This window comes from Bos indicus x Bos taurus, chromosome 8 (genome assembly GCF_003369695.1).
Source record: "Bos indicus x Bos taurus breed Angus x Brahman F1 hybrid chromosome 8, Bos_hybrid_MaternalHap_v2.0, whole genome shotgun sequence".
NCBI lineage: Eukaryota > Metazoa > Chordata > Mammalia > Artiodactyla > Bovidae > Bos > Bos indicus x Bos taurus.
Window position 1 is genome coordinate 110,543,227 of NC_040083.1, and position 144,179 is coordinate 110,687,405.

The window sequence follows — 144,179 nt, forward strand, 5'->3', positions numbered from 1 at the left end:
AGAAGAAACAAAGACAGTGACACAGACATGGAGCCAAAAGAGCTTCTGATCAAATTTCATACCGTTTTCAGTTCTATTTACACAGTACTGAAATAGGCCACAAACATGTGTCATTCCCTAATACTGAGGAGGGAGATTCCCCTCCTCCCCACTTGTGACAAATAAACAAAACTATGATAATAACGATGAACAAAAAAATGATAACAACTGAGGTTATCTCAAACTTCCTCAATCACAGCACTACTGACATCTGAGGCTGAATTACGTATTGTAGTGGTTGCCCTGTGCATTGCAGGCTATTTAGCAGCATGCCTGATACCATTAGGTGTCAGTAGAACCTTCCCAGTCATGAAACAAAATGTCCCAGACATTACCAATGTCCCGTGGGCAAAATAACCCTTGGTTGAGAATCAGTGGGTTGCTGCTGTATGGTTTAGCATTTAAAGGGAGAATGAGGAAAATACTTACTTAGGCTCCTATCAAAGATATAGACTTTAGCAGGCTCTTCCTTGAGCTATTTGACTATTTTAAGTTAACATTGCAAACTGTAATTCCCTCGACTTCCCTCATAAAGCTATTACCTCAAATACCATCTCTCTAATGATGACTTCGGAGAAGGCAATGGCATCCCACTCCAGTACTCTTGCCTGGAAAATCCCATGGACAGAGGAGCCTGATAGGCTGCGGTACATGGGGTCACTAGAAGTCGGACACGACTGAGCGACTTCACTTTCACTTTTCACTTTCATGCATTGGAGAAGGAAATGGCAACCCATTCCAGTGTTCTTGCCTGGAGAATACCAGGGATGGGGGAGCCTGGTGGGCTGCCGTCTCTGAGATCGCACACAGTTGGATATGACTGAAGTGACTTAGCAGCAGCAGCAGCAGCAGCAATGATGACTTCCAAATTGATATCTCCAGTGAGAAACTCTCCTTCTAAATGTTGGTTTGCTCCAGGGTTCTGGTCTTTTTAAAAATCTTTTTTCTACATACATTTACTGGCAGGCAATCTCATTTAATGGCATGGATTTCAATACCATCTCTGTATACCAATACATCTAAATTTCACTCCCTGGAGCTCTCTTCTACCTGTCTTACTCAAAACCTCCACTTGAATATCTACTGCCTCACTTAAAATCTCTACTTGGCAATCTAATTAGCATCTTAAATTTAATACATCCCAACTCCGACTCAATGGACATGCGTTTGAGTGAACTACGGGAGTTGGTGATGGACAGGGAGGCCTGGCGTGCTGTGATTCATGGGGTCGCAAAGAATCGGACACGACTGAGCGACTGAACTGAACTGAACTGAACTTCTAAAGATCTCCTCCACCACAACAGAGCAAACAATGAAAAGTTGTCAGATGTCTGAAAAAAGCCTCTAACGTAAATTTGTTAACATAAACTTTCCCCCTAAAATTAAGGAGGGGAAAATCTTGGAGGACATATAGCTTATACAAAGTGAAGAAGACTATTACCCTTTCCACAAAACAAACAAACAAGACGCAGCATTCTTGTAAAGATATATTACATCCATGCAGCAAGAATAGGATACTATTAACAGGAACATTCAGAAACAAAATGAGCTCTCGGATATGAAAAACATGACAGCATAAGCAGAAAACTTTGGAAGATAAAGTAGAGTAAATCTTCAAAGAAAAAATTAAAGCAAAAAGACAAAGGGATGGAGGATAAGATGATTAGAGGACCAGCATGAATAATGGGAGCTCCAGAAAGAGGGGACAGAAAAGAATGGAGGGAACTTTCATCAATGAAATAATAAGAAAAAAATTTAACAACAGAAGGACATAGTTATTAGATTAGAAAAACCTTCCAAGTGCCAAGCAAAAAGATGAATATATATTGATACCAAAGCATGTCATTTGAAACTTTTGAGACACTAAGAACAGAAAAATAGATCCTACTAGTTTCCAGAGAGAGAAGGAAAGAGGTGACATATAAAGAAGTAGGAGTCGAAAGGATTAGGAGTTAGAATGGAGAAAGATTTGGGCTTTTCAGCATGGGAAGAAGACGATGAAGAAGTAATATCTTCAAAGTTCTAAAGGAAAATTATTTCTAATGTAGAACTCTATATACAACCAAATTACCCATCAACTGTAACAACAAAGACATTTTTTTAAATGCAAGATTTAGAAAAAGTTTTTTCCTTCTGTAACCCTATGCAAATGTGTCACTACCAAAGAGTGGTAGAGAAAAAAACCAACAGAATAGAGATACGGGATACATGTAATAGAAGATCCAATGCAAGAGGGAGGCAAAAGGATTTCTCAATAGGATAATGAAGGGAAAATCCTTGATGACAGCAGTACGCAAGATTTACAGGAAAACCCAAACACTTGGAGCAGCTGGGACTCAAAGGACCTAGATTTATGTTGCTCTTCTATCATTTTTCTAACTTGAGGTAAGAATGCCCACGTGAGTCTGATCTAGGTTCCTATTTGTATTGGCTGGTTGTAATCACATTCTCTGGAGAAGGGCATGGCAACCCACTCCAGTATTCTTGCCTGGAAAATCCCATGGACAGAGGAGCCTGGTGGGCTACAGTCCATAGGGGTCAAAAGAGTTGGACATGACTCAGCAACTACACCACCACCACCACCACCAATCACATTCTGTTGAAATTCCTGCTTTTTGCTCCTGACCCACACTACTTCCTATCAGAAGCCTAGTTGCCATGATTTCTGTTCTTACTCACTATGTGACCATGTACACTGACATCCTAAGAAGCAGTTCCTGTATACTCTCAAGAGATAAAACAAGGTTGTGATCCAGAAAATAATCACCTATCTACTTTAGGGATCCTAATAATGGCAATCTTGACCTTTCCTTAAGTAGACTTTCTACTTTTGGCTTTCTACTTAGTTATTCAAAGCTAAATATTATATTTGTTGTTGTTGTTAAGTCAGTATGTCATGTCTGACTCTTTTGCGACCCCATGGACTGTAGCTTGCCAGCCAGGCTCTTCTGTCCATGGGATTTCCCAGGCAAGAATACTGGAGTGGATTGCCATTTCCTTCTACAGGGGATCTTCTTGACCCAAGGACTGAACACACATCTCCTGCATTGGCAGGCAGATTCTTTACCATTCAACTGCCAGGGAAGTCCAAACATTATATTAATTAAGGACAAATATATACTTGAAAAAACTATAGAGAAAAGCAAGAAGATTATTAAAATAAAATTCAGAATTTTTAATATAAGAGTCATTTTCCTTTGGGAAAAAGGGTGGGAAATGATACAGGGGATGGGTACATTAGGGTTACAAAGAGAGCATTTGTTTCTTAATGTGGGTGGTAGATATGCAAGTATTCATTATGTTATTATTCTTTAAGCTGTATTTAAATTTTTATAACCTCTTCTATATATGTGATAAATAATAAATGCCATGTAAAAGATTAAATAACACATTTTAAGAGTGATGAGTACTTTTTACAAAAAAATCAAACCTAAGTGGAAGGTAAACACAATATATTCTACAAATATTTATGTGCTCTCCTTTCTTTTGTCAGCTTCTTTAATAAAGTTAAATTATATAAGGTAATAATAACAAATTACTGGGTGTGTTAGTAACATATATGCAGGTTGTAAGTACTATAATAATAGCACAAAAATGGGGAAAGAGGAAATAAAGCTATTTCTGTGGAGTAGCATTTTTATGTTTAACTGGCATTAGATTAGTACAAATATGAAGGAGACTTGTATAAGTTAAGGTATATATGGTAAGCCATAGAGTAATCATTAAAAAAAGTTTTTTTTAAGTTAATTAAAATACTAAAACTAGAAAATTCTTAGTCAAAATATTTATTTAAAGTAAAAGAAAGCTGAAGGAGGAATAAAGAAAAAAAGAAATGAAACATAAAAAAAAATAAAATGGCAGCTATAAATCAAGGTATATAAATTATAACAATAAAAGAATAAATTAAATTGTACAATTAAAAGCTAGAAACTTTCAGGCAAATAAAAAATAAGATTCAACTACATGCTATCTACAGAATATACAGTTTTGGTTCAAAGATAAAAATAGGTTGAAAGTAAAAGGACAGGAAAAGATATATCATGCAAACAGCAACTATTAATATAAGAAAACAGGAGTGGCTATACTATGTTAGACAAAACAGACTTTGAAATTTTAAAAATTGCTAGAGATAAAGAGGGATTTTTATAAGAACAGAAGAGTCAACCCATCAGGAGGATATAACAATTATAAACATATATACTTGCCACCAGAGCTCCAAAATATGTGAAGCAAAAATGGACAGTTGAAGGGAGAAACAGAAAATTTCAACAATAATCGTTTCAGTTATGGATAGAACAGATATGTAAAAGATCAACAAGGAAAAAGACTAGAACAACACCACAAATCAACTAGACCTGGTAGACAAACGTTTTATTCTGAAAGAACAGAATATACATTTTTCTCAAGTGCACGTGAAGCATTATCCAGGACAGATCATATGCTAGGCTATAAAACAAGCCTCAATTAGTATAAAAGGACTGAAAAAACATATTTTTCTGATCACAATTGAGCAAAATTAAATATTAATGACAAAATAAATTTGAGGAACTTCCAAATCTGTGAAAATTAAACAAAGCATTCATTAAAAACAAAAAAACAATGAGTCTAAGAAGAAATTACAAGGGAAATTAGAAAACAGTTTTAGAAGAATGACAATGAAACATACAACACACCAAAACAAAAGGGATACAGCTAAAGCAGCACTTAGCAGAAAATCTTTTGCTATAAATGCCTACATTATAAAGGAAAAAAGATCTCAAATCAAAAACCTAATCTCCACTTTAAGACAGTGAAAAGAGTAAACCAATACAAAGCAAGCAGAAGGAAATAAATGATAAGGATTAGCGTGGAAATTAATGAAATAAAGAGTAGAGCAACTCCCTTGGAGTCAGTGGTTAATACTCCATGCTTCCACTGCAGGGGGTGTGGATTGGATCCCTGGTCGGGGAACTAAGATCCTGCGTGCCAATTGGCAAAAAAAAAAAAAAAAAAGAAGAAGAAGAAGAAGAAGAAAGAAAAGAAAATTTATTGAACTGAATAAAAATGAACATGCAGCATATCAACTTGAATTATAACAAAAGAGTAGAAAAACAATAGAGAAAATCAACCTAACCAAAGCTGGTTCTTTGAAAAGAGCAACAAAATTAACAAAGTTTTAGTTAAGCTCTTTCCAAAAAAGAGAAGTCTCAAATTGCTAAAATCACAAATGAAACAGGAGACATTACTTCCAACATTCAATAAGTGGACGGGAATACTAAGGGATCATCTCCTAAGATTCAGTTTGGTCTCTCACTTTATCCTTAAACCTACCAGCCAGAACCTAAGTGTCACTCTAAGTGAAGGCCATCAAAGGCCTAATTACTAAGGAGGTCTTCAGAAATCATTATGAGAGAGAATTAGGAATTCAAGCTCCTGCATTGAGTTACAGAGTCGCTCAGTCATGTCTGACTCTTTGTGACCCATGGACTGCAGCACACCAGGCTTCCCTGTCTGTCACAAACTCCCAGAGCTTGCTCAAACTCATGTCCATTGAGTCAGTGATGCTATCCAACCATCTCATCCTCTGTCGTCCCCTTCTCCTCCTGCCTTCAACTTTTCCCAACATCAGGGTCTTTTCCAATGAGTCAGTTCTTCGAATCAGGTGGCCAAAGTATTGCAGGTTCAGCTTCAGCCTCAGTCCTTCCAGTGAATATTCAGGACTGATTTCCTTTAGGATTGACTGGTTTGATCTCCTTGCAGTCCAAGGGACTTTTAAGAGTCTTCTCCAACACCACAGTTCAAAAGCATCAATTCTTCAGCACTCAGTTTTCTTTATGGTCCAACTCTCACATCCATACATGAATACTAGAAAAACTATAGCTTTGACTAGACAGACCTTTGTCAGCAAAGTAATGTCTCTGCTTTTTAATATACTGTCTAGGTTGGTCATAGCTTTTCTTCCAAGGAGCAAGTGTTTTTTAATTTCATGATTGCAGTCACCACCTGCAGTGATTTTGGAGCCCAAGAAAATAAAGTCTCTCACTGTTTCTATTGTTTCTCCATATATTTGCCACGATGGGACCAGAAGCCACGATCTTAGTTGTTTGTTTGTTAAGTTTTAAGCCAGCTTGTTCACTCTCCTCTTTCACTTTCATCAAGAGGCTCTTTAGTTCTTCTTTACTTTCTGCCATAAGGGTGGTGTCATCTGCATATCTGAGGTTATTGTTATTTCTCCTGGCAATCTTGATTCCAGTTTGTGCTTCATCCAGCCCGGCATTTTGCATGATGCACTCTGCATATAAGTTAAACAAGCAGGGTGACAATATAAAGCCTTGATGTACTCCTTTCCCAATTTGGAACCAGTCCATGTCTGGTTCTAACTGTTGCTTCTTGACCTGCATACAGATTTCTCAGGAGGCAGGAAAGATGGTCTGGTATTCCCGTCTCTTGAAGAATTTCCCACAGTTTGTAATGATCCACACAGTCAAGGGCTTTAGCATAGCCAATGAAGCAGATGTTTTTCTGGAACTCTCTTGCTTTTTCCATGATCCAGTGGATGTTGGCAATTTGTTCTCTGGTTCCTCTGACTTTATAAATCCAGCTTGAACATCTAGAAGTTCTCAGTTCACATACTGTTGAAGCCTGGCTTGGAGAATTTTGAGCATTACTTTGCCAGCATGTGAGATGAGTGCAATTGTGTGATAGTTTGAACTTTCTTTGGGATTGGAATGAAAACTGACCTTTTCCAGACCTGTGGCCACTGCTGAGTTTTCCAAATTTGCTGGCATATTGAGTGCAACACTTTCACAGCATCATCTTTTAGGATTTGAAATAGTTCAACTGGAATTCTATCACCTCCACTAGCTTTGTTTGTAGTGATGCTTCCTAAGGCCCACTTGACTTCATATTCCAGGATGTCTGGCTCTAGGTGAGTGATCATACCACTATGGTTATCTGGGTCATGAAGATCTTTTTTGTATAGTTCTTCTGTGTATTCTTGCTACCTCTTGTTAATATCTTCTGCTTCTGTTAGGTCCATACCATTTCTGTCCTTCATTGTGTCCATCTTTGCACAAAATGTTCCCTTGGTATCTCTAATTTTCTTGAAGAGATTTTTAGTCTTTCCCATTTTATTGTTTTCCTTTATTTCTTTGCACTGATCACTGAGGAAGGCTTTCTTATCTCTCCTTGTGATTCTTTGGAACTATGCATTCAGATGGGTATATCTTTCTTTTTCTCCTTTGCCTTTTGTTTCTCTTCTTTTTTCATCTATTTGTAAGGCCTCCTCAGACAACCATTTTGCCTTTCTGCATTTCTTTTTGGGGGGGATGGTCTTGATTACCGCCTCCTGTACAACGTCATGAACCTCCACCCATAGTTCTTTAGGCACTCTGTTTATCAGATCTAATCCCTTGAATCTATTTGTCACTCTGGGATTTGATTTAGGTCATACTTGAATGATCTAGTGATGGTGATTGCAGCCATGAAATTAAAAGACGCTTGCTCCTTGGAAGGAAAGATGATAACCAACCTAGACAGCATATTAAAAAGCAGAGATATTACTTTGCCAGCAAAGGTCCGTCTAGTCAAGGCTATGGTTTTTCCAGTAGTCATGTACGAATGTGAGAGTTGGACTATAAAGAAAGCTGAGTGCTGAAGAATTGACAGTTTTGAACTGTGGTGTTGGAGAAGACTCTTGACAGTCCCTTGGACTGCAAGGAGATCCAACCAGTCCATCCTAAAGGAGATCAGTCCTGGGTGTTCATTGGAAGGACTGATGTTGAAGCTGAAACTCCAATATTTTGGCCACCTGATGCAAAGAACTGACTCATTTGAAAAGACCCTGATGCTGGGAAAGACTGAAGGCAGGAGGAGAAGGGGACAACAGAGAATGAGATGGTTGGATGGCATCACTGACTCAATGGACATGAGTTTGAGTAAACTCTGGGAGTTGGTGATGGACAGGGAGGCATGGTGTGCTACAGTCCAAGGGGTCACAAAGAGTCAGACATGACTGAGCAACTGAATTGACTGAGTGACCAGTCTAAGGATTTTGTGTATATTTTCGACAGCTACTTATTAGATTGATAATGAACTATACCAGCATACCATGTTTTGATAATGGATCCTACCTGAATATCATTACAGACTTTAAGGGGTATAGTAGTGAGGTGACACAATAAATCTAATTCTCTGTGGGAAAAGAGAAGAAAAAAAAACAACCACCAAGTGTCAGAACAAAACAACAAAAAATAATAGAACTGAAAGTCAGCAATGTACACATTCCAAACTAATAAATATCATCTGAGCTTAGAATTTTAAGAAAGGATAGATCGTCCTTTCAATTTAAAATGTGGGGCTTTTCATGAATTTTGACTTTTCTAGAGCTCAAAGGGTCTCGTGCTGCTGCTAAGTCGCTTCAGTCGTGTCCAACTCTGTGCAACCCTATAGACTGCAGCCCACTAGGCTCCCCCGGCCCTTGGATTCTCCAGGCAAGAACACTGGAGTGGGTTGCCATTTCCTTCTCCAATGCATTAAAGTGCAAAGTGAAAGAGAAGTCGCTCAGTCGTGTCCGACTCTTAGCGACCCCATGGACTGCAGCCCACCAGGCTCCTCCGTCCATGGGATTTTCCAGGCTACAGTACTGGAGTGGGGTGACATTGCCTTCGCCGCAAAGGGTCTCCTGTGTTGCTTAAATACTAGTTGGGGAGAGAGAAGCATTCACTTAAATGTGAACGTGAAAGGCGCCCCCTGTTGAAAACTACCTGAACTTCTGATTCCTGAATCCATCTCTGCCTCTGAGAAAAATTACAAGTGCTTAAGATGGTTCAAGGGCAACCCACTCCAGTACTCTTGCTTTGAAAATCCCATGGGCGGAGGAGCCTGGTAGGCTGCAGTACAGGGGGTTGCGAAGAGTCGGACACGGCTGAGCGACTTCACTTTCACACTTCAGTTTCATGCATTGGAGAAGGAAATGGCAACCCACTCCAGTATTCTTGCCTGGAGAATCCCAGGGACTGGGGAGCCTAGTGGGAAGCCATCTTGGGGTCGCACAGAGTCAGACACGACTGAAGTGACTTAGCAGCAGAGCAGCAGCAAGATGGTTCATAATAAGGCCTCTCTTCTTGCTTTAGCTTCTGCACTCCAGATTTTTGGCTGCCATCCTGATTTATTTAACATCAGCTCATTGTCAAGCTCCTTCTCCCCATTCCTCCTGGGGTTTGCACAAGTTGCTCCCTTTGCCAAGCAGATTTTTCCCCACTCCCATACTCCCTTGACTAAGTTCTTTGGTTCTTATAAGACTTAAGGAAGGATGAGGCGTCATTAGGCAAAAGTCATTTGCCTAATGACCTTTGCCTAATACTGTCCAGGGTACCAGCTGGAAAATGGGAAGCTGGAATGGAGGACCGGTGTCCTTAGAGACCACGTTTTTAAAAAGAATTCACCGTATTTCCCTAGTATTCAGCACAGTAAGTGCTAAATTCTCTTAAACTATGTGTTAAAAATATGTGGTGAAATGCAGCCCTTTCAGGCAGGCCACAGCCGAAGTTTCTTCAGCTGCTTTGGCTTTCCTGTCACAACCTGAGGACTATTCTCAGCCAGGACTCCCAGGCTGCTCTCATTCCCGTAACCTCGGGTGCATGTGAAGCCTAAACTGCGTTCCCTCAGAGGTTCATCTACGTCTGACCTGTCTGGCCCCTGAAGAAGAGAATTCGCCTCAGAAACGGGCCGTGCGAAGGAGGAGCGTGCGAGGCACACTAGTTCAAAGCCAGACGGCCAGCAATGGAAATGCGGGGGCTTGGTGACAGCTACATGGGTCTCTCAGGTCGTCCTCAGGCCCAGCCCCCGCGGAGTGTGTCAAGGCCTGAGCATGAGGAGTCGGCCGCTTCGCCTCAGAGAAAAGAGCAGGGCCTCTCGCCGCCGGCAGCGGGAAATCTCGCCTCGCGCGGGCTCCCGCGGGCTCCCACGCGCCTTTGCGCGCCCGCGGCCCTGGCCGACTAAGAGGCGGGAAGCCTGGTTCCGCCCCCAAGCTCCGGGGAGGGGCGTGACCGCTGCAGGCTCCGCCCACGCGGCGCGCACGGCCCCACGGCAACCGGCACAACACAACAAAATGGCTGCTGCGCCGCTGGGCGCCTGAGGGGAACTGCCGGCACCTCTCCGCCCGGCCTCGTCCGGCGGGCTTGCTCGGCCTCGCTCTTTCGTGGTGAGTGCCAGGCCTGGTCTAGGCCGTTCTCCGGCCTCCAGGCGGAGCGGGTGGGGACCAGCGGCGAAGGCGGGAAGGCCTGGACCCAGCGAGGGATGGATTCGGGGCGGGGGCGTGTGCCTGGGAGTTGGGATTGGATGGGAAGGAGGGAGGGCCCGGAACCGGCGTGGGGCGGGGGAGGAGGATGGAGGGAGGTTTGGATTAGAAGTGAGGAGGTCACGGGGTGGGGGCTTTGGGATGAAGGGCCGGAGTGTGGGGAGGTGTGGACGCGGGGGTTCGGCGAGTGAAAGGTAGGGTCCCGCTGCCGAGCGGAGCGGGGTGGAGGTGTGCCAGGTGTCTGCGGGGAATGGCTGGGATACAGGATGGTGTGGGTACCCTGACGGGCGTCCTGAAATCGACCGGAACACAGTACATGGAGAAAAAAGAGAGTTGGGATATGGGGAAGAAAAAGAAGGGGAAGAGCAAATACTTTGTCGTATAACGGTTAAGGGACAGGTGCATTTTCAAGTCAAAGCTTGGCTTCACGTCTTGATTCTGCTACTGTGCTACTGACCGTCTGTGAGATTTGGGCTTGCTAATGTTTTCTCGTTTGTGAAAATGCTCGCTGACTGCTTTTGAGTGTACCTTGTGTGCCAGATTCGGTTCTACATCCTTTAGTCCTCCCCATTAACTGATTTAGAATTTAAAATAACTTGAACGAGGTCACCATTCCCATCTTAAAAGTGATGAAACTGGATCAGAGAAGTTAAATAATTTGTCTATGTCACACAGAAAGTGGAAAATTAACCTTTGAACTCAGACTTAATTGTAGAACCCAAGCTCTTAGTTCTTAAGGATACATTGTCACTTATAAATGAGGTTAATAATTATCATAATATACATTATCTGCAAGAATTTGTTTGGTAATGTCTTTAGAGTGCTTAGCACAGGCCTTTCTTCACTCATTCAACAAATATTTATTGTGCACCAAATCATACAGCCTCTACTGTATTGTAGCCTAAACTCTAGAAGGAGAAACAAGCAATAATCAAGTTGTTTCACAAATAATCATTTAATTCTACTTGTAAGGTGTTGGGAAGGATGCTATTTGGGGCAGAGACCTGATCCTCTTGTGGGTTTTGAGTGTGGAAGTCCTGCCTTCCCAGCCCTGTATTCTTAGAGCCTCACAGTTCTTGGTGCCTTAAAGTTGTGGAATAGAATTGAATGACTGAAAAAAAATAAACTAATGAAAAGGTTTGGGAAGCTTTTTTTCTCCCATACTTGAGTAGCATGGAGAGAGATGTGAGAGGAGAGCTCCGGATGTTAATAGGATACGGAGGGACACAGATGTCAGGGTGTTAGAAGAGAGAGGCACGTAGATAGCCAGTTGGGTTGAGATGAAGTGGAATGGATGGAGACTGGAGTGTTTTGTTTGAAGAGGGGATAATTAGAAGCCAGAGTATTTGAATGAATTAGGATGTCAGAATATTTGCTGTGATGAGCAGTTTGGGAAATCAGGATGAATACAGAAATGTGGAGGCAGGGCACTGGAGAGAATTGTAGAGAAATGGAGAAGACTAGTACAGTGTTAGGGAAGAGACTTTGTGGGAGAACTTGGCAGTCAGAATGGGATGAAGGGTGGGAGGCAAAGGTTGACGAGCACAGGATGGGAGAATTGCCCTTGGTGAGAAATAGGAGTCAGGGTATTTGAAAGGACTAGTTGGAGAAAAAGAGTGTTTAAATGTGTCAGAGGGTATGGGATGAAGTCGAATTATAGGGAAAGTACTGAGATGTGATTAAAGGGCTAAGGGGTGCCATGGAGAGGGATATGGAGGTCAAGAAATGGGGATGGATATTTGCTTATTGGAGTAGCTGGGAAGAGAGATGGAAGGTTTGGGAATTATAGAGATCTGCTTCATTTGGATGGAGAAGGCAATGGTATGCCGCTCCAGTACTCTTGCCTGGAAAATCCCATGGATGGAGGAGCCTGGTAGGCTGCAGTCCATGGGGTTGCAGAGTTGGACATGACTGAGCAACTTCACTTTCACTTTTCACTCTCATGCATTGGAGAAGGAAATGGCAACCCACTCCAGTGTTCTTGCCTGGAGAATCCCAGGGACGGGGGAGCCTGGCAGGCTGCTGTCTTTGGGGTCGCACAGAGTCAGACACCACTGAAGTGACTTAGCAGCAGCAGCAGCCTAATTTGGAAAAGATAAGAGATGATGGAATCTTAGAAAGGCTGGATAGAGGTGAAGGTGTAGACTCTACTAAGCTGTGGTGGAGGGGATTGTTAGATCAAGGCCAGTTTCTGAATCTGAGGACAGGATGCTCAATCATATGACTTTGATTATCACATCATTCCAGTGGCTTTCTTTTATTCTGCAGACTTACCTTCTGGGTTTTCAAAATGTATCTCCAGCTCTGGACTTGTTTTGATTTCAGTTTATCCTGCCCCTTCACACACACCAGCCCTGCCTCTCGTCTCTGTCTTCTCTTTTCTATTGCTCGGCCTTTCTGTTGTTTATGTAATTGCAGACCGCAGCCTTGGTCAAGCAGCATCGCTCGCTCTCTCTTAAACTCGTGGTTCAAGGTTTTACTGCTGCCAGGTGTCCTTCCTCAAGTACAGTAAATCCTTAAGCCCATATTACTGAGTTAGCTCTTCTGTGAGATCGTATGTCCAGGCTTTACAGGGGCTATGGCGACCCAGGGAGGAGGTCTGGGAATGCACTGTGACTTCAAAGCCATCATTTAATCTTTCAGGTTACAATTCATTAAAGGAAGGAGTTGATTTTGATTTCTGGAATCCATTCTAATATATTTATTTAACTCTATTATTGAGTAGGGCAGAGTTTTTCTAATCAAGAGAGATCTCATGATATTCTAGTGAGGCCCAAAGAGTCTTGGTCATTAGGATGTTGTGAGAGGAATTTGGGATGGTTCAATATTTTAAGAAGTTAGAGATAAGACTAAAGTGCAGGGTATAAAATAATTGTGTTGCATAAAAATGTAGGATGTACATGCATTTTTAAACCAAGAAGCTAAAAATGTGTATAAAGCATATCTCTGGAGCATGTAGCATGCTGTCATTCTAATCTTATCATTTTCTGTCATGCTATGAGATAGAGAAGGACATACAGAAGTGGGAACTGGGCGCTGTACCACTCCTCTTTTATTTTTTAAGTCCTTTGCCCTTATGAAAATTGTATTTAACTCAGGAATGAATAAAATTGTGTTATTAAAGCACATGCCTCTTAGCTCTTTCAAGCTTGAGTATATCATTATTTAGAAAGAGAGCACCAGTACAATCTAACACAGAATGAGGCGTATTACAAAGAGACTTTTTGCCTTGGCAGAATGTTAAGATAGAAATTGTTTGCCACAATTGTGAAATTAGGTCCTAAAGCTTTGTGGTTAAGACATCAATAGCAGTTGTGTGAATTGAGGGAAGCTTTTCTGACCTTTGTGGATGATTTGACATGAAAAAAACTAAAGAGAAAGTAAAGACATAGATTTGCAGTTTAAAGTGATCTAGATTGTAGAACAAGGCAGTTGTCCTTGTTGTACTATATACCTGTGAAACAATAATCACTTTTTAAAAAAATTTAGCAGGTTTTTGCTACCTTCAAACTAGTCTCCAAGACGCTAGATCATGAGTTCAGTGGTGCTTTCGTTGTATTAAATTTTCTGTTTTTCCTTCAAAAAAATTAAAATGTTTTAAAAAGCTACCATTTATTTTTATTTATTTTCCTTCCTTCCTGTTTTTATTTTATTATTTCTTTTGGCCATGCCTCACACAGCCTGTGGGGCTTAGTTCCCTGACCAGGGATCGAACCCACAGCCCCTGAATTGGAAGCATGGAAACTTAACCACTGGACAGCTGGGAAAGTCCCTGGCATTAGGATTTGAGCTATCCAAAAACTTTGGGTTGCAGATTACTTTTCTAAAAATAGTTTGTGTTTTGTCTCCACACTTTAGGGCTTCCCTGGTGGCTCGGTAGAGAGTCTGCCTGCAGTGCAGGAGACCCAGGTTCAACCCCTGAGTCGGGAAGACCCTCTGGACGAGGGAATGGCTACCCACTCCGGTATTCTTGCCTGGAGAATCCCATGGACAGAGGAGGCTGGTGGGCTGCAGTCCATGGGATTGCAAAGAGTTGGACCCAACTGGGTGACTAACATCTACACATACACACACTGCATTTTCAGTAGTGAGGGTATGGGAGATTATGGATACTGAGCAAAGTAGAAGCATTGTTAATGCAGCTTGTTCAAGACCTATACATCTTATAACATTTTTTGGTCTAAAAGTTTGGCAGATTTATAATTTTTGCAGTGTGCTTATAAGAGCAGTTGTATATCATGAAAATCTTTTTTGCATAAACCTGACTTGTAAGTTAGGACTCTTGGTATTGAGGACTGATACTGCTCATGAAGATAGCCTTTTGTTGAAGTATTGAATAGCATTTTATTGTTTCTAGGTTCTTTATGAATAATGCATTCTATAAATAGTAATTATCTGCCATCTTCTAAGCTCTGTTCTTGGCCTGGAATACATCAGTGAATAATATCGCTACTTTCATGGAACTTAAATTCTACTAGATTAATTGTGTGATTTGACTTACAAGTTAATTTGAGAGAAGAACTGATTCTCATCATTACTCCAGCTAGCGTTCTATCTGAGTTTGGACTTTTACCTAATACCACTGGATTTGGCAGTGATTTCTTGGATATGAAATCAAAGGCACAGGCGGCAAAAGGAAAAATAGACCAGTTGGATTTCTTTAAAAATTTTAAATGAGTATCAAATGACAATATCTCAGGGACCTCCCTGGTGGCTCAGAGGTAAAGAATCGCCTGCCAGTACAGGAGACACGGGTCTGATCCCTAGGCCAGGAAGATCCCACATGCCACAGAGCAGCTAAGCCCGTGTGCCACAACTACTGAGCCTGTGCTCTAGAGCAGAGGAGCCCCAGTGAGTGAAGCCGGCGCACCCTAGAGCCCATGCTTCGCAACAAGAGAAGCCGCCACAAGAAGAAGCCCCCGCACTGCAGCTAGAGAAAAGCCCAGGCAGCAGCGGAAGACCCAGCACACTAAAATAAACAGTTTTATTTTTTAAGACAGTATCAATTAGTAGAAAGGAAACCACAGGGTGGGAGAAAACTTTTACAAATGATTTATTTGACTAAAGTTAATATGCAGACTATATAGTGAGAACTCCTGAAAAGGTTAAAAAAAAAGAAAGACCAAAGGCAAGCATTTGCACCAGAAATTAGATATAGAGGGCGGTGCGGCTCCAGCCCACAGAGTCTGGGAAAGTAGTGACAGATGTGAGGCTAGAGAGACAGGGCCACATCCCGTGGGCTCTCATAGATCATGATAAATATTTCATTTATTACAGACCCATAGATTAACCTTTTAAATAGATCACTCTGGCCGCAATGTAGTGATGGAAGAGGAAGGGAAGAGAGCTTATAGACAAATCAGCTAGAAGCTGTTATAGTAGTCTGATGAGTGTGTGAATTAGAGTAGACGAGAGGGGAGATGGAAAGAAGGGGACTAATTTGAGGGATACTTAGGAAGTAGAATTGACAAAACTTGGTGACTGATTGGTTTTGGGAAGAAGGAAGTGACTCCCAGTTTCTGGCTTATTCCCAAGAGCACTGTCCACTCGTAAGGGAACGCTGGGGGAGGAACAGGATGGGAAGAAAATGAGGGCGGGATGAGGGAAATGATACGTTCAGTCTGGACATGTTGATTCAGGATGCCAATGAGATGTCAGGTAGACAGTTGAGAATAGGTGTCTGGACTCAGAAGAGTTGGATTGAAAATATAAACATCAGTAAAAAGGTGGCATTGGGAATCATGGGTGTACATTAGGTTGTCTCAATTAAGTTTAGAGAGAGATCAGAGGAGACCTGAGGAGCTCTGACATTTAAAGAGTGAATGGACGCGCCTTGGCCAGGAAAGGAGGCTGAGGAGTGGCCAGGGAGACGGGAGGAGAGTGTGGTGTCCCAGAAGCCAGAGGAAGAAACTGTTGCAGGAACGAGAGAGCACTGATCAGCGTGAAATGCTGCTGGTTGTCAAGTATTTCCAGCTTTATGCACTCTAGAACTCTTTGTAAGTAGAAGAGGCACTGTGACTAGTTTGGTCCCATAAACTGAGAACGAAAGTGACAGATGAGGCTTCTGGCTGGAGTACATGTCAGTACAAGACCTTCTGGAGGTCTCTCTTCCCTCTGGTAAGGTAATCAGCAGTGTCTGAAATGATGTCTGCTTCCATCAGCTTGGAGTAGTGTGGGTTCTAGCATCTATAACTTCTGAATTTAAAATTTTGTAGGCTTGAAAATTTTAGAAATAGACTAATAGTTTTGATAGCTCTAAAAATTAACATTGTTAAATATACTGGAAACTCTTACAGGTTTTGATGGATACCTGGCTTTATTCTTGCAATGAAGAAAGGTGCTCAGCAAAAAATTTCCAAAACAAAGATGCCATCATCATCTCACTCTCCTAGTCCATCATCTCTTACGTCCAATATGAGATCTAGGTCACTTTCACCTTTAAACGGATCTGAGACTCTGCCTTTTCATTCTGGAAGACAGTGGTATGAGCAAGTCGAGATTATAGGTGAAAACACTATGCTTTTGGACCACCATGACCAGAAAGGTAATGCTTTTTAATCTACAAATTTCACCAAATACTCTTCTAAGTACAGATGGAAAATATTGAACTTACATTTTTGGTCCAACTATAACATGTATCCATCCTACTAGTAACTTGACCCATTGTTTTTGACAGAAATTGTCTAAGGACAGTGGAGGATGGAGGCTTCCGGTTGAGGGCGAAGGGTTAGAAGAAGGGTTTCCGGAAAGAGGAAGCTTTATCTCCTGTGGCAGGAGAGTACTTTAAAGTTCATGTGCCAGTTTACCATCGTCCTTGGTTGAGGGGAAGGCATATCTGCTCACTTCAGAATGGAGTGCCTTAATTCAGTATAAACATGTTGTCCACCCCTGGGCTGTTCCAGGCTGCTTATCGGCAAGCTACCAATCTGTGAATGGACTGATTCTCACATCAGGGACACATATGAATGTTCACCAAGGTTTTTATGTTTTTCTTAAAAGCATTCTGTCAGTCTAGGAATCTGTTTTCAAAAATGGGTTCTTTTCTTAAGAAATTTACTTACTGTGATTAAATACAAAGAAAACTTTTTTGTGATTTCTTTGCTATGTCATGAAATCATGGTCATCAAATTCTATTGATGAATACTGCTGCTGCTGCTGCTAAGTTGTTAGTTTAAAAAACTAACATTAAAATACTGCTAAAAACCTCAGTGCTGCCCATACTTAAAAGTATAAATTTTAGATTCATCTGCTAGGTTCAAGTCCTAGATTTGCACATTTTTAGCTATAAGAGTTGAACAAATTGTTTTTCTAATTTTTTTTATAAAGGAGAATAGTAATTTCTATCCCAAAGGTTTGTTGTACAAATTGCATTTTTTAATGTAAAGCATTTAATACAAAGCTTACACACAGTTAATATTTATGAAGTATAACTTATTGTCATCATTATGAAATGCTACATAAAGTAAAATATTAGTTAAATATTCCAATTAGAACTAGCCAGCTGTTTTTACAATTGCGTGGTCTAAATTTTTGTTGTTGTTGTTTAACATTAAGACAGTTTGTTTCTCAAAGTATTCATGTCTTCCTCTTTTGATAATGATCTGTTTGCATAACTTCAGAAGCTGATTCACATGCAGGAGTTCGATATATTACAGAAGCCCTTGTTAAAAAACTTACTAAACAGGAAAATTTGGCCTTGGTAAAATCTCTGAACCTTTCACTTTCCAAAGATGGTGGCAAGAAATTTAAGGTAGGTTACCAACATTTCTGAATACAGACATTATTTTAATTTTTGTGCTTTAAAATGAAAAAATAAATATATATGGGATTTACAGTACTATTTCATCCTAATGTCGCTGGATTTGTTGCAGATCTTTTACTGTTTCTAGTGACAGTTCTCCATCAGAAGTGTGAAGTGTGACTTCTTCAAATTCATAACCTCCTGTTATTCTACATGTTAGTGATTCTCTCTAGAAAGCGTCAGCAAACTACAGTCTAAATGCCAGGTTAGGCCTACTGCTTGTTTTTGTTAATAAAGCTTTATTGGAGCACAGCTACACTCATTTATTTCCATATTGCCTGTGGCTGTTTTTGTGTTACAATATCAGAAGTAAGTGATTGTCAAAGAAACTATATATGCCTCACAAAGCCAAAAAATATTTACTACCTGGCCTTTTGCAGAACAAGATTACTGATCCCTGCTCCAAACTGTTTACTACTTTATTCTATTCATAAACTATACACCATGAGTACACTGGAATTTAATTTTTATTTTTTTAATAAAAATAATTTCTTATTTATTTTATTATTATTTTATTATTTTGTTTATTATTTTTTTTATTATTTGTAACTTAATATTTTTGGTTGGAAAAATATGAACTTAGATGCCTCCAGTCACAAAAATTAATTCCAGGAGATTGACAATCTTAATGAAAACAAAACAAAAATCAACCAACAAAAGCGCTATCAAAGTATTAGGAAAGAGTGTGTTTTTAATCTTAGAGTTGGGAAGGCCCTCTAATCGAACACTAACCCTAGTACCACAAAGAAAAATACTGACAGATTTAGCTTACATAAAGATTAAAAAGTGGTGTTTAACGAATTATTATCTTTTAAAAAGTTAAAGAAAAACAACAAGCTGGCAGGTAGTGTCTTCAGCATGTGTAACAGTATCCGCATAATATAAAGAGCACCTGTGATTCAATAGAAAGAGACACCAAATGGTAAATGTGCAGAGGATAAGTCTGTTCACAAAAGTATTATAAATGGCTGTTAACATGAAAGTATATTCAGTTTCATTACTGTCAAAGAGATGAGAAATAGAACAGTGGTTTGATGCCATTTCTCATCTTGTATGTCTAATAGATAAGAATTAAAAAGATTATTTCAGCATTCAGAAAGATGTGAGAAATGGATCTTCTCATTTGGTCTTAGTGGATGTATAGATGGGTACAGCATTTTAGGAAAACAGTTTGATAGTATTTATCAAAATTTCAAATGTACTTATTTGATCCAGCAATTAAGTTTATACTTACTGAGTTTATACTCACCAACATAGCAGTTCTATTTCTTGATGTCTGTTAATATTTACACATGTATCCAAAAGTATCTGAAAAGCAATGTTTATTAGGCATTATTTAAAATAGAAAAATTAGAAATAACCAGTTGTCTGTCAGTAGGGAATTGCTTAAAAATTATAGTGCAGTATACCATGAAATGGGCTTCTCTGGTGGCTCAGTGGTTAAGAATCCATCTGCAGTGCAGGAGTTGCAGGAGACATAGGTTTAATCCCTGGTCAGGAAGATCCCCTGAAGGAGGGCATGGCAGCCCACTCTAGTATTCTTGCCTGGAGAATCCCATGGACAGAGGAGCCTGGTGGGCTATAGTCCATAGGGTCACAAAGAGTTGGATACAACTGAAGTGACTTAGCATGCACGCACACCATGAAAAACTTTTCAAGTGTCTTGGAAAACAAGAACAGAAACAAACTCCCAGAACTCTTACGTATTAATGTGGGGAATGGTCCAGTATATTTAATGGAAAAAACAAATTCTGAAGTATTTTTAGTAAGGTCTCAAAATACTTTTTTAATTCATTAAAAATACTTTTTTAATATATTAAAAATGCTTTTTTAATGAATAGAAAGGTCTGTGTGTATATACGTTGGTCTTTTAACAAGGGTTACCTTTGAGCAGTGAGATTTTTTGGTGGGGAAGCTGAACTGGAGACCTGATGAAGAGAGCTTTTTATGTTTTGTTTTAAATTTTAATTAGAATATATTTATGTTTTATGTAATTAAATAGGAAAAAAGGAGACATCCTGGAGTTTAAAGATTGTAAAAATAAAATATCAAGTTAGTAAATCCTTACTGTGTGGTTTCTATATACGCCAGGTATTACATTAGGCTGTAGGAATAAATATAGAAGTGAATAAGCTTAGTTTCTGATTTTGGGAACTTAGTGTGAAAAATGCCTATTCTGATTTTGGGAACTTAGTGTGGAAAATGCCTAGAATTAAGAGGAGAAATATTGAGGAGGAGTCAAAGGAAGTGAGTGGGTCTGGGAGAGACAGACCCAGTGAAAAAGTCTGAAGGCGCTGTTGGAATAGAAGATCCAAGAGTCTGATGGATGGAGACCAGAGGAGGAAGAACTTAGGAGAAACATATGTGCTGTAAAATGTCAGAGCAACATCTAACAGCATGAAAACTGGGAAAAAGTTGTTTGATTTGGCAGTGTAAAAAGCCTTCTCCATTCTTGAAGCCCACCAGCTTCATTCTTTTAGGGTCTTTGCTGTTTGTTTTTTTTTTCTGCCTGGTATTCTCTGTCTCAAGAGAAGACTCTACACATGGACATCACCAGATGGTCAACACAGAAATCAGATTGATTATATTCTTTGCAGCCAAAGACGGAGGAGCTCTATACAGTCAACAAAAATAAGACCAGGAGCTGACTGTGGCTCAGATCATGAACTCCTTATTGCCAAATTCAGACTGAAATTGAAGAAAGTAGGGAAAACCACTAGACCATTCAGGTATGACCTAAATCAAATTCCTTATTATACAGTGGAAGTGAGAAATAGATTTAAGGGACTAGATCTGATAGAGTGCCTGATGAACTATGGACGGAGGTTCGTGATATTGTACAGGAGACAGGAATCAAGACCATCCCCATGGAAAAGAAATGCAAAAAAGCAAAATGGCTCTCTGGGAAGGCCTTACAAATAGCTGTGAAAGAAGACAAGCGAAAAGCAAAGGAGAAAAGGAAAGATATAAGCATCTGAATATAGAATTCCAAAGAATGGCAAGGAGAGATAAGAAAGCCTTCCTCAGCGATCAATGCAAAGAAATAAGAGGAAAACAACGGAAGGGGAAAGGCTAGAGATCTCTTCAAGAAAATTAGAGATACCAAGGGAACTTTTCATGCAAAGATGGGCTCAATAAAGGACAGAAATGGTATGGACCTAACAGAAGCAGAAGATATTAAGAAGAGGTGGCAAGAATGCACAGAAGAACTGTACAAAAAAGATCTTCACGACCAAGATAATCATGATGGTGTGATCACTCACCTAGAGCCAGACATCCTGGAATGTGAAGTCAAGTGGGCCTTAGAAAGCATCACTATGAACAAAGCTAGTGGAGGTGATGGAATTCCAGTTGAGCTATTTCAAATCCTGAAAGATGATGCTGTGAAAGTGCTTCACTCAATATGCCAGCAAATTTGGAAAACTCAGCAGTGGCCACAGGACTGCAAAAGGTCAGTTTTCATTCCAATTCCAAAGAAAGGCAATGCCAAAGAATGCTCAAACTACCGCACAATTGCACTCATCTCACACACTAGTAAAGTAATGCTCAAAATTCTCCAAGCCAGGCTTCAGCAATACGTGAACCGTGAACTTCCAGTTGTTCAAGCTGGTTTTAGAAAAGGCAGAGGAACCAGAGACCAAATTGCCAACATCCACTGGATCATGGAAAAAGCAAGAGAGTTCCAGAAAAACATCTATTTCTGCTTTATTGACTATGCCAAAGCCTTTGACTCTGTGGATCACAATAAACTGTGGAAAATTCTGAAAGAGATGGGGATACCAGACCACCTGACCTGCCTCTTGAGAAATTTGTATGCAGGTCAGGAAGCAACAGTTAGAACTGGACTTGGAACAACAGACTGGTTCCAAATAGGAAAAGGAGTACGTCAAGGCTGTGTATTGTCACCCTGTTTATTTAACTTATATGCAGAGTGCATTATGAGAAATGCTGGGCTGGAAGAAGCACAAGCTGGAATCAAGATTGCCAGGAGAAATATCAATAACCTCAGATATGCAGATGACACCACCCTATGGCAGAAAGTGAAGAGGAACTAAAAAGCCTCTTGATGAAGGTGAAAGAGGAGAGTGAAAAAGTTGGCTTAAAGCTCAACATTCAGAAATCGAAGATCATGGCATCCGGTCCCATCACTTCATGGGAAATAGATGGGGAAACAGTGGAAACAGTGTCAGACTTTATTTTTTGGGGCTCCAAAATCACTGCAGATGGTGACTGCAGCCATGAAATTACAAGATGCTTACTCCTTGGAAGAAAAGTTATGACCAACCTAGATAGCATATTGAAAAGCAGAGACATTACTTTGCCAACAAAGGTCCGTGTAGCCAAGGCTATGGTTTTTCCAGTGGTCATGTATGGATGTGAGAGTCGGACTATGAAGAAAGCTGAACTCCGAAGAATTGATGCTTTTGAAGTGTGGTGTTGGAGAAGATTCTTGAGAGTCCCTTGGACTGCAGGGAGATCCAACCAGTCCATTCTGAAGGAGATCAGCCCTGGGATTTCTTTGGAAGGACTGATGCTAAAGCTGAAACTCCAGTATTTTGGCCACCTCATGCAAAGAGTTGGCTGACTGGAAAATACTCTGATGCTGGGAGGGATTGGGGGCAGGAGGAGAAGGGGACGACAGAGGATGAGATGGCTGGATGGCATCACGGACTCGATGGACGTGAGTTTGGGTGAACTCTGGGAGTTGGTGATGGACAGGGTGGCCTGGCGTGCTGCGATTCATGGGGTTACAAAGAGTTGGACACAACTGAGCGACTGAACTGAACTGAGTGGCAAATAAGGGTGGTAACGTGAAAGCTGAGTAGGAAACAGGTGTTGTGTGAGGTGATTTGTATCATATAAAGGAGACTGAGCTTGTTTCCAATGGAAACAATGAAAACAGTGACAGACTTTAATTTCCTGGGCTCCAGAATCACTGCAGATGGTGACTGGAGTCATGAAATTAAAAGACGCTTGCTCCTTGGAAGAAAAGCTATGACCAACCTAGACAGCATATTAAAAAGCAGAGATATCACCTTGCCAACAAAGCCCCGTCTAGTTAAGGCTATGGTTTTTCCAGTAGTCATGTATGGATGTGAGAGTTGGACTGTAAAAAAGCTGAGCGCTGAAGAATTGATGCTTTTGAACTGTGGTGTTGGAGAAGACTCTTGAGAGTTCCTTGGACTGCAAGGAAATCCAGCCAGTCCATTCTAAAGAGATCAACACTGAATATTCATTGGAAGGACTGATGCTAAAGCTGAAACTCCAATACTTTGGCCACCTGATGTGAAGAACTGATTCATCTGAAAAGACCGTGATTCTGAGAAAGATTGAGGGCAGGAGGAGAAGGGGACAACAGAGGATGAGGTGGTTGGATGGCATCACCAACTTGATGGACATGAGTTTGAGCAAGCTCCGGGAGTTGGTGATGGACAGGGAAGCCTGGCGTGCTGTGGTCCATGGGGTTGCGAAGAGTTGGACACACTGAGCGACTGAACTGAACTGAGTGTGTTGAACGTAGATTCCAGTGGCAGGGAAACTGGTGCACTGGTATGTTGCCATTGCCTGGTGCCACATCTGGCATGTAGCAAGTGTGTAGTGAATATCTGTTGAATCGTGACTGTTTTTATTCTTTTTTTTTTTTATCTTTTGGCCATACCACACGTGGCATGTGGGATCTTAGTTCCCCAACCAGGGATCAAACCCATGCCCATTGCATTGGCAGCTCGGAGTCCTAACTGCTGGACCATCAGGGAAGTTCCAAATAGTGACTGTTTCTAAACTTGAGGGAAGACCCAGGAGAGAGAAAGGTTGAGGATCCAAGAACACAAGGAGAGGAGATGGGGAACATTATGGCAGAGCATGAGTACCTTAGCTGAACTTTGAAGAAAGGAAGGGAGAGAGGGAGAGGCATAGAAAAGTGGAGAAGGAGGAAAGGACTGATGGAGAAATTTCTCGCTGAACAGTCTTCAGTTTCTTAGTATGGAGGAAGTGGCATCTCCTGTAGGGCAAGAAAAGTTTGGCAGGTTGGGGAGAGTGGCCCCTCCTGACCAAAGAGAGCCACACCAGGGTACTGTCCAGGGGAGCAGTAATGGCTTAATCTCCGGTGACTGATCAGAACAGCCCCTGATGCATATGCTTATATGTCGAGCTTATGTCAAGGCATCTGTTGTATAAAGCATTTATTCATTTGTTTCCAATTAGTATATCGAAAATTTGGAAAAATGTACTAAGCTTGAAATACTGAATCTCAGCCATAATCTAATAGGGAAGATTGAGAAGGTGGACAAGCTGTTAAAGTTACGTGAACTCAACCTATCATATAACAAAATCTGGTGAGTAAAGCCTCCTCCGGGTGGCACTGCACGGTCTTTGTCTTTGGTAATGAGGTGGGTCCACACTGCCCGTGTTACTGCAAGAAGCCTTTGGAAGAGCCAGCACTTTGGTTACTCACTTGTAGTCTAGCCCTTCACGTAGGATAATTGTCATGTTTTGGCATTTCTAAAGTACAGAATAATACCTAGTATTACCAAAGAAGGAGCTACACTTTTTGATTACCAAATTTTATCTTTGTTCCATTTTTGACAGGAAGTTTTCCCAGCTGCAGTCTGTGATGAACTGCCTTATTCATTAAGAAAGTTGGCATGAAGCAGAGTGTTTTAACCCTGTCATTTTGATCCTAAAGATATTTTGACCTGTTTTGAGCCTATGCATTTTATCCTGATGTTCTTTGCTCATTTCTGTAGTAAATATGCCTTCAGTCTTGTTTCTACTTCATAATATATATTACTCTGAGAAATAAACATAATAAAACTGACAGAGGCTAAAAGTACACATAGAAAACTCGTTTTAGGCAAAATGATACAATTATCAAGTGTTGAAAATCTTTACATCTGTATATTTTCCCTCCACGTAAGACTTGGTATATATAATGGCCAAAGAACAAAACAGCCTAACTGTAGCAGAAGCTCTAATATGGAAAAAATGAAATGGTGGGAAAATATGATTAATGGATTAAATCCTTAATGTAAAGTTTGTATAAAAAAAAATTGATCCTGATGAAAATATTTTCAACAAAACAAAACTGTAAGTAAGTTTGCCCAGTATAGAGAATTGACAAACGAATTAAATTGCAATCAACTCAGGAAAATATTTCATCAATGAAAATTCACCAATGCAGGTGATAAATGTTTTCTTAAATATTGACTAAAACATCTTTATTCATAAATACAGTACATTCTGGGGTTCCACCCGCTCACAATGGCAGCCGTATCTCATGGCTGGCATAGCTGATCTTTGGTGGTGACTTAAGGTCGTAGTTGAGGACCTCTTCTCGAGTGCAGGGCTGTGGAAGCCTGTAGAAGGCTGCATAGCAGGGTGTGCTGCTGAGCTTCCTGGCTCTCGCCTTGCTGTCCACTGGCAGTCTTCACAGTGTTTGGGGAGACTTTCCCAGGCGGCCTCTTCTTTTCTGTGTTGTGGGACACTAAAGTCCAATAGGTAAGATAGTTGGGATTCCTGGGCAGGAAAGTAATGAAGAGTTTACTGGAGCTGTTCTGCTAAATTTGTTTTTAGCCAGTATTTTAAAATTCTCATTTGTAAATTATAGTTATGAAAAGCAACTCCACATAAAACCAAGCCTGTTTATTTTTAAAATACAATGAAGGGACACTATCATTGTACTTACTAAGTTTGATTTTACCCTTTGGTTTCTAGCAAAATTGAAGGCATAGAAAATCTGCACAATCTACAAAAGCTGAACCTTGCAGGAAATGAAATTGAGCATATTCCAGCGTGGTTAGGGAAGAAGTTAAAATGTTTGCGAGTCCTCAATCTGAAAGCCAACAAGATATCATCAGTAAGTTGTTCAAAGTAGCAAGAATATTTACATTTTTTGGACTTGTTGAGGTAAAAAGATTAAAATCTAAGTGTTTTTTTTTTTTAATGGGACTTCTTCTGATGTCCTTGACCAAACATCAAATATAACTTAGTATTCTCTATGGTAATTAAATATACACAGACCTGGTTTTGCATGATTACATGGTAACTGGGAGTTGATCCCATAGCATTTTCCCATCTTTCATTTCACTTGAGCCTCTGAGTACTTTTCTTACAGAGACAGTGCAAGGGTTATTTTTATAATTCTGTGAATTAGGCACCATTTTTTTATTCCCATTTTTAAGTAAAGTCTTGGAGAGGTTAACTCTCAAGTTAACCCAAAGTCTTTCAGCTTGTGCCGGAATCCATGTCACTGAATGCCTGGAGCAGAGTTCTTTTTTTTTTTTAATTTATGAGTTAATCTGAATTAACCTTGATTATAGTATTAAGTGTTACAGGAATTGTTAATCACTAGCTTTTTGTAGTAAAGCAACTTTATCACGGTTCATATAAGCTGATGGTGACATGTATTTTTCTCTGTCATAAAATATATGAGTATATTTTATAATTTTCTTGTAACATTTATACAGTTAGATATTCAATAAACATTGCAAAGTGAAAGCATTAATTTATTTAAATCTGTATTAAAATGGAAACAATCCTCCTGTAATTTAAAGAACTTAAGCCTTAGAATAGAAAATAAAAGAGGTGACTTCTAGTATGGGTCTAGATTTGCCTTCTGTGATCTTTGGATAAATTTTCATCTGTCTAAAACTCACTGTTTAAATTGGAAAAAAATAGTTTCTCCCCTGCCTTCTTTATGGAAGTGGTATAGGGCTCAGATGGAATGATAAAATGTGAAAATAAAAACTTTAAGGAATATAGCCTTAGAGTTATTTAGTATTTTACACTTTTACCGGCATAAGGTAGTAATAATAAGTAACTTTTGTTTAAGGCTGTGCAGTGTCTCTGCTTTCCTGTTTCATCTTTATGAAGGTCTGATAAGGTGACTCTGCCATTTCACTGTGGCAGCCCAAAAGACTCAGACCTGAGCTCCATGCCACGTTACACGGCGTCACCGTGGAGATCTCGCAGTTTAGCGGGTGATGGGAGGAGGTAGCCAGGAATTCATCTAACATGGCCACACACGTTCCTAAAGTAGTTGATCCCTAGATAGTACTGTTAACTATCAGGAAGCTCATTCAGTAAATGCTTATCTATTATTATGTCTAGTTTTGTCCACTCTCTCGTCTGTTCGTGTTTGAATTGGCTTCAACGAGAGCCTCCGTTCAGGGAGATTTGTCTGCACGGGCTATTAGTAGTAGTATTCTCAACCTTTTAAAATCCCTCTCTGGATAAATGTAAAACCTCACTTCAGAACTGTGAATGTTTCTATGTATCCTTATTTCTTTTAAATCAACTATAACAGTTATCTGAAGATTTACAAAACTTCTTTTTTATAGCCATTTATGTTTTTGATTTGTTCATTCAGTGTAATGAAAAGATAATAGGATTAGAGTTACCCAGTCTTGAATTCAAATCCTATTTCATTCACATATACTCTTTGAGCTTTGAGCAAGTCACCTAAACTCTTTGAACCTCAGTTTCATGATCTATAAAATTCAGATGCTATGTCATAGGTTTCTGTGAGGAGTCACAGATGACATGGCATGTGGAAAATGCCAAATATTGCTCTTGATACATTCTAGATCCTCACATATTCCTTTCTGTTCTCCCTTCAAACTACCATTGGATAATGGGTGTTATGAATAGGTTCCTTGTCATGATAATAGCAATTTCCTTGACTTATTACTTTCCTTATGTATGTTTATGATGTTTAAATTCAATTATGCCAATAATATTATTAATATCATTTTAGCTCCAAGATGTAAGCAAGTTGAAACCACTTCAAGATTTGACTTCTCTGATCCTAGCTGAAAATCCAGTTGTGACGCTTCCCCATTACCTTCAGTTCACCATTTTTCACCTCCGATCACTGGAAAGTTTGGAAGGTCGGCCAGTAACCACTCAGGACAGGCAAGAAGCTTTTGAGAGATTCAGTTTAGGTAAAGTGACATATTTTTTAAAAAACTAAATTCGGATGGGAGAGGAATTTATTTTCAGAAATGATCCAGAAAAGATATATTTGTTATTAACTTTATAATGCTATTAAAATTTGCATAGAAAATGGCACCACAGATCAGTGAACTCAGCGAATACTCATCAGGCGTGTGCTGTGAGCCAGGCTCTGTATGTGGCACTAAAGATAGGGCTAGCAAGATGTAAGGCACTGGCCTTCAGGCAGCTTCTGTTTCAGTGGAGAAGACAGACAAAAGACAACTAAACCCAGATAAAGTAACAGAGCTGAACCCCTTTTATGGAAAGTGGTGTAAAGGAATGGCTGTCTGAGGAAATGACATATAAGCTGAAGGCAAAGGCGGGAGAGGATGAGGGAGAGGGAAAAGCTTGTACTTTGCCATTGGGAAGATGCTGGTGAGTTAAGAGACAGAAAGAAGATCAGTCTGACAGGAGGATAGCGCAAGTTGATGGAGAGATGGGGGCGAGATGACACGGGGCCTGGGCTTTGGGTGTGTTCCAGGCGCTGCAGAAAGTACTGACAGCATTTAAGCAGGTGTTATATGTTAAGATTATTTCTGATGCAGGATGGAGAATGACTTAAAGCAGGGCAAAATGGTGATAAAGGGGCATGTTGGAAGGCTATTGGCTTAGGAATGTTGGTGGCCTGTATTTAGATGATAGATGTGGAACAGACAGATCCACTTTGGAAGTGGAGTCAGCAACACTTTCTAATGGATTAGATAATCCTCAGGCTTCTGGCTTAAGTAAGTAGTTTGCTGGTAATATTGTTTTGAAAAATGGGAGAACTTAGAACTCTGAGTTTGAATGTCTGTGAGGCAGTCAAGAAGAGAATCAGAAATGTGTGTCTGGGGTTCAAAGAGATCTGTCCTAGAGATGTAAATTTGGGAGTCGTCAGCATAAAAATGATACTTAATTCCATCTGAATCAACTAGCTCTCTCGGGCAGGGCAGCCGTTGGGGAGAGCAAAAAGGGGAGCCAGCTTAGAAAACAGAAAGAGAGGCCATCAAGGGAGGACAAAACCAGGAAGTAGTGGGTTGCAAAAGTCTGAAGTTTTCAGAAGAGGAAGTGGTCAACTATGTTGAATGTCACTGAGACGAGAAGAAGAAAGATGAGCGCAGAGAAGGGCTTTAGACTGGCAACATAATGATGAGCTCAACAAAAGCAGTTAAGTAGTGGTTGGAACAAATGCTAGATTATAGATTGAAGAATGAATTGGGAGGAAGACATTTAGATAAAGATTTGAAATTTCCTCCCACAGTTTCTCTCCCCTAGTACCTAATAAATGAGTTTTAAAAAGTTTAAAAAATTTTCGCCAATCACTTCCACACCAGGAAATTGTCAGAAGCATCAGAGCTGGTAATCAAAGACACAGAACATTCGAAAGCGAAGTGGAGAGAGAGATCGTGGCTTAGTTTCTTTGGTCCTTGGGAGGCCAAGGAGATGAGACCAGAGGAGAAGCATAAAGACTGTCTCTTGATAAGTGCAGTGGGACACTTTCTCCATCAGAAGGAAGAGAAGATGTGTGTAGGTGTTAGTTTTGTTGCTTTGGTGGTAAGAAAATGAGGAGTTTCTTCTGGTGGGGTCTGTCTAAAGTATGAGATCATCAACTGAAAAAAGAAAATAGAAGTATGGGAGTTTAGAAGGGAAGAGGAGGTATGAAATAGCCTAACACAATAGTTATGTAATAGTTACAGGCTATGAACCTATATGTTCAACCACTTGAAACTGACATTAGTCCTTGTTTATTGATAAAAACAGCAGTTTCATGTGGTTTGATCCAACACTTGAGAAATGTGGTAAACTTTGATTAGTTTGGGATCCCCCTAACTCAACATTTGTTTCCCAGAAGGTGATGTTTTGGAATCATTAAAAAACATAAATGATGCAAAGGGAAGTCATGTTGGGGGAAGTGTTTAAAGTACTTATGATTCATTCTCAACTCTGAATGTTAATTAGGAGCTTTTAGTGATGCTGAGCTCTTGGGATCCAGTGGTAACACAGACAGATGCAGTTTCTGCTTTCATAAAACTATAGTGGGCAAGGCAGACACCAACTCCCCCTGTGACGAGGGCCACGGCAGAGGTGCAGGGTGGCATCATAGCATTCCTGAGAAGCATCTTATCTGGGGAGGGTAGAGTCGGGGCTGGGTTCTCATAGTGTTTTATTTTAAAAAACCAAACCTAGAAGATGCAAAAGAGGCCAGTAGGAGATGGAGGAAGACAGTTCCAGGCAGAAGGTGTAGATGAGAACAGGCATCAGAAAACTGAAGAAGTGGAATCATTTCAGAAATGTGTGCTTGAAAACAGGACTGGAGAGGGGATTTGGGACCAAATCATGAAAAGCCTTGTCAGTTCTTGATGTAAACCTTTTGGATCCTATCCCAAGCATCATAGGAAGCCTTAGAAGGATTCTTAAGATGTCTTCCCTGGTAGCTCAGCTGGTAAAGAATCCACCTGTCATGAAGGATAACATGGTATTTTATTTTGTAAGCATGCTTGCAGCATCCTTTAAAGTGTAATCACTAATATCAAATAAAATTTTGCATGTTTTTTTCTAAGAGACTTGAAAAAAGCCGCCTCATTTATCAACACTAGTTAAATGCTAGGAATTAAAATGTTATCTTTTAAAATCGTTATCCAGATGATTACGCCTTCCTTCCTCTTAGTATAAACCACTTTCTAGCTCAAAATAGTCTTTTTTTTCCTAAACCATAGTGAATAATTTAAAAAGTAGAATTGTATTTTTACTGTTCTAAGACTTCTTTTGCTGTTATTTAAGAAATAGTCCTGCCTTTCTTCAAGTAGAAAATATAATGATTCATAAACTATTCAATTTGTACTGGTAGAAGAGGTAGAAAGACTGGAAAGAGACCTGGAGAAGAAGATGATGGAAACTGAAGAGCTTAAAAGCAAACAAGCACAGTTCCTTGAAGAAATTAAAAATCAAGATAAATTGAACAGATCATTAAAAGAGGAGGCTATGCTACAAAAGCAGAGCTGTGAGGAGCTCGAGAGTAACCTTACCACGAAAAATGAACTGGTACGTCCGTGTTTTACATTGCTGTGACTGTATTCTCTTGAAATAGAAAATTCTCTGTTCTTAGGGCTGAAAACACAACTTCCTGGCCGTAGAATGGGGAGGATGTGGTTTAACGGAAACAGCGTGCTGCAGTCCTGACGCGTCGCAGTTGGCTGCGCGCTGCGTGGTACGGCTGCCCAGAAGACGCGTGCTGTCTGCGACTGTGCCCGGAGCCTGGTAGTCAAAGGGCTGTTTCATGGAAGAGGGGCTGGAGTTACTGATGAAGCTCCCACGAGATAAAATTAAATGGCAAATAGTATTATAGGGAAGCAGGTTTTCATTTGGTAACGAAGAGGAAATCTAATAGCTGTCTTGAGATAAAATGTGATGACTCTGGATTGTGTTCCTCTCATTGAAACAGACATGTACTCAGGGTTTAGGAAAAAGATTAAAAAAAAAGTTAGGGAGATGACTAAAATCACCTTACAAGACTTTTTCAACCTAGAGAATCTGATCCTGTAAAATTATTAGGCTACTTTCCTTGAAGGAAAAAATAGCTGATGGTACTCTTTTTTCTTTTTTTTTCATTTGACAGTTCTTTCTCTGATCTAAGCATAACTTTAGAGAACTATATTTCTCATATAATTAATAGAATCCTTTATACAGTTAATTTTTTTTTTTTTTTGGCATCCCTCTTTCAAAATTAGCATTCTGGCTTAATTACTTGGTTTGTTGACAAGAATTCTGCCTAAACACTTGTATTTTTAAACAAGGGGGCGGAAAAAGCATTCCCTTCTCTGTGTGGAGAGAGAAACTGTTGCTTGAAGTCTACACACCTCTTTCTTGAGCGCTTCTTTATCAGTGGGGACATGGTAAAAATCAGGACAGCTTCCCCAGCTCTGTTAGCCAAACATTCATAACGTTTGTGGCTTTCTTCACATGCCTTTTATTCGAAGGTAGTTTCAGGTATGCCTACCGTATTCTGAAGGCACATTATATATGATGTTAATAATTCAGTGATTGTCAATGGTCTTATACATACATCTGTTGCACTCCTTTCCAGAATAGAATGGATTGATAATTAAGTCGTTGAAGACGTATTACAGTCAGTTTTATTTTAGCAGTGAACTCTTTGTGCCGTCACTTAATGTTTGTATTTAAAATACAAAAAACAGTACTTACTGTGGTAAGGTTTTGATATCACATTACATTGGTGAACATTTAATGAATTTTCCTGAGTTACTGATCTTTTTTGGTAATATAAAATTCACTTTTATTACTAAGATAAAGGAAGATTTTAATTTCCATATGCTGAGATTTTCCATGCATGTTAGTCAACCTGTTGGAAACCTTGGCAAAGTATTGTATGTATTTATTTATTTGTTTTTAATTGAAGGATAATTGCTTTCCATGCTGTGTTGGTCTCTGCCAAGCATCAACATGAGCCAGCCACGGGTCTACCCATGTCCCTCCCGTTTGTGCTCTGTATCTGTGTGCTATCCCAAATTATGAGTTCTTGCACTTACCTAGTTTTCTCTTTTGTTTGTTTATAATGTTGCTATGTTTGTGCTGTAAATAAATGTTTTGTAAGTCATCAACAGTTTTTGCTGTTTCTTTTCTGTAACTGTTTTTGGTTAGAAGGCAGACTGTGCTGTTCTTTAAGTCTTTATGTTATTTTTATCATTAACTATTTAAAATACATTATACACAAAGTTAATATGTTTATTATAACAAATTCAGACAACACAAATGTATACAGTGGAAAATGAAGATTTCATTCTTTCCTATCCCATTCTTTGGAGGTGAATATATATCCATTTTGTTTTCTATGCTTATGCAATATATATTAATTATACATGTAATTGAATATATATACACATATATATATATATACCTTTGATGTTTTCTGATTTAAAAAGGATCTTACTGTATATTTTTTAAAATTCTGCCTCTTATTTTTTATAAAAATAAGAGTATATCATTGGACAGCTCTCCCAAACTACATGCACATGTACTTGTGTGCACACATACACGCACACACGGCAGTTCTCTTTCTGTTCAGTCTGTATTGTGTTCCGTTATGTGGATTTTGCGTAATTTATTCAGTCTACTGAATATTTAGGTTGCTGCCACTTTTTTGTTATTAGGAACAGAACTGTAGATAAAATCTTATTTAAAAAAAAATCTTTATGCCTTATACATTCATACTAGTAATTCCTTAGCATAATCTCTGTAAGTTTAAAATTTTTTAATTTTGATAAATATTAATGTACCCCTCAAAAAGCTTATAATTGCTTCACACTTCTATAGGAATGGGTAAAGGAACCCAATCAGTTGATATTATTCAGTTGATATTATTTTGAACTTGTAAATAGGGTAGAAAAAAAAATAGAATCTCACTGCTTTAATTTCACAATGTTTTTAGTTATTGAAGTACTGCATATATGTTTATTAGCTATTTTATATTTCTTCTTTAAATTCATCTTGTTTTACTTGTTATTTTATGATTCCAAAGAACTGTTCTATGTTTTAAAAAAAGAATTCTGTGTCTTATTTTAAGAACCTACATTTGAAAAACAGTTTCCATTATCTTATGCAGAATGTCTGGTGGTAATATCATCTATAGTTGTAAAATATTCTAGTTTCATAAAGTAATTCCTCATGTAGTATGCGGATTAACTTCTAAGTGAAACATCATAGCGTTGAAGGAAAACTTGGTGGTCATTTAACCTGTAATGGTCCTTCTCTCCTGCCACCAACAAATAATTAACTTTAATATTAATATTTCTCATTGTCTTTTTCAAGTTATTTAAGTTATTTAACTCTTGTTGTTTCCTCAGTTTTAAAATGAGGACTATTTACCTGCCCTATGACTAAGTGAGGTTATGAGTCTGAAAATGATTTAAAAGGAACTAAATTAAGTAATATGGTAGTAAATTTGAAACTCATAGGTAGGATAATGATAAAATGCGTCCATATAAAAATAATGCAGGTGTTAGTAAACATATCTTCCTAAGGTAAGCTGTCAGTAAAGAGCAACTTACGTTGTCACAGCCTCATTCTCGAGAATTCTCCAGGTGACGCTGTCTGTCTGCTTCTTCCTCCTTTTAGCCCTTGTCTCGGTTTCTTGCAGACCCTTGTCTGCCGATTCTTTATTCTTCCTTAAAGGTAGTTTGTTCAGGGCTGAATTGTACACTGTTTTTCATGGTTTGCATGATAACTTGTGTTAATATACTTACGTCCATTTTAAGTTTTGAAACTGGCTTGCCTTTTGAGAAATGTGCTTGTGTGTGTACATATTTTTTTTTAATGAATGTATACATAGGAGAGTGAGTATGAATGTGGGGGAAAGAATTTGTATTATTTTTCCTACTGGTAAATACGTTAACTTCAGTCAACTCTTGATTATCCACAACTGATACTGTGACTAGCCTACTTTCCAGGGCCTTAGACTCCCAGCTGTTCTCATTTATGCATTTCTTCAATGGACATTTACTGAGTGCTTACTCTATGCTAAGCCTACTGCTGTAAAAGACACAGAGCACAGAGTATTTACTGGTAAAGTTGGCCCTCGAACAACATGGGGGCTAACCCACGTATAACTTTTAGTTGACCCTCAGTATCCTTAGTTTCTTGGTATCCGCGGATTCAGCCAACCACTAACTGTCTAGTCCTACAGTAAATACTATTGGAAAATACGTGTAAGTGGACCTGCTCAGTCAAACCCACATTGTTCAAAGGTCAGACTGTATTTGCCTGCAGAGGCCAATTCATGTATCCTCCATGGTTCAGTCACATTTGTTTTTCCCCACTGCCACCAAAGAAGGCAATGGCAACCCACTGCAGTATTCTTGCCTGGAAAATCCCATGAACAGAGGAGCCTAGCAGGCTACAGTTTATGGGGTCGCAGAATCGGACACAACTGGGCAACTCAGCACACTGCCGCTGATCTTTGAGGAGAAGAGCCCAAGAGTCGTTGACACTGTGGGTTGTGAGTTGCTTTCTTGAGACTAGGGACTCGTGAGCACTGGTGAAAGCATCTGTGTGGGTGATGTGCTTGGCACCCACAGCAGGACATGGAAGGCAGTGTAGTATAACAGAGTTAGATTTGAAATCAGGAGACTTGGAATTGAGCTCTGCCTCTTCCGCTACCAGCCGGGCAACTTATTTAACCTCTCTGTGCACCTCCGTCATCTCATAGGGTGGTGGTGAAGATTTAGTGAGATAGCACATGCCAGATGCTTAGCGCAGAGTCTCGCATACCGTGAGTTCTCAGTCAGGATGGCCTGTTATCCACGGTAGCCTTTCTTCCCCTCAGGTGGATAGTCAGGAGATGACTGAAAGCTAAATCATGCACGACTTTGATTTCGTGGGCCTTATAAAATGTTTTGTTTATGTTTTACTCTCTTCAGCTTGCGTTTTTGTATGAAAGAAATTTTTCTGCATGCATATTTTTTGTCTAGTGTCTACTATTGGATGCTGGGGGCAATGAAAAAGCAGAAATCACTTAGTGGACCTTTGAAATAAATCAAGAATTGGTTTAATAGAAAGGGAGCTGGTACTGGTAGTTAATAAAATATTTAATTTCTACCACTATTTAATGTCTGACAAGTCAGTTAACCAATCTGGGATTCAGTTTCTTTTTTAAATTTATTTATTTTAAATGAAACAAAGATGAGTGTTTTTAATGATAAAAGGTACAATTCACAAAGAAGATATCATAAACCACTGGACACCTTAACAGCAAAGAAACAAAGATATATAAAGCAAAAGTCAGAAGAAATATAAGGGAAAAGAAAAAATACATAATCATATTGATACATTTCTCTGAGAATATTTTATCAAGTGCAGAAAAAATAAGAATAGGAGCATCTTAAGTGATGTCATTAATAATTTAAATATAGTAGATTTATATTTAACTACTCTATATTAATCATATCCTACACAAATATATTTAAAATTTTTTATCTCATGCATTGTTATTAGATGTCCATAGGACATGTAGAAAAACTAGCAAAAAGATAAGCATTACTAAATTTCAAAAAGTAGAATTCTTCTTTTGTGTGTGTGATTCAGTTATATATATATGTGTGTGTGATTTTGTAACACACATATATATGTGTTATTTTAAAATTTATTTTCCATATTAGGTCATTACACGGTATTTACTGTAGTTCCCTGTGCTGTATAGTAAACCTTTGTCGCTTGTTGCATATTGTTTTAAATTAGAAATATAGCATTCTATTCATACTGTCAAACGTGGAATCAAAATGTCATAAATTTTTTAGTTAGGCAAGAATTCATAAGTTTTCTAAAATATATATATTATTCATATATTTATATATATGTATGTACAAAAGCTTTTCTATTATGCTTGATAAAGTCTGCTACTGCTAAGTCACTTCAGTCGTGTCCGACTCTGTGTGACCCCATAGACGGCAGCCCACCAGGCTCCCCCGTCCCTGGGATTCTCCAGGCAAGAACACTGGAGTGGGTTGCCACTTCCTTCTCCAATGCAGGAAAGTGAAAAGTGAAAGTGAAGTCGCTCAGTCGTGTCCGACTCCTAGCGACCCCATGGACTGCAGCCCACTAGGCTCCTCCGTCCGTGGGATTTGCCAGGCAAGAGTACTGGAGTGGGGTGCCATTGCCTTCTCCCTTGATAAAGTCTTGAGAACATCAAAAAAAAAAAAAGATGGAGAAATTGAAAAACATAAACTAAATGAAATGGGAACACTGAATATGAAATAGAAAGAGTGAAACAAACTAGATAAAAGTAAAAGATCCTCATATAGTCCAGTTGTTTTTAAACATGGCTGGCATTAGAAACAAATCTGGAGCTCTGGCAAAAAAAAAAAAAAAAAGGCAATACTTGGGCATTTGTAGTTTATTTATAAATTCAGAAGATTAGATGATTTGTTTTCTTTTAGCTCCTAAAATTTCCAAGAATAACTAAAAAGTTGTAGTAGAGTAGGATTACTTTATTAAAAATTTAATAATATCACATATTTGGATCTGATTGAGCTTATTTATATCCCTTATCCTCTATTACAAAAATAATGTTCTGAACACTTAAAACCAAGATGTTGTTAGCCAAAATATGACAGCAAGAGCAGCACAACAGTTAAAACCAATTTCCTATTTTCATCCTTCTCACTCCTTCTAATTTCTTTTTAATTAATGTCTAATATCACGCCTATCCATGAGGCTATCATAAATAAATTAAGTGAATTAGTACCAATTATTGGAAAAATCAGGAAGCAGATCCTTGGTAGACTAGTTACTTAAAAATAATTGATAAGAATTATTTTCACATTTGGATTAAACAAATTTAAATGATTTTTTAAAAAACTTTTCATTGTATCCTAAAATAACATAATGAACTTCAAAGGTCTCTTATGTGATCTCTTATGAAATGATAGTTTTGTATTTCATTTTTTATAATACTTTAGAATTAAGATAAAATGCTCTTAGTGTTCTGTGTGCTGTGGGATTTTTTGAAATCAAATAATCAGTTATGATCAGAACTTGCCACACCAGTCTACCTTTATACTAACTTATTGAATCTGTGTGTTGTTTCTTATCAAATTGGGCCAACAGCTAAGACAGAAGACCATGGAACTAACGCGAGCGTGTCAAAAACAGTATGAACTGGAACAGGAGTTGGCTTTTTATAAAATCGATGCTAAATTTGAGCCACTGAATTATTATCCCTCAGAGGTGAGTTATTTTAATTTTGTAGTAATCCAAATTAAAGTCAGGATAGAAGGGGGCAGGGGAGGGCAGGGTAGTGGTGATGTTTAAAAAAATTTATTGTTAATCACATTCTTGTTATGAGGATATCAGCAGAGTAAATGTATTTTGGTTCAATCTGTGAATGATCTAGCTCAGTGAGATAGAGCAGTGTCCATAAGAGTTTAAAAGCCCCAAAAGGATATTTGCCCACATCCATATTTGTAACCTGGAGCAACCTTCTAATCCTCAGTTACCTCACTCAAAAGTGTAGTTTGATCCGCTTCCTTAAATCCAAACTTCCAGGAAAACTGCACTGCCTGCTTCGGTGTCCATGGCACAGTCATCTCCCTGTACTGTTTGTTCAGGAGTCACTGGGTTCACTATTCATTGGTCATTATTTATACAAATATCGTGAATGTCACTGCAATCGACAGCCATTTAACTTCCAAGATCCAGTGATTCCAATCAATATCATGTATCATTTAGTAAAAGTTCAGTAATTAAAATTTATTAGACTGAGATTTTACTTATATGCCAGCCAAGAAACCAAAATACAACACCTAGACTTCTGATTTGAGAGATTCAGCAGTACTTTAAAAAAGCACATATCTGTAGGTACTTCCATAATCAATCAATCCAGCTCACTCTTCAGGGATAGGAAGAGGAATCTTTTTGAGACCATTTTTTTTGTTCTAGTTCCTTTTTAGTATTAAGAATACGATACAAGAATTTTATATATAATTATATGTATTTTTTTAACTTCTGTATATGCAAGATTAGTATTTAAACAATCCTGGGCTGTATTCTTCACTAATAACACGAAAAATGTCACTTGACTGCATAGCGGTTACTTACTAAAGCATAAGCTCTGTTCATCTTGTTTTTAGTATGTTGACGTTGATAAAGCCCCAGATGAAAGCCCTTACATTGGCAAGTCCAGATACAAGAGAAATATGTTCGCCACAGAGAGTTACATTGTGGATAATGCCCAGCCAGTTGAGATCAAGAGGATGGAGCCAGAGGAAGGGGAGCAACTTAGAAACGAGCGTGTGAGCTTGAAAGCCCATATGCCACTGGACACGGAGCTGGAAGACAAAGAGAGCAAAATAAGTGCAGGTGAAGATGAGTCACTCTGAATACTTTAGATATGTAAAAAGACTGAATATATGTGCTGGTTGTTTAAACTCTTCTAGTTAAACATGATGAAGATATTTATTATGATGGCGTTTACACGAGAAGTTTAAAACAAAAGTAGTGATTCATTGAGCAGGTTATTTTTTAATCATTCCTGTTACAAGGGAGAATTATAATCTGACTGTAATTTGGCAACATGTCCAGGGGCTCCAAGAATGCTTAAATCTGGTTGTCGTGACAACAGATTCTTCTTACCATTGGACCTGCACATTCAAAGGCACGTTTAGTAATGACTGAAGCAAGTACGGTTATTGATTCCTATACATGTTGCTAAAACCTGAAGCAGTGCTTTGGGTAAGCCAGATTAGTGTACTCTTCCTAGGCTTGGGTCTAAGGCTGACTTCTGACTCTTCCTGACCTGTCCCACACTCCACCTCCTCAGTTGCCTCCCAAATCATGTTATTCAAGGAATCTTAGCACTTCCTGGCAAGTCATAAAGAGAAGGAAATCAACCCAAGGGGACACTTAGAGACCTTCCAAATGGCAGACTTTGAATGCACTTACCCACTTAGCTGTATGCATATGAAGGAATTAGAAAGCAGTCTTGAGTTCATGCATCTATCTCACTGGTAATCATGGCCCATTGTGAGATTAGTGGTCCATCTTCTCTTGGTTGGCAGCTAAATGGAAAAACTCAGAAGGCCTATAGAAGTTGACCTGGAGACAGGAAAAAAGGGCTGGCTGTCCATGTCTGCATATACTATATTCAAGGCTCTGGAAGGGAAAAGCAAAACTAAATCAGATATATGTACTGACTAGCTTCAAGGGGCTCATAGTTTTACAGGAGATGGGGAAGGAGGAAGGGAGAGATAAATTAGAAATATGAGGTAGAAAATCATTGATTTGTAAGTGCATACTTTCAAGTAAAATCCTTAGTCTCTCAAAAGTTCCTTAATTTTGGGACTATCAAGTAATGCCCCTTTTATGTTAATAATTTTACAGGTAAATGGATCAGTTATAGCTCTATGTCATATTATCAAACTATTCTATAGATTAATAGAGAGGAAAACCATCATAAGCAATTACTTTTTTATTCATGTGATGTATAATTACAGAATTGGGGTAGGGGAAGTTATTGCTAAGAAAAAGGTAGAAATTTGAGAATTAAATATTTTTCTTGTGTGTGTCTGTGTGCGTGGTTTTTAAATTTGTAGCACAAGCTCGACTATCAGAACTGCATGATGAAATAGAAAAGGCAGAACAACAAATTTTAAGAGCCACTGAAGAATTTAAGCAACTGGAAGAAGCTGTACAACTTAAAAAGGTAGGGAAAAGTAAAGCTGCATTGCTAAGAGGAAAGGCCAAGAATGGAATGTGCCTCCCTCGTCATAAATGTGTGAAGACTGTCTTCAAACAGTCCTGAAATCAGTGCTGCCTACTTAATTGTGGAATAACAAATTTCGAGTCAGACATGGTTCTAGCATTTTCCAGTTTCATTTCCTACCATTCAGGATGACATCCTATTAGCATTTTATAGAGTGTACAGGTATACATTACTTTTACATGAAAAAGATACATTCCATTTACTCTATTATGAAAGTGTCTAATTTATTAAGGGAAGCTGCTTCCTAATATCTTTCTTAATTTAATTAAACAGTCCCCACCATTAAGATCCTGGGACCTAGATTAAGAGCCAGAAGACATCTCTGTAATAACATTATTAAACACAGGTGGCAAAAATATAAGTGATATAAAATGCAGTATATAAAAAGATGTTGTTTATAAAGAAGTAAACAGCTCAAAACCTGTGACGTAGTTGAATAGGAAGAAAGTTCAAAAAAGGAAGTATTCTGACATTTTAGTTTTTAAGTATGTAAAAGGTTTTAATTATTTGCAACTTCTAAAAATCAGTATTTCAAAATTATGTTGGTAACTGTATTCACACCATAGTAAGTAGAAAAGAACATGAAGTCCAAGTTATATATTCTTTTAAAAAGATGCCCTGTGTTGCTACTTCCAGACTGTTGAGTAACCAGAAACTGAGTCGGGTTTGTGTGGCAGTTGCTGACTGGCTGCGCCCTGAGTAATGAACAGCTGTGTTCCCCCCACAGGGACAGGAAGTAGGCAACAGATAGTAAAAATGAGTTTAGAAGACATGTGTAGATAAACAGCACAGGTTGTAGGGAGGGAAAAACGAAAATTAGGAGAAACGATAAAAAGTTTGTAGAGTGTGGCAGCCCACAGAGGCCTCACTGAGGGGGCGACACTTAGGCTGAGAAAGGATGACAGGTAGCCAGTGAGGCCTTCCAGGCAGAGGTGACAGAGTGTGCAAAAGGCTTCAGACTGAAGAGTCCTCTGCAGAGTGAGGGAGAGTGCAGTGGCAGATGAGGTTAAAGCTCATGCCAGGCATCATAGACCACTTTAAGGGGTACAAGTTTTATCCTGAATGGAATAGGAAACCTGTGAGGGACTTTAGGTGGTAGAGTGGCTGATCTTATTTGTATTTTTATAAGGTCACTCTCCTACTTGATGAGAGTGAAGCGGGCTGAGAGAGGTGGGAAGAATGGAGGTGTGTACATTGGTTTGGAGGCTGTTGTCTAGTACAGGCAAGATACGATAACGGCTTGGACTACAAAGGTGATGGTAGTCATGGAGAGAAAGGAGATTAGGTGAAAATCTGGCAGGAGAAATGATGGGATGAGGCGGACAGAGCTGTCAAGAATAGTTTATAAGAATTTACAATTTATAAGAATAATTAAATAAGAATGTTTTAAAACAGCACTGGCCAAAGCTTTATATAGATAAATTGATAGAAGTAAAAAATGTACAAAATACTTAATAGATCCTTATAAAATGTACTTAGGGAAAAAAATAGCTATTTTGTGAGTTATTTAAATATTTTAAAAATATTTATATTTTTAAATATAATAAAGCCTTATAATAAAGGCTTTTCATTACACTGTCAGTTAGTTTTATATTCTAATACAAGGGTAAGTGTTGTATAAAGTCAACTACCATTAAGGCTATGGTTATTATTATTAATAATTTATGTTATTTGTACTAGAATGAAAAATTTCATTACTACCTGCATTTATTTTTTCATATGCTCTTATAAAATGCTCTTATAAAATAAACATTTTTACATGTAATAAAGATAAAAGTATACGATATCGTGGATTGCCTAGATAACTCTTACATTTTACTTTTACTAAAAAAATCTGGCAGAGCATACGATTATACTTTTTAAAATTGTACTAGTTGTTTTCTGTAAATTTGAAAATCAGCGTTTCTGTCCTTTGCTAATTGTGTATTGGGGTGTGGGGGGAACTAGATTTCAGAAGCAGAGAAAGACTTTCTTCTCAAGCAGCTGAGTGGCAGGATACAGCTTCTAAATAAATTACGCCAGGAAGCTCTTGATCTAGAAGTGCAGATGGAAAAGCAAAGAGGAGAAATTGCTGAAAAGCAGGAGGAGATCAAGGACCTCCAAAGAGTTATTGGTAGTCTGGATTCCAAAGACCCAAAACATGTAAGTAAATGAAGAGAGCTCTGGCTTGTTCTGTGGGAGTGAGAATATCATTTTTCTGTTAATAGATATTATGTCTCATCATTTTTGGCCTCAGAGTCCTTTCTGAAGACCTCTTGCTTTGGTGCACAAATGTGAGCGACGTGTTTATGTGTGTGTGTATATAACGTGTGTATATACATATTGTTTGTTGTTTGTATTTAGTCACTAAGTCATATCCGACTGCTGCGCGACCCAGCTGTAACCTGCCAGGCTCCTCTGGGATTTCCCAGGCAAGAATACTGGAATGGGTTGCCATTTTCTTCTCCGGGGAATCTTCCCAATGCAGAGATCGAACCTGATCTCCTGCACTGCAAACGGATATTTTACCACTGAGACACTGGGAAGCCCACATGATAAATTAGAGACTTTAAATAATATATAATATGGCCTATAATATCTTCCCTTATCACATTTATTTGCTCAAAAGTCGACCACCCCATGTAAGGCCCCTGAGGACAGGAACTGTATCCCCGGGGCCAATCCTATGTTTAGAATGATTGCATTAAGGAAAATAGCCTTGAACAGGCGTATAGGTACTACCCAAAGCTCCTTTTCTCCCTGTTTGACTTCTGTGACCTATGAGTATAATTAGACCCTGCTGCTGCTAAGTCACTTCAGTCGTGTCCGACACTGTGCGACCCCATAGACGGCAGCCCACCAGGCTCCCCCGTCTCTGGGATTCTCCAGGCAAGAGCACTGGAGTGGGGTGCCATCACCTTCTCCGAATTAGACCCTAGATTGTCTATTGCTTTCAACAGACACCTGAGATGGTCTTGGCATACAGGGAGTCTAATACACACTGGATGTCTGTAAAGCATTACATATAGAAAGAGGTTAAATGACAAGTAGGAAAGGCATGCAAGTTTGGAAGGTAGTCAAGATCAATGTGTTAGTGGAGATGAAGCCTGCAGGCCGGATTTTAAGACTCCTGAAGTTTAGTTCTAGGGTTGTAGCTTTAGTCTGAGTACCAGAGGATGTCTCTTTTTAATTCATCTATCCAGAAGGAGCATCTTTTTTCTAGTTTGCACAAAGTTACCTTATTGGCTAGTGTCTGGCACCCCATTTTATTGCTGCAGAATGTGAACATTTTAGCAAGAGGGAAAGAATCAAGCATGGTATTGTGCATATTTTTCTGCAGATATAGACTAACTTTTATTATCTAATCAGATGAAGTATTTTTCTGAATTGCAAATAGAATTTAAAAGTAAAAGCTTGAGACATCAGAAAGCAGTAAGTGAGATATGATGAGAAACATGTATTAAGTGACAATGATGTGTCTTGCATTGGACTTGGGTTTAGGCATACACTGTGAGGAACTTTATTTTATTACAGCATCCAAATGAGATTGGTGACTTTTTAACTTGCATAAGATTAAAAAAAGGCGGGGGGGGGGGGGGGGACTTCCCTAGCTGCTCAGTGAATAAAAAAAAATCTGCCTGCTAATGCAGGCAATGTGGGTTCCATGCCTGGGTCAGGAAGATCCCCTAGAGAAGGAAATGGCAACCCACTCCAGTATTCTTGCCTGGAAAATTCCACGGACAGAGGAGTCTGGCAGGCTACATACAGTCCATGGGGTCACAAAAGAATCAGACTCAACTTAGTGACTGAATAACAACAAATAAGATAAAAATATGATTTAGAAAGATTAAATGATTTCCCAAGTCTCCCTTTTAGGAAGAGGCAGAGCCCATGCTTATGCTGTTAGATGACTTTCTGCTCACAAAGGAGTTACAAATCTAAAGAGATTAATTACTTTTAAAATTAGCTCAGTGCCAAGCCTAATCAAGTTTTCAACAAACGTAAGCATTTAACTAGTTTTCAGAAACAAAAGATACTATGTGAAAATCAAATCCCCTTTTAGTTAGAGAAAACGCTTCACAGCTAGCTAGAAGCTGAAGTATCAGAGGAACAAGGGACAAACGGAATGAGGGGAGATTTGTATCCCTGTTCACTATCTAGCTATGCCCTGTGGAAGCAAAAGGTACCGGTACCCCTAGAGGGAATCCGCCTGTAGTAATCTGTTGCAGAGGTTTTCGTGATTGGCCTGGGGCAGCTTCCTGTGTTGTGATTTAAAGTGTGGAGGGTGGGGCCTGCTTGCAGAGGCTGCTTGCGATTGGACGGGCTGGGTTGCCGCTCAGTCTCCGCCAGGAATGTGGTTTGAAGTGCTGGGAGGTTAGAGGCTCGGAGGCGCTTACAAAAATGTGGCTGTCAGAGAGGGAAGTGCACATGAGTTTCAAGGCAACATTAGAAAGCGTTCCGCTCACAGCTTCTCTGTTCTCAACGGCTCAGTTTTAACAGGACACATTCTAAGTTAAGGTATGATCATTTTCTCTCTCTCTGTACAAAGGACTTAGGAGGAGGAGTCAGAGATGTAAGTTCCTGTTTTTACAATACCTCTATTGTGAGCTCCACCATAGTGAAAATCGCTGAATATACTTTTGCTCCCAGGTGTTTAATGCAGATCATTGACGTATTGAACTAATTTTTTGTCCTGCATGTAGAGATTTCAGTAGAAGTTTTAATGGTGAATTTTTAAGATTTGTTGATACAGATATGAGGGCAGAAGATTTTAAAAATTCACTCTGAGCCACAAAAATCCTAAATTTACTTAGAATTTAAGCTTTTATCTTTAGTTACCTTTTGAGAAAGATTTCAGGGAGAGTAGGAGGAGTTTTGAAAATCCCACTGAGTCAAGCTGGCTCTCATCTGTGCTTCAGAAATGAGGGGAGTTTCTTGTCTTTGGAGGCAACAGCGTGTAAAATTGGGGACTGTTGTTTTGTAGTCAGATTACAGTCTTAGACTTGAGAAGAATGGAGTTTGTTACTCAGATGGACATAGTTCTTTCTCCTGATAACTTTCTCTTGAGTTATTTTTGTTCTGTTCCTCTGGTCCTGTGGGGGCAAGCTAGAGCTGTGCGGGTGTGAGTGGGAGGACACAGGTTCTCTGGGGAATTGTTTTGTCTCCACATGAACAGTTGCCTGAGGAGACCTGGGCGAGTCATGTGGTGGACCTGAGACTCAGTTCTCATGCGTGAAAGAGAGTTAGACTAGATCATTGGTTCTCAGTTTTTTATCCCAGCACACCTGAGAAATACAATCCAATCCTTTCAGTTAACAGTAGCTCCCTAAAGCAATGACTGTCAAGGTACATGTGGGTGTGTGAAAGCTCTTTTTGTACCAGGAATATATGTAGTGGATGGAGGAGAAGGGAGTGCCTCCATAGGGCCCTCCATCTTGAGGATCACTGGCCTAAATGGTCTTTGAGGCCTCTCTCAACTCCCAATTTATAGAACTTAAAAGCAAAATGTTTCTTTGTATAAAGAATTGAAAATAAAATTGAATTCTAAGGAAGTATTTATTCCATGTCTCTATCTCCCCCAAAATATTATAAAAACATTACTTTGCCGACAAAGATCCATCTGGTCAAAGCTATGGTTTTTCCTGTAGTCATGTATGGATGTGAGAGTTGGACCATAAAGAACACTGAGTGCCAAAGAATTGATGCTTTTGAACTATGGAGTTGGAGAAGACTCTTGAGAGTCCCTTCAACTTCAAGGAGATCAAACCAGTCAATCCTAAAGGAAATCAGTCCTGAATATTCATTGGAAGAACTGATGCTGAAGCTGAAGCTCCAGTACTTTGGCCACCTGATGCAAAGAGCTGATTCGTTGGAAAAGACCTTTATGCTGGGAAAGGTTAAAGACAGGAGGAGAAGGGACGACAGAGAACAAGATGGTTGGCATCACTGACTCAATGGACATGAGTCTGAGCAAGCTCCAGGGGTTGGTGATGGACAGGGAGGCCTGGCGTGCTGCAGTCCACGGGGTCGCAAAGAAAACTGCTCATGTGGAAACAACACAGTGTCTGACACAAAACAGATGCAAATTGTTACATTTTCTTTGCCATTCTTCCTTAGAAATGTTATTAAGGATTATTATCTTTATAAACATTAAAAGAATTTTGATTTTTTTTTTTTCAATTTAGTGCCATATGAAGGCTCAGAAAAGGGGTAAAGAACAACAATTTGACATTATGAACAAGCAGTACAAACAGCTTGAGAGCCGTTTGGACGAGATACTTTCTAGAATTGCTAAAGAAACTGAAGAGATTAAGGACCTTGAACAACAGCTTACTGAAGGTGAGAATTCTAAGCATGATTTGAGGTGTACCGGTTTCAGTGTTAGTAAAAGACAAATGACAGGCGTTAATCCACATATTAGCTGAATATGCTTCAGCTGTTAGTGCTAGTATTTAATAGGGAAATACTTACAGAGTTCTCAAAAATGTTTAATAAAGGTAAACATTTTTATTTTGGTTTTCTTGGGTTGATGTCCTGCTGAGTCAGGTCACTATGGCAGGAAGTCCGTACGTGATCATGATAAACACTGGCACGTGATTGTCTTCTTCTAAGGCATAAAATCCTTGTCACTTATCCCTGCTATCAAGCACTCAGTGTCTGGTTATAAGGAGAGTGCAGAAAGAATTTTTGAATCTATTTTTGCAATGCAAATTTAAATTGTGACATTGCCAAAATAGAGGAAGAGGAAGATACTAGACCGTAATGATAAGAACCTTGGCTTGGTGTAAAAAGATCCCAGTCCTTGTTTTGCCGTTATCAGCTGTGTGACCTGGGACAAGTTATTTTTGTCATGATCATTAGTTTTGGAGAGGATTATATGAGAAAGTGTTCATAAAGTGCCTGGACATAGTAGGTACCCAGTATGTGACTGGTGGTTGTTTTCTGAAGTCTTCAGGTTATAGGTTAATGTTGCTCATCTTGGATTTGACTTGGTTTTGTTTCATGTGTCCAGTAGTAAGATCTCAGTTTTGTTGCACATTCTTCATTATTGTATTTGGAAATTACTACTTTAAACTTTTTACAGCATGCATTAAGCATTTCATAAGCAATGCCAATGACTACACTATTTTTATTGTATACATGCTTGATGGTCCTGTTCCATGGGTAATGGGGGGAAGCTGTTACTGTATCTTAAATAGAAAACTAAGATAGTAGGCAATAATTGGAAGCTTAGAATTTCATTCTTAGCTAGTAACAAATAGCTAAGGAGTCTAAATGCAGTAATAATATATCCTGAAAGCATTTTCTTGTGTACATCATCACCTTCCCTTTCTCTATCTTGCTTAGGCCAGATAGCAGCAAATGAAGCCCTGAAGAAGGACTTAGAAGGCGTCATCAGTGGGCTGCAGGAATACCTGGGGACTGTGAAGGGCCAGGCCGCGCAGGCCCAGAACGAGTGCAGAAGGCTGCAGGATGAGAAAGAAGCGCTGCTGCAGAGCTTGGCCCAGGTCCAGCAGGAAAGGGACCAGCTGGAAATAGTCGCCTTAGATGCAGAAAATATGAGGAAGGTGTGCTTCGTTTCTTCTTGTCTGTTCTTAGCCTCAGAAGTAGGCGGTGTCCAGATGAGGCTAGTTAAGGGCGTTAGCGACGCTGCAGTTGTGAGTGACAGAGGTGGCAGTGGCTGTGCAGGGCTTTGGGCTTTTCCCCTTGTGATATGCTTGGAGTCATTTTTTTTTTTACTTTACTAAGAAAAGGAAGATTATTTTAGCAGAATTTCTATCCCTGCAAAGTACTGTGTTCAAATAACTTGAAAGGATAAGAAAGTGTAGCTTTTATAATTACTATATTAGATGTTCATATTTTATTATTTGTGCAGCAAAATTAAGTACAACGTAATTTTTCTTATCCTTGTTGTTATTGCTTCGTAATGTTAGTGTTGTTTTACAGATAACGAGGTGGGCACAGCGTTGTAAATTAAACCCCTCCACGCTTGGTTTGCTGACATTCATCCAGAGATTTCGTTTGCTTTGTCTTAGTTGCTTGGCAGACTTCATACTGCAAGAGAAGCCAGGTTCCCAGACCTCACCCCAGTAGGGATGTCTTTGGAAATTTGAATTAATGTGTTTTAATGTTATGAAATTTATCAGGCATATAAGAATATCAAAAATATTTAGCACCATGTACCAACAACTCAGCTTAAAAAATAAAACATACAGACATCCTTGAAGCCCTCTGTGTACTGCCTCCTAGAAGTAGCGAAACCCTGAGTATGGTTATTATTTCCCTCTATATCTCTTCTTTTATTTTATGTGTGGCCATCTATAAAAATATGTAGTATTGTTTTGCATAGTTTTAGGATTTATATAAAAAGCACATCGTGTATTCTTTGGCCACTTCCTTTCTTCCTTCATGTTTATGTTTTTGAGAATTGTGCACATTGATGCATTTAGAGCTCTACTTTATTTTTTTTGATATATGTAACATCCCATTGTCTGTGCATACCGCAGAATTTATTGCTTATTCATCCTCTTCTTGGGGGATATTGAGATGGTTTCTAGTCTTTCGCTATTATGATACTGAGAGTGACATTCTTACATATATCCGGAGCATGGGGACTGTGCTCACAGGGGGCTGTGGGTCAAAGTGTGTGTGCCTCCCCCAGTTCACTAGACATTATCATGTTACTGTCTGCAGTCATTCTGTGAACTTCTGTTCCCACCAGCAGTGTGAAGGCTACCATTACACCACATCCTTGCCATGACCTTACAGTTATCTAACTTTTATTTTGTAAGCCTTAATTTTGAAATAATTTCAAGCATACAGGAGAGTTGCAAGAATCACTCAGTGTAATTTCCATTCAGAGTCACCGATTAATACTTTACCACATTTGCTTTATCTCATATTTAATTTTACATGATTTTATGTACATTTTTATATTAATTTTTTTCCTAATCATGTTAGAATTAGTTGTAGGCAATCATGGTCTTTAGCTTTGAAATACTTCAGGATGTCTTTCCTAAGAACAAGGACATTTTCTAACGTAAGCACAGAATAAGGATCAAATTCAGGAAATATAATATTTTGCCAGACTTAGTGTTTGCCAATCTGCTAGGTTTGAAATGATCTTTGTGTTTTTTTACATTTACAGGACAGTTGAAAGAAGAGTTCATTGAGCTTCTGTGTGTTTTCCTAAATTAAACAAATAGTTTACCATATATATATATATATATATTTTGCTGGGTCATTTGAAAGTTGCAGGTGTTAAGACATCATCCCTTTAGTCCACATCTCTTTAAAACGAGGCTATTTTCTTCCATCACTATGATACCATTATTACACCTAGAAAATCAGCAGCAGTTCCTTAATACTGTTTAATATCTGAGCCATTTTTTCTGTTGTTTATAGCTTGTGTGTGTGTGTGTAGAATCCAGCTAGTGGTTCTGAATGGCACCCCAGCGTCTAGATTCGTCTGATTGTTTCCTCACGCGTGGTTCAGCTTGTTCCTCTATGTTCTGTGCAAAATACTGTCTTGTTTTAACTACACTTCCCCCGAATTACTGCAGAAGTTAAGTACTTTTCATCTGTTTATTTGCCATTCAGTTTTTGTCTTCAGTGAATTCCCTCTTCGTATTCCTTGCCCATTTTTTTCTGTTGGATTGTCTGTCTTTTTCTTAATGATTTGTAGAAACTCTTTATATATTCTGGATATGAATTCTCTGTTGGTTGTGTGTAGCGTCTGCATCCCAGACAAGTGACCCCGGTGATTCAGATGCAGGGTGGTCTTTTATCACCCGCTGAGAAACTCTTCTAAGAAGTTCTCATCACAGGGTTCTCCTTTGTAATCCAGAGTAGTTTGGTCTAATTCTTCAAGATCCCAAATAAATAGATGAAAATTATAATGTTTAATCATAAAAAAATGGCCTAAAGTGGTCAGAACTGTGGCGTGCTAATCAGTGTGTACTACACGTGTTGACATGGGTTTACATTTCTCCTTCATCCTTAATATTAGAGCGTGCTCGTCCCATTTCACTCTCTGGTCAGTGAACATACTATGGTTTAATAGAAAGTCTGGGCTTTGGAGTCAGAAATCCCAGTGCATATTCTGACTCATCGTTTTTTTAGCTGCACAGCCCGGTGCTGTTTACCTCGATGTTCATTCTGCACTTCCTCATCTGTGAATCGGGGATAATACCTTGCCTTACATAGTTACTCTGAGGGTATAGTGAAATAACGAATGTGAAAATGTTTATTCCTGTGTCTGAAGGAAAATAGGCCTTAAATTTTATCCTCTTTTCTTTTTCTTCTTATGAATACATAAGACTCGTTTAAAGGATCACACATCTGGTTACTCTGAAAAACACGTTGTAGCTTGCTGATTTTTCTGATGACAGTCAGAGTTTTGTTTTCCAACCTGGATTCACACAGCCTGCGGCCTCCTCATATGGCTGGTGAATGCTCTCTGCGCCTGGGCAGCAGTGGCTGGCCAGCATTTGGTTTAAGTGCTCGGGTTACTTATAACGACTTGCAGATGCTTCAGCAGCACAATGAGGGTTCTGTACTTAAACATACACTGAATCTTTGCAGGAGCTTGCAGAGCTAGAAAGCGCCCTTGCAGAGCAGCATGAGGTGAACGCGTCCCTGCAGCAGACCCACGGAGACCTCAGTGCCTACGAGGCTGAGTTAGAGGCGCAGCTGAGGATGAAGGATGCTGAAGCCAGCCAGCTCAAAAAAGAGCTGGGAGAACTAGCAAGGCTCAGCCAGGTGAGTAAGAGCAGAAGCCATGTAGAAACCAAGTAGCCTGGGCCTTAACATAACAGCTTTCCTTTCATTTACTCTAATATTAAACACTTTTTAAGCCCATGTGGACTGATGGGCTTCCCCAGTGGCTCAGTGGTAAAGTATCCACCCACAGTGCAGGAGATGCAGGTTTGATCAAGCCCTGGGTTGAGAAGATCCCCTGGAGATGGAAGTGGCAACCCACTCCAGTATTCTTGCCTGAGAAATCCTATAGACAGAGGACCCTGGCAGGCTACAGTCCATGGGGTCGCAGAAGAGTCAAACACAACTTAGCAACTGAACAACAATGTGAAGTGATGAGAAGAGCACATGTTTGGAGTCAGACGGTCTGAGCCTAAGTATGACCTCTTTGAACATGGGCAAGTCACTTCATGGCTCTGCGCTTCTGACAGATACTGACCTCTTCTGTCATGTGGGTTATGGTGAGGATAAGTGAGACAATGGACAGGAAGCACTGACAGTTGGTGATCAGTAAATTCTAGTTTTTCTTTCTCAAACCAGCTCCAAGAGACCTCTTTTAAGTTGATATTACATTTTACTGTGCTGCTTTCTGTTTTGTTTGGGTGAAACATCCTCTACTTTAAATTATACCTTGAAAATTAGATAAATATTTATTCATCCAATAAACACTTATTGATTGGCCATTAAAGACCAGATGCCCTGGTTGCTGCAGAGAGCAGCACAGCCGTGGTTACACTGTCCTTGTGAAGCTGACAGTCCGGTAGGTGAAACAGGTGTTAGAGGGAGAAAGGGTTAGGGCCCTGTGCTAGGGGAGCGGTGGTCAGGGAAAACTGCCCGTGGTAATGACGTTTCAGCCGAGACTTGGAAGGTGACTGGGTTTGGCCGTGCAGAGAGTGCAGGGGTGAGATGAGCAGAGGTTAGGGATGTGCTCTCGGCAGAGAGGCGAGGAGAGAGCGCATAGTGCGTTTGAAATGCTGAAAGTGTGCCTCCAGTATGCCAGGGATGAGGAGACGAGTAGGGAGTGAGAGTGAGAAATCAGGGCAGAGAGGCAGACGGTGACCAGTTATAGTATATTCTTGATCGCATTAAAATACAGTTTTGTTTAGCTTTTAGACAAATGGGTTGCATTTTCCACCAGGAGGCCCACTCAGACCTTCCACTGTATCTGCTGAAAATCTGGGTTCAGGACTCTGATTTTCCTTTACCTTGTGCTCAAAGCATTTTATCCTGCGTGTGAAAGCATCTGTTTAGACCGTCCGTCTCTCCTGCTAGACTCAGCACAGTGAATGCCCAGACTGTAGGTGCCTGTCCAGCACCCGCACCCAAGCAGGCTGATAGCTTCTCACTGGGTGAGAGTTAGGGAAGATAGTTGGAAACGGGCACAGGAAGAGATGCTCAACACTGCTAATTATTAGAGAAATATGAATCAAAACTACAGTGAGGTACCACGTCACACTAGTCAGAATGCCCATCATCTACAAACAGTAAATGCTGGTGAGGGTGTGGAGAAAAGGGAGCCCTCCTACACTGCTGTGGGGAGTGTACGTTGGTGCAGCCACTGTGGAGAACAGTATGGAGGTTTCTTAAAAACCTGAAAACAGTTACTATATGATCCAGCAGTCCCACTCCTGGATCTATATCTGGGAAAGAGGAAAACTATTTGAAAAGATACATGCGTGCCAATGTTCACAGCAGCACTGTTTATTGGTACAGTAACCAAGACTTGGGAGCAACTTAAATGTCTATAAATAGATGAATGGATAAAGAAGATGCAGTGTGTGTGTGTAATATTAGTTAGCCATAAAAGGGAATGAAATACCATTTGCAGTCAAGTGGAGAGGCCGAGAGATGATCATACTAAGTGAAGTAAATCAGAGAAAAGCAATTAGCATATATCACTTACATGAAGAATCTAAAAAAAATGATAGAAATGAACTTATTTACAAAACAGAAATAGACTCATAGACATAGAAGACAAATTTATGTTTACCAAAGGGGAAAGGGAAGAGGAGAGCTAAATTGGGAATTAGGTATTAATATGTACATGCTACTGCATTTAAAATAGGCAAGCAAGGGCCCACCCTGTAGCACAGGGAACTGTGTGCAGTGTCTTACAATAACCTGTAATGGAGAAGAATCTGAAAAGAACAGGTGTACGCTGAAACATAAATCAGTTATATGTCAGTTAAAAATAAGGTAGTTAGTTAAAAAATGAAGTAGTTTGAATCCCAGGAATTCATGTAAAATTGCTTTCATATGATTAGAAAAGGAAATAAAAATAGGTTGGCTTATTATAGTAATTGTGTTACTTTCCATTCGTTTACTTATTAAATACTAAATGACCATTTACTGGTTGACAGCATTATATTTCTTAAGAGTACCAAGTTTTATAAAACTGTAGTTGACCTGATCAGAGTGTGGAAAAGAGGAGATTGGGAAGAAAAACAATTAAAATAGCAGTAAATATTAATATATTTTGTAACTAATAGTAAATACAATTTCTAGATGGTATCTCCTTTGAAATAAAATTTAAATGTTTAAGCCAGCCCTTACTAACTTAAAAATCTTTTGTACTTCCCTTGTCCTTGTTTAATTTTTCTTATAAGTCTTGACAAAAATAGGCCTTTTCACAAATTCATGTGGCATTTAAAAGGGCATTCCCTTCCTTGGCATCAAGACTACCAGCACTGGTCTTCCAGCCGTACACTGAGAGCACGGGCGTGCCAGACCTTCTCACTCGGCTTTACAGGTCTCTGATTGGCACCTTTTAGTTATTGAAGTCACTTGTTAAATGCAGGTTCCTGGGCCTCGTCCTAGAGACTCTGGCCCATCAAGTCTGAGATGGAGACCAGGCCTCTGCGTGTTTAACAAGCGTGCCCAGTGATTCTGATGCAGGTGGTTGAGGACCACGGTGTAAGAAATGTTGGTCTAAGGGAAGGGAGAGTGGTAATTGTTGACTCCCTCACAGAGCTCCCTCCTGTATCTGGTATCTGGGCTCCCTCCTGGAGATTCTGATGCTTACCCTTCCTTATGTATTAATAGTTGAAGGAGGCCTGTGGAAAACCTACCTTGGGCCTTTTAATTTGGAGGTACAAACATAAAACTGAATTATAAAACCAAAGCTCCCAAGGGATTGTATGTGTATGTGAGTTTATGCATGCGTGCTAAGTCCCTTCAGTTTATTTATGCCTTATTAGATCATAAATCATTGCTATTTTACTTTTTTGTATCATTGCTTCCTATGGCAATAGCTAGAACAATCAACTCTACAAACAGAACTTGAGAAAGAAAAACAAGCCCTCAAGAACGCCCTGGGAAAAGCCCAGCTCTCGGAAGAAAAAGAACAAGAAAACAGTGAGCTCCGCACCCAGCTTAAACAGCTGCAGGTAGGGACTTGCTGGCTCCAGATACATTCTGACTTGGGACGCCCACAGATGTTGCCATCCATTAGTCAGACACCCTACAACCTGCTCTTACATGCAGTAAGTTATTTGGAAAAAGGAATTTGAACTAGGATAGCGCCGTAGCTTCTGTTGCTTGTGACCCAGCGTTCTGAGATGACTGCTGTGCACGTCCTTTGTGTTGTTACGATGGTGCTAAGTGGAGAAGGCAATGGCACCCCACTCCAGCACTCTCGCCTGGAAAATTCCACGGACGGGGAGCCTGGTGGGCTGCAGGCCATGGGGTCGCTAAGCGTCAGACACGACTGAGCGACTTCACTTTCACTTTTCACTTTCATGCATTGGAGAAGGAAATGGCAGCCCACTCCAGTGTCCTTGCCTGGAGAATCCCAGGGACGGGGGAGCCTGGTGGGCTGCCGTCTATGGGGTCGCACAGAGTCGGACACGACTGAAGCGACTTAGCAGCAGCAGATGGTGCTAAGAGATGGAGGCTGTGTTGATCATAAACGGAGAATACTGTAAACTGATGGATCACAGCAATACCCTGCATTTCCCCTAATAATACCATTATTACCGGACTGGGCTAAAGTAAGCAGTTGGATGCATTCTTCCTCCACTGAAATATTTTTGTAATTATCCAGGAATATAACTAGAATGGGTTGCAGTAGAACTTCTTAATTGTAAAGGTTTCACAGTCCCTTTCTCAGAAGTGACGTCATTAAAAATGCAGTCATTTTACATTTATGGGAGTTTTCTTGGGCAAATTAATTTTACAGCTATTTTCACAATAACCTGCCCCATAAACTGCAGGAGAAGCAGGTGGACAGGATTTTCCAGGTAATGAAACATTCTCAAAGAGGACAGATGTCTGAAAAAATGAGTACCTGGACCAACACACAGGTTTCCAGGTCTGTGAGGTCGGGGGCCTCACAGCTGAGGCGCCAGCTGTTCCACGTCACCAGAAACCAAGGGGCAGAGTTGTGTTTATTTGTGAGGAGGGCTCCAAAAATTCATGTAGGGGGTTTGTGACAAGTAAGACTATATAAGCTCACCTGAATTCTCTCTCTTTTCTCCCAGTGCATAGAATATTTTTTTCTCGAAGTTTAAGGAAATCTAGTTACGTAGAATCTCGTTTTTACTGCTATCATTTCAGCTTCTGAAGTGAATATCATAAAAGATATACATGCTTTCTATTCTTGTGTGAGTTCTGTTTGTTAGGTATTCATTGTATTATTTTTTATTTTTACTATGGAAATTTGCAAATCATTACAAAATCAGAGAAAAAATAGCCTCATGCCCTTTTGTTTACTCAGCTCAAACAGTCTTCAGCATTCTGCCATTCTTGTTTCAGTTAGTCCACTTTTTTTTTTTTTATTGCTGGGATACTTTAAAGAAAATATCATACCTCTTTATTTCAACCCTAAGTACTTCAGTATATATCTCTTAAAGAAAAGGACTTCAGGAGCCTTCTCTGCAAAGGAGAAACTGAGAGCAGCTTTCCAGAATGCTGGTCCATGCTATGAGATTCTCTTAGTTAGAACTGGGTCGTTTGGTTGCTTGGCCTTCTAAACTCCTGATACGGAGTTCAAGTTAAACTCATTGCATTTATCTTTGTCAGAAATGGTTTCGCTGCTGTGAGCCAAAACCTCCTAGTGCTGGCTCGAGGAAGGAGACAGGCAGCTCACCGGTGACCAGGGCTGCGCTGCCAACTCCCGTCCAGGTGGCTCTCGCTTCTCCCGCTCTGTCTCCCTGGACCCAGCATCGACTCCAGCCCTGCGCCAGTGTGGCTTTACAGGACTAGCTCTCCTGCAGACTTGCTGGACTGGATTTTGGTTCTAATGCTGGAGGGAGTGAGAACTCGTCTTCTGTCTAGTCAGTGGGTTGGCTTTCCCTGGGTCAGGTCACCTGTGACCAGGATTAGATAGTAGTGCAAATATGGGTGCCTCGGGGCAAAGGGCAGGGACGGTTAACAGATAAGAGAGTCCAGGTGGACAGACCTGTTCATTGTAATGCTGAATTCACCATTTGAGTTAACAGTGTTGAAACAAAAAACCCAGTATTACACCAGGTTTGAAGAAGATTAATCACTGAAATAGCATGTAGGTATTCGGGGGAGCTTAGGAGGTAGAACTGTTTTTCTGTCTAATTTAGGGAAATTTTATCAGTTTTTTTTTTCACTTGAAAGAGACTTTATGTGGATTTAATTCTGGGGTCTAGATATGTTCACTAGTTTGTTCGTGAAAGTATGCTCGCAGATAACGAATACTCCCACAGAGCATTGTAAGCTGCTAGAGAAGCTTCGGTGTTACGCGGAGCTGGTTCTGTTTCTGTTTTTTCTAACTCTGAATTGTGTGCGTTCTCCAATGTATACCAAAGTAGAGTACCAAAGTGAGCCCGAATGCATATATCACTCATCTTCAACAGTTGCCACACGTGGCCTATCTTACTTCATCTGTAACACACATCCAGTCTTATTTAATCTGTAACGTCCTCCACCTTGAGAGCTTGTTTGGAGGTTCTAGAATGATGCTGTGAAAGTGCTGCACTCAATATGCCAGCAAATTTGGAAAACTCAGCAGTGGCCACAGGACTGGAAAAGGTCGGTTTTCATTCCAATCCCAAAGAAAGGCAATGCCAAAGAATGCTGAAACTACCGCACAATTGCACTCATCTCACACGCTAGTAAAGTAATGCTCAAAATTTTCCAAGCCAGGCTTTAGCAATACATAAACTGTGAACTTCCAGTTGCTCAAGCTGGTTTTAGAAAAGGCAGAGGAACCAGAGACCAAATTGCCAACATCGGCTGGATCATGGAAAAAGCAAGAGAGTTCCAGAAAAACATCTATTTCTGCTTTATTGACTATGCCAAAGCCTTTGACTGTGTGGATCACAATAAACTGTGGAAAATTCTGAAAGAGATGGGAAAACCAGACCACCTGACCTGCCTCTTGAAAAACCTATATGCAGGTCAGGAAGCAACAGTTAGAACTGGACAGGGAACAACAGACTGGTTCCAAATAGGAAAAGGAGTACATCAAGGCTGTATATTGTCACCCTACTTATTTAACTTCTATGCAGAGTACATCATGAGAAACGCTGGGCTGGAGGAAGCACAAGCTGGAATCAAGATTGCCGGGAGAAATATCAATAACCTCAGATATGCAGATGACACCACCCTTATGGCAGAAAGTGAAGAAGAACTAAAGAGCCTCTTGATGAAAGTGAAAGAGGAGAGTGAAAAAGTTGGCTTAAAGCTCAACATTCAGAAATCGAAGATCATGGCATCTGGTCCCATCACTCCATGGGAAATAGATGGGGAAACAGTGTCAGACTTTATTTTTGGGGACTCCAAAATCACTGCAGATGGTGACTGCAGCCATGAAATTACAAGATGCTTACTCCTTGGAGGGAAAGTTATGACCAACCTAGATAGCATATTGAAAAGCAGAGACATTACTTTGCCAGCAAAGGTCTGTCTAGTCAAGGCTATGGTTTTTCCAGTGGTCATGTATGGATGTGAGAGTTGGACTGTGAAGAAAGCTGAGCGCCGAAGAACTGATGTTTTTGAACTATGGTGTTGGAGAAAACTGTTGTGAGTCCCTTGGACTGCAGGGAGATCCAACCAGTCCTAAAGGAGACCAGTCCTGGGTGTTCATTGGAAGGACTGATGCTGAAGCTGAAACTCCAGTACTTTGGCCACCTCATATGAAGAGTTGACTCATTGGAAAAGACTCTGATGCTGGGAGGGACTGAGGGCAGGAGGAGAAGGGGATGACAGAGGACGAGATGGCTGGATGGCATCACCAACTCGATGGACATGAGTTTGAGTGAACTCCGGGAGTTGGTGATGGACAGGGAGGCCTGGCGTGCTGTGATTCATGGGGTCACAAAGAATCGGACACGACTGAGCGACTGAACTGAACATCCTCCACACCCCGCCCCCACATGTGTTCACACTGAATTATTTTGAAGTAAATCCAAAACATCTGATTTTATCTGTAAATAACATACTACTGTATGTGCCTCTGAAAATAAGGGCTTTAGCAAGAAGCGTAAAGGAGTTCCCTGAAGGCCTTGTGGTTAGGCTTCTGGGCTTTCACTGCCGTGGTCAGGGTTTAGTTCCTGGTTGGGGAGCTGAGATGCCACAAGCTGCGTGGCATGGACAGGAAAAAAAAAAAAAAGCGTAAACATGGATGCCATTGTGATACCTTAAAATTATAGTCACCCCCTAATATCGCCAAATACCTTAAGAATATTCAAATTGTCTCATAAGTTTTTAGAAGTGCTTTTTGGAATCCAAACGATGTGTACACAGTGCATTTAGTTGACTTGAGTCTTAAGCCTCTTGTAATCGATGGCTTTGCTCTTCTTTGACCTTTGTTCCATACTGAAGAAAACCAGGTCTTTGTCTTGTAGAGTTTCCCGTGGTCTAGATTTTGCTGGCTGCATCCCCGCGGGGTTGATTGACATGTTCTTAGTCTAGATTTTGCTGGCTGCATCCCCGTGGCGTTGATTGACGTGTTCTTATACAGAGGTTCATTTAGATTCACAGTATTTAGTTTTTGGCAAGAAGAAGGTAGTGTCCATAGGCACTTCCTTTTGCGTCACCAAGACACACATCATCATGCCTGTTTGTGTCTTTTGTGACTTTGGGTTAATCAGTAGATTCAGATATTGTCAGCCATAGTGGAAAAGGTTTTTAAAAAATTGGTAAAAGAAGTTGACGAGAACTATTATATGGTAAATAATATAGGCTGTGTGTGTGTGTGTGACTGTATTTTTTAATTTTGTTTTGGTAACTTTTACCCCTCTTCATTTTGCCTCCTTCCATAGGATGACAATAACCTGTTAAAACAGCAACTTAAAGATTTCCAGAATCACCTTAATCATGTAGCTGATGGTCTGATTCGTCCAGAAGAAGTGGCAGCTCGTGTAGATGAAGTAAGGAGAAAATTGAAATCAGGAGCTGGAGAGATGAGGTAATGGAAGGTCAGGACCACCAGGTGTAGAGTGGGCTGAGTTGTGAATGTGGGCTTCAGTGACAAAATCCCCTTTCTGCAACTGTGCATGGCTGATTTCTTTTGTAAGGTTTTCTCCTTATCGTATGACCATGATTGAGACACAGATTACTTAATTCAAGTTGTCCATCACTGATTTTTTTAATCTTTTATATGTTTTGTTATTTAATTTAAAAAACATAAAGGTTTTATGAGTAATGCATTCTTGCAAGCTTACTGCAGATGGTCAGGAAGTAGAGTTACATTATACACTTTAAGTAGAAAACAAATAGCTAAAGAAAAACAGGCTAATTTGAAAATGTGAAATGGGCGTTTATTCTTTGAACATACATTGTTAGCCTGAAGGTAGCCTGTGCTCTCAGAGTGGCAGCAGTCAGTTGATAAAACAAAGCTTTGCACTCCAGAGGTGCACAGTGATTTGCCGTGGATTGACAACAGCTGCCGTCCCACACAGCCCTTCTTACTCGTGTACTAATGTCACTGGCATGCCTGCGTCCAGCGTCAAAAATAAAATGTCACATTTATAACATCTTTCCTCTCCCCCCTTAGCAGAATCCACAGTCCTTCAGATGTCTTAGGGAAAAGTCTTGCTGACTTGCAGATACAATTCAGTGAAATGCTGACACGTTCTCAGTGGGAGAAAGAGGAAGCCCAAGGGAGGGAAAGAAAACTCCAAGAAGAAATGGCTCTGCATCAGGAGAAGCTGGCGGACGGACAGGAAGCATTCAGGCAGGCCTGTGAGAGAGCACTAGAAGCTAGGGTAAGAGGTGGGCAGGAGGCAGCCGGAGGGGAGCGTTTAGGAAACATGCGCGCTTTTCAGCAAGTCACAGTGCTTCCCTTTCGTGTAAATACAGAGTCAGGCGTTCCCTGGTGGCCCAGGGTTAAGACTCCTCACTTTCGTGGCCCAGAAAGTGGGGTTGGGTCCCTGGGCGGGAAACTGATTCCACAAGCAGCACAGCATGGCCACACACACACAGTGTTTGCTCTATTCATTATACCTTAATAAGGGGGTTATACCTTTACGGTGTAATTCATAAAGCTGTAATTTTTAAAAAATACAGTAATTGCTGTTAAGTTTCACTTCTAGTAAGTCAGACTGCGTGTGACTGAAACGTAGCCCTGAGTGTGGTGACCGATGTCAAAGTCAGGCTTTGGCATGACACTGTGTTTTCCTTATTTTGGAAGCAAGTGAGCTGTTTCTTAATGTGCAGGTCAGTAACACCACATTGCTAGAGCATAGTATAGTGCAGGAATCTGAGTTCTTGATGTAACTATTCTAAGGATGAGGCACATGTTAAAGTGGATCCTAGAGAACAGTTGTGACTAACCCATCCCCAGTAAGCCATTAATACTCTTTAGTAAAATGAAATACAATTCTCCAGAAGGTGTTTATTTTGCTCAAAAAATATTTTGCTTAAAAATCATTTTTGAAACTTGATTTCCTCACAGATTAATTTTGACAAGAGGCAACATGAAGCAAGAATTCAGCAGTTAGAGAATGAGATTCACTATTTACAAGAAAATCTGAAAAGTATGGAGGAAATCCAAGGGCTTACAGATCTGCAACTGCAGGAAGCTGATGAAGAGAAGGAGAGAATTCTAGCCCAACTCCAGGAGTTAGAGAAGAAGGTGGGCAAGACCAGGAAAAAGACACACGAGTCCCTGCTGCCAGGGTCCTGCTCTCAACGAGGGGGCAGCTGAGAGGGCTGTGGTCCACGGTCACCTCTGGCTGCACTGGTGGCTCAGAGGGGGCCTGCCCTAGAAAGAGTTGGATGCAGATCACTGGATCTGGAGCCTGAGATGAGGGAGCGTGGTAGATGGAAACAAGGGAATTGGGATGTAAGGAGCGAGTGAAGAGTCTGCTGGGTGGTACTTAAATGCTTTTGGGATAATTTGCCTCCTTCTACACCCCTTTCCAAACTGGACATGTCTGTGGAACATTACTTTCCAACTCCTCACTTTTCCTTCTGATTCCCTGCTCTCTCTTTAAGCTTCTCTTTTCTTTCTGATTCCCTGCTCTCTCTTTAAGCTTCTCTTTTCCTTCTGATTCCCTGCTCTCTTTTTAAGCTTCTCTTTTCTTTCTGATTCCCTGCTCTCTCTTTAAGCTTCTCTTTTCTTTCTGATTCCCTGCTCTCTCTTTAAGCTTCTCTTTTCCTTCTGATTCCCTGCTCTCTCTTTAAGCTTCTCTTTTCCTTCTGATTCCCTGTCCTCTTTTTAAGCTTCTCCAAAGCTACCCCAGCCACTACTCCCCTTGTCACACAGTGTCCGATCCAGAAGCTGCAGCCAGCGTCTCTGAGGTCATGAGCTGGAGCACCCTGCTCTGACCACAGCCTCCTCTCCTGTCAGCACCCTCGCGCTGGACGATCCCAGTGCCTGAGCCCCGGCTTTCCTGGTGTACGGCCTTCCTGTCTTTACTTTCTTCCTCGTCCAACTTAAGTTCCACGGCCTCCCACTATCACCATTGTTTGCAAATATCCTCAAATTCCTAGCTCCTTTCTCCTATCTTCTGTGACAAAACAGCAGCTGTCTGCTTTCTTTAGCCCTACACTCGTGGCTGACTATTCCTGAATTAAAAACCACCCATCCGGGCATAGTGGTGGCACTGAGTGTCTGCAGCCTCGGTTGGCAGCCGCTTCACTGCTCTCTGGAAGCGTGCTCTCAGGCTGCACTGTTCTGTACCTTCTCCCAGCCCCAGCGAGTGGCCTGCTTCATGCTTCAGTGAGAACACACCAGTTCCCTAGTCTTACGAGTCTGCCTCCAAAATCTCTCTGGAATATCTGCACGGTGTCCTTCTCCAGGGCCGCCACCCTCATCCATCCTGACGTGTCGTCTCTTCTGGACAACAGCTGCGGCCACGGGACAGCCCCCATTTCCACTTACACCGGCTCCTCGGAGCAGCCAGCACAAAACACAAATAGACCCCTGTCAGTCCCTGCCATCTTCCCTTCTCTCCAGCAGCCTCTGTTGTTTCTAGGATAAAGACAAAAGCGCTTTCGCCTCTGAGGCGCTGTGCGGTTGGCCTCCGTTAGCGCTCTCCTCTTCTCACTGTGCTGCTGCTTGCAGTTCCCCAGACCCCGAGTTCTGGCTTGCCCCCTGCACCGTGTCTCCCCCTCTCTTCTCCCTGTTCTGGCTTCCCCTGCACCGTGTCCCCCCCTCTCTCCTCCCTGTTCTGGCTTGCCCCCTGCACCGTGTCTCCCCTCTCTCCTCCCTGACTCCCTCTCCCACCAGTCTAGGTCTCTCCTGCCAGCCTCTCACAGAGGTGGGTGCCTTGTTCTCTCCCTTGAGAGCAGCAGTCACAGTTTCAGTTACACGTTTGCTCAGCATTTGTTTAATATGTGCGTCTCGTAAGCCCCTCGAGGGCAGCAGGCAAGTCTGTTTGGTTTACCACCACATGCCCCAGTGATCACAGGGGCTGGTCCATCGCTTGGCAGTGGTGCCAAGAAATGTTTTTCCAACAGATGAATGGGTTTAGGAGCACAAAGCCTCCAGACTAAGTGTACTGATTTCATTCTTAGTTACTGTACAGTGTGGAGGCGTTTTTATTTTTCACTCGGAGCCCCTGCTGTGTACCTGGCATTGTTCTAGGCTTGGGGCTTGTGAACAGAGTCCCTGCTCGCGTGGGGCTTGTGAACAGAGTCCCTGCTCGCGTGGGGCTTGCATCTTAGTTCATTGCTACCAAATGAGTCATCTCTCTGTCTTTTTTTTTTTATCTCAGAAGAAACTTGAAGATGCTAAATCTCAGGCGCAGGTTCTGGGTTTAGATAAAGAATTGAAGAAACTAAAGAAGGCTGTGGCCGCCTCTGATAAGATAGCCACGGCTGAGCTCACCATCGCCAAAGACCAGCTCAAGTCCCTTCATGGAACTGTTATGAAAATTAACCAGGAGCGTGCAGAGGTGAGTCCCATGCACAGAGCAAGTGCCCACCAAGGCTGCCCTGCCGAGATACCTAGCCACTTGTGTTTTTGAGCTCTCATTAGAGACTCTGGCTCTTGCATAAAGTTGTCTGCTTCTCTTCAGACCTGATGGGTGCAGTTCCCCATCACAGCCCTGCCATGGGTGTGGTGCTCTAGGGAGTCCCCAAAGAACCATAAATGAAGCGTACCGTCTTCACCTCAGAGTGCAGGGGTCCGCTGAGGGAGGCAGCTGTCAACGCACAGCTAAGCAGAAGTCTTCAGGCCTGCGGTGTCATCCTTCTGAACCTCAGCCCTTTCATCATGTATAGAGGATCGTATATCTCTTCACAGTGTTATTATGAGTCCTGCCCGAGATAAGTCTGTCACAGCCTGTATAGGATGAAAATGCTGATGCGATTAAGACCACAGGTCGAAGGAGGGAGAAGCCTCACCAAGGGAGCCCAGAGTCCCCCCCCAGTCATGGGAGACTGTGGGACAGGGGAGGAAAAGCTGGTCTGTGCTTTTCTGATGTAGCACCCTGCCTACTTGGACCCCACAGAGGGGTTGTGGGGGCTGCCAAGTGATGGGTAGGCGAGGTGGGGCCGGGCGCCTCCTGTGCAGGGGGTAGCCAGGCGTGCGAGCTGATGAGAGCAGAGACTGAGTCTGGGAGGGAGAGAGAAGAAGAGCACAGCCCACAGTGCCGTGCTGCCTTCCCCGCGCCTCCGTCCCAGCAGGACCTGCAGGAAGCAGAGCGGTTCAGCAGAAAGGCAGCACAGGCCGCAAGGGATCTGACCCGAGCGGAAGCGGAGATCGAACTCCTGCAGAACCTCCTCAGGGAGAGAGAGGAGCAGGTCAGTGCCGGCTCCCCATGAGACCACCTCCTTCTTGGGTCCATCTCAGTTCCTAAGCAACTGAATTGCGGTAGGGGCCCTCTCCAAGGGTTCTGAGGTCCCGTCGGCAGTCAGTACTCGATCCTCTGCTGGGTGCCAGGCATTGCAGGGTTTAAATGTCTGGAGTAATGGGGTTCCTCATTAGTAAAGTAGAAGTAAAAAATCAGGGGATTATAAATCATACTGCAAGGAGAAATGCATCTGGAAAAGAACATTCACTGGCAACTTCTCATATGTGATTTTTTTAATATCTTCGAATTGAGATGGAGAAAGTAGAGGCAGGCACCCAAGGAGCAAGCTCACAGGCGCTGGAAATCGAGAGGTGGAATGAGACCATGGAGAGACAGAGGAGAGAGATCGCAAGGCTGCGGGACTCACTAGACCGCACCGGGGCGGGTAAAGTACTGGGCTTTGGTTTTAAAATCAGATCATTCTGTTGGTTTTTTCCCTTTAGCAGATTTATTTGTTACCAGTCAAGCCCATGCTTGATTTATAGAGCTGTGATAATTAGCTTAATAAATAAAGAACTTTTTCCAATGTATGTAAGTGCAATATCCAGGGACTTGATTACAGAGGAGAAGAGATTCATTTTTGTATTTTCAAAAAAAGGAATGTTTACAAATCTGTTTCTTTCTCTGGCTCGCTTTCTAAGTGAATAGCAGCAGGATATGTCTGTCCTCTTTAAGTGTCAGCAAACACTTATTACCAAAGGACAGCTGTGAGGAACTAAGAATCATTGGCTCTCATGGAATCACATTTGAGAGCGAAAGGAAGTAGATGATTTCATGCCCAACTCATGGAATAACTTTCCTTTACAGATAACAGAGGAGGCATTGAAAATATTTTGGAAGAAATTGCTGAACTCCGATGTGAAGTTTCTTACCAGAATGATTACATCAGCAGCATGGCAGATCCTTTCAAAAGACGAGGCTATTGGTACTTTATGCCACCACCATCATCATCAAAAGTAGGAAGTCTGTGTTGTTGGGAATATATACTAAGTTTTCTTTAAGAAAATGTAACAAAGTTGCCTTCCGTAAATCTGTGATCAGGTGTCAAGAACAACCTATCTAGGCTAAGCCATGCGTTGAGGTTCTTAAGTGTTTATACTGAGATGGAAATGGGGCATTCCCAGGAAACGTAGCACTTGCCCACTCGTGCTCAGGTGTATGTGGTGGGGTCCTGGAATAAGGATCCTGTAAGGGAGATTAAGTGACTTGAGCCCAGAGAGCCTGTTGAAACTGTTGAAAATGGCAGTAGAATTACACAGAGGCTGAGACAGAAACACAGGCACCTGCATTTCATTTCCGTTTAACGGACATTCACTCAGCGCTTATGAGGTCTAGGTCAAGTGCAGGACTTGGTGGGAAGCCGTGATGAGCAATAGAGCCCCTGCCCTCCAAGAGTTGATGAGCTGGGGAGGAGCAGTTACACCCGTGCAGTTACAAAGCAGTGACAGGCACGTCGCAGAGAGTTACAGATTCATCTCATGGGGATGTCTAGGGAAGACGCCTTCACAAGCAGGGGCGTGAAGTGAGCGCTAAGCAGCCCTCACGGGATGTGCTCTCAGGAGTGAGGGGACAGCCCACGAGGACGAGGAGCGTTGGGTCAGCCACGGCAGGTAGCCTTGCGGGGCTTGAGGGTGGGATGGGAACAGTGAAAGGCAAAGTAGATTGGGGCCATGAATTTTTTTTTAAAGGGACTTCAAAATCCCTTACCCTTAATTACGTAGGCCTTGGGAAACTGCGGCTGTGTGTGCTATGATCAGAGCTCTAGTTTCGGAGGAGTAGTCTGGCAGAGTGTGAAGGCTAGACTTGCAGTGCGTGAGCTGCTCTGGTGGGGCTGTTTGAACTCATTCGGGTGCAGGATGGAGGAGGCTAGAGCAGAGGAGCTGGAGGAGAGGAGGGTTAAGGGGTGTCAGTGGGCACAGAGTGAAGGTTTGGCCTGAATGTGGGAAGGAAGGAGAGGCTCTCCTCCAGAGCTGAGAGCGACATCCTGCTGGAATCTGCTGACAGCCACAGTCAGGAGAAGCAGCCCTCACCCGCTGGGATCCCAGGGCCGTGTGGACTTCCTCAAAACCCCAAGAGCGGAATCTAAGATCCTCCTCCCAGACCTCTGAGGAAGCCAGACATCTTGGCACAGCCAGGGCCACAGGGGGAAGCAGCGCAAGTTAGAGCAGAGCCCGAGTCGGCTGAGGGCTTGGAGGGCCAACCTGCAACTGGGAAGGAGAAGGAGCCCAACGGTAGAGCTCTAAGGCCAGGCCTGGCCCCCAGCACCACAGGAGACGGAGCACAGGCAGCCTGGAAGGCACCTGCTTTCCGTGATCTTACCAAAGGAAGAGAGACCACTAGGAAGGATGAGTACGGGAGCCAGGAGGCTGGCACACATGCAGGTTATATGACCATGTGACCACGTCTCACTTTTCCCTGTGAGAACGAGAATTATGATGTGGGAAGAGAAACCAGCTCTTTGTCGGCCTTGCTGTAGACTCTGATCTTTCTCCACATCAGCCTTTATTTCTAAGAGACGCTGTGCTCCTCTGTCATTTGTCTAGGTTTCCAGCCACAGCTCCCAGGCCACGAAGGACTCTGGTGTCGGGCTGAAGTACGCAGCCTCGACTCCTATTAGAAAACCACAGCAGGACGGGAGGGAAGACGGCGCCCCTCAAGCTGCCTCCGGATACTGGGTGTATTCTCCCATCAGGAGCGGCTTACATAAATCGTTTTCAAATAAAGGTAAGTCAGATCACATCCCGGAAGTTGCATTTCTCTTGCCTGGTTAATGACTTTTGGTCCCCTGAAATCCATAAAGTACAGTCCAGTCTCTCAGCCTGCTCGGGAGCCCTCTGTGACCTGGCCGTGGCCAGTGGCCCCTTGCCTCCCTTCCTGTCCCTCTCCCGCCTGTCAGCCACACCCAGCTGCATGCTGTGTTTCTCACACCTCCATGTTTGAAGCCCTCTGTTCGGAACATTCTACTTCCTTTCTCTCCCAAACTGTTCCTCCGTGCCCACTGACACCCCGTGACTTCAGCAAGACGCAGGTCCTCGAGCAGCACTCTTCTGCTGGACCTTCGTCCTCTCTGCCTTACCCAGGTGTGCTGAGCAGCTCACCTGTGCTCCTGGAGCGTGGCAGTTTACACCCTCGTCTCGGGGCGTTAATTACCAACTGAAGTGAAGTGTTGCGAGTCTGTCTTCCAGAGCCCCAGAGGAAAGAGTCTGACCTGGGGTAAATCCCGGCTCTTTCACTAAGTAGCTGTGTCATTCTAGGCAAATTATTTAGCTGCTCTCGGAGAAGGCAATGGCACCCCACTCCAGTACTCTTGCCTGGGAAATCCCAGGGACGGAGGAGCCTGGTGGGCTGCAGTCCATGGGGTCGCTGAGGGTCGAACATGACTGGGCGACTTCACTTTCGCTTTTCACTTTTGTGCATTGGAGAAGGAAATGGCAACCCACTCCAGTGTTCTTGCCTGGAGAATCCCAGGGACGGCGGGGCCTGGTGGGCTGCCGTCTATGGGGTCGCACAGAGTCAGACACGACTGAAGCGACTTGGCAGCAGTAGCAGCAGCAGTAGAGTGTTAATCTGTAAAATGGGAATATTGCATTCTGCGAATTTGTTCATTCAGGAAGTGGAGTGCCGGCTGTGTGCTCGGTCATCAGTGGCACACACAGCTAGTTCTTGCTTCCTGGAGAGATGAGTGAGCAAAGCCCCGAGAGAGGCTGTGCCCGGATGGTGGAGCTGTGGGTCTCGTAGTGCTTCTCTGCTGGCCTCCATGTAACACGGAGCAGGCACCCAAGTGTTGCTGAGTGATGAGTGAATGAAGACGGGAAAAAAGCAAACCAATGGATAGGTGTTGGAGAAACTCGGGTTCACCTGGTGGAAAGAATTGGAATCTCTGTCTTGATCTACTTTTCAAAACTGCTTTTGATGTTTTTTACAAAATTTTATTTTTGCATCTCTGATATCTCGGCCTGAATGCTGCTGTTCTCTGCTAAGTGTGTTTACCTAGTAAGCCACGGGAATAACACACGCTCCTGTGTTTCTGTTTGAAGATGCAGACAGTGGAGGAGAGAGCCGGGAGGAGAGCGAGCTGGATGACCACGATGACCGCCCATTTGTCCCTCCTCCTGGATACATGATGTACACCGTGTTCCCTGACGGCTCTCCTGTGCCACAGGGCATGGCCCTCTACGCACCGCCGCCTCCCTTGCCCAACAATAGCCGACCTCTCAGCCCTGGCACTGTTGTGTATGGCCCGCCCCCTGCTGGTGCCCCCATTGTGTACGGGCCCCCACCGCCCAGCTTCTCCGTCCCCCTCATCCCAGTGGGCGTGCTGCACTGCAACGTCCCAGAGCACCATGCCTTAGTAAGTGGGGAGGTGCGCGAACCCGGTCCACACGGCCTCCCTGGAGCCACCCCAGAGCCCGCGTCCCAGAAGTGTGCTTGTAAGGCGGATGGTCAGAACCCAGCGAACGTTCTCTTATTAAAATACTGTTCTGGTCAGAAGTTAGGTGCCAGATCACTTTGTGGACCTAATTTAACCATTTTATAACAAAAATGCTTTCAGCCCAGAAATTAGCCATTTTTAAAGAAGGCTTCTTATGCCTGTTCTTGTTGACAAGCACTGTGTGAGTGTGTGTGTAGGCGTGTGCTTGCTCAGTCACCGTGGTTGTGTACGTACCTGCCTGTACGTGGGCGCACACGTGTAGACGTGTGTTCACGTGTAAACACGTGTAACAGCAGCACACAGTGAGGCTTTGCTGGGGATCACCCCTTGGTGGTGAGATTAATGATGATTCTTTCTTTCTCTTCACAGTTCTCTTCTTCTTGCGCCCATAATTTTGTGTTCTGTTTTTCCTACTTCATGTTACAAGTATTTTTCCCATGGTTTTCATAGACATTTTTAAGCAGTATTTTAATGACTGCATAACACTTCTTTATTTGCAGGCAGTGTAGTTCATTTAACTTAGTATAAATTTTACCGTATTTCATATTTTTCCTCTAGGCTAAATTCTAGAAATGAATCCTTCCTAGTCCCTAGCTTACTTTTCAAGCTTTTGGCACTAAAGAAATAAAATGCATTACAAGTACCTCCTTCTAACTCAGGATACCTGGATCCTGATGTTTTCCGAGCTCTTGATTTTTTTCCTTTTCCTCTCAGCAAACTGAGAGGAAGGTAAAGGATTCTAGTACCTGGGTGTGAAGCCACCAGTCCAATTTTAATCGGTCAACCTAGTTTCAGAGCTGTAGCTGTTTACATGGTTACAAATGGTCGTTACTCCTGTTAGCCTGCGGTGCCTCAGCGCATGCTGGCTTTGTAACAGTTCTGTTGGCTCAGCATCTGTTGATCTCGTAACTGGCTCTTCTACCCTCAGCTAGTACCCAGCTGTCATATGGCTCCCAGGTGTGCCTTTATATCTCCTGTGTTTGTACATTACTTCTTCGGCTTAGATTTTTCCTATTTCATTTGTTCTTCAAAACCAAGCAAAGCACCCCTTCCTCTAAGTAGCCTTCTCAGCCCACTGCCCTCCCATGTGTCCAGAGGAGGGGGTGACGTGTACGTCTGTGTCTCTGTCAGATGCTGAACTCTGGGACCAGACAGTACCCGCAGGAGGTGCCTGCTGACTGTTTATCAGGCAGCCATAGCTGGACTGGTGGAAGAGTCGTAGAATCTCTTGGTCCATCCATTTCATCTATGATTTGTGAAGACATTGGCTTGACTTAATTTTTCTTTTCAAACTGAAGTCTTAGGAAGCTGCCACTATTTTCAGGGCATAGATATCACTTTAACCACAGTTCATTTCAGTTTGGAGCAGGAAAAAGGGGAAATGACCTCGTGATATTTCAGTATTGCGTTTTTTTCTTTATTAGGAGAATGAGGTTTCTAGATTGGAAGACATAATACAGCATTTAAAATCAAAGAAGCAGGAACAGAGGATGAGAGTATCCAAGCGGCAGTCTGAGAAAGAAATAGAAGAACTGCATCATAATATTGATGAACTTTTGCAAGAGAAGAAAGGCTTAGAGCATGAAGTAGAAGAATTACATAGAACCATCCAGAAACATCAACAGCGAAAGTAATTATTAGCCATTTTATTTTTATGATTCAGATGAATTAGTTCATTAAGGTAACCAAAATCAGTGTTGTCCCGTAGCACTTTCTGTGTTCTTGGGAATGTTCTAGATCTGTCCCGTCCGGAACAGTAGCCTTAGCCATGTGTGGTTATTGAGCACTTGAAATGTGGCTGATGAAACTGGGAAACAGAACTGAATTTAAATTAATTTAATAGCCACATGGTGATTTCTAAGTTCTCGTGGCCGATAATCCACATCAGCGTCTCCTGTGGTCGCTCTTGGAGAATGGCCATCCCTCCCCGTTATCCTGGCTGCAGGCTTGCTGGTGTCCTCACCACTCCCCCTTCCCTCCACTCCCCTAGGCGTCCAGCTGCTCTCCCAGCCCGCTGACGCTGTGCACGAAGGGCGGTTCCGCTGGCGCCCTTCCTTCATCTTCGCTGCCCTGGCCTTGAGGCACTCTTATCCTGTCAGGTTCTCCAGGTCTAGTCTCTTCCGCTCTGCCCCTCCCTCGACGTGGCTGCACACCTGGCCGTGCGTGCTCCCACCAGCGGACATGCTGCTCTCCAGGGCCTGAACCCTGCCTCTCTCTCATCTTTCTCTCCCCATACAGTGTTTGTTCTGGCCCTGCGCCCTGCGTACTTGGTTGCAGTTTCCCTGAGCACCACCTTTTCTCCTGCCTCCCCAGCTTTGCATGCACTGTTCTTTGCCTGCAGTGGCTTCCCAACCTGCCCCGCACAACTCCAGTGTGTCTCTCCAGGTGAAGGTCAGGGATCCCCTCTGATATAAGAGGCTTCTCATCTCAGGCTCCCACAATTAAGAGTTGGCAGCATGGGGCGTAGTGCTGCTCATACTGTGTTGTAAGGTACCCAGGCGGGCAGGCGGGCAGGCACAGGGCCTCCCTCTCTGTGCCCCAGTGTCTGGCATAGCGCTCATTAGCCAATGCAGTATCTGCTGCACGGGTCAGTTACACAGAAGCCCATCTTCTGCACTAGACCATGAATTACGACAGTTCCTCAGTTTTTGTCCATTTAGCCAGACTGGCCCGTGTGCCAGGGATGGAGGAAGACCCGTGGAGGACCTTGAGGTGGGTAAGATACGGTCCCTGCCTTCTAGGAGCAAATGCAAGAGTGACTTAGAGACCTGGCCGGAAAGAGCGAGGGCTGCCGAGAGAAGGGTGGGCCTAGGTGTTTGAAGGCTTACAGGATGGTTGTTTCATTTTTGTAGGTGTATATGAGGGGGTGAAGTTTTTGAGGGGGATGTAGGCCAGTGGGACAGCCACTTCTTTTCCTAGTTATAAAAATAAATTATCATTTGGGGGAATTTGGATAACACAAAAATGGTCAAAGAAAAAAGTAAGAATTGTCTGTATTCATTTAAAGACAAACTGTTAACATGTTAAGTTTATTTTCATGTTTTTCTGTATAGATAGTCCCATTTTCAAGCAATTTTGACTTTAGCCTTGTGTTACTAAGTCCTGTGTTATGCTTTTTGATTTGTCAGATATCATCACCATAATTTTACTCTGGCAGAAATGTAGAATAATTTTGAGGGAAATGGATGGTTGTCTTGGGAGTGGCTTGCTTTATTTTTATACCACAGAAGAGGTGAAGTTATCAGCATTGTCTTGACTAAGTGCTGATTAAAAAAAAAATCTTTATATTTAAAAGGACAAAACAGCAGCATCATACATTATACATATTATTCACTGATTGTCAGCAATATGCCACGTCGAGTAAAAATATGGTAACATAACCTTAAACTTATGTATACTTAGACCTTGAACCAAGGTAAACATAGAGCTTGAGCTTAATCAGATGTAGCTGTCTGTCCCATCCCTTCTCGTATTAGAAAGTCACCGTGCATCTTTTTATCACTAGGCTATAGGTGTTAATATGGTCACATTTAAAATCTCTGTGTGTGTGTGTGAATTTTTTTAGAGACTTCATTGATGGAAATGTTGAGAGTCTTATGAATGAGCTAGAAATAGAAAAATCACTCAAGCACCATGAAGATATTGTAGATGAAATTGAGTGCATCGAGAAGACTCTCCTGAAACGTCGAGCAGAGCTCAGGGAGGCTGACCGACTGCTGGCGGAAGCCGAGAGTGAACTTTCATGCACAACAGAGAAAGTATGTGCTGTGTGCTTGGATGGAGGTGGCTTACTGTCATCAGCAGGATGGGTTAGAAAGAGAACGTGTAAGAGCGCAGTCTTCAGAGTCAGGCTGCACTCTGCTGGTTAAGGAGCTTCGAGGATTTGGGCAAGTCACTTACGTCTCCGAGCTTTGCTTTCCTCAACTGTAAACTCAGGCTACGAAAATCTAAGCTGGGGAGCTTCCCTGGTGGTCCATTGGTTAAGAATCCGCCTTCCAGGGCAGGGAACACAGGTTCGATCCTGATCAGGGAACTAAGATCCAACATGCTGCGTGGCAACTAAGCCCGCACGCTGCGACTGCTGAACCTCTGAAGACCCAGCACAGCAAAAACAGCCAGCCTAGGCCGTCCAGTGTGAGTGAGATGAAGTAGGATACTTAAAGCTCCTGAAAGTCGTTTAGTTCCTAACAGACCCCACCTCCTTATCCTGTGTGTTTTAAAAGTTACTTGGGCTGTAATGTTTATTAAATGGGTTACTCTTATAGTCTTAGAAAATAACAGTGCACCTCACTGTCAGACTCTTAGTTTATTCTCCAAGTTGATAGTTGATACAAAATCAAGTATTTTTTGGCCTGAAGTAATATTCTTGAGACTTAAATACAGAGTAATTTGGGGAGGGAAAGGAACTGCCTCTTATTGAGCCTGTTAGGCCACATGTTGCCTGTTTTATAAATACCTCTTCGTTTAACTTTCCTGGCAACCCTGTTAGATGGTCACAGATGTAACTCACAGAGCCTGGTCTAGCCTGTGGTCACACAGCTGAAGTCCTGCCTCACCAAAAGAGCTTTTTAGCTAGATGGGAATTCCAGGATTAAAAAAAAAGTCCCTTTTCCATATGGGGCACCTCAGGAACTACTATTTTTATATTATTGTTTCAACATGGACCAATTTGAATGAATAGAAATCTGTTACCCAGGAGCTGAAACGAAGGATTTATGTAAGTAATTCTGAGTGGTGGCTTTATAAGAATGGAAAAATGTCCCCATCTTCTTGGGGGACATTTTTCCATTCTTCTGTCATATGGTAGATCACTGGGAGAGCAAATAGGTGTGAGCAGGACCAGAGAAAAATCTGTTGGTGGTGTATAAAAGATTACTGAGACCGGTAGTTGGCAGAGAGAGGAAGTGAACCTAGGTTCAGGCTAATAAGCTTCTCCTCCTTCATCCTCCCGAAATGACTCAGGGAGGCAGCTTGCTCCAGAGGAAGAGGAAGGAGAAAGTGCTGCAAGGAATGTGCCAGACTTGTTAAAACCTGACATACACGGAGATAAAAAACTGCTGGAGACATGCTGGCTTTCCGTAGTGGGTCACGAGTTTTGTCCAGTGGTTTGCTGATGAATCTGGTCGAAACTGGCCGTCCAAAGTGGAAAGAAGTGTGGTGAAATATTTAGCACTTCGGGAGCCAGCCAAACCCTGTTGCATCCACACAGAGTATTTACTAGATGAGTGTCACATATAGACATCTCTGACTTGAGTGCAACGGCAATACAAAGTGTTTCCGCTCAACAGTGAGTCACTGCTCAACCAAGTTCTAACGATACTCTGCTTTTGGATTTCTCATGACATTGTTTTTAAGCCTCTTATTTTAGACAGAAAAAGAAACCAAGCTGATAGGGAAAAAAAAAATGCTATTTTTGCCAAATCTTGTATAGGAAGGTTTTGAAATACTTCAGAAGTATTAAATATTTGATTCCCGGTCATAATTAAATTATCCTTAGAGTAATGGAATTTTACTTAAGATAATATCGAGAGCAAAGGCAGAGTCTCTAGGGACTCCCACGGTCTGGTGGTTAAGAATCCACCTGCCAGTGTGTGAGACTCCGGCGCAGTCCCTGGCCCGGGAGGCTTCCACGTGCCGCAAAGCAACCAGCCTGTGCGCCACAGCTGCTGAGCCCGAGCTCCGGTGCCCGTGCTTCGCAACAAGAGAAGCCACTGCAGTGAGAAGCCTGCAGCTGCGACTGGAGAGCAGCCCCCCTCACCGTGACTAGAGAAAGCTCACGTGCAGCAGGGAACACCAGCTCAGCCAGAAATAAACTAGTAAATGTATTGAAAGAAAAATCTCTGTGGAGGGAATCTTGGTAAAATAACGTCTTTGCCACTTAAATGGGTAGCTATTTGTTCACTTTTTTCTTCTCTTTTTAAATTTTTTTTGGGGGGGGTGGTTGTTTTGGTTTAGATAATTTTTAATTGAAAAAAATAACAATACTACTGATTATTTTTAAATAGAAGATCATCTACCATCTCACCACCCTCAAATTACAATGTTTAATTTTGCAAAGCCTTTCTCTTTGTTGACAAGATACAGCTTTGTATGGTCACTCTTAGAGTGCTTGTACCCCTTTGAATTTATTTTTTTCAGCTAACATTTTATCATTAACGTTCTTCCATGTTACTACCTTGTCATCTTATTTTAAAGACTACACAGTATTGCATTGTGTTGATGCATTATCAGTTAATTCAGTTATTTGTCAAGTCTTACGTTATCTCAGTATGCAATGAGCAGTTTTATATAGCAGTTCTTCTGAATTCTTTTCTGAGAACTGGCGGGTCCAAGTGAATGAACATTTTTATCACTCTTTCTGTATTGCTGCTTTCCAAGAGTTGTGCCAATTTACAATAGCAACAGTTGTAAGAGAATATTGCAGCTGACTTGCTTTTAATGACAGTTTCTTTTCTAGACGAAAAATGCTGTTGAAAAGTTCACTGATGCCAAGAGGAATTTGTTGCAAACTGAGAAAGATGCTGAGGAGTTAGAAAGGAGAGCTCAGGAAACAGCTGTTAGCCTTGTCAAGGCTGATCAGCAGCTCAGGTAGGCAGACGCGCTCGGCCACCGATATACCCAGTGAGATGAATGGGAGGCTTGAGTCTAAGAGGATGGTAATTGCTTTAGGAGAAATAACACATCAAGTCTAAGGAGTCTGGGGGAAATAAAGCGATGTGTTTCAGATTGTTGCAGGCGGACACAAAGGATTTGGAGCAGCACAGAACCGAGCAAGAAGAAATCTTGAAAGAGATAAACAAAGTTGTTGCAGCAAAAGACTCAGACTTCCAGTGTTTAAACACGAAGAAGGAAAAACTAACAGAAGAGTAAGTACGGCCTCTGCCCGGCTTCGCAGGCTTGCGCTGGGTGGGGGCTCCTGGGGCTCGGTCTCCCTGCCGATTTGCTCTGGTACTGCTGGCGCTTTGTAGGCTGCAGAAGCTGCAGAAAGACATCGAGACGGCAGTGCGCACTGAGGATCACCACCTGCAGGTCCTGAGAGAGTCGGAGGCCCTCCTGCAGGCCAAGAGAGCGGAGCTGGACAAGCTGAGGAGCCAGGTATGCAGCAGCCACCTTGAAAACCAGTTCATGCTGCTGGGAAGCCTCCATTCGTGTTGCGATTATAAAAATGATATGTGTCTGATTGTAGAAGAGACTGGCAAATACATAGTAAAGTACGAATGAGGCCATATATCCTAGCGGATAAGAATAGAGCCCAACCCGAATTTGAATCTCCTCAATACAATATCTTATTGAATGAGTGAGTCTCAAAACATGATCTGTTCTGAGATCATTTATGTTAAATGTGTGTATAAATATTTGTGTTTGAATTTTTAGTCTCTGCCAAAGTACAAACATGGTCATCTGATGAAGGAGGGTAGTGAATGTTGTCTGTTTTCTTCCTTTCACGTGTCTGCATTTTCTGCTTTTCTGTAACTGAATATGTATTGCCCTTAAAATTGTAAGTTTTAAATTTACAAAACGAGTAAATTTCTTACATCCCTGCCTAACTCTCATTGCCAGGGTGGTGTCAGTTGGAATGGAGTACACGTAGGGCAGTGCCAGGGTGCTGTCAGTTGGAATGAAGTACATGTAGGGCAGTGCCAGGGTGGTGTCAGTTGGAATGAAGGACAGGTAGGGAGGTTCTTTGAAAACCGTAACTCGAGGAATGGTCGAGGGACGGTTCTCATGTTCCTGTTTTGCTGTGATTTGAGTGAGCTCAGGGCCTTTATCAGGCGTTTCATGCCTGCGTTCCCCAGCCCGGCCCCCTGACTCTTGCAGCTAAGATAACTAAAGTTAGAGTACCACCTCCGCACAGCATTCGGCTGGACGAAGTGTTCTCCATCTCAGCACTTTTGTCAAGCTATGTATTCCTTCCCTCTCTTTAATGCAGGTAACGGGTCAGCAGCAGGAGATGGCTGTCTTGGACAGACAGCTGGGGCATAAGAAGGAGGAGCTGCATCTACTCCAGGGAAGCATGGTCCAGGCCAGAGCTGACCTCCAGGAAGCGCTGAGGCTGGGAGAAACTGAAGTAACTGAGAAGTGCAACCACATCAGGGTATGTCTCGCAGTAGTGTTTAAGAGTCCTGTAGTTCTGTAGCTTTATTTTGAGATATTTTCGTTGGTTCCCCCCAAGATGCAAATATGAATCCCCGAATCTCGCCGCCCCTGTCCCGTCAGCTTGGTGGTCTCTAGCCGCGTTGGGGCTGCTGTGTGCAGCTGGCCTTCCATGTTTTCTGGACGTGCCGAGGTTTTCTGTTTTCTGCCTCTGTGTTTCCCATGCTGTTTCTTCAGGAATCCCTTTCTGGGAATGCCCGGATCTGACCTAGTTGCATAGTTCAGCTTCACGCCACTAAGGGGCTTCCCCAGCTTTTCCTGGAAGTGATTTATCTTGCTTCTGAGTTTGGTGACGCTCTACAGTTTTCCTACAGAACCTTAGCCTTTCTTGATCATGTTTCTGTTCCCGGCCTTACTTCCCCAAAAGGTGCTAACAGCCCCTTGAGGGCAGGAGATGGATCTGAATCAGCCTTTTCTCTCTGTAACATACAGCCTTGCCCATAGTAATAACTGCATATACATTTTAAATGTAGATATTATATTACTTTTTTACTTGTATTATACTAGGATATGTTAGTGTAAATACAGTGCTATTCTTAATGTAAAACACAAAGATGAGCTTGTTTTCAAATGATAATTTATATGCGGGACAGTTAATAACAGAATTGATTTTATTTTATTTATTTTTTTTTAATGGCCATCACTTTTATTTTTTATTTGTTCAATATTTTTTGTTTATTCTTACTTAATGTATTTGTGGGAAGTGGGGGGATTGCTTTTATTTTTTTATTGGCAAAACTAATACAATTATGTAAAGTTTAAAAATAAAATTAACAGAATTGATTTTAAAGTATTTTCTATTCATAACTTGGTAGAGGTGGGTTGACTTTTTTCTGTTTTTTTTTTTTTCTTTGCATAGGAACTAAAAGGTCTTCTGGAAGAACTGAGTTTTCAGAAAGGAGAACTGAATGTCCAGATTAGTGAGAAAAAAAATCAACTTTCACTTTTAAAGCAAGAAATTGAAAAAGAGGAAGAAAATCTTCAGGTAGTTTTAGGGCAGATGTCTAAACATAAAACTGGTAAGTTTAAAGTTTAACCTTATTTCTAATCAGAGGAAAGCAGATTATAAATGAAATATTTAAATTGACTGAAAGCAGGATTTTCATTGCTACCAGAGTGTGATGAAAGAAGACCACTTATAGGCTATTGATTGAATTATAAAATGAAACAACCTCCCAGTGTCTTAAACTCTTAAAATACACAGCTGTTAAACTTACTAGGTAGCTATTTCTATTTATCTAGAGAGGGCAAGCTCCAGTACTCTTGCCAGGAAAATCCCATGGATGGAGGAGCCTGGTAGGCAGCAGTCCATGGGGTCGCTAAGAGTCGGACACCACTGAGCAAATTCACTTTCACTTTTCACTTTCATGCATGGGAGAAGGAAATGGCAACCCACTCCAGTGTTCTTGCCTGGAGAATCCCAGGGACGGGGGAGCTGGTGGGCTTCTGTCTACGGGGTCGCACAGAGTCAGACACAACTGAAGCGACTTAGCAGCAGCAGAGAGGGCAAGCATTTATGCACATCACAGCAATATTTATTTCTCTTTTTCAATTTTATTAAGAAATAAGCCTTAATTTCCTTATTTTACAAATTAAGCTGAGTTACTTACAGTAGAATTTATAATGACAAAATTTGGAAACGACCAATTTAAAAACCATAGTTTAACATTTAATGGCATGCAAAAATACTGATAAAAGAAGAGTGAAAAAAAGATAAAAACTAAGCATTGAATGTCGTCTTAATCTGTTTTAAAATATGTGCGTATGGGGACCCCTGGCAGTCAGTGACTAAGCCTCGTCTCCCAGTGCAGAGGCTGCACGTTTGGTCCTGGTCGGGGAGCTAAGGTGCCTCACAGCTGAAAAACCAAAACATAAACTAGAAGCAATGTTGCAGCAAATTCAATAAAGACTTTAAAAATGGTCCACATCAAAAAAAACTTAAAAAAAAGAAGGCTGTTGAAGTCTCAAGTGAACTGAAAGTCACTCAGTCGCGTCCGACTCTGCGACCCCATACACTGTGTAGCCTGCCAGTTTCCTCTGTTGATGGAACTCTCCAAGCAAGAATATTAGAGTGGGTTGCCATTCCCTTCTCCAGGGGATCTTCCTGACCCAGGGATTGAGCCTAGGTCTCCCACAATGCAGGCAGATTTTTTTACAGTCTGAGCCACCAAAATATTAAAAAATTAAAGTATGTGTGTGGGGTGTGTATATGCCCGCACAAAAGCTTCTGGAAGGAAATTATCAAAGTGCTATTGCAGTAGTGATCATCTTTGGATGGTAGGATAATGATGGGTTTTAATTTTTTTCTTTTATACTTTTTTCAAAATTTCTGTAATGAACAAATATTCTTATAATCAGAAAAATAGTTAATATTTAGAAATCTATATTTCAGAGGACAAAAGAATTGATATGTAAATTTCAGCTGATACAGTTTGAAGTTTTTGTTTGATTTAAATTCTTTTAGGTAGGGTAAGTTCTTTTAGAACTAGATCTTTTTTGAATATGTGTTTAAATTTTTCCAGCAATTTAATGTTTAGCAGTACTTTTAAAGGATTTTTTTCGCTCAAAATGCAATTAATTAGTTCCATTAATTCAGCACAACAAATATGTATTTTATTACCTATTTTTATATCAGCCAATAGCATTATTTTCTGTTTATTTTGTAAATGTTTCTGCATTCAATTAATAGCCTGGACCATGCTTTGTTTCTCTTAGAACTTAAGAATATTCTGGACATGTTGCAACTTGAAAACAATGAGCTGCAAGCTTTGAAGCTACAGCATGAGCAAAAGATGTCTGAGTTAGAGAAGACTCAGGTTGACGTGCTGGAGGTAATACACACAGGCATTTTACTGGGAGCAAACCACTCGGTCTCCATTTGTACAGCTGAGTCCTCTTTTCTCTTCTTTAGGAGAAACTGCAGTTGGAGAATTTGCAGCAGACAGCCCTGCGACAGAAAGGGGAGATGGAGTGGCAGAAGCAGGTCTTAGAGAGGGACAAGCGCGAGACTGAGCGGGTAACTGCTGAGGCCCGAGCGTCGCGGCTGTGTGTTGAATCTTTGTGCAAACAAAAGGAAGATCTCGAGGAGAAATGTGACAGCTGGGAGAGGAAGCTGGCACAGACCAAACGGTGAGAGCAGGAGCAAATAAGCTTGCAAGGCCCCTTCTGGAAGGCTAAAGCATTATAAACACACTATTTTAAAAATTGGAAAAGACAAAAAAAAATACAAAATACACCACAAACTCAATATCACAGTACAATTCACCAGTAGCATTTTGGGATGAATTTTCCTTTTAGGCTTTTTTTCCCTCCCTTAAAGCACTTTTTTTTAATAACTTGTGATTTAAGTAAAATAATGTATGCTTGGAATATGTAAGTCAGTAGAGAAATATACCTTGTTGTGGGTAGGAAGGCCCAGTATTAACCCATTGTTAAGATTCAGTTCTCCTCAGATTGATCTGTAGATTCAAAACAATCACAATTAAAATCCCAACAGACTTTTTAAATAGAAAGTGGCCATCTGATTCTGAAATTCATATTGAAATGCAGAGGACCTAGAATATAAAGCTTTTTAGATATGACACCAAAGCAACTTTAACAAAGAATAAAAGTTCAGAGCTAACACTATGTGATGTTAACACAGTATACAACCGTGATGATCAAAACACTGTGGTCTTGGTGTAAAGACAGGTGGGTGCTGATACGTCACTTCAGTCGAGTCCGACTCTGTTCGACCCCGTAGACGGCAGCCCACCAGGCTCCCCCGTCCCTGGGATTCTCCAGGCAAGAACACTGGAGTGGGTTGCCATTTCCTTCTCCAATGCATGAAAGTGAAAAGTGAAAATGAAGTCGCTTCAGTCGTGTCCGACTCTTAGTGACCCCATGGACTGCAGCCCACCAGGCGCCTCCGTCCATGGAATTTTCCAGGCAAGAGTACTGGAGTGGGGTGCCATTGCGTTCTCCAAAAGATATGTAGGTGGGTCAACACAATGGAACAGAAAGTCTGCAGGTGAACTCACAAATACATGTACAACTGATGCTGACAAAGATGCAAAACAGAGAAGAGATGGTTTTTCAAAATATGTTGCTAAAAGCACTGCAAAAAAATGAACTTTGTCTATACTCACACTAAGTATAAAAATTAACTCAAAATGGATCATTAACATAAATGTAAAACTTGTAAGAGAAAAAACATAGGTAAAAAAATCTTCGTGGCCTTGGAGTAGGCAAAAATTCCTTAGATAAGACACTGAAAGCATGATCCGTAAAAAAGTAAATTGATAAAATTGAACTTCATCAAAGTTTAAAATTTCTGTTTCTTGAGAATTCCCTGGTGATCCAGTGGTTAGGATTCCATGTTTTCACTGACAAGAGGGCAAGTTCAATCCCTTATTGTAGAACTAAGATCCCACAGGCTGTACAGTGTGGCTGGAAGAAAAAAAACTTGTTTCTCAAAAGACACTTGTTGAGACAATAAGAAGACATCTCAGACTGGGAGAGAAATCTTTGCGACTGTGTGTCTGATGCAGGACTTGTACCCAGGATGTATGTACATGTATAACAAACTCTCAAAACTCAGTAATTAGAAAATGAAGAAACCAATTTTCAAATAGGCAAAAATTTGAACATTTTATTTAAGAAAATAGATAAATGGCAGATAAGCACATGAAAAGATGCTCAGTGTCATTAATAATTAAGGAAATGCAAATTAAAACCACAACTAAATATCATTACATCCCTATTAGAATAGATTAAACACTGACCATACCAAATTCTATCAAGGAACTTTCATACACAATTGGTGGGAGTATAAAATGTCAGACCACCACTTTGGAAAATAGTTTGGCAGTTAGACTTAAAAATGCAAACATACACCTACCAGAAGATCTAGCTTTCCCACACCTAGAGGTGCAAACGAGTAGTGTGTGTGTGTGCTCGCGCACGCAAGCACGCTAAATTGCTTCGGTTGTGTCCCACTCTTCACGACCCTGTGGACTGTAGCCCACCAGGCTCCTCTGTCCATGGGATTCTCCGGACAAGAAGACTAGAGTGGGTTGGCATGCCCTCTCCCAGGGGATGTTCCCAACCCACGGATCAAACCCACGTCTCCTGTGTCTCCTGCGTTGGCAGGTGGGTTCTTTACCACTGGCACTGCCTGGGAAGCCCAGAGGTTAAAGCCGACGTGGCCATAAACTGGAAACATGATAAATGCCCATCAGCTGATGAATGGGTCGGCAGATTGTAGTGTATCCATACCATCGAATGGACTTTCAGGTGGCACAGTGGTATAGAACCCACCTACCAATGCAGGAGACACAGGTTCAATCCCTGGGTTGGAAAGATTTCCTGGAGTAGGAAATGGCAATCCCCTCCAGTATTATGCCTGGAAGATTCCATGGACAGAGGAGGCTCGCAGGCTGCAGTCCATGAGGTCACGAAGAGTTGGACATGACAGAGCACACACACAGGCATACCATAGAATGGGCTTCCCTGGTGGCTCAATGGTAAAGAATCTGCCGGCCGATGCAGGAGACGTGGGTTTGATCTCCAGGTTGGGAAGATGCCCTGGAGAAGGAAAGGGCAGCCCACTCCAGTATCCTTGCTTAGGAAACCCATGGACAGAGGAGCCTGGCGGGCTACAGTCCATGGGGTCACAAAAGAGTCGGACATGACTTAGGGACTGTACAGTAGCAACATGCCATAGAGTACTACAGGGCAATAAAAAGCAATGGGTATTAACAACACGCAACTCCGTGGGTGCGTCTCAAAGTGACTGCTCAGTGAGAGAAGCCAGACCAAAGCCAGTCCATAGTGTGTGATTCCTGTTCACGTAAAGGAACACATGCTCATACATACATTTTTTTTTTTTGACAAATCTTAAACAGAGAAGGCAGTGGCACCCCACTCCAGTACTCTTGCCTGGAAAATCCCATGGATGGAGGAGCTTGGTAGGCTGCAGTCCATGGGGTCACTAAGAGTCGGATACGACTGAGTGACTTCACTTTCACTTTTTACTTTCATGTATTGGAGAAGACAATGGCAACCCACTCCAGTGTTCTTGCCTGGAGAATCCCAGGGACGGGGGAGCCTGGTGGGCTGCCATCTATGGGGTCACAGAGAGTTGGACACGACTGAAGTGACTTAGCAGCTTAGCAGCATTATACATAAAATTGTGGTTTTTGCTTTTTCACTTATAGTTAAGTCCATTTTAATCACGTTTGGAATTATAAGTGCTATCCATGTTATCCCTGATTTTTATAAAACTTCAATTTTAGCAAGTCACTTTTTGAAATGACAAACATTTCCAAATGTTCTATTTGGAAAGCTGAAAATAAGGGGTTTTTTTGAGAATGAGTTGAAGAGCCTTACAGTTTGTTAATACTTATTAATGTTTGTTATTTTAGTAAATTATTAATATTATTAACTTATTAATGTCATCCAGACTCCACAGCTGTGCTGTGACACATAACACTGCTTGTTAGTTGTCTGGTATTTGTGCTTGGACATTTTGTGTTTGATGGTCTCACTTGTATCGTAGGGTCTTAGCAGCCACAGAAGAGAATAGCAAAGCAAAGCAGTCAGACTTAGAAAAGTTGGAATTGGATATCAGAAAACTGGAACAGGAGCTAGACCAGCTAAACAGAAGCAAACTCTCCCTGCACAGAGACATCACGGCCATGCAGCAGCAGCTCCAAGGTAAGAGAGGGCGCGGCGGGGGAGGCGGCCGTCTTCCTTCTGCTGGAGTCTTTGTTTAATGGTTTGCTTTCTTATTACAGAAACAGAAGTGAGAAATTGTCCTAATATTAGGTATGGTGATGGTTGAACAACTCTGAATTTAGCAAAAGCTGTGAAATTGCATACTTTAAATGGGTGAAATGCATTATATGTGAATTATATCTCAATAAAGCTGGCTTTTTTTTTTTTTTAATGAATTCATATTCCTTAGAGAACAATTTTAAAAACATAGCAAAGTGACAAAAATCACTATTGACCACACTCTTCAGAGATAATTTCTACTAGCAATGTGGTAAATATCCTTCCAGATTTTTCCTTGAGGGGTGGTGTGTGTGTATAGATTTAAAAACAAAAATGGAAGTGACGTATTTATGACCAAATCTTTATGAATCTGCATGATTGTTTACTTATAAGTTACTAAGTAATTCCAGCCAACAGTATACTTGTTGAACACTTCCTGTGTACTGGGCATGATTGTAGATGTTTCCTATGCATTTTATCGTTTAATTCTTATAACATTTTTATGAGGTAGAAACTATTGTTTCACCCATTTAAAGAAGCCAACGTAAGCCTAGTTTCCTTGGGACTTGCTTAAGCGAGAAGGGACTTGCTTGGTCTCACCCAGTTAGTAAGGGACAAAACCAGTACAGATAATAAAATTTACTTTCAAATTGTCTTCCTGAAGCGTTGTACCAAATTTACATTTTTATCAGCAGTGTGGAAGGCACCTGTTTTTAAACCACACACCTCATCAACAGTAGGTATCGTGTGTGAGTTTTTTTTTATCATGAGGTTTTGAACATGTTAATCTTTTTTTTTTTTAATATGTTAAGTCTTTAAAAAACATAAGGCTCCAAGCCCAGATCTGGCTTGCGCATGTACCTCTCTCTTGGCCTTGAATAAGGTAGGGTGGCATAGTCACCTGTTATACCCTAACAGAAGGAAGTATAAATTCACTTTCAGTCTACATTTTTAAGGGGACTGATGGGAAACTGGAAAATGTATACATATGTATTTCTTAGTCTATGTAAATGTTATTTCTGTAGAAAAACGAGAAGCAGTAAACTCATTACAGGAGGAACTAGCTGATGTCCAAGACCATTTGAACCTAGCGAAACAGGTAAGCCTAACAGATGTCATCTTCCGGTAATGTCCTGCAGGTGTGCAGATAGCTGCTTGAAGTAACAAATCAAAGAGGCTGGTTCCTTCTGATATGAGCAGGTCCTCTAGAGCCATTTATCTAACACAAATGTAATATATACAAAACCTTTGATGCAGAGCAGTAATTTTCTAGTTTATTTTAGCCCTAGAATTCTCCATTCAAACAGTGTTCTGCTCAAAGCTAGTAAGTCAGGGGTGTTGGCTAGAAGAGCCCCATAGTTGGTCAGCCGCCACTCTGAGGGCTTCAGGGACCAGACGGACCTCTCTTCCCCGTGGCACAAATGAGGCCTTGATGCTTCTCAGCGTCTTCCTGCAGTGATTCAGTGTTGTCCTGTGAGAGTACTGCTGTGAGCTGAGTTCCAAAGAACCTCAAGCAAGTTTTAGACCTTAGTTCTACTCTGTACGTTACGGGTTAGACATCTAAATTCTCTTCCTTCTACCTTGAAGATTCTGTTTCTAAGATGTATAAAGCTTATTCTGTCCTCTAAAAAGTCTTAACACGGGTTCTTATGAACATTTTCTATGTTACTAGAAATATGGTAACTTTTCCAAAAGTGTTTAATTAGGGTTCTTTGAAGAAGGAAGTATTTATTGTTTTGTGAATTTTTTAACCTGTATAAATATTTCAGATGGTAACAAAACCATGACTTTAGGCTCATTTTCAGTCCGAGTTAAGGCTTGTTCACAGCTTTTCTTAATCTTGGCAATCCTTTGAGGTGGGTGCTGTTTATTCCCACCTCAGTGACAAGATGGCTAAATTTCGGAGGAACTGAGTCTCTTGCTGAGGGTCTGCCATCTTAGGTACTAGGCAGAGGGATCGGTGGTCACACTGAGCTCCGGGCGCCTTCGCCTGTTTACTGCGATGATGGAGGCTGTGGAGCTCTCAGGCTGTGTCCGCCGGGCTCAGGCGGTGCGGCAGTGCCACTAGCCCGGTAGAGAGGGTGGCTCTGTCCCTGGCTGGAGCTTGTTCTTTGACCTGAAGGACCTGCTCCACACCACCAAGCGCCAGGATGTCCTGCTTGGCGAGCAGACCAGGCTGCAGGAGGACCTCCAGGAACGCAGAAAGAAGTTGGAAGTCTGCCAAAGAGAAGAGGCAACAAAGCGGCAGCACCTGCAAGCGCTTCAGACGGAGGTGGAGGCGAAGGAGGCCGAGCTGGCCCGGCAGGACACGGTACCGCACCCGCGGGCACGCAAGGGGGCGCTGCCGCGTGCGGAGCGCTCTTCCCCTGGGGTCTGAGGTCTGAGGTGGAGGCGAACGAGGCCGAGCTGGCCACGCGCGGAGCGCTCTTCCCCTGGCGCGGGAGGGAGCGCTCTTCCCCTGGGGTCTGAGGTGGAGGCAGACGAGACCGAGCTGGCCCAGCAGGAGACGGTACCGCACCCGCGCGGCAGGCAAGGGGGCACTGCCACTCGGGGAGCGCTCTTCCCCTGGCGCGGCGCTGCTGAGAAGCTCCCGCTTGGGGTCTTGCTCACCCGAACCTGCCCTGTGTGACCTGAGGGGCATTTCACACCAACTCTCTGACTCCCTTGGTATTAATATTATGGACCATTAAGACTGTAGAACAGGCCCCATAAAGAACCGTGGTGGCCATGTGTTGGTTCCTGCATATCCCCTCCTCACATGCTAGCCAAATCATTTTCCGTCCCCACCTGACCCCAGGAGAACTCCCTCTCTATCACCGTGGGCTGCTCGCTACTTTCTGTTTGAACTGGAATCCGACTAGTGCCCATGAAGATTCCTGCGGGACACAGTTAGTTGATGACTAACAGGTTGTTCTCTAATAAGACGTTTCAGAGACTCCAGAAAGAGAGAGAAAGTGAAGAAAAAAAGTTAGAAGCCAGTCGAGCGACCCTGCAGGAGCAGCAGCAGCAGCTGGAAAAGGAAATAGCAGACCAGAAGAACGCCCTGGACCAGGTGCTCAGCCAGGTGCTGGGGGCCGAGGAGCGCGCCAGGACTCTGCAGCAGGAGGAGAGATGGGGTGAGACCCTGGAGAAGACGCTGTCCCAGACCCGTATGTATCCCGGAGCGCTGCCAGGGGTGGGGCGCTGGGGGACCCGCTGACTGTCAAAGGCGTAGAGGAGGCCCGGCCTCGGCCGTGGCCCAGGCAGGACGCAGGAGCGGCATGGGGGCCGCCCTCACTCGGTCCTCCGGGTCCTGTGAAAGCTGAGGAGGCGGGCCCAGAGGGAGCAGACTCTCTTTATGGAGATGGAATTCGATCTCGACACAGTCAGGTGTTTGTCCTTGAGTGTGTCACTGTCTTTGAGAACGCTTTTTCAAGGAAGTGGAATATTAAGGCAAAGAAGTGCCACAAGGCGCCCTAAAGGCTTTCTATAAAAGTGCATTAATTCCGAGCTTTGGAGCAGTGATCCATTTCATCTCAACCTGTTACAAAAAGCAATATTAACAGTTCTGTGATACAGTTGTTGGCCATTCGGTCTGTTTATTCTTTTGAGCCGTATATTAATGAACTTGACTCAAGGGCAAAAGATGGTTCTTACGTCAGTAAATGAATTTTTTTCCCTTAGACTTCAGGTTTTAATAATGCTCAGAAAATGTTGTTGTCCCCTGCGGAAACTTTGAGGACTTGGGTTTTGAAAGGATTATTACTCCTTTTTCCCTGGGAACTCTTGATTCAGACCCAACCCTTTTCATTTTGAAACAAACCTAAATATGCCGAGTCTGACCGTGCCAGAGGCGTGAGAAGTGATATCTGGGCAGGGTGTTGCTTTACACAGGTGGATTAGAAAAATCTGTGTTAAATATCACTGTTGTGTATGAGCATCGTTTATTGAGTGTACTCACCATGCACTGGGTGTCTGCATGCACGATTCCCATTAAATACCAGGAAATGGGTTCCTCTATAGAAAATAAGACTCATGCCATTCCAAATCCTCTGTTCTTTTCCTGCACGGCCTCCCATGGAGGAAGAAATACTATGTACCTCCCTTTATTTAAAAGTAGGTTTATAAAAAAGCGTTCCAGGGACTTCCTTAGCTGTGCAGTGATGAAGACTCTGCACCTCCAATGCAGGGGGCACGGGTTCAATCCCTGGTTGGGGAACTAAGATCCCACGTGCCTCATGGAGCAGCCAAAAATTTTAAAAGTGGAGGAAGGACTTGAATAGATGTTTAAATAAGCAAGTGAATAAATAAATAGCATCTCAGTAGTCTCCTCCGTGTTCCTTGCACCTCACAGAATTGGTGCTCTCCAGTCTCAAAGACTCAGAAAATGGTGGCCGCCTGTCACTTTGGAATCAGGTCCTTCAATAACAAACTACATCAAAAGGCACCCTTCTCTGAACCTTTTTCTGGGCCGCCGCTGTGGGTCAGGGGAGAGTTAGACAACTGGCTGGTGGAAGAAAGTGCCTGAGTGAGCGTCTCGTCCTTGTGCAGTCTGCCCTTAGCCAGCCCAGGGCCTCGGGCTAAACTGCCTGAAATGCTGTTTCAGAACAACAGCTCTCAGAACGGGAGCAGCAGTTGTTGGAAAAGTCAGCTGAGCTGCTGGCTCTTCAGAAAGAGGCGGACTCGATGAGGGCAGACTTCAGCCTCTTGCGAAACCAGTTCTTGACGGAGAGGAAGAAAGCTGAGAAGCAGGTAGCCAGCCTCAGGGAAGCGCTCAAGACCCAGCGCAGCCAGCTGGAGAAGACCCTTCTCGTGAGTGCCCCCGCCCCACCCCACCGGCTTGTGCCCCCCGCCCTGCCCCGGTGGCTTGTGCGGTGACGTACCCCCTGCCCCACCCCGGCGGCTTGTGCCTTGACGCCTTCCATGAGAAGACCCTTCTCGTGAGTGCCCCCGCCCCGCCCTGGCGGCTTGTGCCCCCTGCCCCACCCCGGTGGCTTGTGCCATGACGCCTTCCATGTAGAGAAAATAAATGACCGGGCAACCCAGTCCCTAACCCAACTGTTGTTTTGGGTACATTTGTGCATAGTTTGTGCCTGAAGCTAATGGGAGATTTTGCCTGCGTCTGGGCTCAGCCCTAGCGGAGTTGGCTGTCTGGCTGGAACGCTGATCACAGGCTCAGACAGCACCCTCGGCGAGCCAGCCTCTGCGCACCTCTCCAGCGGGGGTGCAGGGGTTTGGGGGCGGGCGAGCTTCTGAAGAGCCTCTTCCCCAGCTGCAGTCTGTGCTCACAGGTCTTCTCATCATGCCCTTTTTGGTCAGCATCAGCTTTAATTAATCATTATCCTAAAACTAGGAGGTTCAATCTGTCATGCTCTTATCCCTGAGATGAATTGTGGGTGGTGGCACTCAGATGCCTCCAGACCAACAGGCAGCGACAGGTACTGTCCCAGAAGAGGGTTTTCTAACCCCCTTTGGAGGGGTTCATGTCGCCCTGCAGTGTGAATGTGGCTTTGCATCCGGATGTATCTCCCAGAGGGCGATACCACGCACAGCCAGTGACGTGCAACAGGACTGTGACGGGAGTGGGCAGATGTCTAGGTTTTAACCCTCCCAGGAACCCTGTGATGGTGGCTGTTGTTCACATCTCCCAGACAGGGGAGGGTCACCGGATCTGTGCTGACACGGCACACCCAGGGTTCAGGCTTTCTGCTCCAGCTCTGCCGCCGCTGCTGCAGGAGGCCGGCCGATCATCCCTTTATAGCTGGAGGCCAGACAGGAAACGAAGGCTCAGAGATGGCGAGTGCCAGGCAGCAGCGCCCACCTCCAGAGTCGTTCTCCTCCTCCCTTGCTAGGAGCAGAAGCAGGAGAACAGCTCCATGCAGAAGGAGATGGCGACTATCGAGCAGGTGGCGCAGGACAACCACGAGCGGGCCCGGCGCCTGATGCGGGAGCTCAGCCAGATGCAGCAGGAGTACGCGGAGCTCAAGAAGCAGGTGCGCCCGCAGCCCCGGGCGCGGGGCGCGTCTCAGCCACGCTCGTGCAAGGAGCACGGCTCTGTGAAAACTGTCAGACTAGTGATCAGATTGTTCTTCTAGTCTTGAAATTTAGAACTTTCCACAAGAAGAAAGTATTTGTTCAAGATACACTTTTAAAATGCCCCCAAGATACACTTTTGAAATGCGTTAAGTTCACCAAACTTGTTAGTTTTTGAAAGAAAAATGACACTTCTTCAGCATAAAATTTTATCAAGTCCCAAAGTGCTGTGTTGAAATACTAGATTTTATGCCAGAAACAAGTCTGTAAGAGACAAACTCCCAAGGAAACCTCTGATCGCCTGTTGTGTAGCCAGGCCGAGGAGAGGAGAACGGTTCGTCCTCGACAGAGGGTCTCACCCTAGACCCCGCCGTGTCCCTCAGCCCGTGTCAGGGGCTGGCTCACTCCAGAGCTGTCTCGTCAGGCTGCTCAGACCCCTCGAGTGACCCTGCTACACTCTGTCCTTTGGGTGACCCCACGTGGCCATTTAGTTTCATCTGTTCCTATAACCACGCCCCCAACACACACACACGCGCGCGCACACACACACACACCCCTTTGGCTCAAGAAAAAATTACTTGAAAGGCCCCCTGGCCTCTGTAAATTTGGGAGGGCAGTTAGCAGTGAGTATGACTGTGGTATCTTCACTGAGCTCTTTATGGACAGAGCCATATAGAGTGATCTCTCCCACACCACCAGATTCTTCATGTGTAAAATAAAAACATTCAAGCAGACCTTTTCTAAGCCCCTTTAAGTGCTAACATTTATAACCTAGACCACTTAAAACTTGTTTCAGTAAATGCCCCTTTTCTCCTTTGAGGACCGCTAAGGTGCCTCATATAAATTCTCACGTAGCTCTCACGTTGCAGGATACAGGAGGTTTAGAAGTTAGCTAGCTTGCCCTAACTCGCACTGGTAATGACTGTTGGAAGTGAGCCTGGAGCCCAGCGCTGCCCCGCTGCAGCGAGACGGACTGCAATAGTGTGGGCCATCTGCAAGCAGCGCTGCCCTGGGCTTCTCCAAACAGGCATGGCTCCAGTTGGAAGGCCAGGAAATCCTTGACTCGGTAGCTTAGACATACTTGGGTAGCTGGAAAAATCACAAGTTTTTACGGTTCTAATCATAATAAGTAACATTTGTAGGTCTTTCGGTGTATTATACCTGTATTTAAAATATTAAATCATTAAATAATAATGCTTCAGTTCTAGTACTTGGTGGTATTTGACTCTCACTCGCTCTGTAGATGGTAAACCAGAAAGACCTGGAGAGAAGACAAGTAGAAATCAGTGAAGCGATGAGGACACTTAAGTCTGAAGTGAAAGACGAGATCAGAGCCAGCCTGAAGAACCTCAACCAGTTTCTACCGGAGCTGCCAGCAGACCTGGAGGCCATTCTGGAAAGGAGCGAACACCTAGATGGAGGGCTGGAAAGCTTGAAGGAGAACTTTCCATTCGCCCTGAGTGAGAAGCCATCACCTTTTGAAGAGAAACTACATTTTTCTCGCGTTCACATAATGGTAAGGGCTTGTTTATCCTGCTGTTCCCTGGACTTCCTAAAATGGCCCTTTGGTCCCCACCGCCCCAGATGAGTTCTGACATGGACTGGAGGGTGGGAGGAGGGAAAGGCGGGCTGGTTGTGACGGTGCTGCTCACTCTCTGATGGCTCCCTTTTCCTCTGAAAAGGATGAGCACTGGCGTGGAGAAGCGCTCCGGGAGAAGCTGCGGCACCGTGAGGACCGACTCAAGGTGGCCCTTTTGAAAGAAAAAAAAGTATAAGATGCTTGGCCTGTTGAGAGCGGGGAAAGTGCTCTGTCGCAGCCGTCACAACAGATTTATAGGTTACATGATCGAAGCTCAGAGAGGTTGGCATCACAGTTAGTCAGCACCAAGGTCAGGGTTCAGACCCACGAGCTCTGGTGCTCAGCGCAGGGTTCCTAACCCTGGGTAACGCTGCTTTGCCTCAGTTGAAACTCACAGGACCTGCAGACAGAAAATACAGATGCGCTGATCAAAACACAGCTCACAGGCCAGTGATCGGGGGAGGGATTGGGGAAACCAGAAAAGTAGGCTTGGGTGTCAAATGAGAAGCTGTTTGGCTCAGGATATGTTGAGCTTGAAGGCTTCATGAGACACAGGGAAGGGTGTCTGTCTGTAGGCAGCTGAAAATAGGTGTCTAGGATTTAGTCGTAAGTTCAGTTCAGTTCACTCGCTCAGTCGTCCGACTCTTTGCAACCCCATGCACCGCAGCACACCAGGCCTCCCTGTCCATCACCAGCTCCTGGAGTCCACCCAAACCCATGTCCATCGAGTCAGTGATCCCATCCAACCATCTCATCCTCTGTCGTCCTCTTCTCCTCCTGCCCTCAATCTTTCCCAGCATCAGGGTCTTTTCAAATGACTCCACTCTCTGCATCAGGTGGCCAAAGTATTGGAGTTTCAGCTTCAACATCAGTCCCTCCAATGAACACCCAGGACTGATCTCCTTTAGGATGGACTGGTTGGATCTCCTTGCAGTCCAAGGGACTCTCAAGAGTCTTCTCCAACACCACAGTTCAAAAGCATCAATTCTTCTGTACTCAGCTTTCTTTATAGTCCAACTCTCACATCCATACATGACTACTGGAAAAACCATAGCCTTGACTAGATAGACCTTTGTTGGCAAAATAATGGCTCTGCTTTTTAATATGCTGTCTAGGTTGGTCATAACTTTCCTTCCAAGGAGCAAGCGTCTTTTAATTTCATGGCTGCAATCACCATCCTCAGTGATTTTGGAGCCCAGAAAAATAAAGTCAGCCACTGTTTCCCCATCTATTTCCCATGAAGTGATGGGACCGGATGCCATGATCTTAATTTTCTGAATGTTGAGCTTTAAGCCAACTTTTTCACTCTCCACTTTCACTTTCAAGAGGCTCTTTAGTTCCTCTTCCCTTTCTGCCATAAGGGTGGTGTCATCTGCATATCTGAGGTTATTGATATTTCTCCCGGCAGTCTTGATTCCAGCTTGTGATTCCTCTAGCCCAGTGTTTCTCATGATGTACTCTGCATAGAAGTTAAATAAGCAGGGTGACAATATACAGCCTTGACGTACTCCTTTTCCTATTTGGAACCAGTCTGTTGTTCCCTGTCCAGTTCTAACTGTTGCTTCCTGACCTGCATACAAATTTCTCAAGAGGCAGGTCAGGTGGTCTGGTATTCCCATCTCTTTCAGAATTTTCCACAGTTTATTGTGATCCACGCAGTCAAAGGCTTTGGCATAGTCAATAAAGCAGAAATAGATGTTTTTTCTGGAACACTCTTGCTTTTTTGAGGATCCATCAGATGTTGGCAATTTGATCTCTGGTTCCTCTGCCTTTTCTAAAACCAGCTTGAACATCTGGAAGTTCAGTGGTTCATGTATTGCTGAAGCCTGGCTTGGAGAATTTTAAGCATTACTTTACTAGCGTGTGAGAGGAGTGCAATTGTGGGGTAGTTTGAGCATTCTTTGGCATTGCCTTTCTTTAGGATTGGAATGAAAACTGACCTTTTCCAGTCCTGTGGCCACTGCTGAGTTTTCCACATTTGCTGGCATACTGAGTGCAGCACTTTCACAGCATCATCTTTCAGGATTTGAAATAGCTCAACTGGAATCCCATCACCTCCACTAGCTTTGTTCGTAGTGATGCTTCCTGAGGCCTGACTTAAAATGTAGGAGTGAAGAGTATAGTGGAGAGCTGGGAATGAGTGAGGCGGTTAGAACCAGAGAGGACAGCGTGCATCGCTGGGGAGCAGCCACTCGCCTCGAGGGCTGAGAGGGAGCCACGTGCAGTCCCGAGTGAGAGAAGGCGCTTAACATCAGATAGCCTCTGGCCACACGTGGCTGTTTAAATGGAAATTCACTGTCATTAAACCAGGTTAAAAATTCAGGTACCACATTTCACGTGCTTGGCAGCCACACGATTAGCGGTCACCATAGAAGGCAGCAGATGTAGACCAGGGAACATTCCTGTCGTCACAGAGCGTTCTGTGGGACAGTGCTTGCTGGCAGCGTTAATTAGAGGATCATTTCAGAGGTGCCGTGGGGAAGCCAGGAAGCAGTGTGGGGTTGAGGATTCCAAGCACTGGGAGACACTGATGATAGCAGTGTAAACCCATCGTCTGAGTCTGAGCAGGCGTCCAGCGAGGAGGGTGCGGAAACCCTGCGTGTTGTGACAGTGGAGCGCACAGGCTGAGTTTAAGGTGCAGTGACGACACGCGGAAGAGCCGTCTGGCACCTGCCCGCCTGCTCCGCCTTTTTAACTTTTGAAGACAAGGGTTTTCAGCAGCCACTTCTGTGTTCTGACAGATTTGCCTTTCAAATGTTAAACGTGAGGAAGCTACTCAGTACTAGTTCTGGCACATTCCCCCTGTAAAGCCCTAAGTCCTCCTGTAACGCTTCCAGGCCCAGCTCCGACACTGTATGTCCAAGCAGGCAGAGGTGTTAAGCAAAGGGAAGCGGCAGACCGAGGGCACGTTACACAGCCTGAGGAGGCAGGTCGACGCCTTAGGGGAGCTGGTCACCAGCACGTCTGTGGAGTCCACGTCGTCAGCCACTCTGTCTCAGCTCGAATCTTCCCTTGCAGAGGACTCCCATCTTGGACCAAGTCAGGTAGGAGGAGGCTCTTCACAAGTGGTCTGGCTTGTACATGGAAAGTCCCTGAAAGCTTTGAGGCCCACAGCCTAGAGTTAGACTCAGAAGGACACGAAAAAGTGAAAAGTGAAAGTCGCTCAGTCCTGTGCAACTCTGTGGTGCTGTTGACCACACAGTCCATGGTTTTTCTCCAGGCCAGAATACTGGAGTAGGTAGCTGTTCCTTTCTCCAGGGGATCTTCCCAACCAAGGGACTGAAGCCAGGTCTCCCACATTGCAGGCGGATTCTTTACCAGCTCAGCCACCAAGGAAGCCCAAGAATACTGGAGTGGGTAGCCTATCCTTTCTCCAGCAGATCTTCCTAACCCAGGAATCAAACCGGGGTCTCCTGCATTGCAGGCAGATTCTTTACCAGCTGAGCTACTAGGGAAGCCCAAAGGGCATGAGTTTCCCCAAGATTTGAAGGTGGAAGGACACGACTGTCACCTTCAAATCTCAGGGAAACTTGTCTTAGGGAAGACTCGCAAAAGTTGTCATGGTCCCTGGGAAACTGGAATCAACTGGTTGGTAGTAAATGCGTAAAGAGGACAAGCTGCTGATTTAGGAAATCAACTAGGAAACAGGGACAAAGTTAACTCTCCCATGAAGGCTCTCCACTTTGGATTTCCTTATTGTCTATTTGGTAAATACGAGTTTAGGGAATTCCCTGGTGGTCCAGTGGTTAAGGATTCTGTGTTTTCACCACCGAGGGCCCGGGTTCAGCCTCTCATTGGGGAGCTAAAATCCCATAAGCCATGTGGCACAGTAAAAAATAGAAGAGTTTGGACCTCTGAAGCCAACTTGTGTCCCAGTTTAGTCTGTCCACTTGGGAAAGGTGACTGTGCCAATTGTTAGTCCTAAGCGAAGTTTGAACTCTTAATTCAGAGTCTATAAAAAAAAAAGCACAACACAAGATTTCACAGGTTTTCTGTGTGAGACCTAGATGAGGTTAGTAATTATTTAGGAGGAACGTAAAATATATTCATGGAGTCCCTAAATAGTAAGACAATATTCCTGTCAGACAGATAATAGCTACCATTTTGCATGCCTAGTGTGTGGGTGTGGTGGCTCAGCGGTAAAGAATCTGCCTGCGATGTGGGTTCAATCCCCGGGTTGGGAAGATTCCCTGGAGGAAAGCATGGCAACCCAGTCCAGTATTCTTGCCTGGAGAGTCCCACGGACAGGCGCCTGGGCAGGCTGCAGTGCGTACGGCCACAGAGTCAGACGAAGTGCCTCTGCACGCCTGTGTGTGCACCAGACTCTATGTGTACTGCCTCACTTACTCCTGGGAACTAGCATTCATCCTTCTATATGAAGAAACTGTAGAAAACAAGAAATGTCAAGGTCACAGCGAAACACAAAACGAGGATTTAGAGGCTGATCTCTCTCTACCACAGAGCAGTGTATTGTCTGTGAGCCCAAGAACATCCAAGGCCAGTCTGCATCTTTAATAGACCATAGCCTGCTCATTAGCAGCAGAGCCAAGATGTGAATATGATCACCTTAAATCTTCCACGGTAGGACCCAAGTCAGATAGAGGCCAAAACCGTCATGGGCCTCAGGGCAGGAAGAAGGTCAGAGGCAGAGAGCTTTGTAGAGATGACTTTGGAGGTGAGCCCGGAAGAGCGGGAGACGGGTGCGCAGGGGTGTGGGCGCCAGCTGAGTTCTTCAGCTCCAGTGGCAGCCGGAGGAGACCTGAGGCGCCCCGGGTCCAGGAAGGGAACAGAGGTGGCGCGAGAGGCACAGCGCGTAGAGAGGGGTTTGTTAGAAGTACGTTGGGTCCCTGAGTCTTAATCTAGGGGTATGTGGGATGAAAATCTGAACTAGGTTGGAGTTAGGGGGCTGGCTTCTGAGCCTAACGTTTTATCTTCCTTCTTCCAGAGCTCCTTCCATCAAGTTCCACAAGGTCCATCACCATCAGCAGGCAGTTACCGACACTGATGCTGTCCTCAGCTTCCCGCTCACAGGGTACATGTTACAAAAAGTTCTTTTATTTATAAATAACTAGCACTTTCAATTGGCAGATGTTGAGTTGTAGCTTATCATAGTCTTAATCAAAGTAACCATCTAACTTTTATCCTGGGTAATTTTGTATGGTGGTTCATCTTAAAACATTTTTCCAAAGAAGTACTCAAATATTACCTGTTAGCCATGATGCTATCATCTAGTTCTGTGAATTTAGCTAAAACCTGTTTTTACTGTTGCAGAAATTCACCCTTAGTCCTTTCTCATCCTGTTGTAGGACGAGTGGCTCAGCCAGATGGAGGAAGACTGTCTTGCCTAAATATGAGGAAATAACTTTCTCCACTACCTCACTAACTTCATTAGAATGCCACTTGGTTTTTATCAAGATCCAGTCAATTCAGATGCTGAAAACTCCACTGTAGCTTATTCCACTTCTACAGCGACTCTCAGCATTTTTGTTAAGTCACCTGTACATATGGGAATATCGTATACTATTTAAACCAGGGTCTTACATGGCTGAGGGTTTTCTTTTTTTAACCTTTGAAATGCATTATTATAAAACCAGTGCTGATCTGAATCTATAAACTGGTAAAATCTATAGTTAGGTTAAAAACAACATGCTTAGGCTCCTCTTTATTTATAGTGCCAAAAGTTATTTTTGGATTTTGTTTAAAATCTATTTTCATATGAAAATAAAAGATAAAATAAATGTGGGTCTGACATCTGACTTTACATTTCACAGATCTACAGTAAAGCCATAAATTTTTTACCCTAATTTCAAGAGAACGTCAAGTCTTTCCGATGGCTTTCCGTCTCTGTCTGCAGGTTGAAGTATGTTGTACGTCAATGCTTTGAAAATACTTGTCATAAAACTGTAGTATATACTTCAGAAGCCTTTCTTCAACGAGAAACATTTCTTTGGTGGAAAATTAGAACTCTGGAAAATCCACACGCATTTTTAGTCGTTCAGTCACGTCTGACTCTTTGCGACCCCCATGGACTGCAACCCACCAGGCTCTTCTGTCTATGGGATTATTCAGACAAGAATACTGGAGTGGGTTGCCATTTCCTCTTCCTGGGGATCTTCCTAACCCAGGGATCGAACCCATGTCTCTTGCACTGGCAGCTAGATTCCTTACCACTGAGCCACCTGGGAAGCCCTTGGAGAATCTGACCCAGTGGTAAATTCAAACTGTGTTCAGACTTGGGAATATTTTAAAACAATCCTATTTTCTAGGTTCCTAGACAGCTTTTGAACCGAAACAGGTATTATATACCATGTTATACTTTATATAGTACAGCACTATTCTCTGACCACCTGCTGAGGTTTATATTCCTAAGAAGTTGTTTGCCTAGAGCTGGACCATTAAGATCTGGGCTAGGGACTGACATGGGATGAATATAAGACAGTGAAAATGTCATAAAACTAACAGCCAGTAAGTTCTAGAAAACATCTACTTCCGATGTAAACTTGATTTGATGGTGTCTTTTTTACTTACATTCTTTGTTTCATTTTCACAAGTCTTGGCAAAATGCTTAGAAGCCTGGCCTAATTCAACAATTATTGAAATCCTTCAAGGACAGTTTCCTGGTCTGTCCATGTGCTGAATGAGAGTAAAATATTTTCTTCCTAAACTGCCACGTGAACAGGAATCATTTGGTCTTCTGTTAAGGCTGTGAACTGAGCCACATGTTTATAAGAAAAGAGCACACTTAAAACAACAGATGTGGAGAAGTTCCCGAAACTACAGTCTTATTGACCTAGAAGGTGATTCGTGTATGAAGCCAAACACCTGGTCTCAAAAGACGTCTTTCCAAAGAAACTCTACTCCCTCCAACTAGGATTATGTAAAAATCACCAGCCACCCACCCCCCCGCCCCCAAAAAAAATCAAAATCACTGCATCAAACACTTTATTGTCCATGAAAAATACTTGAACATCATCCCGGAATGTCTAACGCACAGAGTACCGAGCACCAAGTACTACTCAGGAGGGCCTCATAGGTGCAAGGGCAACGAGGAGCCCAGAAAAGCAGGTGACCACACAAGTAATAAGCTCTCCATGGATTAAAAATTAAAAGAATTTCACATTCTCCCCAAGGTACTTGCCCAATGTCTGGCACACAGATGTTTACAACAGTCTGCCTCTCTCTGAGCACCCAGGTTTATTACAGGGGATCACACATGCAAATACCAGAATCTGGTCCTGAGCAGAGTCAAGGGAGAAGTGTCAGCCACCAGGCGTGCTGACCTCACACTGAAAAAGGCCAAAGAACACCGCGAGTGGGATCTGAATGCACGGGTCAGACCGGAGCTCCATTACCGAGTGCTGTGGATTTATATACTATTTACGCAGACGTCTCTTTTTAAACAACAATTAAGGGCAGTTCTGCAGTAAAAACTGGCAACTTAATGCCAAATAGCTATTTGCCTGAAGAAAATATGAAATCCTGTTATAATTTAGAAAATAAGGCAAACAATTTTAATCTAGATACAGGTACTTTATTTACAAATATTTAGATTAATAGCATTTTGTTACATCAAATGAAGAGTACAGCAGTCTGAGTAAATCTGTCACAGAACAATTAAGACCCACTGTAGCTGACTCTGGGAACCAGGGTACTGCACCTACACAAGCCACAGACTTCGGTCTGGGATGGCTGCCTTGTACCCGGGGGGTGGTTCGTTTGTTTTGATTTTGTAAATATACACACACACGCCAGCAGGTCATGGTCCCTGGGTGAGTCCCTCGTGATGCAACAGTGTAAGCAGAACAGATCACTGTGCGTCCTTACCAGAACATACCCGATACACTCCAGGTATCTTGCTCTTTAAAAAAGTTAAAGACAAAAATAAAGATGAGTCCACAAATTAACCAAATCCTGTTTTCTGCACATTCCAGTTGTGGCTTTTATTTAACATTGACTGTACAAGACTCTGGTACTACCACGCGTTTACAACCCAGAAAGCAGTATTTCTTACTTTAGTGTCTGTAAATAGGGATTTAAAATGTGTATTTTAAACACAGCAGTTGAGCTGAGGGTGCATTTTATATAATATACTGAGGTTTTACCTATCCTACTTCAAATAACTTCTCAATTCCCAGCCTGAACCATAAACTCAATTAGGAATCAATCAACAGAAGTAAAGAACTTGGTAAAACGTAAGTTTGCTGTCTACAGAAATGAGATCGTTTCCTTGCAGTACAGTATTCTTCAGTGGCCACACCGCCTAGTGCAAAGTAGTAACTTACTTTCTATCAGTACAAACACTGAAACAGGGTGAGAAACACCTTCCCCTTCACAGAACAACTTATGCCAACATGACATAAATACACTAAGAATACAAGCGGTATCTTAAATTATTTCACTGTAGTGTTAAAAATGCACTATTTAAAATCCCTTAACAGCAGACCTGCGGTTCTGGCTGTCTGGTTCAGAATCTTACCATTCTGAGATACAGGTATAAAAGCTTAAAATGTGCAATAAGAAACCAGCCTTTTTTCTTCTTCTATACAGTAAGGCAAGAAATGCAGCCTGTAATGCAAAATGTTTACAAAAAGAGAAAAGCAGGTTAGCACATTGCTGATTGCACGAGAACAGTTAAGAAAACCAGCAGGTAAGCCACAGCGCAGAGACGGAACAGAATCTGCTAGTGTGAATCGTCTCGCGCCGGGAACGCTCTCCAGCGTGATGTCCCCAAACCCTGCCAGCACCAAAGGGCGGAGCCAGTACATCGTGTGCACAGAAGCTGTGTCTGTTTCCTCGTGTGAAATGGAAGGGAGTAACATGGTCACATACAGGTCCTACTGTACAAACTGGTATTTTATACTGTTCCAAGGCCAGTAATCAATTTATTTTCTTCATTAAAATAATATACACAGAATGTATTGTTAGTTCGGTTCCTTCAAATTTTATACATATTTACTTTCTGCTAAAGAGAAAAAGATAAAATGGTGTAAAAAAAAAAGGATAAAGCTATTAATTAAGCATAAGAAAAAAGATAAATGGATATTTTCCCTGCGCAAGGCTAAGACAGAAGCAAACCGCCTTAAGAAAAATGCCACCCACACAACAGGGAATTTATCCGACAAAAACAAAAGGCTTTGAAGAACCCTTTCTCTATCATCAGAAGTCATTTCACAGCAATAAATGTATGGGTTACAACAGACATACCTGAACAGTTAAAGATGGGAAGAAAGCTTAAGATACCATCAAATTAAACCGTACAATGAGACAAAGCCTTGCCAAAAGAGGGAGGGGCAAAAAAATCAAGTCCAGCATCAGTGCTCAGTCTAAATCGTGGACTGGTGACACACCTATCACGAGGACAATCGGGGGGAAAGTCTCGATTTGCCATGCAGGAGAGACGGATTACTCTACTTGCCTTTGATAACCTGATTACATCTAGTTGTTTAGCAGTTTAGTATTGTGTTAAACTGTTTTTACAACAGAGTTGTTTTTTTCTTTTTAATTAAACCCAGTAAGATGTACAGAAGACAGTGAGGCAGTAAAAAGTACTGCTTCCAACAGACAGAGGTGAAAGGTCGAGTGAGAGCCACGGCGAGGAGCTCACTAGCAGCCGCAGCCTTCCCTCTGGGGCTGGGGCTCGCTGGTTAGCCGGCCCCCCTGTGGGGCTGAAGGTTTGTGCTGTACACCCGACTCGGCGGCGTTCAGATCCAAGCTTCCATCCTGAATGTTCTGATAGATCTTCTTGGCAGCCTCAAGGAAAGCATCTTCTACGTTCTCTCCCCTAAGAGGCAATCAACAACTTTATTGGCAAACCATAGCTTTCTACAAAACATAAGACATTACACACTGACCTTTTGCTAACCTTTGCCATGATGTCTTCAACTTAGCCACTGTCATCTAATAAGGGATTACCAGAAGACTGAGCTAAAGAACAACATGGGAAAATATTTTCTTTGGAAAGCATATCAACAATACTAAGAGCTCTTTCTACAAACCCAATGTGAAACTGTACGTGCTCTAATCATTAAAATGCTATATAGTAATATATAACAATAATTAAGCAGGCCACAGTAGGGGGTGTTCTAAACCGAAATAAAATTATCTCCAATCAGTATTCCAGGATTTGTATGGTCTGATTAGCCAAGCATAAACTGTACTGTTCTTATCATGCTTAGCCATGTTCACGTTTGACATTGGCCCTTTTAGGACCAACAGTACAGATGAGGCTAAACAAAAAGGGGCCAGCTTCTCAGCACTGCAAGGAGTATTTGGCTTAATAAATGAAGAACTATGACAGGAGTGCTGGGGTTCAATAATGAACGTGGAATAACAATGAGAAATGTTACTTATGCTTCTAATTACTCTTAAGACATTGAATATTTCCTAAAGTCATGCTTTTACTAAAATGACAAGTATTAAATCAACAGGTTGAACAACCTTGAGTCCAAGATGCCCAATTCAGCCTTGGTTGTAAAGGTCACTTTTAGCCTTTACACAATTTGTGTTAACACAATTTCATTTATTAACCTGTATTACCAATGAGTATAATCAAGGTATAATATTTTAGGAAAAGTAACAAAAAACATGATTTTGAAACGTGAAACAAGCAAAGGGGTTTTTGCTCTTCTCCCTGCCGTAAGCATCACGCATTTACATATCATACACTGTACGTACATACACATTATACATTTATATATATATGTGGTCCATAAGCATCACACATTTACATATTATACACTACACGTACATACACATTATACATTTATATATATATGTGGTCCATAAGCATCACACATTTACATATTATACACTACACGTACATACACATTATACATTTATATATATATGTGGTCCATAAGCATCACACATTTACATATTATACACTACACGTACATACACATTATACATTTATATATATATGTGGTTCTGCTTTGAGAAATTTGAATATAATTTTAAATGATCTACTGATTTTAGTCATACTTACGTTTTTGCACTTGCTTCAAGGAACAATAAACCTAAAAATAAAATTCAGACTATGAAACACATTTCAAATTAACTCACAAGGACATTCTCTTAAGTGACTTCTGAGTAAAACGTTCCCATCAGCTTTCAGTACTACCACCACAGTATTTTATGAAAGACTATGAGTCTGAAATGGAAGGAATCTTTATGTCATTAAATAATTCTATTGCCCTCAAAATGAATCCCAAATACAAACGCATTTTGTATTTCCTCATTCTTCGATTTGAGCAATTTGCACTTAAGAAAAGAAAAAACTGTCAAATCATCTGCATTGTCAAAACCCCACTTCTCCTTAGAAATCTCACATGTGTGACCGAACGCCATTAAACCTCACAAGAAACCCACCGTTTTCTTCAGCAAACTGTTTGGCTTCCTCATACGTCACATCCCGCTGAGCCTCCAGATCTGCTTTATTCCCTATGAGGATTATCACCTGGATTGTAACCGAAAGAGAGACGTCTTACACAAAAGCAACCTTTAAATCAGACATGAAAACTCTAAAATCCAAAAATCTGGAGGAAAAAACATGCAGGTCTACAAAGGAAACTAAATACTACCAATTACCCATCGGACGATGACCACAGAATCGTGAAGGTGTAACTATGAAGAGGCACAGAGGGTGTCTCCAGGACACTGCCTGGAAGAGAAGGGTTCTGCCTTTCATTAGATTTTCCTAAGTTCCTGGAATCCACAGAAAGCTTTAAAACTACTAGTTCAACTTCTGAGGCTACAGGTAAGGAAACTGATACTCAAAGCAAACAAGGACTTGTTAGAAGATCACTCACGAGTCCGTGGTAGGCGGACATCAGAATTCAGGCAGAAAACCCGAACTGTGACCTTCCAATCCTGTCCTCCCCTACACTATCCCTCGGTTAGACGAGGTCTGTAGCAGCTGATAACAATGACTGCATCCAGGAGAGGGGACAGCAGGGGTGGGAGAACGTCTGTACAGCGACTTCATATTCAAAGCAAAATATGTTCCCCTTCAAAACTGATGTGGTAAATCCAGATACTTTAGAAATGGATGGTTTCAACTAAAAGGGTTGTCCATCACTAACTTTTTTTCACGTGAAATTTCAGCCCCTGGCTGTCCTTTCAAAACATGGTGTCCATGAACTGTAACTATTTTGACCCAAATGTCCACCTTTAGCGTTCTTCAATCAGTGTGGACAGGTGCCCACTGAGGATGGGAAAACATTTTCACATACGGTCAGTCCACCTATCCAGTAAAGAGTAAGGCAATTACACTTAAAAAATGAAATCAAGTTTTTTAAAAAGTCAAAGTTGGTAAAGTCACAATGGCTAAGTAGTACAGGGCCTTATAACACAGGCACTCAGTTTAAGAAATGTTTGCTTAATGGAGACAACACTGCCTGCTCTCCATTCCTTAAGCATTTCCAAACCACACTTCCCATCTTCGTGAGAGGGGAGGCACAAGGTGGCATGCTAACAAGACAGGTACAACAGCACTATCAACAAAAGTAGAAAGTATGCAACTTGCACATAGAAATCAAAGGCAAAGTTACAGAAAATGTAACAGATTTTTTTTCTTTCTTCTATAATGAGATCTGGTAAGATTTTAAGAGGCATAAATGAAACAAGAAGGACATGGCTAATTTTTTTTTATTATGCTCCTCTAATGACTCTCTACAATAAGTTTTTTCTTGATGTTTTTAGTATTTTACTTACATAACAAAAGAATCACAAAAGTTTACAGAAGAGTAGAGCTCTTATATCCCTTTCACCAAGCGTCCCCAATACTAGGATCTTAACACACTCTCAACACCAGGGAACTGACACTGGCACAGTCTACAGTCCTCACTGCGAGTTCAGCTTTACTGTGTATAGCTCTATGCAGTTTTACTGCAGGTATAGATCTGTGTCCCCACGATCAGCTTCTTCACTACAAAGGAACTGGACTGTGCTGCCCTCTTTACAGTCAGCTCACACCTTTCACCCCCGTCACTAACCCCTGGCAACCACAAATCTGCTCTCCAACTCAGAACTTTTCTTTTTGAGAATGTTTTATATAAATGGAATCATACAGAATGTAATCTTTCGAGACTGACTTTTTTCATTCAGCACAACGCCCATGAGATCTATTTATCTACAGGTGATTCCCTTGTATGGCTGGAGAGTATTCCCAAGAACAGATGCACCAAATTGTTTCACCGTTTACCTACTGACAGCCATCTAGGTTGCTTTTTTGACTACTGCAAACAAAGCTGTATGACCATTCACCTATAGATTTGCATGTATACCTACAGTGGGTTTACTGTGATAATGGATAGGGAAGTCCCAGACACAGTCCCTGGCATAAAAGGCAAACCATGTTAACTGACTCTTAAAAATAATTAAGTTGCTGTTCCCTGATGAAAGCCAATCTTAGCACTGATTACGTATTTACTAAACCAGGCCACTGCCAGGCTCTGGGGCACAAAGCTAAGTGAGACCCAGGCCTTACTCTCACAAAGCTCAGTCTGTTCCTGCTCAGGGCCTTCCCTCACTTGTTCCTGGAATACCCTCTGCAGAATCTACCAAAACCTTCTACTCCTAAGTCCCAGATCAAACAACACCTCCTTTGTCAACCTGCTTTCTCCAGACGGCACTGTTCACACTGGCTGCCCCCAAACACACCACTAGCAAGCGCTACCCCGGCCACGCTGTGTCCAGCCTGTTTCACTCTGCTTCCCAGTAGTTATCTGTATCCCCACAGGTGATCTCCCTGCTGGACGATGACCTTGTATTGGCCAAAGACCCACATTCTTTTTTGTATACTGCAGAGCCTACCATAGTAGCTAGTCTTTAAAATCTCAAATAAATCTTTTCAGACTGGCTAATTTTTTATAATACGCAGAACAGTTTTTATTTTTAATTGACATTAATAAAATTATGGAGACTCATGTAGTGAGAAATAATAGATCCCAGTACACTTTGCCCAGTTTCCTCTAATGGTAACGTTTTATGAAATTAATGCAGATTAAAGTGAAAGTTTCAGATTTCATAGTCTCCATGTGACATGAGATCACCACCCCACTAGTAACTTTCATTTTTCTTAAACCACAAACATGAACAAAAACCAACTGTAAGTGTGAAACCTGGCATAGTCCATATTCGAAAAAAGGTTTTACATTTTCTTCAATTTAAGAATAAAGACTCTCTCATTCTTAGTACCCAAATACAAAAAGTCCACTTAGCAAGTGGCTTTCCTTTCTGGGTCAACTTAGATCTTAAGCTTTTTGTACAATAGACATCATTTAACTTACAGTATTTGGATTGGTGAGATTCCTTGCATCTGTCAACCAGCTGCTTAAGTGATTATATGTACTTCTTCTGCAAAAATTAAAGTTTATTTTTGTGACTGCCACATACAGTTGCCATTTCAATAGGAAAAAAAGAAACTTCATCAAATATATTTTAAATATATACTTAAAAAATATTTTTGATTTGACTAGACTGCTGCCCTAGAGAATTGTGGAATGTAAACACACACTTTTCAAATATCTAGCCAAACCTTTTGTTTTAAATAACTCAATAGTCAACAACTTTGCTAATGACTTATACATCAGGAGTAAATTATTTACATTTAAAAACATAAACAGACCAATAAGCAAGCAAGAACAAGATAAAAAATTAATGGAAAATAATTCTGAACTCTGAATTTTAAAAATCGGCTTTAAGAAGATTAATACATTTGACTGGAAACTGAAGTCCCCAGGTATATCAGAGGGTGAGTTTATCCTAACTGTACACTCTCATTTACCAGCAGCTAAATCATTTGAGGATTCATAATGCCTTATTTCTTCATTTTCTCCAATCTGAGAATTTAAAAACTCCTGGCTCCTTTGCATTAGCCAAGTAGGACCTAAGACAGCAAACAAATCCAAATAATTTAAAATAATACAGAATATACTACCACTATTAGACTTTACCAAAAAGGTCAAAACATTTTTTTAATTTTGATGGTTAAAAATATTTCTAATTTATACAGACTCATAGAACATTAATCTATTAGGTGAGGCAACAGAGGCCCATAAAGAGGCAGAAATGATTTCAGAGCCAGGTGCAGGACCTTTTACAGACACTGTGTCCTTGAAGTGTTTCGAGTTCAGTCTAGTGAATATATTCCATCATCTCCAGCTGCCAGTGTTCATATAAAATCTGATATACCAAACAGAATCTGATATATTCCTTTCCCAGAGAGAACTGAAAAGAATTCCTTACTCAGAATTTCTTTTTACTGTACTATATCATGTTATACACAAACCACCACCTACATGTCAAAAAAGTCACATAAAAATTTTTTTCCCAGTGTTTTCAACTTGTCCAAGTAAACAGTGATCAAATATAAATTTTAAAAAGCACAAGCCTTATCACTCATATCTCAATAGGCTGGAATTAAAGAACACACAAAGAAAAGCAAAACAATCTACAATCTATAGATACACTTAAGTACACATCACCATAGTTAGATTTTAATAATGAATGCAGTCTTCAACTATGCAGAGCCTTCAGGAATGCATCCCACATAAAAGGATGTCTGTACAAATGGCCAGGTTCTTTACCTGTCTTCCCACAAAACTATTTACCAGTTGCCTGGCTCCAGTGAAGAGCCTTAAGGCTGTTCCCTCTGTTTTGCCCTGAGACCACCCAATTCGAAAATTTAGTAAAACTACAAGACTATAATCATAACCATCCACTATCTTTATTCTAAATAAATAAAATAACCTTGTTGCTGCTGCTGCTGCTGCTAAGTCGCTTCAGTCATGTCCGACTCTGTGCGACCCCATATATGGCAACCCACCAGGCTCCCCCGTCCCTGGGATTCTCCAGGCAAGAACACTGGAGTGGGTTGCCATTTCCTTTTCCAATGCATGAAAGTGAAAAGTGAAAGTGAAGTCATTTAGTCATGTCCGACTCTTCACGACCCCATGGACTGCAGCCTATCAGGCTCCTCCATCCGTGGGATTTTCCAGACAGGAGTACTGAAGTGGGGTGCCATTGCCTTCTCCGAAAATAACCTTAGGAAACACTAAATTAAACAAACTTACGACTGAAGCGACTTAGCAGCAGCAGTAGCAGCAGCAGAGTCCCTTTACTATAGAACTTCTCACTGTGACTCTTCAAAAGCAGGGCAAAGCATTATCCAAAAGGAAATACACGTGAAAGTCTATCACTTGGTCCCACTTACTGATTCCTACCCGCTCGAAGGTGAGACAAGAGTCACTCTGCTTTAGACACTCTGCATTAATATGAAAGGTGCTCTAGTTCATTTTCTAGCTTAGAGCAGACAAACAGCACAGCGTTTAATGAAGTGGCTCAATTTTCCCAAATCAAACATTTAAGGTCCAGTTTTGTTATTCCGTATCAATTACTTTTGAGTTTCCATAAATAGCAGGGTTGAAATAAATTTAATCTTGCAGCATGAAGTATCATGAGCTACTTCAATCCATTTTAGGACACAAAAAATTTTAATATTTCAGATTCAAGTATGAGAATTTTTTATAATCTACCACGTTGGATTAGCAAAACTACTTAATTCCTTTGCTTGGCCTTATTTTGAAAAGACATGAACTTTAACACTGCTGCTGCTGCTGCTAAGTCGCTTCAGTCGTGTCTGACTCTGTGCGACCCCATAGACAGCAGCCCACCAGGCTCCTCCATCCCTGGGATTCTCCAGGCAAGAACACTGGAGTGGGTTGCCATTTCCTTCTCCAATGCATGCATGCATGCAAAGTCGCTTCAGTCGTGTCCGACTCTGTGACCCTATGGACAGCAGCCCACCAGGCTCCTCCGTCCACAGGCAAGAGGCTGAACAGAGTAACTCTTAAAGATTTGCTTGCTTTCTACTGAAGTAAAAATATTTGGTGTGAAATATTTCACCTCAAATAATTCAACTGATACTGCTTTTCAGAAGAGTCTTCTTTCACTAGCTCCACCAGCATCTCCTAAAGTTTTCTTTAGTCTTACCCACTTTCAGATAATACATCTGAAAATCTCACACATAGCAATTTAGAGAAAAAAAAAACCATAAAACCCGAATAATAAGTCATTTAACAGATACACAATTACAAACTATAGAATGCCTAACAACTTTAAAAAAAACCCACTGCCTGAAGTAGATTTCCTTGCTCGAGTATGAAGGCTGGGAACCATGGGCCCCTCACCTAGTGATGTCGTACACCATCAGTGCTCCCGCGGCGCCTCTGTAGTAGCTTCGGGTGACAGCTCTGAACCTCTCCTGTCCTGCCGTATCCCAGATCTGCAGTTTGATTTTTTGGCCACTAACTTCAATTATTCTTGTACCAAATTCAACACCAATTGTGTGAGGACAGTCAGCCATAACTGTTAGGGAAGAAAAGAAATAACAATATTCCAACTTGCAGAAAGCTTCAAATTAAGATCAATGGGAAAATGATGTACTAGACAACCAAAAGACTCATTAATGCTTATAGGCTATAAACAGGTTAAAGCCTGCATGAAAAGAAAAAAATTAGCAAAAACCCTTAAGGAGTCACAGGGATGTGACTGGAACAAGGCTTAGAAATTTCTGCAAGGAACCAAATAATAAATATTTCACATTTTGCAGGCCAAAAGACCTCTGTTCCAAGGACTCCACGCTGCTAAAGCACAAGGGCAGCCACAGACAATACATAACATAGGCATGACAGCATTCCAGTAAAACCTTACTTCTAAAAACAAGCAGTGCCAGGACCTGGCCCACAGGTTACTATTTACTGACCTCTGGGCTACCTGCTAATTAAAAATAAGGATTTTAATAAACTCTTCGTAACAACATTATACTATTTAGCCTTCTGACAATTCTTACCTAATAACAAATTAACAGTTTTAAGACTCTAGGAGTTTTCAATCAAACAAGTATTTATTCTGTAAAACGTTATCAATACTTCAAAGACTGTCATGAAATTTAGTATTTATAATTATATATTTGCAAGTCTAATCCAATAGGACAAGTCTACTAATCCTTTCTTTATAACTAGGCCACTGAAAACCTATATCCACCATTACTCCTCTACAGTACACAGACTGCTAAACACTTCATAAAACGTTACATTAAGCTAAAAAATGCCACAGAAATAATCTTAACTATTGGAAACAATTTCAACTATATTTAGCCTATCGGTTACATAAAATAAAATGGCCCCTTCTCCTACCACACAAGACAGAGTAGCACTTTGAATCTAAAATGACCAGTCATGAATGCAGAAAGAATTCCATTTTAAATATTTCCAATCTATTATTATTTATTAGCAAATGATATATAAGCACATTCCCCCTAATAAGATAATTTCTACAATGGAAAGTCAGAGAACAAGAAAAAGATAATTTAAATTTGAAATTATATATTTTTATTTTTAATAGCATATATATTTAAAACCAAAGTTTGTATTATCAAAAATCTAGTCAATCAAACTATATATGGCATAAAAAACACCACCATACATACAAGTATATTTCATTTGTACCTATTTAAAAAAAAAATCACTTCCTAAAGACAAAAGTACATATACATAGGGAAAAGTTATATTCTATTGCATAGAGTGTACTGAAAAGAACACTTTTTAAAAGGCAGGAAAGTGACAGTAAGAATCCGCCAATGTTTTGTCTTACACACTGAACTTACACTTTTTCTCTGTAAACTGGTGAAGCAAGCAGGACTTTCCTACTCCCATGTCCCCTGTTAAAAAAAAGTTCCAATTTTATCCTCTTATAATTACATGCAATGATTGCTATACCTCTTTTACCATATTACATCACAAACCTCTGGGCACTTAAAAATTTTCATTTTCATCATTTATAATGAGTTCAAAAGATCCTAAAGGTAGGTTTTCACTGTGATATATAAATTGACTATTCCCAACATTCACTGGTGGTAGAATCTGGTTATGAATTATGTCAATAAATAGACACCAGCTGGGAAAAGCTTTTTAACAGAAAAACTGAACAGTGTTTTCTACTTTAAACTATTACAACTTTTTGTTTTTTCCCTTAACCCATGCATAAAAGCCAAAAACTCCTGGGAGTGACCAAAAGGGCAGCACAGAACAAGTAGAAATAATAAGCTTTGGAAATCTGATTCACTAGATCCCATTTTATCTCATATTTCTTATAGAATTCCACAAAAGAATGTGCATCACATGAAAATCCGAATGGAACAGGTATCATCTCTGACTGTACTGACAGCAATTTAACCTTTGGTGAAGGAAGCATTACAATATAGTCACATAAGCTCAATATTAAACCAAACTAACAGGAAGAATTAAAAGAAAAATACGTATATTTCAACTTACTCTTACATATGGATAAACAGCAAGAGAAAAACTACGATTTATTTCATGTATCTTACACAATTATTCTGAATTTTTATCAATTTTTGGAATCCAGGGGGCTCTGAGAAATTTCATGATATTTTTGGAATGTATCAACACTCCTAGGAAATTAATCTCATTCCCAGTATTAACTTTCAGGTAGCCCTCAAGTCACTTCAAAGGTAGCCAGCTTTGTACCCAGGGTCACAAAGTAAACAGGTCACTGATAAAAAAATCCTACCAAAGGAGTTTTAACTTTGCAGTGAAAAAGACAAGTATTCACTTCCTCTGGGGTACTATGTTAAGTATTAGCATATAAACATTTTGCATTTTAACCTTTGGAGAACAAACAAGAGTATAAGTTAAACAAACTTACCAATAATAATATATTTAAAGATGTAGGAGTAGTTGTACGGGGCAGTTGCCATGGTGGCACTAGAAACAAAGAAAACTGAGTTACTTCAGGGAAAAAGTATGCTCAAGTTATCCAAGCCGTGTGTCCTGTAAAGATATATAAAATTAACCACAGTGATTATAAACAAAATGGAGGTTACAACAGCAGAGAAAACTGCATTTCCCAAATTAATCAGATACGCAGACTCTCTCGAATGAACACTTCCAGCACTCTCACGTATCACCCACAGAAAGAGAACATGTGTCAAAACAATTCCAATATTTCACTTTAGGAAATACCAGATAAGAAATGCTACTCTGGAAAACTTCAATCAAGGAAATCTTTATAAATTTAAGTTTAAATAGTATCATTATCAATAGTCCTCCTCCCCTGTTAAGGTCTCCGTTGCAGCCGTTAACTCAAGTCTAATGATCTATTTGTTTGGAACACTTTGATTTTACAATAGAATGTCGTAAAAAGTAACCACCAACTTATAAACACAAAAAACCCTTTCACTCTACTTGAAATAATCATAGCATCCAAAGAAAAAGTAATTATATTATTTCTAAGTGAAATGTCAGAAATAGAACCACATGAAACTGTTTTTGTTGTAGATTTTTTTTAAGTCAATTATTGATCATTTCATACAGTTCCTAATACAGTATTTGAAGGTTAACAATATGTCTGCTATATATTTTTCCAGGAGTTAAGAGAAATAATGACATATTGTAGTTGTAAAATTTGAAAGTTTATGTATTACAAGATATGTTTGAAGATCACAGCTCATTTCTCACCCCCACAGAAGACTTTAACCTAAAGAAATCTAATTTCTCTCCTACTTTTAATAACTTTAAAAAAACCTCTCCAATTTATTCAAATGAATGCCTTGACTGTGTCTGACACTGTGCTAGGTCCTAGAGAAATAAGAGGTGAATTCTAATACTGGTAATAACTTACAATAAACTGTATTCCCCAATAAAACTGAAAGAAAAAAAAATTTATTCTCAAAGCAGTTTTCAGCTGAAGATGAAAATTCTTTATAAATATGAAGGTTTAACCTCATTTTTACAAAAACTGATTTTCCAATATTTTTTTTAATCTGGTTTTTACTGTTCTAGCCAACTGTCACATACGCAAGCCAGATACTTAACAGGATTGGGGAAACTCATTTACTGTAATTAACAGCTTACTATATGTTATATTTCAAATAAAATTTCTAAGTAACTAATAAAATTTAACTTGCAGAAAGAGTACATATTTAAAATAAGTGAATTATTGTTATTAGGGAAGAGAAAGCTGTTAATTACGGTAAATTACCAGACAATCATTTCACACAATATAGTCTTCCTGCTTAGCTGTATGAAATACATTTAACAGAACTGGGACATGCTGTAACACATTTGTCATCAGTCACATCACAGAAAACTCCCTTGACCAGTTCATTCAGAAAAGAAAGTGTTTCTAGTTAAAGTAACTGTGATTCTGAACATCATACATGAGTATGATTGATTCCCTTTTTCCAGAAACAAGAATGACCTTGGTCCCGAGGTTCAAACTGATCTGTATTATTCACCAAATTTTGAAGACAAGGAAAAGAATCATCTCTCACAATAAGAATGATATTTAAAGGTTATTAATTTCTTCTTGGGCTGCATTCCCTTCAGGTTCCTCTCTTCTAACTCATTTTTAACTTCTCTTTTAAACTTCTTTTTCCCCATTCAAACTTGGGGGAAAGTAATTAGTCATCTTTAAATGACTGCTACTCTCGTGGGTCTCCTCTGATGTTGCTGTATCTTTTCTTTCTTCTAACTTAGTTATAGCTGTACATACTATGCTTCCTTTCATTTTATTATGTTAAAACTGTGGACTCTTAACAATCCCAGTTTCTATTTGAAAGGCTCTAAAGGCTAATCATGAAATTATAAACCAGTTCTAGTTGTACTAATTTGTGTACTTGCTAATTAATCATACAAGCATTTGTTAATATTTGAGATGACTGATTTTGAAATTTTATTTCCAACCATTAATTAGTAAGCTATTTACAAATAAAAGAGAATTATCACTATTTCAGACTGAAAGCCAGCACCCTGTTCTCCACCTCCTCACCCAATTTTCTGGTTAAGTTTCTTAAAAATTACAATAAAAATCCTAAAAAGCAGAGTTAAAGGAGAACTAGTCAAACTAACTAATTGCAGTAGACAGGCAGGCAAAAACTACCAAGCACTGTAGCCACCAACAGAAGGTTTAAAAAGGTTCCCAGAGTTAACTGACAGAGGTCACTCAGAATTTCGTATTTGCAACAACCATGTTCAAGGGGCCCCCTGTAACTATGCTTGGGGCTTCCCTGGTGGCTAAGGTGGTAAACAATCTGCCCGCAATGCAGGACCCCTGGGTTCCATCCCTGGGTTGGGAAGATCCCCTGGAGAATGGCATGGCTACCCACTCTAGTATTCTTGCCTGGAGAATTCCACGGACAGAGGAGCCTGGTAAGCTACAGTCCATGGGGTCGCAAAGAGCTGGACAGGACTGAACACTTGCCCTTATTAATACTGTTTTAGCAAAGGACTTCTCAACCTCATCTTGTGAACATGAAACATACACCACTATTAAGGTAAGAAATATATTTAAATGGAGTATGCTACTGAATGAAACTCTACAACGGGTGCTTTTTTTTTTTCACTTCATAACAGCATGGATCTATTTCCAGGCCAATACATATAGACCTAATGGTTACTAAACGCATGTTAAACACTAATCACTGTTGTGCCAGAACAGAATCACATTGTCTCCATCTACTGAATCAGACAGTGTTCCAAATAGAACTATACATATAAATGACTAGTTCTGAAATGTACAAATAGAGAGGAAGGTAGGTACTTTCAAATACTGCGCTTGTGGGAATCTGAAGTGCCAAAATATTTTGATTAAATAAAGTACGTCAGTCCTATGAAATGATACACATCTAATTGAAAAACCATTTAGATACATGCATTAACCCGGAAGCATGTTCATGATTTTAAGTGAAAAAAAAAAACCATGCTGCAGAGTTCCATGAGATAACATATACCCATTTTTAAAGACATACACACACTCAATCCTACATGGATACAATATAGAAGGATACACACCAAACTAAAAAATTAACACATGGAATTAAAGAGAAAAAAGGAAGGGGAAAACTATTAACTTTTTTTTACATATCACTAAGAAAGAAAGAAAGTGAAGTCGCTCAGTCGTGTCCGACTCTTTGCAACCCTATGGACTGTAGCCTTCCAGGCTCCTCTGTCCATGGGACTCTCCAGGCAAGAATACTGGAGTGGGTTGCCATTTCCTTCTCCAGGGGATCTTCCCAACCCAGGGATCGAACCTGGGTCTCCCACACTGCAGGCAGACCCCCTGAGCCACCAGGGAAGCCCTTACATATCACTGGGAGAACACTATAAACATCTACTATATACTCTAAAATATTAAAAGTAAAAAAAAAAGGACTGTTAAAATATTTTAAGCATTTTACATATAATTCTAATGTGAAACAAGAACAAAAAAACCCCAGCCATATTTCCAACATTACTTCCACATTTACCAATAACGTGGGGAACAGCATATGAAGTGTCTCGTGATCAGAGTCAAAACAAATAAAAGGGGGGGGTCCCCCTGGCCGTCGGCGGCCATGACTCTGCTTTCACTGCTGAGGGCCCAGGGTCAGTCCCTGGTCGGGGGAACTGAGACCCTAGAAGCCCCCTGGTGCTGCCAAAAATAAAAACAAAGCAAAAAACAACAAAATACATAAAAACTAGAAACAGCTCTAATTCCCAATAATGGAGTCCATTTTCTCATTTTCTTATGGTTTGACTCCTTGCTGTATTAACTTACAGGCTTGTCTAATCCTTTCACAGCTGTTACACAGCTATTTTATTCCACTCTTAGGACATAAGGTGTTACTGTGTAATTTCTATGTAACCGATTCAAGACAACAAAGGAAAAAAGCAACCCCTAAATAAATATATTCTGGGTTACTTAAATTCTGACCCTTATAGTTTAAGTGAGGCTTTTTTATACATGAAAAATGCTGTTAAAAACACCTCAACCAAGATAAACTGCTTTTGTGATTCCAATATAAAAATTTTTAAATTATGTTAGGTTTTGACAATACAGTAATGATCAAAAAATACACATATAGAATCCCAGGGATGGGGGAGAGCCTGGTGGGCTGCCGTCTATGGGGTCGCACAGAGTCAGACACGACTGAAGTGACTTAGCATAGCATGGGCCCTCACTTCATACAACTCAAGAAGAGAAGCCCTTTGGTGTGCTTCCGAAACCACTGCAGGTCTCTACTTGATCTGTCAGTCGAGTGGACACAGAACTTTGGGAGGTAAGCTATTAAACTAATCAAAATCTGTGGTCAATTTCCTGTCCTCAACCTTAAAGCAACCTCTGAAAATAACCCACTCATTTCCGAGACCCACCTAAAAATCACCTCAGTTTTGACAAGATATTTAATGTCACACTTTTTTATAAATTAATGTGGTAAGAAAAGAGTTGATTTCTCCATGTGTCAAGAGAAAGACAAAATTTTTCTGCTAATTATGATGGCACGCTGTGAATAGGAAATAAAGTAATACTGTACCTCTGTCCACAGAAGGAAACTATTCACGAGAAAAAACAAAACTAAAACCCTGCACTTAGAATTAAAAGGATCAGAAACAGTGAAAAATTTACTGAGGAAAGGATGTCTGAGATTTGCTTCAAAATAATTTGGTAGATGGAAAAGAATCTAAAGTCGAGTGGAAGGACTTTCCCCGTGGCGCAATGGATAAGAATCCACCTGCCAACGCAGGGGACATTGGTTCGATCCCTGTTCCGGGATGATCCCACATACTTGGGAGCAACTAAGCCCACACACCACAACTACTGAAGCCCGAGTGCCCCAGAGACTGTGCCTCACAACAAGAGAAGCCACTGCAATGAGAAGTCTGTGCACGCCAACGAACACCCACTCAGTCAAAAATAAAAATAGAATTTTTAAAAGTAAATAAAAAATAAAAATAAGAGACTGGATGTATGTGTATGTATAACAGATTCACTTTTCTGTACAGCAGAAACTAATACAACATTGTAAACCAACTATACTCCAATGAAAAGTTTTTTAAAAATAACAATTTGGTGGAGAGGGTGCAAGTATATATAGATGAAATAAGACTGAGCACTGCCGACACTGGATAATGGGTATATGAAAGCTCAATATACTACTCTATTCTGCATACGTTTAAAACTATCTAGGAGAAAAAGTTTCTTAAAAGTATAGTATCTTTGATACTTCGACTTGTATGTACACTGCTGTCTCCGGTAATGCACAGCATCCTTAATCACAAAAAAATGTTTCAAGTTTTAAAAAAATGAAACATATCTCAGTAGACCTAGTTTTAAAGTAACTTATTTGCCTTACACAAAGTTTCCTCTAATTGTATAATATTTTACTAAAATTACGCAAAGATTTTTAATACTGATAAAAATCAGTTGTAAAAACACTCCACATTCTGGTGTAAGGTTGCAGTATGCACAACAATGAAGTTTACCATGAAATGTAAAAAAAAAAGTTTTTAAGTGTAGCTTTAATTCCAAGGGAATTTGTTAGGTTATTAAAATTCTAAAAGTTTTACATCTTTACAGTAACTGCCATTTACTGAGTGCCTAATATATGTCAGCTACTTTATAAGCAATCTCTAATTCTAAAAACTCACTTTACAAATAAGGAAGCCAGCTCAAGAGAGGAGATACACCCATGGTCATATACCACTAAAGGGAAAGCTAAGATTAAGGCTCAGATCTAACTCTATAGCTCTCCAAAGCCATGTTCCTCTCACTCACTCAACAAACCTTAGACACTCACTACTAGCCTGGCACTGTCAGAGACAATGGAAGCTGACCAAACTTTAAGCCATGTGCTAAGGGTTTTAAACCCCACTTAAATCTTCACAACAACTCTAAAATGGAGGTACAGTTATCCCTTGAATGGATAAGGACCCTTAGTCTGAAGAGGTGAAGAATTTGCTTGAAGTCACTAGGAAGTGCACTACTGGAGCAGGAACCCTCCAAAACTCCTAACCACTACAAGTCTCAAAGGCATGACCAAGTAAATGGGTGTAAGCAAAAAACTGAAGAAAAATTCTGCAACGTCTTGAGGAATGGGGGAGTGGGAGCTGGGTTACTGCAAGGTCAAATTTGTCCTCGACCACCACACCGAAATACTAGGCAGTTCGGACAGTAATGAAGCGAGCAGGACTTTGCAAGACTTCAAATCTGGACTCTCGAGAATTGCTGTGGGACCACCATGAAAGCATGTGCTCTCTGGGAACTCGTTTCTTCTTCAAACTGAAAACGGAAATCTTGTCATCTATCCTCTGGGGTTGTAAGAATGTGAACCAGCAGTGTAGTGGCAGACAGACTGGGTCATAAAGGAGAAGTCAGCTGTTATCCAAACGCAAACATAGGAAAAAAGGAATTAGACTGTAGCTACATGTTCAATGGTCATGTGTGTACCCCTGGCCTAACCTGAGTGTGCATGTAACATCGTTAATCGGCCACATCGCACTTCCACACCTAAGCTTCCTCACCTGGAAGACGAAGATCCTGTACTCACCACCCAGAGCAACGTGAAGCAAGCTAAACCTGCGGGTCTAAACACCTGAAATCCGCGTCTAGCACGCGGCAAAGAGCAAACCACCGAAACCACTTGGCTCCGCCTTCTTTGCTTACATTCTAGAAAGGCCAAAAACTTTTTGTCCTCGTTATTTCCACACGCTACCGACGGACGAGGCCGCACAGAATTCCACAGACATTACAGAGCTTCCCCCGAACCAGAGCCTCGCCGCACGGACCCCCAGACCCCCGCCCAGCCCGAGGCCACGCCGGTCTACCCCACCGGCAAGGACGCCGGAGGCGGGCCAGGACGCCGGCGGGGCTCCGGGCGGCCGGCTTTTGTGCCCGGGGCCAGAGTGGCCCATGGGCCCGGGGCCGCCACGTCCGGGGCTCGCGGGCTGCGGGGCGGCGCGGCTCGAGCGGACAGATGCGGCGGCGGCAAGGAGACGCCGCACCCACCCTTCCCCACGCCGCGCCCGGAGCCCGCCGCTGGGCGGGGAGGCCCGGGGCTCCGGCGGGCGCCGCGCGGGGACACCCTCGCCCCCGCACGGACGCCTGTCAGGCCCTGCGCCGCGGAGCCCACAGCCGACCCCGGGCTCGCTGCGGCCTGACACCGGCCGCCCCGCGGCGCCTCGCGCCCGCGCCCCCAGCCCGCCGTCGCCCCCACCGCTGACCCCGGGAGAGCCCGGCGAGGAGACCGGCCGGCCGGCCCCTGCGGAAGGCCGGGGTTACCTGGGGGGTTGCTGGTGGCTGGGCAGCTTTCCGGGCGGGAGGGGGGCGTCAGGACGAGGAAGAGGAGGGTGGGCGCAGCGGGACAGGGGCGGGGGCGGCCGGCCGGGGCCCGGGCAGGCAGCGGGCAGGCCGAGGAGCTGCAGACGCGCCGGCGGCAGTGGCGGTGGCAGCGGCGACTGCTCCCGCGGCTCCCTCAGGATCTTCCTCGGGCTGGTCCAAGATGGCGGCGCTCCCTGCACAGGGTTTCCTGTCACCCTCGCGATGGGTCGGACCACAAAAGAAGGGGGGGAGGAGGATGCGCGCGCAGCTGGGGGAGCCCGGAAGAGGGTAGCCGGGGCCCGGCCTGTTGGCCACGCCCCTTCCTCAGTCCTGCCCTCTGCACTCGTCGCGACGCCGCCGAGCCCGCCCCACTGGTCCTCGCGCCAAAAGGGGCGGAGGAGAGCACTCACGCGCAAGCGCAGTCTCGTGTCCTCCCCTCTTGGGGGAGCTACTGCGCAGGTTCGCGTAGGACCTGCTGAAGTACCTCTGGTTCTTGCGTGTCTAGGATTGTTGTGCTGGGGACTTTTTACTATTTTTACTGTCACTTAATGGACGCTTGCCGTACACCGGCCACTATGCTAAGCACACATTTACTGCACTCATTCAACATGTATGTATTGAGCGATTCGTACCTAACGGTGAACACGCTAGGTCCCTGTCCAACAGCCCCAGAATGTGCATATCCCGATTTTACTGATGGTAAAACTGAGGCTCAGACTGAGCAAGTCGCTTGTCCAAGATCATGCAGCTAGGAAATTACACTTTGTGCTCAGTTTCACCTCTGTCCCTTACAGCCTCCCTTTGAGGGGTACTTTTAATGAAAGAGAACTTGTGATATTTTCCAGAATTTGTCCACCACCTACCCTCTTCCAGCTTAGTCTTCTGTATCACCTCACTAGAAAGTTCAGTGCACACCCGTGCAAGACCGCATTCTGACTTTCGTGGGCCCTGGACACTTTTGCTTTGTGCTTGTGGATATATGTTGGCTTAAAACTCAACATTCAGAAAACTAAGATAATGGCATCTGGTCCCATCACTTCATGGCAAATAGGGAAACAATGGGAAAAGTGTCAGACTTTATTTTGGGGGGCTCCAAAATCACTGCAGATGGTGACTGCAGCCATGAAATTAAAGGGCGCTTCCTCCTTGGAAGAAAAGTTATGACCAACCTAGACAGCATATTTAAATGCAGAGACATTACTTTGCCAACAAAAGTCTGTCTGCTCAAACCTATGGTTTTTCCAGTGGTCATGTATGGATGTGAGAATTGGACTATAAAGCTGAGCGCCAAAGAATTGATGCTTTTGAACTGTGGTGTTGGAGAAGACTTTTGAGAGTCCCTTGGACTGCAAGGAGATCCAACCAGTCCATCTTAAAGGAAAGCAGTCCTGAATATTCATGGAAGGACTGATGGTGAAGGTGAAACTCCAATACTTTGGCCACCTGATGCGAAGAACTGATTCATTTGAAAAGACCCTGATGCAGGGAAAGATTGAAGGTGGGAGGAGAAGGGAACAACAGAGGATGAGATGGTTGGACAGCATCACCAACTCAATGGACATGAGTTTGAGTAAACTCCTGGAGTTGGTGATGGACAGGGAGGCCTGGCGTGCTGCAGTCCATGGGGTCGCAAAGAGTCGGACATGACTGACTGACTGAACTGAACTGTGGACGTATGTATTTATGTAATATGTAATATTTGTTTAATATATAGTTCATACTTTATAACTGCATTGATATACAGATGAATAAATTTGTTATATAGCAAGTCACTTTCTTCAACCTAAAAGTTAGTTTTTCTCTTCTGATTTTGAAAGAATTTAAAAGATTTTGTAGACCCCCTAAAAATATGGTGGACCCTATTCACTGTGGATAAGAGGGCCCTGCCTCAGTCCACCAAAATGAAGTTCAAGCTTGCTTTGGGCATTCAAAACCTTTTATAAGCTAGTTCTGTCATGGGCAAGCAAGATTTAATTAGAAAAAAATGTATTGAAATTTATAAGTATCTTTTTTTTTCCCTAGAAAGACTTGAGAGTGAATCTCTGCTCTACAACTTACTAATGATATCATGTCTTTGGGCATGTTACTTGAGTTCTCAGGTCTTCAGTCTCCTCAAAACTAAGAATAATAATAATAATAATATATCACATGAGTCTTTGTGAAAAGTAAAATAATATATGCAAAATGCTTGGCATATGAGAATTTAATACGTGGGATTGTTATTGCATGATGGGGCTTCCTGGTGGCTCAGACAATAAAGAATCTGCCTGTGATGCCAGAGAGCCCTGTGTCAGGAAGATCCCCTGGAGAAGGGAATGGCTACCTACTCCAGTATTCTTGCCTAGAGAATTCCATGGACAGAGGAGCTTAGCAGGTTACTGTCCACGGGGTCGCAAAGACCTGGACACGACTGAGCCATTTTTCTATTTCACTATACTTGATAATCTAATATAAAGTAATATTGAAATCCATTCCAGCCCTGTAGGTCTATGCTTCTATTACTATATTCTTTAATTCCAATAAGTATAATTTGTTTGTGGTCACAGTTTAACATCTCTGAAATCAAATTTGCCTGTACCAAATAAAGGAGAAAGCTGTGAACCAACTGACATTTCTTGTCCAGCTACAAACTTGTGTCTGGCTAGTAAGGCACCCCACTCCAGTACTTTGCCTGGAAAATCCCATGGACGGAGGAGCCTGGTAGGCTGCAGTCCATGGGGTCGCTAAGAGTCGGACATGACTAAGCGACTTCACTTTCACTTTTCACTTTCATGCATTGGAGAAGGAAATGGCAACCCACTCCAGTGTTCTTGCCTGGAGAATCCCAGGGACGGGGGAGCCTGGTGGCTGCTGTCTGTGGGGTCACACAGAGTCGGACATGACTGAAGTGACTTAGCAGCAGCAGTAAGTTTCTATATACACGATTGTCATCTGAACTGAAACCCCTAATGCTTATTGTGGGCTTCCCTGGTGACTGAGTGGTAGAAAATCCACCCGCCAGTGCAGGAGACTGGGGTTTGATCCCTGGATCAGGAAGATCTGCTGAAGAAAGAAATGGCAACCCACTGCAGTATTCCTGCCTGGGAAATTCCATGGACAGAGGAGCCTGGCAGACATGGAGGTCACAAAAGAATCTGACACAACTTGGCAACTAAACCACCACCACCATGCTTACTGAATCCTTACGGTGCTCCAGAAACTGTCCTAAGAATCACACATATTTTCTTATTGTTACTTACAACATCCTCATGAAGTCAGTGCTCTGTTCACCCCATTTTATGAATGAGAAAATTGAGTGTCGTACAGGTCCAAAGTCATATAAGTAAAAATCGGTACTGGGATTTGAACTCGGGCACACGTGACTTCAGGTCGCCCATCCTAAGCACAACTTTGTACTTCATTGTTCATTTGTGTTTGTAGCAGCTTAAATGTAGATCCCTAAAGCTGCTTAAGTTTGTGTCAAAAGCGTTACACTTTGATGCTGCATTGAAGAGAAACATTGTTGTGAATCCAGAATGCCTATCTGTGCTAAGGGATGCAATTAAACATGGAAGAAATTGTCAATTCTTGTAATAATTCACAGAGTTTCCAAAGTAGGAAGAGGCTGTGTTTCACTAATTGCAGCATAATTAAGATGGAATGTCCCTTGGATGACAAACATTTGTCAGTGTTTCTGTTAACTTTTTCTTTAAAAAACAAAACACTGTTTGTATGAAAAGAGTGTGCACAAAATATCAGCACTGTTTGTGAAAGCAAAAGACTAGAGACCATCACCAGAGAACTGTTACAAATTTTAGTGTGTCCATATTGTGGAGTATATGAAGCAATGAAACAGAAAGAGACACTTGTGCATGTCCTGACACGGAGCCATCCCTAGGAAACACTTGAAGTGAAAAAACAAGATACGGAAAAGTAAATAGCAGGCCAACGCATATTAAATTTTAAAAGGAGAGGAAAATAGACATATAGTCTTGTGTAATTGGACATGGAGAGAGATTTTTCCTATTGTTCTGAAACTGCTGCTGAAACCTAAATCTGAACCGAGAAGTCCCTAAGGAGCCCACATTCTACATTTAAAGAGCTGCCAGTGGCTGGAACCCACTGTCTTCCAGCAGGGCATTGAAGAGCCATTTTCTACCAGCCCTTCATCAATCCTGATTCTACTTCTCCCCGCCTATTACCCATTCCTACCCATCTCCCCACAGACAAAAATATTACCACTGGTCAATGAAAAGAAGAGATGGAGAGATGGGAGGAAAACCAGGCTTAAAGACAAATATGGTTTTCTGAAAAGAGACCCATCTCTTCCCTCTCCCTCCATGGGAAGGGGTGGACAGGGGGAGTTGTAGTCTCTTAGACGTAAGAGCAAAGGGCTCAAGAGAATCATTAGTGAAGACTGGGCATGCCTGCAGGAGGAGGAGGAGACTGGCAGCCCCCAGATGTCTGTTACTTACTAATCTGCTCTGCCCATTGCCTCCTAAGCAAAGGAAAATGCAAATGGAGAGAGACCACATGGAAGGTCTTTGGATGACATGCTGGAGGGCTCTGGGTGGAAGGAGACTGAAATTGGGATCACCATGCTTGCACAGCCCTTAACCTCCCCATCTTAGACTGAACAGCACAAGCTGGCAGTCAGCTGGAGACACAGCCAGCGTATGAGGGCTCAGGGACTGGATCATCAGTCTTTCCTAGAGGAGATGCAGAGGAGCATTCCAGGGACCGATTCTTTGTCATATCTGCATGTTCTTGTTTCACTTATACCTGTATAATTTCTTTTGTAAAAATAGATGTTCTTGTAGTCTTTATCTTTTTCCAGAGCCGAAATGTTTAAGTTCATTTTCAGATCTATTCGTTGTTTAGTTAAACCAAATCGATTCATCTCCTTGTTGGTTTTATAGGCTTAACTTTATTTGTTAATTTTCTTCGTATGTTTTAGAATTTTGATGCCTAGACTTATCTTGGATTGAACATTCTTTTTCCTCTCTCTCTTTGCTCACCCCATTTTTATGTAGTGGTTTTGGAGTTGCCATCAATCCAGAACCAAATATTAAAATATTGATGTCCCAGTCCCTGAGGTAATATTGAAGATACAGGAGAAACAATACAATTTGTACTCTAGTGTTTATTACCATGTGTTACCTAATTTTTAAAAAGCCAATATATATTCAAATGTAGTTGATTAATTTCCAGTGATACATAATTCAGTTGAATAAGGACGAATAATTTTAAAATGCTAGTTTAATCAAAAAAGAAGTGGCAATTTATGTACTGCACTCCACAATTTGGCAGACTGACCAAGAAATGAAAATTAAGACCATGAGATTCTTTAGTCTCTGGATATGGAAAATTATTAGATTCAAATTTATGGTACGAAAGAAGAAAAGGGATGTACAAATGTAAAGATAAGTACATGCTATACTGAATTGTAAAAGAAATTTTGTGACTGTTAAAATACCCACCCCACACCTTATGGGGCTTCCCAGGTGGCATTAGTGGTAAAAAACCTGCCTGCCGATGCAGGAGACTCGAGATTCAGCTTCAGTCCCTGGGTCGGGAAGATCCCCTGGAGGAGGGCATGGCAACCCACTCCAGTGTTCTTGCCTGGAGAATCGCATGGACAGAGGAGACTGGCGAGGTGCAGTCCATAGGGTCGCACCCCTATAATATAATCCTCTGGAGTCATAGCTTATGAGGGTGTGTTTGCATGCATGCTTAGTCATGTCCAACTTTTTGCAACCCCAAGGACTACAGCCCGCCAGGCTCCTCTCTCCCTGGAATTATACTGGCAAGAATACTGGAATGGGTTGTCATTTCCTCCTCCAGGGGATCTTCCTAGCTTAGGGATCGAACCCAAGTCTCTTGTGGCTCCTGCACTGGCGGGCAAGTTCCTTACAACTGAGCCATCTGGGCAGCCCCTTATGAGGGTGTAACAACAAAAATTATGTAAGATGAAAGGTGTACTTGAAAATGGCTTAGGAGAGCTGTCGATGGAAAACAGGTTTATTGCTTCTAGAGCTTCCTCCAGTATTTGATCTGAGAGCCTTCTCTTCAGTTGACCACCAGAAGTGGATGGTTTGGATTTAGAGGCCATGTTCCATGAAATAATATGCATCTTTGAACGTTAGAATCACACTCAGTATGGCAAAATGACCACACCATGAAATCCACATGAAAACTAAGATCTGGTAAGAAAAGGCAGGTTCAGCTCTTTCATCGCATGCTCTCTCCAAAGCATGCATTTATTCAGAACAAGGGAAGGCAGAGTGGCACCTGAACTTTCTTTATTGCTTTGTTGACCTTGCACATTTCGTTGGAGACTATGTAAGTGGAGAACATTGGTGATGTGACACAACATGGTCAGTCTTTCCATGGCACAAACATGGCAGGTGCTGTCAGGAGCTAAGATCTTATCCTAATTGCAAGTCAACAACTTAGCATCATACAGTTTCATAGATATGGGCAGAAGATATGAGACTTCCGGGTCAGAGACAAAGGACTTTATTATTCACAGCACCATATGCAGCATGAGCATCAGGAACTGAATGTCAGGAACCCTGAGCTTAGGGAAATCAAATCTTCTGTAGTGGGGAGTAAGCCTTTCTGTCCTTTGCTCTGGAGGGAAGTCCTGTATCTTCGAAGACCATTTGTTCTCCAGCCATCCGTGTAAAGACGGTCTGGGACCGAGAGAGTCAGTGCCTCTGCTCACAAGATGTGCAGAGACGGAGGAGATCCACAGAAGGGCGAGTTTACTGTGTTCGTGGCACTGTATTTGGTGGGAGGGGAGAGTGAGTAAATGGTTTGCTGTGGAGGAAAGAAAATGGTTTGGGGAGTCACACTGACCCTAGCTCCATGTCTAGCATAACTTTGAAAATTTATGTATTTATTTTTGCCTGCACTGAGTCTGCGTTGCTGTGCACAGGCTTTCTGGAGTTTCAGTAAGCGGGGAATGCACTCTTAATTGTGGCAAGCGGGGAATGCACTCTTAATTGCGGTGGGCGGGCTTCTCCTGTTGTGGGGCACAGTCTCTAGGCTCGTGCGCTCGGTAGTTGGGGTGCATGGCCTGAGTTGCCCCTTGTCATGTGGAATCCTTCCGGACAGGCACTGAACCTGTGTCCCCTGCATTGGCAGGCAGATTCTTAACCAGTGGACCACAAGGGAAGTCCTAGCATAGCTTTTTTATAAGCTAAATGACCTTAGTCAAAGCACTTAACTTCTCTGAACCTCAATGAGATAATGGGATAATAGATCTTCCCCCGTATAATTGTGGTTTAAATCAACTAGGAAAAGGTAGCAGAAAGAATTAGTCACAGTATCTGGAATATTCTAAGCATTCAACAAATGCCCAATCCTTCTATCTTTCCCTCATTCACTGATTTCCTCAGATATGTGAATCGGATGCAGTTAGACCCCTGCTGGAGCCTTAAATCCCTCCCCCTAATTGAGAAGGAAATTTTGGGGTCCCTTCTTGACTTAATTAAGATACATGGGTTCAGATGTTGTACCTAAGAGATCCCAAAGTGATAATGGATTTCACAAGTGAGAAGTTTAAGTCCTCTGTCACACAGACGTCTGTACCAGTACAAGGGCTACCATGGCAGGTTGCTCATGACAATTTTTAAGCTCTTCCTTAATGGTTGAACTGCCAGTCAAATACACAGTTTTCATCACATGGTTCAAAATGCTTATTCCAGCTGTCAGATCCTGTCTCGTTCCAGCCAGCAGAGGGGAGAAAAAGAAGTGGATGGCACAAACCCTCCCTTTCATATGATCCAGAAGTTGTCACCTCTGCTCACATCTCACTAACGAGTCAGGTGGCCACACCTCGCTGTGAGGGAGGCTGGGAAACTTAGTCTTTATTCTGGAGAGGGTTGTTAAAAATAGAGGAAGGAAAGAGTGATCCTAAGAAACAGCTGGCCGTCTCTTCCACACCACCCTGCTTTGCTCAGGAGAGGGCAGGCCTGAGAGCGCAGTTTACACTCTGAAGCCACCAAGGCAAACACTTGAGCCAGCAGTAGGTCAGAGACATTCCCATCAGTGAAATTCCCTCAGGGAGACTCTGAGTGAACAGCATCCCATTTGCCTGAGTTCTGAAAAAGTTGAGCAATAAAACAAAGAGAAGCAGAGGGAGGCCAAAGATCACCTTGATCACTGACATAAGGTTGGAGAAGCCACTCTTACACTGGTAGCCAATAGTGAATCCCAAAGCTGGGCTATAAAGACCAGGGCCAGCTACCTGCTGTTGGGGTGGGGGGACTCTAGAGCAGTCCCCCCCCCCCCAGTAAGAAGGATGATGCCGAATTGAGCATGACCAAGTGTTCCCATACATGACCACTGGAAAAACCATAGCCTTGACTAGATGGACCTTTGTTGGCAAAGTAACGTCTCTGCTTTTGAATATGCTATCTAGGTTGGTCATAACTTTTCTTCCAAGGAGTAAGCATCTTTTAATTTCATGGCTGCAGTCACCATCTGCAGTGATTTTGGAGCCCAAGAAAATAAAGTCTGACACTGTTTCCACTGTTTCCCCATCTATTTGCCATGAAGTGATGGGACCAGATGCCATGATCTTCTGATGCTGGGAGGGATTGGGGGCAGGAGGAGAAGGGGATGACAGAGGATGAGATGGCTGGATGGCATTACTGACTCGATGGACGTGAGTCTGAGTGAACTCCAGGAGTTGGTGGTGGACAGGGAGGCCTGGCGTGCTGAGATTCATGGGGTCACAAAGAGTTGGACTCGACTGAGTGACTGAACTGAACTGAAGTGTTCCCTAGTTTACCAAGCAGATCAATCCCTCGTCTACTCAGAAATAGATGAAGTAAGGAGAGGAGTCAGAGACATACTCAGAAAAACAAACAAATGAAACCCTTTCTCATTGAAACCAGGACTAGAGAAAAGGGATTCTGCTCTTCCAGCCATAGTGAGCAAAGACCGCAGCGTACAAATAGCCTGTCCGACTCTTTGCGACCCCATAGACTATACATTCCCTGGAATTCTCCAGGGCAGAATACTGGAGTGGGTAGCCTTTCCCTTCTCCAGTGGATCTTCCCAACCCAGGTCTCCCGCATTGTAGGCAGATTCTTTCCCAGCTGAGCCACAAGGGAAGCCCAAGAATACTGGAGTGGGTTGCCATTCCCTTCTGTAGAGGATCTTCCTGACCCAGGAATGGAACTGGGGTCTCCTGCATTGCAGGCGGATTCTTTAACAACTGAGCTATCAGGGAAGCTAGAAACAGCAGATGAGACAAATGTAATAGACTCTGCAAATAAAAGAAGACCCAAGTGACAAGTCGGAAACTGCCCCACACTGTAATTGGACTCGAGTCCCAACATTACTTCTTAGTAGCCGTGTGGCTTCGGATAACTTCCTTAAAGTCTCTCAGTCTTCATTCCTTGCCTCTAACATGAGGCATTAGACCCTATGGCAACCCACTCCAGTACTCTTGCCTGGAGGAGTGGAGGCAAGGAAGGAGCCTGGTAGGCTGCAGTCCATGGGGTCGCTAGGAGTCGTACACGACTGAACGGCTTCACTTTCACTTTTCACTTTCATGCATTGGAGAAGGAAATGGCAACCCACTCCAGTGTTCTTGCCTGGAGAATCCCAGGGACGGGGGAGCCTGGTGGGCTGCCATCTATGGAGTCACACAGAGTCGTACATAACTGAATCGCTTAGTAGCAGTAGTATCTAATTCCTAGGATCTAGGATTTAATTCAAGGAAATGGCAACTCACTCCAGAATTCTTGCCTAGAGATTCCCGTGGACAGAGGAGCCTGGTGGACTGCTGTCCATAGGGTCGCACACAGAGTCGGACACAACTGAAGTGGCTTAGCATGCATGCATGCATTGGAGAAGGAAATGGCAACCTGCTCCAGTATTCTTGCCTGGAGAATCCCAGGGACAGAGGAGCCTGGTGGGCTGCTGTCCATAGGGTCTCACACAGAGTCGGACACAACTGAAGTAGCTTAGCATGCATGCATGCATTGGAGAAGGAAATGGCAACCTGCTCCAGTATTCTTGCCTGGAGAATCCCAGGGACAGAGGAGCCTGGTGGGCTGCAGTCTATGGGGTTGCACAGAGTCGGACACGACTGAAGCGACTTAGCAGCAGAAGCAGGATCTAATTCCTCAGGTAGTTGTGAAGAGAAACGAGATAAAGCATGAAAAGTTCTTAAAGAGTGCCTGATCATCAGTAAGCCCTCAGGAAACTATAGCTGCAATCATTATTTCTGAGAGTCAATCAGTAACTCCTGAAGCAGTTCCTCCATATAAATTGGGGGGGGGAAACCTTTATCTGCTCTCATGGAATGCAATAGAGACCCGAAATTTTCTGCAGGAGAATAAAAATTATTAGAGAGAGAAGGGAGAGGAGAAGAATAGGAGACAGGCTCCTGTAGGTATAGCTGGTTTGAAAAATTGAGTGGAAAAGAGTCCAGGGCAAACTTGGCTAGGTCTGTCCTTCCTATTCCCACTGTGTCTCACACACACACACACACACACACACACACACATGCGCGCGCGCGCATACAGAACCGTAGACCAGCCAGTACTCATCCAGGGTCTGAAGTCACTATTCCCAGGAGAGGTTATTGTCTTTACAGATGTATTAGTTAGGGCAAACTAGGTTTTGCTGTGTAACAAATGACCCCCAAGTCTCAGGGGTGTACAGCCACAAAGGTGTATTTCCTGATCACCCTCATGTCTGTGATGGGTCCTGTCCCATGTTGTCCTTACGCCAGGACCCAGACTGAGGAAGTTTTCTCTCTCTCTCTCTGGAACACTGCCAGGTTTCATAGCAGATGGAAAAGAGACATGGCGAAGAACACCCTGGATCTTCAAGCTTCTGTTCCAGAGTGATGTACATCACTTCTTCTCATGTTTCATTGGTCAGAGCAAGTCTTGTGGCCTCACGATGACAGATTTGGGGCGCATAATTCTCCTCCAGGGAGGTTACATAGGCAAGGAGAAATCCAATCTACCATAGTGGGCTACCTCCCTATCCAAACACACTCGAATGCCTGAGGGGTAGACAGCCATGAAGTGTTGCTTATTGGCTGACCCTGGGCCTTCTCTGAGCCTCAGTTTCATCCTCTGTGAAATGGAGACAGCAATACTTGTCCTGTGAACCTCACCAAAAAGGGGTAAGAATTCAAAGGAGATCACAGTATGAGTGTGGTTTGTAAAGTGTACAGTCCTGCCCTTCCATAAAGGGGTTTTATTGCTACTATGAGTCTAATAAGACAGATAATGCTGCTGCTACTGCTGCTAAGTTGCTTCAGTCGTGTCCGACTCTGTGTGACCCCATAGACGGCAGCCCACCAGGCTCCCCCGTCCCTGGGATTCTCCAGGCAAGAACACTGGAGTGGGTTGCCATTTCCTTCTCCAATGCATGAAAGTGAAAAGTGAAAGTGAAGTCGCTCAGTCATGTTCGACCCTCAGCGACCCCATGGACTACAGCCTACCAGGTTCCTCCATCCATGGGATTTTCCAGGCAAGAGTACTGGAGTGGGGTGCCATTGCCTTCTCCGAGGACAGATAATAGTGCCTCTCAAAAATCAACTGAGTAAGGGAGTCTCTGACGACTCTGAGGTTCTCTTACTGAGACAGCTGTGAGACCCACTCAGGAGAGGCTGCCAGGTGGTCACATATCACAGATAACTAAGCATTCGCCCATCAGGGATTCGCTCAGCAGCGCCTGAGGTTCAGACTTGGGCCCCTGTCTCCTTCTGACCGCTGGCGCTCCTCAGCGCTTCCTTTCTATTTTTCTGTTTGGGCCCTTCAAAGGAAAGACCAGTGGATGCCTTTCTAACCGAGCCCCTGGTATGCACAAGAGAAAAAATAGAGATCCAAGTTGTCAAGTGACTTGCCCAACTCGACAGGTGTGTTCAGAGCTGGGACTGGAAGCCAGACTTGGGATTCCTATTCTACAGCTTTTCCAAGACTTAGATTCCAACAGTACAGCCTATTAGTTCTGAAATGTGGGCAGGCACCTTAATCTCTCTGGGCCTCAGTTTCCCCATCTGTAAAATAGGTCTGGTGGCCCTGCTTTTTGAAATGCTGTGAAGGTCAGACACGCATATAAAATCCCTCTTCCCCAAACCCTCAACCCCACCCCACGTTTCACCCCTCTATCCCCCTGCCAGGCATCAGTTCCCTCCTGAAAGAGGGAATCAGCCTTCAAGGCTGATACTGGGCACAGCTCCTGTCTTCCCTGCAGGCGAAGGGATTCCCTCCCTCCTGGTGCCTCAGTACAGAGGAGGATTTAGTTATTTTCCAATTCCCAGGGTATCCGTGAAACAAATGAAACTTTTGAGAGCAGATAGACATTTGTTCGGAGAAGGCAATGGCACCCCACTCCAGTACTCTTGCCTGGAAAATCCCATGGGCAGAGGAGCCTGGTGGGCTGCAGTCCATGGGGTCACGAACAGTCGGACACGACTGAGCGACTTCACTTTCACTTTTCACTTTCATGCATTGGAGAAGGAATGGCAACCCACTTCAGTGTTCTTGCCTGGAGAATCCCAGGGACTATCTATGGGGTCGCACAGAGTTGGACACGACTGAAGCAACTTAGCAGCAGCAGCAGACATTCTGTTATTTTTAAAAGTCTACATTATTCTTAAAAGTCTCTCTCTCTCTTCTTGAGTCTTGCCAAAGATCCTTTTCCCCTCCAGATATTGGAAAGAGAGCTAAGGAGAAAGGGGAGTATGAAGGAGGAAGAATTCTCTCCTACCTGTGTATTCTGGGTTTTACAGGTTTAACGTCTGACCTTTCACTCCGAGTGCAAAGGAGGAGAGGTGCCATTTCTGTTGGGCTCACTGCTTTATACCCGACACAAGTATGTGCAAGCTGTGGACTTGTTTCATCAATAAATGAGAACAGGCAGCTCCAAGCGGCTCATGCCTTCAATAAGTCTCCATTTTAGAACAAGAACCGGGGCCACTGGTTTGCAAAAACCGCTGGGAAAACCGCTTCCTGCTTCCCCCAGTGCCGACATCTATTGCGGTATCAAAAGGAAGGAGCTGGCACAGCAGAGCATTTCGGACGTGGTCCACAAGAGGGCGTCACAGGCCCGCGCTGGTCCAGCTCCCCGGTCGGAGCTCCCGGCTTTGGTGCCTCCCGTGTCGCTCACACGAATCTGGCTTGACAGTACTCCTTCAGTCTCTTTTTTAGTTCTCTTTTCCTGGCCCAGGAGGAAGTGAAGAAGTTTTGGAGTCGGGTGGACTTGGATTAAAATCCTGGCTCGGTTATTTGCTGAGACACTGGAAAATGAGTTAGCATTGTGAGCTGCTGTATTAATAATAATTGCTCCATCCTTCCCAAGGCCAGGGAATCACTGAATTACAGTGCAAGAAGGGCCCTTCAGGATTGGCCAGCAGAGCCCCCACGCTTCACAGACGGGGACACTGAGGTCCAGGCTACACCAGAGCACAGCTGCCTCCAAAAATATGACAGGGGCTTCCCTGGTGGCCCAGTGGTTAAGACTCCACACTTCACTGCAGGGACACTGGTTCGATCCCTGGTTGGGGAGCTAAGATCCCACATGCTGTGCAGCACAGCCCAAAAAAAAAAAGTACATAAGAGCGTTCATCAGTGAATGAATGAATCAATGGATGAAAAGATAAGCCAGCAAGGACTCTGGATCCAGACAAAAACACAAACTTGTGTATCAGCCATGTAGCTTCACTGTGAGTAGCTTGGCCAGGCTGCTGACCTCCTGCTCCTCTTGCACCGCCCTCTCTCCTCACCTCAGTGGGGAAGGGAAGGGATAATCAGGGATAATAGCAGTACCTGCTTTATAGGGTGTTGTGAGGATTCAGCGAGCTCGGACAAAAAGTGCTCAGCCAGGTGCCTGGCACCTCGCTGATGTTCTATCTTATTTATAATCCAGGTCTCAGTCATGTAACCTTTCTGAGCCTCAGTGTTCTCACCTACAGAGTGAGAATTTTACATAGCACTGGGGGGAGGATTAAATGGCACCTTATAAAAAAGCCCTCAACATAGGACCCGGCTCAGGGTAGTGATATAAAATGCAGTTTGTACTAATAGGGACTCCCTGGTGGTCCAGTGGCTGAGACTCTGTGATCCCAATGCAGGGGGCCTGGGTTCAACCCCTGGTCAGAGAACTAGATCCCACATGCTGCAAGAGTTCACACAGCACAGCTGAAGATCCCGCATCCCGCAACTGAGACTCAGGGCAGCGGAATAAGCAGGTATTATTATTCTCACTGTATTCCCATGCATGAAGTCAAGAATAATTGTTTCTAAGAACAAAGCTTTTAACTCACACACACCCTTGTTATTGCGTCAGTTGAGACCTCTCGTCTCCCTGGACTTTTGCTGCAGTCTCCACCTTGAGAGGAATGACGGAGGCCAGCCGGCTGGAGGCTCCCCTCCAGGGGGCACCCTTCCTCAGCTCCAGGCAATTGCCAGGGGGACAGAGAGGTTCCGGGTTGAATCTGTGTCCTGTGGCTGCTGTAACCAAGTACCACAAGCTGGCACTTAAACAACAGAAATGCATTCTCCCACGGTGTTGGGAGTTAGAAATCTGAAATCAAGGTGTTGCGGAGCCCTGTACCCTCTGAGGTTGGGTCAGATCCTTCCTTGACTCTTCTGGCTTCTGGGGGTCAATCATTGCTGCTCCTTGGCTGACAGCTGCATCACTCCCAGCTCCGCCTCCATCACCAGCCACATGGCATTCTCCCTATTGTGCATCTGCCTCGCTTCTCTTCTTATCAGAACATCAGTCATATTTGATTCAGGGCCCATCCTATTCCAATAAGATTTCATCTTAATTTACATCTTAATTGCCTCTGCAAAGACCCTATTTCCAAGTAAGTTGAAGTCAGTCACCACAGGTTTGCACTTCAACAAATCTTGTTGGGGGGATGCAGTCAACCATGAACACTTGTTAAAAGATTTTTCAAAAACTTTGAAATTTTGTGAGCTCTTCCAGTTTATCAGTATTTATATATAAAGTATATCAGCATAATTTTCTTTTATTAGTTTCTGTGAAATTAATATATTATGAATTATATAACTATTATCTAGATTCAAATCATATCAATAAATTATTAATTATATTATGAATATAAATTATTTATAATTTCTGAACTATTAGAACAGTTAATTTTTTAAAAATAGCTACACAAGTCAAAGAACACGTCCCCGTGGATGTGAGAGGCCTGTGCCTGTGTATGTGCTAAGTTGCTTCAGTCCCTCTGAAGCAACTTTACGACCCTCTTAAGACCAGGCAGCTACACCTGAGCACAGACTTCAGCACAGACTCTAGCCCATCAGGCTCCTCTGTCCATGGATTCTCCAGGCAAGAATACTAGAGGGGGTTGCCATGCCCTCTTCCAGAGGATCTTCCCGACCCAGGGATGGAACCCACGTCCCATGTCTCCCGCACTGGCAGGTGGGCTCTTTACCATGAGTGCCACTGGGAAGCCAGAAGCCGCACGGGCCGTGCCTTTTCGACTCCGGCCTCATGGACTCCAGGCTGGTCTTCCTACTAAGAAGACGAGCTGTTGCTCCCCCTGTGGTGGCCTGCAGCTGTCTTCAGTGGCTTCAGTTGCCTCTCGCCCATGGCCCCTGGCGCGGTCTGCACTCAGCTCTAGCTGCCTGGTCTTAATCTGACTCAGAACAGACCTTCACAGCCGGCTTCTGTGTTTCCTGCAAGAACGATCCCATCTTCCCTATTCCCCACCCCCACCAACCCACCCAGCACCACCACCCTCCCCGGCCCTGCTCCCCGTTTTTTCCACTGCTCATCATTCAAGGCCCAGCTCAAAGGCCACTTCCTCTGTGAAACCTGCCAGGCGTGACACTTTCTCCCGCCCTTAGTTCCCTAGTATCTTGCTTCTGCATTTTGCAGCACTTCTCCCACTTTTCCTGGAATCATAGTGAGGCGGTACTATTAACGTCTTCTCCCACTAGGATGGGAGCTCCCAGAAGTCAGGAGCATTGCCTTGGTCGCTGCATCCGTGTACCAGCCTGTGACAAAGATTCCTTGCTCGACCAAACCGTAGTCAGCCTTCTGCGCCTGCTCCTGGTGCATCTCTGCGCTTCCCTCTAAAATCTACTTTTAGCCAGAATCCCGCTAAGTCAGTTTAACCCAAATCCCCAGCCCTCGATATCTGATCAGGTTCCTTATCGTCTACCATCTCTCAAGTGACGTCTGATTCTCCCAGCCCGCCTTCAGCAAAAATCCTGTTGGGTTTCTCTGGCCAGAATTCCTCTTACCCTCGATACTTCCTCCCAGTAATTTTCCACTGACCCCACCCTGCTCCCTTCCCACTTGCCCCTGCTGTATTTGAGTTTAGCCCAGTCTCTCTCCCACATTGTGAAATCCCAATGTAATCCCTATACCTGTCATTATGGTCCTGAATAAAGTCTGCCTTGCTGTCTTTAACAAATACCATTGAATTTTTTTTTTCTTTAACATCTTCCATAACAAAGATCACAGACTGGGTAGCTTGAACAGCAGAAATTCATTTTCCTCACAATCCTAGAGACTACAAGTCTGAAATCAAGAGGTGATTCCTTCGGAGGCCTCTTTCCTTGGCTTGTAGATGGATGTCATCACGTGGTCCTCTCTGTGTGTCTGTATCCTAAATTTCCTCTTGCTGTAAGGACACTGGTCAGATTAGCGTGTATGTGGGTGCTCAGTTGTGTCCAACTCTGTGACCCCACAGACTGTAGCCCGCCAGGCTCTGTCCATGGGATTCTTCAGGCAAGAATCCTGGCGTGGGTTGCCATTTCCTCTTCCAGGGGATCTTCCTGACCCAGGGATCAAACCCATGTCTCTTGCATCTCCTCCATTGGCAGGCAGATCTTTACCTCTGAGCCACCTGGGAAGCCCTATGTCGGACTATGGCCCACCCTAGTGACCTTATTTTAGCTTAATTACCTCTTAAAGGCTCTGTTTCCAAATATAGCTGCTTTCTGAGGTACTGGGGGACAGGACTTCAGCACAGGAATTTGTGAGGGGACACAGGTGGTGCTCTGGTAAAGAACCCGCCCGCCAGTGCGGGAAACAGAGAGACCCGGGTTCGATCCCCAGGTCGGGAAGCTCTCCAGGTCGGGGAGGGTGTGGCAGCCCGCTCCAGGATTCCTGCCTGGAGAGTCCCATGGACAGAGGAGCCTGGCGGGCTACTGTCCTTGGGGTTGCAAAGATCTGAACACAACTGAAATGACACAGCAGCAGCAGCAGAATTCAGCCGGTTAACAGTCATCTACTTAAAATTTTTAAAATCTAAAGAATACAGAAATGTGTAAGTAATATTATCTCAAACAATCACAGGTAAAACTAAAGTCCTCCTTTCCCTTCCACTTCACCCAGCTGTGGACACTGCTACCAGAGCTGTTTGTAAGCTTTTATAAACACAGGTGCGTGTACATAAAGAATAGCTTTGCTGGGTTTGTTTTCTTTCATCTAAATAAGATCACATTTTCTATATTGTTCTGCAAATCTTCATCTTACTATTTTTTTCATGTATATAGCCACCCCACCTCCTGCCCAGACCCAGAGGTTTCTGGGTGCTTAAGCATATTCGGAACCTTTGTTGCAATACTGGAGAGAATGAAGGCATGAGAACGGGTCTGCTCTGTGTTTTCTGGCAAAATCACCTGATATTATGGTGTCATTGTCTCGTTGCTGGAGAGCAGTAATTATGATACTCATCTCCTTAGGTCCGTAATACCACGTATAACCATCAGGACACCTCAGCGTTTGCAGGACCGGAATGACAGATTCAGATGGCTTAATTTCATTTTAAATGTTTTCTGAAATTTTTACCCAATACAGTATTTCCCATCAATAAGGTTGAAGCGATCTTTTAAAATGGTTGTTGGTTATCTGTCCACGAAACAAAGTATATTCCACAAAATTCATTAGGCACTGTCCAGTAAATTAGCTGCTAGGGGAAAAAAAGAGAGGAGGGGGGGAGAAATAATGGCCCTTTAGCTCTTGGGAGCATGATTTCTGAAGGTTGTGTGAAGGCAGCTCTTTGTCGCAATGACTGAAGCTTACTGACCCTCTCTTGTGGCCTCCTGGCAGCACCACGGGATGGGGTAGGTTGTTTGTTATGGCACTTAGAGGTCACCGTTCACTTTAACGGGCTTTCCTGGTGACTCAGATGATAAAGAATCTGCCTGCAAGGCAGGAGACCTGGGTTCGATCCCTGGGTCAGCAAGGGAATGGCTACCCACTCCAGCGTTCATGCCAGGAGAATCCCATGGACTGAGGAGCCTGGTGGGGTCACAAAGAGACACAGCTGAGCGACTCACACTTTATTGCTCGACCAGTCCTGTCTGAGCATCTGTCCTGCACGACCATGGGAGTCCAACATCTTTATTCAGTTTCACTTTCTTGATAATTCTGAGAGTCTGAGGAATGCTTCCATTTTCCACAAATCCACCTCGTGGAAGTTAATTCTGTGGACCACGCAGCCTTCTGCTGGTCACTCTCCCCTTCTTCACTAAAGCAAAGACCCAGACTGTTCATTCAGTTCCCCAAAGCAAACCTAATGTCTGAAGGTTCAGCTTAACGAATTTTACCAAAGCATTTCTAATAGTATCAGACTTCCCCGGTAGCTCAGATGGTAAAGAATTTGCTCCCGGCAGGGGAGCCGGGTTCAATCCCTGGGTCAGGAAGATCTCCTGGAGAAGGGAATGGCTACCCACTCCAGTATTCTTGACTGGAGAATTCCATGGACAGAGAAGCCTGTGGGCTACAGTCCACAGGGGTGCAATGAATCAGACATGACTGAGCAAGTAACACTTTCAATTTCAGTTTTTTTTCCTAATAGCATCACTATCATCCTCACCTTTATCGCCATTATTCCCTTTCAGAGGAGGTAATACATCCTGTCAATATATCCCTTTTGCAAATGAGGACTCTGAGTTTCAGAGAGGCTGAGAAGCTCCAAGGTTATTCAGCTAACGGGTCAGGGGGCAGGTCTCAAAGCACTGTCCAGAGTTTGGCTGGGATCACTGGTAGAGCCAGAGCACACTTAAGCTGTTTCACAGCGGCATTGAGTAACTGAACCGCATGTGAGATAGTTACTCTATTTTCAGTTACCTTTCATTTCCTTCTGATTAAATCAAGGAAAGCCTCGGGTTGCTTCTAATAGCTTTTAAAAGTTCTCTAACACGTGCCAATCGCCCAGAGCACAAGCAACAGAATCAAGCTGGAATTTTATGACACCACTTTGCTTCCTTTGTATTTATTTTTAGGGAAAGAATATCGATTTCCCATGGAGGTAGCTATATAAATGCTCTTTATATATTTAAATTATTATAAGTGAGTAGATTTACAGAAAAATGTTGAAAATGGTGAAAAAATGTTGAAAATGGTGAAAAAAACTCACCACCATAGTGTGGTGAGTTCAATGAAATGACAAAAACTGTGAGATTTGCAGCCTCAAGTCTGGGGAACAGTGCGTGTTAATAAGGAGGAACTTAAGAATGGCCTGGCCTCTCCAGTCCCAAGGGGCCATCTCTCTCCTCCATGGCTGGCAGGGACCCCGAGAAGAAGCCCCTCGACCCAGCCCAGTTCCAGCCCCAAGCAGAACCAGTTAACCAGTTAACATCTTAATATTCCAGACCCACCTGGAGCACAGCCTTCCCTTTCTGATGGCTAAGGGTCCCAGCTTCTCCGTTTCAAAGGGGATTTCCAACTCTTTTTGCATAACAGAAGTCCCCTAGACATTGTCTTCCCTCAAGCAAACAAAAAGAGCAGCCAGGTTTCCCTCCAATGCATTTAAACGCCCGGCGGTCTGCGAAAGGCCTAGTTACTTGTGTTCAGTCCTTCAGTGTCCGACTCTGCGATCCCATGGACTGCAGCACGCCAGGCTTCCCTGTCCTTCACCATCTCCCTGCTCAAAGATACAAAGATGTACTCTGTATATAAGTTAAATAAGCAGGGTGACAATATACAGCCTTGGGGTATTCCTTTCCCAATTTGGAACCAATCTGTTTTTCCACGTCCTGTTCTAATTGTTGCTTCTTGACCTTAATACAGATTTCTCAGGAGGTAGGTAAGGTAGTCTGGTATTCCCATCCTTTTGTATATTAATATATTAATTAGTATATGTATAGTGTGTGTGTGTGTGTATATATATATAATATAGGTCTCAGTTCAGTTCAGTTCAGCCGCTCAGTCGTGTCCGACTCTTTGTGACCCCATGAACCACAGCACGCCACGCCTCCCTGTCCATCACCAACTCCCGGAGTTCACTCAAACTCATGTCCATCGAGTCAGTGATGCCATCCAGCCATCTCATCCTCTGTCGTCCCCTTCTCCTCCTGCCCCCAATCCCTCCCAGCATCATGGTCTTTTCCAATGAGTCACCTCTTCGCATGAGGTGGCCAAAGTACTGGAGTTTCAGCTTTAGCATCATTCCTTCCAAAGAAATCCCAGGGCTGATCTCCTTTAGAATGGACTGATTGGATCTCCTTGCAGTCCAAGGGACTCTCAAGAGTCTTCTCCAACACCACAGTTCAAAAGCATCAATTCTTCGGCACTCAGCCTTCTTCACAGTCCAACACTCACATCCATACATGACCACTGGAAAAACCATAGCCTTGACTAGATGGACTTTTGTTGGCAAAGTAATGTCTCTGCTTTTCAATATGCTATCTAGGTTGGTCATAACTTTCCTTCCAAGGAGTATGCGTCTTAATTTCATGGCTGCAGTCACCATCTGCAGTGATTTTGGAGCCCCCTAAAAATAAGGTCTGACACTGTTTCCACTGTTTCCCCATCTATTGCCCATGAAGTGATGGGACCAGATGCCATGATCTTCGTTTTCTGAATGTTGAGCTTTAAGCCAACTTTTTCACTCTCCTCTTTCACTTTCATCAAGAGGCTTTTGAGTTCCTCTTCCCTTTCTGCCATAAGGGTGGTATCATCTGCATATCTGAGGTTATTGATATTTCTCCTGGCAATCTTGATTCCAGCTTGTGCTTCTTCCAGCCCAGCATTTCTCATGATGTACTCCGCATATAAGTTAAATAAGTAGGGTGACAATATACAGCCTTGACGTACTCCTTTTCCTATTTGGAACCACTCTGTTGTTCCATGTCCAGTTCTAACTGTTGCTTCCTGACCTGCATATAGGTTTCTCAAGAGGCAGGTCAGGTGGTCGGTATTCCCATCTCTTGAAGAAGTTTCCACAGTTTATTGTGATCCACACAGTCTAAGGCTTTGGCATAGTCAATAAAGCAGAAATAGATGTTTTTCTGGAACTCTCTTGCTTTTTCCATGATCCATTGGATGTTGGCAATTTGATCTCTGGTTCCTCTGCCTTTTCTAAATCCAGCTTGAACATATCTGAAAGTTCATGGTTCATGTATTGCTGAAGCCTGGCTTGGAGAATTTTGAACATTACTTTACTAGCATGTGAGATGAGTGCAATTGTGTGGTAGTTTGAGCATTCTTTGGCATTGCCTTTCTTTGGGATTGGAATGAAAACTGACCTTTCCAGTCCTGTGGCCACTGCTGAGTTTTCCAGATTTGCCGGCATATTGAGTGCAGTGTATAGGTGTAGGCAGTCAGTAATGCAGAAATAGATTTGTTAATAGATGCAAAGTTGGCTATTATCTTTAGTACAATAACATGATATTTGAAGTTATCTCTTAATTTTTAAATTACAAGACAAAGTCAATTTGCATTTCTGTGAGCAAGAATAGAAACATTTTTCTATAATATACAGAGTTACGAAATAACCTAGTCCAAGACAGTGAAAGGTTCAGGCCTCTATGGTATTAGGGGGCCCCCAACGATAAAACCCAACATTCCACGAAAGGACAGTCAATAAATTTTCAGTTTTTCATCTGAATATATATTGTAGTTATAAGAGCTAACCCTGGAGAAGGAAATGGCAACCCACTCCAGTATTCTTTCCTGGAGAGTCCCATGAACAGAGGAGCCTGGTGGGCTACAGTCCATAGGGTCGCAAAGAGTTGGACACGACTGAAGCAACTTAGCCTGCGTGAATAATAGTTCACTTCATGAGAGTGCTTGATGTGTGCCAGGAACTGTTGTAGGTACTTTTATAAGAGTGTCAGCTTATTTAATCCTCACAACTAGTCTGTGAGCTACACCATGCTATCATTCTGCTTTGAGCCGTGAGAAATGCAGATACAAAGAGGTTAAACACCTTGGCCAGCGTCACGCACGTGACGTGAGAAGCTGCTACACGGCATCGCTGTTAGTCTGACTGTTGACTGGGGCCACCCAGGTTGTCTCCACTGTTTCCTATCATGAAGTGAATATAATATCATTATTGAAAGATGGTATATCATTCTTTGCATCTCAGAATTTCTCGAAGTGGAATGGCTAGGTCCAAGAATACGTGCTTTTTACATTTGATCAATGTGAGCAAATTGCCCTGCCCCTTGCCAACAATAAGTATTATCAGTCCTTTTAATATTTGCCAGTCTGATAGGTGAACAAATTTTCTTCTTGGTGTTATTAAAATCTACATTTCTTTTTATGGCAAGAATTCTTCAGTACGTTTTTAGAAGGATAACTATCAGAGCTAGAGATTATCTTGCCCCACTTCCCTATTGCCGCCCCCCACCCCCACCTCTTAGTAGAGCTGGGAACTTAGAGCGAGGTGCCTGGAGGGGAGGGGACCTGTCCAGGGCCATCCTGTGACTTAAGGGCAGGCCTGGGACTCTCCTCAGGGTCTGACTTCTTTTTGGAATAGAGTCTTACCTGAGCCTCCCTGCCCCTCAAGTTGCTTTCAGTCTGAATACAAGTGGGTATTCTCACCCATTGGAAGGAAGCTCTTCTTGGAATTCCCTGGCGGTCTAGTGATTAGGATTCCCAGCTTCCACTGCAGGGGGCACAGGTTCCATCCTTGATAGGGGGAGTAAGACCCTGCATGCCAGGTGGCACAGGAAAAAAAGTCAGCTCTTCTTTGTATTAGACAATCAATGGAGATGATTAGCTAATTAGCTACGCCATTTGAAAAAAATAAAATTGAATTCCTAGCTCATCACCAGTGTACCAAGCACCTAAATGTAAGTAAATTAATGTTAAAAATGTAGGTTATAAGAAAAATATGAGTAAATCAGTTCGGTGATTTATAAAACAAGTCATAAAGATAAGTTTGACACATTTGACTAAGCTGTTTTCAAGGCAGCCGAGAATTACTTGGAAAACACAGATTAAACGCTAATAATGGCTAATAATCGCAATGACTACTAACCTTGGTAGTCCAGTGGTTAGAACTCGGTGTTTTCACTGCTGTGGCCCCCAGTTCAATCCCTTTTCAGGGAACCAAGATCCCAGAAGCCACTCAGCACAGTTAAAAGAAAAAAACAATCCAGTAATATTTCAGAAAAATCCCATAAAAACTATAATCATATTCACTTCTTTACCACTCAGCCCTATGTTACCAAATCTTGATTTTAATTTTGTAAATAGTCTCGTGAAGCCGTCAGACTTTCCATTCGAATTCTTTAATTTCTCCCCAGTTCAGCAGTGTGGCCTGAGGGTTATCAGGACCCTGTACTTGACAGAGTCTTCTTGAAGAGGGAGCATTTTTTTGCAGAAGCATCAAACGATACCTGTTTTTGTTTGTTTCGGCCCTGCTAGGCGACTTGCGGGCTCTCAGCTCCCCGACCAGGGATCAAGGCCTTGCTCTCAGCAGTCAAACCAGAGTCTGAATCACTAGGCTGTCAGGGAATTCCCAAATAATAACAGTTTACAGTTTACCTGAATGCAGGTCAAGAAGCAACAGTTAGAACTGGACAGGGAACAATAGGCTGGTTCCAAATAGGAAAAGGAGGACGTCAAGGCTGTATATTGTCACCCTGCTTATTTAACCTATATGCAGAGTACATCATGAGAAACGCTGGGCTGGAAGAAGCACAAGCTAGAATCAAGATTGCCGGGAGAAATATCAATAACCTCAGATATGCAGATGACACCACCCTTATGGCAGAAAGTGAAGAGGAACTAAAAAGCCTCTTGATGAAGGTGAAAGAGGAGAGTGAAAAAGTTGGCTTAAAGCTCAACATTCAGAAAACGAAGATCATGGCATCTGGTCCCATCACTTCATGGGAAATAGATGGGGAAACAGTGGAAACAGTGGCTGACTTTATTTTTCTGGGCTCCCAAAACCACTGCAGATGGTGATTGTAGCCATGAAATTAAAAGATGCTTACTCCTTGGAAGGAAAGTTATGACCAACCTAGACAGCATATTAAAAAGCAGAGACATTACTTTGTCTAGTCAAGGCTATGGTTTTTCCAGTGGTCATGTATGGATGTGAGAGTTGGATTATAAGGAAAGCTGAGCACCAAAGAATTGATACTTTTGAACTGTGGTATTGGAGAAGACTCTTGAGAGTCCCTTGGACTGCAAGGAGATCCAACCAGTCCATCCTAAAGGAGATCAATCCTGAGTATTCATTGGAGGAACTGATGCTGAAGCTGAAACTCCAATATTTTGGCCACCTGATATGAAAAGCTGACTTATTTAAAAAGACTCTGAGGCTGGGAAAGATGAGGGCAGGCAGAAAAGGGGACGACAGAGGATGAGATGGTTGGATGGCATCACCAACTCAATGGACATGGGTTTGGGTGGACTCCGGGAGTTGGTGATGGACAGGGAGGCCTGGCCTGCTGTAGTCCATGGGGTCACAAAGGGTCGGACACGACTGAGCGACTGAACTGAACTGAACAGTTTACAGCCAAAAAAGACTTCAAAATCATGGTTAGAGGTGTGACTACAACACAACTGAGAAAGAAATGTGGTTCCTGCTACAACTCACAGCATTTTAAGATGATAAGTATAATTACAACCAATAATATTTTATCAGGGTATGATCAACTTTTAGAAATTTCATATAATTTCTAGAACATTAATATTAGTAACATTAACCCATACAATATAACCTAAGAAGACTCTTGAGGGCCCCTTAGACAGCAAGGAGATCCAACCAGTCCATCCTAAAGGAAATCAGTCCTGAATATTTATTGGAAATATTAATACTTAAGCTGAAACTCCAATACTTTGGCCAACTGATGCGAAGAACTGACTCCTTTGAAAAGACCCTGATGCTGGGAAAGATTGAAGGCGGGAGGAGAAGGGGACGACAGAGGATGAGATGGTTGGATGGCATCACCGACTCAATGGATGTGAGTTTGAGTAAACTCCGGGAGTTGGTGATGGACAGGGAGGCCTGGCGTGCTGCAGTCCATGGGGTCGCCAAGAGTCAGACACGACTGAGAGACTGAACTGAACTGAACTGAAGAAGGTTTATTTGACAATGCTTCCCGTATAATTTAACATAACAAAGAAACCTAATTAGTTTAAGATTTCTTTTTCTGAGATGCTTCAGGGACCATCTTAGTTTCCCAACCAGGGTGTGAACCCATGAACAACTTTCTGAAGACAGCGTGCTGGGTCGAATGTGGGCTGCTTCTAGGTCCAGCTCCCCTGGACATTACCCTCGGGTATGTTTAACTCTTACGTGTCTCGGTTTCTCCCTGGGAAAGTCTAAAACCTCTGTGGGTGCTCAGAGCACTTGATCGGTTCTTAGCTCCTGCACCCCCGGAAGAGCACTGTTTACTTAACGGCTGTACCGGGGTCCCCTGTGGAACCGCAGGATTGTCACAGGGATCAATCCTCAGACACGTCCTCTGGGCCCTCATTTGCTTGAGGACACCTTGTGGCCAGAGGGAGCAAGTGTCCCTTGTTTTTTTGGAGTTGAATCAGTCTTACATTTCAAGCAGTTTTGTTCCGACTATATAGCAGC

The 144,179-nt window shown here is 42.6% G+C and overlaps 2 protein-coding genes and 1 long non-coding RNA gene across 11 annotated transcripts; 1 reads left to right on the plus strand and 2 right to left on the minus strand.

Moving 5' to 3' along the window:
• Window positions 1-10,097: 10,097 nt before the first annotated feature.
• Window positions 10,098-99,407, plus strand: CNTRL (centriolin). Of its 9 annotated transcripts, none has more exons than XM_027550685.1 (45): window positions 10,099-10,222; window positions 16,615-16,862; window positions 17,938-18,068; window positions 24,324-24,454; window positions 25,833-25,974; window positions 27,874-28,060; window positions 30,940-31,133; window positions 34,224-34,280; window positions 37,710-37,829; window positions 38,732-38,960; window positions 40,193-40,302; window positions 42,310-42,504; window positions 46,527-46,680; window positions 47,689-47,909; window positions 50,926-51,102; window positions 54,351-54,485; window positions 59,334-59,479; window positions 60,068-60,278; window positions 60,968-61,147; window positions 63,234-63,413; window positions 64,147-64,263; window positions 64,566-64,698; window positions 65,121-65,269; window positions 66,857-67,037; window positions 68,351-68,664; window positions 70,170-70,375; window positions 72,311-72,503; window positions 75,203-75,333; window positions 75,471-75,611; window positions 75,714-75,840; window positions 76,676-76,840; window positions 77,759-77,918; window positions 79,615-79,730; window positions 79,811-80,028; window positions 83,438-83,595; window positions 84,681-84,754; window positions 85,778-85,966; window positions 86,579-86,771; window positions 88,241-88,446; window positions 89,487-89,627; window positions 90,911-91,183; window positions 91,350-91,412; window positions 94,084-94,290; window positions 96,192-96,278; window positions 96,553-99,150. In XM_027550685.1, the coding sequence occupies exons 2-44, from the start codon at window positions 16,646-16,648 to the stop codon at window positions 96,249-96,251; spliced, it is 7,032 nt and encodes a 2,343-aa protein (XP_027406486.1). In that variant the 5' UTR covers window positions 10,099-10,222; window positions 16,615-16,645; the 3' UTR covers window positions 96,252-96,278; window positions 96,553-99,150. The 9 variants fall into 9 exon arrangements, with proteins under 9 accessions (XP_027406488.1, XP_027406486.1, XP_027406489.1 ...); XM_027550681.1 differs by having other exon boundaries at window positions 10,100-10,222; window positions 86,579-86,804; window positions 97,018-99,407; XM_027550680.1 differs by having other exon boundaries at window positions 10,100-10,222; window positions 86,579-86,804.
• On the minus strand, window positions 25,306-31,439 carry LOC113897742. The gene is made up of 2 exons (XR_003512420.1): window positions 31,118-31,439; window positions 25,306-25,634 (listed from the first exon to the last, which is right to left on the minus strand). It is a non-coding gene; the product is annotated as an uncharacterized LOC113897742 (long non-coding RNA).
• Window positions 98,756-118,726, minus strand: RAB14 (RAB14, member RAS oncogene family). Its single transcript, XM_027550689.1, has 8 exons — window positions 118,367-118,726; window positions 110,975-111,033; window positions 109,914-109,967; window positions 108,436-108,613; window positions 105,535-105,601; window positions 102,614-102,701; window positions 102,231-102,261; window positions 98,756-101,027 (listed from the first exon to the last, which is right to left on the minus strand). The coding sequence occupies exons 2-8, from the start codon at window positions 111,024-111,026 to the stop codon at window positions 100,850-100,852; spliced, it is 648 nt and encodes a 215-aa protein (XP_027406490.1). The 5' UTR covers window positions 111,027-111,033; window positions 118,367-118,726; the 3' UTR covers window positions 98,756-100,849.
• Between the last annotated feature and the right edge of the window lie 25,453 nt (window positions 118,727-144,179).

Coding starts and splice junctions, on each gene's coding strand:
- CNTRL (XM_027550681.1), top strand. CDS start 16,646: ATGAAGAAAGGTGCTCAGCAAAAAATTTCCAAAACAAAGATGCCATCA. Junction 42,505..46,526: donor ATTCCAAAGACCCAAAACAT/GTAAGTAAATGA, acceptor TTTTCAATTTAG/TGCCATATGAAGGCTCAGAA. Junction 51,103..54,350: donor AACTAGCAAGGCTCAGCCAG/GTGAGTAAGAGC, acceptor CTATGGCAATAG/CTAGAACAATCAACTCTACA.
- RAB14 (XM_027550689.1), bottom strand. CDS start 111,026: ATGGCAACTGCCCCGTACAACTACTCCTACATCTTTAAATATATTATT. Junction 109,968..110,974: donor CTTTAAATATATTATTATTG/GTAAGTTTGTTT, acceptor TTTTTTTAACAG/GGGACATGGGAGTAGGAAAG. Junction 105,602..108,435: donor ATGGTGTACGACATCACTAG/GTGAGGGGCCCA, acceptor TAATTTTTGCAG/AAGAAGTACATATAATCACT.